The sequence below is a fragment of the Salvelinus fontinalis genome, chromosome 34 (genome assembly GCF_029448725.1).
Source record: "Salvelinus fontinalis isolate EN_2023a chromosome 34, ASM2944872v1, whole genome shotgun sequence".
NCBI classification, from domain to species: domain Eukaryota; kingdom Metazoa; phylum Chordata; class Actinopteri; order Salmoniformes; family Salmonidae; genus Salvelinus; species Salvelinus fontinalis.
This window is the reverse complement of record NC_074698.1, coordinates 5546727-5668622: the sequence shown is the minus strand read 5'-3', so window position 1 is coordinate 5668622 and position 121896 is coordinate 5546727. Positions and strand designations below refer to the sequence as shown.

Here is a 121896-nt window from a genome sequence, read left to right as displayed (position 1 = left end):
TTTCCCTGCGTAGACTTGCATCTTCCAAGCGTAGCTGGATCGTGCGTCACAGGCCACCCATATCTTGATGCCATACCTTGCTGGCTTGCTCCGGAAAGGAAAGCGACCTTTTGACAAAAGTAATTAGTATCAGTGTCACAGAAATCAATCATATAAATCAATGATATTACAGCAATACATAATAAAATGAACAGTGAAAATCACTTATATTACAGATGTGAAAACAAAAATGTACCTCTGAATGGAACCAGTTGGTCATCCACTATTACTTCAGGCCCAGGGTTGTAGAGGTATGGCAGATGCTCAACCCACTTCTCCCAGACCTCTCTTATGGCTGCCAATTTGTGTCTTGACTCACGTTTATCAAAATCATAGCATTCTTGAGAAAGTGTGAAAGACTTTGTGGCATCGTGGCACGGACAATCGCCCTTCCACTCTCTGCATCCCAGAGACTACATGCAGCCTTGCCTCGGGACTTATACACACCCGCTAAGATTAGCAGCCCTATGTAGGCACGCAGGTCAATCTCATCCATCCTTTTCCAGTTGTCTCCATATTTACAGAAACCCTCTAAATTTTGTATCTCCAGGAAGATTTTTGCGATGGCTGGTGTGATGAATATGTAGAATCTTGAGGCGATGTCCTGGGAATGGGCAACTGCATGTCTTGTAGGCCCTGGGGTCATCCTTATGACATTTTGTGCTGCCATCCTGCCCTGGATGTCAAATGGTGACAAGGACCATGTTATTTTGCTGTTCTTTGACAAAAATGTCTCTTTCAGCTTGGGAGGATTTCTTCTTCATCTGAAGATGGTGCATCGTGCTTTGGGTTGTATTCTTCCCCATCATCTTCAGATACAACCTCTTCTAAATCATTGTTCTCTTGCTCATCCTGGACATCTGAAAAAAAATCTGATCTACAACCTGTTGGGCACTGAAACGTGCACTCATGGCTTCAGTAAAGAGAGAACTCATCTGCAGCACCTTTACAGCCTCTGAATGCATTCCCCATTAGTAAACAACGCTTTCAAGAAATGTTTATTTTGTCCAAAATTGTTTTTATTTTGTCTGTGAACTTGAGTCATGTGAACTTAAGTCATTTTAGTTTTGTCTGAGTTCAAGAAGTAACACAAATAATCTCAATTTCTCATTGTGTGTGTGTGTGTGTCTGTGTGTGTGTCTTTGTGGTGTGTAAATTATTTCATCTGACGGGTCGAAATTGAGACCAAGACAATCTTTGTACCCTGGTGGTGAACAGCTTTCATGGAAATATGCACAAAGGCGATGTTTCACTTTTTCTCATTTTGGGGTCACTCTAGGAAAAGTAAAGTTGAAAAAATATCATTTAGGGGGTTCTCTGCTGTTGAACATAGTGGCGGGTCATTTTTGACCCTTAAGACAACACAAGGGTTAACCATAGCCTCAATTATGTCCCACACATTGAATATAGTTGCGGATAGTCCCTGTAATCCTAGATTCAGATCATTCAGGTGAGAAAAAACATCACCCAGATAGGCCAGTCGTGTGAGACACTCTTCATAATGCAAGCGGTCAGACAATTGAAAATTATGGTCAATGAAGAAAACTTTAAGATCGTCTCTCAATTTAAAAAAATTGTCAATACTTTGCCCCTTGATAACCAGCGCACTTCTTCTGTATGTTGTAAAAGTGTTACATGGTCGCTGTTCATATCATTGCATAGTGCAGAAAACATACAAGTTCAGGGGCCTTGCTTTAACAAAGTTAACCATTTTCACTGTAGTGTCCAAAACCTCTTTCAAGCGGTCAGGCATTCCCTTGGCAGCAAAAGCCTCTCGGTGGATGCTGCAGTGTACCCAAGTGTAGTCGGGAGCAACTACTCGCACACATGTAACCATTCCACTATGTCTCCCTGTCATGGCTTTTGCGCCATCAGTAGAGATACCAACACATCTTGACCACCAAAGTCCATTTGATGTCACAAAGCTATCCAGTACTTTAAAAATATCCTCTCCTGTTGTCCTGGTTTCCAGTGGTTTGCAGAAGAGGGTGTCTTCCTTAATTGACCCCCCACGTCTGTTGACTCGTCCAGCTGTAACGCATAGAATTCACTGGCTTCTATGCTAAGCAGAAACTGTTTCAAAACATCTCCTGCCATGTCACTGATGCATTGCAAAACAGTGTTTGATGAAGGCATTATCTGTATAGTTTTTTGGGCCTTTTCCCCCAGCATTGTCCCAGCCATATCCAGGAAGAATTAAGTCCTCCACAATAGTATGGGGCTTGCCTGTCCTAGCCACTCGGTAGCTCAACATATAAGACACTTCTAGCCACTTCTAATTAATGGTATCTGTTGCTTTTATACATGTCTTACTCCTCTATACATGTCTTACTCCTCGAAAGTCGTCTTAATTCTCACTCCAAAAAACACCTGTGGCTGATTTTTCAAATTGGCATATTTGGTTTCTAAATGTCAACAGTGAAGGTTTCATTGAGTTGTGAAATAGTACTTTTGCACACAACACACTGTGGTTGAGGAAAGGCACTACTCCAAAAATAAGTGAACCCCAAATCAATGTAGTGCTCAACATATTTGTGCCTCTTCGATGGTCCAACGTCCCTGTCTGTTGTTTGGTGCTTTCCCGGGTAAGGGGGCAGTAGCTCTTCGGCTGCATCAGATTCACATCTGTCAGTGTTCATGCTAGCTGGGCTAACAACAAATGTAGAATTACTGATGCTAGCATTGGATGTGCTCATGGAAGCAGAACAACTTGTGTCGTCGACAGGTGCAGGTGTAGTACTGCTGGTAGTAGCAGTACTACCAGTAGAGCTGGTATGTGTTTATGTACGCTGGCCTTAATTCTTTAACCATTTATCAATATTCGAGCAATTGGAATGAGCAGCAGCTACGCTTGGCTACATACGGACAGTTAGTGGAATTCCCCCGAGAGAGTAACGGTTAAGGTGATTGGATGTTAATTATTTGACTAGGCTACCTGTATGACATTGTGTTGTTATTCCGCTGAATACTAGATGGTTTAATTTTATTTTTGGCAGTGAAACGAGGCTACTCAGGTGAGAGAAAACCTCACCCAAATGTATAGCCCCGTTAGAAAATATAAATGGACTGTTTGAAAATGTGAAGAGTTTAATATATATATATATTTTTAAATGTGAATCCCATTTTTATTTTGCGAACCCCCAATGGCATTGTGCTTACCCCAGTTTGGGAATATCTGGATTAGGGAAATGAATTGATGGGATTCAGTTCTATACAGTATTTTGTTGTTGCATAAACACATTAAATGTTCAATTTTAAAGTCATATCTGATAATGATTGGAACGCAGGAGCTGGGCCTCTGAGCTGATGACTTCTATAAACTCAGAGGCCCTCTGTTAGCGTCTGTGTGTCAATGGTATAGGCACATGAGCTGAGCCATAGGGCAGACATCTACCAACCCACTATCATCAGTTTAGGGGTGGGGGAAATGTATGTCCCCCCCCCCCCACTTTTTTTGTTTTTAATCTTCAAAATCACCATTACCCACTCATTAACTTGTTATTTCATCAGATAAAACATGTTGAGCTTGTACTTTGTCAATAATTTTCTTTACAAATTAGCATGGCATTTAATATAATGGCAATTACTATAACATGCAGCGTTGGATTTTACCCTTCTCAAAAGCAAACGGTTTAGACCATTTGGAATTTTCTGGAGCGCTGATCCTGCTCTGACCAATGAATGTGACCATACGCATCGTTTATGAAATGACCCTGTTCATGTACAAATGACCAAATACACTGATTGGGTAGTTTTTCTTTAAACAAACTATTTATTATGGGGACCTACTTCTAGTCGGCGCAAGCAGCTGTGTCTATCTGCACTGTGTTCAGTTGTTATCTGACAGTCATGCAGTTACACGCATAAAAGTTCAATAGACTACTGAAGTGAAGGAGAGGACGCATCAACTCAGTCACAACACATAAGAGGTATTTTTGGAATAAAACAATGAGTGAAAAACATTAGTGAACTGGCGATTGTAACGTTTCAAAACGGTTTTCTGACCGATGCACGCTAAATTTGGTCTGGTTTGGGGTCCTGCAGAACCATGCACTAGTATCTTAAACATTTGAACCAGGATCAATGCATATTGAATTGTTACATGCCTAATATTTACATATTAGAGGTAAGGGCTCCCTTTGGTGACCATGGAGAGAAACAGCCACTTCCTCTGTGTCAACTAGAGGATGGTCAGACGTACGGACTGGAGGAGAGGAACTCCAGCCACTCTGTCAGAGAGGGGGTCTTCTGGGGAGGCTGCAAATTCAAACATACATGTCTCACATTGTAATGGAACAGAATGTACAAATCAACATCACATACATGGTTGTTTGTAGCTGTGGATTAGAAAAAACGTTTAAAAAGACCCCAGAGGATAAATCGTTTCAAGAACTAAATAATTAATGTTTAAGGGTAGATAACTTGAACAGGGGCAGTGCTCCATCTTTGCTAAAGAAAAAAGAAGAAGTTTGTCCTAATACCATTTCAATGGGACTCAAATGAACCTCGATACATCAATAAACAAGTAGTGGCGATGACTGTTTTACCTGTAGGACAGCGTTGTCGACCAGTTCTCCGTCCCTGCGTACAGAGACGAGTGTAGCTGTGCCTCTGGAAGGGTAGCCCTCCTCCACCCTCAGGTTGCACACACTAGAGGCAGTCTTCAGGAACACTAGCAGTCTCTGGCCTGGACGCCAGTCTATAGCAAACCTACACAGAGGAGAAATTGTCACCGTGTTAAAAACAGGTTTTAAAGAACGCAAGCAGATTGGATGCTAGAAAACGTAATGTGTCATTGTGCTTGAAATATGAAATATGAAAAAAGTCCACAGAGAAGAATAACCTCTCACACACTAATTCTTGCTTAGAAGTGTTGGAGTATAAGCAACGTTATCTTCTCGTGTGATTGAGTAGTTCAGAAGTAATATTGTGAAGATATACTATCGGGGGTCATTAAAAACATTGTCTTTGATGGGTTCGACAGCTGAGCTAGTTATGGTTATTGAGTGCTACTCCGCATGTTTTCGTTTGCAGAAATCTTTGTTGATCTGTGTGTTGATCTGATCGACTGTATACAACTGTTTTACATTGGTTTTTGTAAGTGTGTGTGTGTGTGTCTCAATGATCCCTCTCCAAAAGAGAGGCAGTGGGATATAGTCACACGGCTGCTTTTAATGCTTCAGATCATGTGGTAAGGCAATTCAAACAGTTACAGGATTCAGTCTCAGAAAGAAACATCATTCCACTTCATCATTGAAGATCAAGGGTCTCACTTCTATCATCGCTGACTGATCTTTGTAGGCACTGTGTGTGTGTATACCTGGAGTGCAGGGCCTGGATCTCAGCCAGCATCTCTCCCTGGCTGATGTAGCCCTGCATGACCTCCAGCAGGGCAGCACTGAGGTGAGAAAGGCGACCCTTCATGGACTCCTCTAACAGCCCTGTAGTACCCTGATACATCTTGAGAGAGGGACGGGGGACAAAGTGGGGGTTGTGACCAATGGCATCAAAATGTTGTTCTTTTCTCAATAGGTGCCAAAAACAGAGAAATATTGTACAGATATCTTACTTGGCTAAATCTAACAATGATTCCCATCTAGGAGACAGGGCCAGGAAAGCGGCTCAGAGGGAGCTAAAGAGAAGAGTTGTAGGAACTAGGTTGGAACCGGACCAGGGGAAGGAGCTATGGAAAAGAGGTGTAGGGACCGGAAACCGAACCAGGAGTGTATTCATTAGTCACTCACTGTAGCAAAACGTTTTTACAACGAAAACCGATTACTCTAAGCGGAAAACTTTTTGCAACTAAAACGAGAGTTTCTATTGGACAAATTCAGGAAGGTCCCTCCACATTTTGTTTGCTAGCGTTTGGTTCATGGTGAATACCACCCAGGTCGGAAGTCAGCTGTGCTGTTTACCTGGAGGTGGAAGTGGTCATCAGGGCTCCAAGTGACAGTCAGTCTGAGAGGCTCCAGCTGGCCAGAGGAGGAGGATCCACAGGAGCGGGGCCTCAGTTCCACACACAGCTCCGAGGACCCCACTGACAACAGCCTACACTGCATCACCCCTTGTGTCTCCTCCACATAGCCCTGCAGGCTGGGGAAGGGAGACAACAGGGGACAGAGGTGAGTATGGACTGGAGCAGGGCAGGCAGGTGCACACCCTAATTTGGAATTACCAATTGGCTAGGTTAGGGGTTCTGGGGTTGATTGTAGACTGGGCAAATTTTCATCTTTCTCACGTTCATTATGAAATGGTAAATTCAATGATAGTTCAAATACCTGAGTGAACAACGTGGAAGTGTGGTAGCTCAAGACTAAAGTCAGGTGAAATTTGTGGAGGTGGTAGAGCAGAAATAGGACACGTCTCTGCAAGGATGTATGATTGGTGGATAGAGCTGCTTGTCACTCACGTGTCTCTCAGGTGCTGCCAGTCAGCCGAGCGGTCCAGTGTGGCATCTGTCTCCGCCCTCAGCTGGGTTAGCTGCCCCTCACATACACGCAAGGCATTGTGGGCCGTCTTGAGGGACTCCCCCATCTGCAGGCTGAGATCTTTCTATGGGAGAGATGTGGAAAGACATTACACATCCAAAACATGGCACAGGACTAATACAAAGTAACCATACGAAAGAACATGTCCATTAAATGCCTGCAAATTGTGAGGACCGTTGCTCTTTCAAAAATGTGGAAAGTCACCGTACAGACTAAAGTGTGTGTGTGTGCCCATGAGTGTGCATCATGAATGCATGTGTGTGTGTATACCTTCTTCTCTAGTGCTATGACCAGGTTTGTCAGTCTGTCCCGTTTGTGGTGCAGTTTGTCCATCCTGTCCTGTAAGGTGCTAATAAGTGTCTCCACCTCCTGGACTCCCTCTTTATATTCACTCTTCAGGACCTTCCAGCGTCTGTGAGCATCGTTGCCTGAACACAGCAGACCAGTCATTTACAAAAGTACTACACTGGGGTAGACCTGACCCCTCCGAACACTATTACATGGTACTCAGAGGCCATGGAAGTAAGGATATCTTGAGTAGCATGATTGCTGATTATGTGTTGGGTGTGTCTCTGTGTGTTACCGGGATTTGGGGGGCAGGGTTCATTAAACAGCTGGTCAGTTGACTCCAGTCTCTCCAGAAGCTGCATCATGTCATCCAGCACAAACAACTGTCTGCACAAAATCTTCTGTTTGCTACGACTCTCCTGAACAACACAGATAGTACTTATAAACGTAATTAATGCAATGCATATATTTTCTTTGACCATCTCCAACATTTTGACGAGTTGTTTGGCCAAGCATTTCAAAGTGTCTAAAGTGGGTGAGGTGTTAACCTACTCACGGTTAGGTAGGGCACCATCAACTCTGCTTCCCCAGCCTCCTGATGCTCTGCCCCATCGTACAATTCCAAATGTAGATGGTCGCATCTTTCAAGCAACCTGAAAACGATGGTTCAGAGTCAAACTCCGAATTGCTATCTAACTAGCAGCTAGCTAGCTTGCTTGTCTAACCACTCACATCATCTTGACAGTTATTTTTAGGGATTTATAATTAACTAACGTTATGCTATTATAGGAAGCCTTACCCCGATTCATAATTTAACGAAAGGCACGATATTATGGAATAGGGTTGAAATACATTGCATAAGAGTATTCCATTTGATAAAAATGCTTAGGCAACTTACGCTTGAACAGCCTCAGTAGCCATTTTGGTTTTCAAAATTGAGCGGCCGCCGTACTACGTGGAATCTGATTTGATAGATTATTGTCCAATTAGATTGAAAGTAGTCCGTGCGTGATGGAAAAGGGAGCGGCTTCTCTCATAACCATAAAAGGCAACATTTATAAGGAAGTCTATGTAAAAGCCTAGAAATGGTCAGCTTTTTCATTTTCCAAATGTATTTATTAGGAGCACAGGTTCCTGACTACCGAACTCAACAGTACTTAAGACATAAATGCACACCACAGTGTTGGTCTTAAACAGGTATGATTAGTGACATTTCAATCAGGAAACTACCAAGCTAGCACATTTGGTTCCTTGGAAGTTGTGGAAATGTAAGTTTTTGGTTTCACATTGGTTCTGGGAACAAAGTCATACATTTCCTGACTGGTAAAATTGAAAGGTTGTAATGTTCTGAGAACGGAAATAAAAAATGTAGTTTGTTCTGAGAACGTTCATTTTTGGGTTGCAGGTGGGTTCTGACATTGTTTTACATGGTTCCCTGGAAGTTTTCCTGGGAGATTTTCTTAACGTTCTGAGAGTGGAAATGATAGGTTATTTGGAGGTTTTAGAATAAGTTCCTTAACTTTCACTGACAGTTTTAATAAAACTTTTAATAACACTGCTAGCTTAGTTTGGGTTAACTGTTTTGAACTCCAAGCACAGATAGGACACATGGAAATTATTTTGCTTAGGAATTCATGTTAATTTTCAGTGATGCTCAAACCTATGATCTTCTGTTCTCTATCCATGGAATTAGTCCACAGCGCCACCAGAATAGAGCATGCTATGTGTATTCTAACAGACCCGATTTCAAAGGAAACAAGCATTCATTAAGATCAGGTGTCACCAATTAGTGTGCTCGGCCAACACACGTAAACTCACTTAATAAGACAGAGGATAGAGGGAGTTTTGTTGGAGCTGAGAACGGAATGTATATGTTTTTAAATAACATTCTTAGAATGTCATTTGAACGTTACTAATCTTTTCTTGTGGTTTCTATGGAAAGTGTTCTTAATGTTCTGAGAACATTCATTTCAAATAGAACCATGAGGAAAAAGTTGAAATTCCCAATTAGGAAACATATGGTTCTCAGAACGTTATGTGCTATCTTGTGCCCAGAAAGTTGTGGGAAGGCTGCATGCAAAATAACCATAGAACAACCATGCTCTCTCCAAGCTCTAGGAAACGTATGGTTCTCAAAACGTTATGTGCTACCTGGGTATTTTTTTAATAAGAGGGGGGTACTGCTAAATTCATAGACTGCAAAAAATGAAAATAATTATAGGACTTTGTCCGAGCCAAGTGTGTACCCTTGATACAATTATTCTGTGTCAGAGGAAACATTTCCTCAGAAAGTAAAGAATTTTGATAAACTCCTGCTGAGTGTCTCCAGATATAGGCTTAAATAAGTATATTTGTTAATTAATACCAGTGTTTTAGGGTGCTTCTAAAAAATTCCAAGAAAGTTCAATACCTAAAGTGCATCCTCTTTGCAAATGTTTGCAGAAAATGCAGATATAGTCAGAGTTCCTAGACTCTTAATCGATATCTTTGATTGGAATTCCAAACTCTAGATCGAGGTATCTGATGTGACATGAAACATAGTGTTCCACTCATGGAAATATAATGAATTATTCTAGTTCTGTGGTTAAATTGTAGTTTTTCTGTAAAGACCACAGTGGGTGAAGAAGGCATGGTGGAGGCACTGTATAGAGTAAAAAGACAACACAGAAAACACAAGACAGAAGTGGGTTCCGGTTTTCTCGTCTTTTAATAACACATTCATATCTATGCTCTGTTTACATGGAGTTTAAAACAAGTCTTGATGAGAACTAAAGAAATCAGGCAGGCAGAAGTTGAAAGGCCAAGGCCCCAGAGGTGGAGGAGGGCTGGCAGCAGAGTAGAGCCCGATAGATGGGCCTCTCGCTCTACATGTCCTCCTCCTCCAGCTCCTCCGGAGACTGACCAGCTAAACAGGTCCTTTCTTTTCAAATGAATCATTACAAATTAAAAGAAACAATTGAATCGTTTAGACATCATGCTGCTCTGAAAAGGATCCACTGAGTGTTATTATGTTGCAGTTCACAGAGAGAGAATCCTAATGCATCCAAACACAAGAAATACAATCCTATGTCATTTGAAAAAGCAATCAGAAAATAAATCAAACAAAAAAATATGAAGAATTTTGAGGCTAAAAACCTAAGTCTAATGAAGAAGAAAAATGCAATTGGATAATTAAATCTTGTTTATCTTGTTTTTTGAGAAAAAAAATACTTAAGTTTATCTCTCCCCTTGAATTTTTCCATTTCATAATCCTTTCAAAACAACTTCTAACAACAGAGAAAACAAAATCATCTTTGGAAGAAGTTAAAGTTAAAAAATTTCTTCAATAGACTATAAACTGCAGTATATGGAGATGCTGCTACCCAGTTATTTATTCATTTACTTACTTTTTATTTGAGCATTTTCAAATGTTAAACTTTTTGTTTCCTTTTTTAATTTGACCTTTTACCTATTTTTTCCAAAGAGGTAGATCAATTTTTTTTACAGGGTTACAGGTATCGTGCCCCTTGATTCAGGAAGTGAAGACAAAGGGAGAGATGGTGGAAGAGGGGCAGAGCTAGACGAGGACCGTGGGAGGAGGAGGGTGGGACACTGCGTCTCAGGACCCCAAGGTGAGGGCCTATGGGGGAGCTGGTTATCCGAAGGGGTCACGGAGAAATGTGGAACAGGCACAGAGTGTGGTGTATCTACTGAGGGATATAAGCAATTTCAGGGCCCTCGGGTTCTCATTCAAGAGAGACCGAACAACCCTGCTCCACCAGAAGAGCCACAAAGGGTTTAGTTTCCCATGTATTCACTTTGTTCCAATCCTCAGTGCCCCCTTATCACTCAAAGCAACATGTCCCAGGCCTACTAGAGGATGCCCATAATAGACCCAGTCACTCCCCACACATAGTCCTCTCCCTCCCTGCTCCTGTACCCCACTTCACTCTCTGTATTTATTTTTTATTTTTACAGTCCCAACTCTAAGCCGGAGAGGTAAAATGAAAATAAACAAATAAATTAAAGTGAATGAAAGAAAATACTGTAACATGCACTGTTTGCTCTTGTCTGGTTGATAAAAAACAATCTTATGGCTAAGTCTTGAGGTAGCGTACCGAGTTATGTGTGAGGTTTGTTTCATCTTTGTAGCACCCATCTATGATGTTTCGTTTAAGTGAAGACCAGAGTCTACCAACGAGGAAAAAAACCATTGTGGTGTGCATCTTTGTTTCGATAATCATAGCCGTCATTGAATCTGTCATCAATATGCGAAGCTACAAGCTTTGATGGGAAGTTTCAAAATAGTTTTGTCATATTGTTGTTGGGTTTGTTTTGTAAGTGGATAATCAGCAGTCCACATGCCAAATGTTGACCATGAATATAGCTTGTCAACATATCACTCAAATTGCATAAAAAAAGGACTTCAGTTCAGAGGAATTTTGTTTGTGGACACAATAGTGAGCCATTCGCCTTGCCACAGACAACGAGCATGGATTTCATGTTATAGTGCTTCAAAGTGTGAGGGTTGAAGACTAAGCCACTCAGTGAACAGACCAGGTGTCATCCATTACAGATAAAAACCAAATTCTTATTCTTTCTCTTTTTGAGTACAAAAACTTGTGTTTGGCACAGTTATTACTTACATCATGTAATGCGTTACATGTTAGTATTTTGTATTTATTTAGTAGCTGTTTTAAGAGATCTGTGCATTAAAAAACATTATCAGAAAAAAAAGGTCATCAACAATTTTTCCAAACTAAATCAACGGAAACAAATTGAAAAAAGTATATGTAATAAAACTAGAAACATCTGAACAGAAGTGAGAAAACGAACACAATCGAGGCCAGCGTAAGAGAGAGAGAGGACTCTGTAGTTCCCCTCAACTCCCCAAAATGAAATGATTTTTTAAAAAGGTCCTCCTAGTCCTGTGAAGTACAGAAAAGTACAAATAAAATCTTGGTAGTATAAGAGAGTGTGAGAAGAAGGATTTTAAACCAGGGTGGTGAGATAGTGAAAGAAGACTAGAGGGGAGGAGGTTACGTGTGTGATGTTAAGTCTACTTTGACTGGACTATGGTATACAGTCGCATTTCCAGTGACCAAACATAAATAGGCAATTCTTGTACGTCAAACAAGGGTACGCTATTTGTCTGACAGTCTCTGACATAGTAGATAATAGTCCCTCCCCCGCTTTCCACAAAATATTGGCCCATTTCCTGTTACTCTTCTACGCCTCCGTTACTAAATTGCATCAAGTTTTAAAAAGCCCTGGAGGTTCTCTGTCATTTCAATATTTAGTTGTTTACATTATTCAATTAGTGTAACAGTATTTAACCAGATGTCATGTCCAAATAAAGCTTGCTGTATACAAAAAAAATACAAAAAATGGCTGCAGTCTGAATAATCCAAAATAGTGTGTCTTGGTGTTTGTGAACAGAGCTCTATGGGTCGGAAAGAGACTGAAACTTCTGAAGGAGCATTTGTACCCCACATGATGATGGAGTCATATGCTTGTTGCCAAGGAGACCTCTAAACATGTCAAGTCAGCTCTTGCCATGGCAAAACAAGAAGTTGCCCGTCTCTTGAAAAAAAAAATGGAAGCATAAACAGTAGAATAGACTTTCACCTGTCGATGGTAAGAAAGTATGTTTCAAAGCCGCTGGCCAGTCTACTGGATGTGTTAAATGAGTAGCTCAGGCTGTGAAAATGATGCTATCTGGCAGTGTCAATCAGTGACCTGGCACGTTTTACTCTTCGACTTTTCCATCATTTCTCATCATTTTCCCCCCATAGTTATTTCAAAAAATACAAAAGTCTGTTGATCGGTTTCCTTTTACATCTTATGAACAGGTTGAATCTATTTATTTTATGCATTTTTTTTTTCAACTTCCTTGTTTTTTGCTCCCATTTTTAAAAGGTTTTTGAACACCCCTCTGTCTGTTGAAAGACAAACCGAGTCCATAGGTTCTCTTTCTACTTTTTTCTGCTTTTTTTACACCCCACCACTTCCCCCACAAAAAAAATGTAACACTTAAAACCAATAAACAAACAAAAAACACTAACACACCCAAACCCACACACGGTCACACTCACAGATCAAGATCATGAGAAATGGGGAGGGCTGAGGCTTATTGGTCAGTGCACAGAGCTAATAAATATTCACATTCAGTGTTTTCAGAGCAAGGGGACAGATTGAACGCCCTTCAGTCTTACATCAACATTTCTCTGGCACAGCACTAAAGATGGACTGCAACATGTAAGTAAACATTCTGCGCATTAAGATGATGTCATCATGAAACAGACAAGAGGGCCTCGGATACACAGTGGTCAAAGTCATATCATGGGAATTCTGCCTCAAAAACTTGTCCTGTCATGCTGTCAATATTCTAGTTCAGCAGTATAGCAAATTATAGCTTGTATGACAAACATATATAATCATAAATAACCTTTTGACCATGTCAAAAACATAATTACCGGGACCTGATCATAACCCACACCCATGGTGTGGTATGGACCAAAATGTGCCCAGAGACCCTCTTGACTAACAGAGCCATTCCCCATTGGCCAATACTCTGATTTTAAAGACCAAATGCTCCAATCATACTTCAGAAGAGCCAGAGGCTGCCCCCAAAGCAGGCATGACAACACATGACATGGTCCTCTATCACCTGGCCATTGTTGGCTGATTTCACTTTTTCTTCTGGGGCATCACCTCTGGGTCATTCTGATTTTCAAAATAAAAGTCACACAAAAAAACAGAAAAAAATAACCAAAGCAACAAGACAAAACCTAAACAAAGTATTTATCTTTCCTTAAAAAAATAAAAAATATTCAGGACTATCAGCTTTATATAAAAAAACACCAGCAAGCAAAAAAAAGAAGTTAGGAATACTGAGGTAACAATACCCTGAGGTAGGTTTTTATTTTTTATTTCATTTTATCTAATCTTTTCTAGTAACGGTGAGAGCGCCCCATGCTTCTACCCCTCCTTCATTAGGTTGGGTCTGGAAGCGTCACCAGGAGGCCTTCAGCGGAGGGGAGAGAGAGCGAGAAGCCATTCCCCACTAACTGTTATTACCTTTCCATCTAGAGGAAAGGACTGTGGATCAACTCACCTGACCCCTGCAGTCGTGGTCCTCAAAGACCGCTGTGTGTACTGTTTTTGATTCCATCTGGTCTCCTAACTCGTTTGTGACCACAGTAAGTATGGGTTCAATCCTGCTTGGTATCAAATTAACCAATGGATTTCGTTTTTGACGTTTTCGTAGATCCAATAAAACAAAATCCAGAACACACAGGGGATTCCAAAGAACCGGTTTTGGTCTAAATTGGGTCTGAGCATGAAAAAGGCAATGAGCAAAATCAAATAAGACCTCTTGTCTGTCAGTCATTGCAGGACTGCTACATATCTGGTTCAACTGTCCACAGTATTTCTCCTTGCCCTCAATTCATTCTCCCGAGGGACCGGGTTAACTCACATATCATATATATATAATATATATAAAATATGCCGTTTAGGCGTGGGCCGCTCGCCAGCGAGCATGGCTAGCGAGTTAACGGTCGTTCTCGTCCGCGTCTCGGAGCTAAGCCTCTGCAATAGAACTGCAGGACTAGCCGCGGCCTCCACGCACTTACTGATCTCTCACTGCTCTGACCACCAGACGCCTATCGGGACCTCAGGAACAAACAGTGCCTCGGAAACGAGGCAGACCTGAGTCTCGAGGCGACCCCATAAAGCAAGGCGATCGAGGGCAGCATTTCATTACATTTCATGAAGATTCTATTTACAACCTCATATTTTATTTTTTTCTTCATAGTTTTCTACGAAGGAGTCAAAGAGCAGTGTTAACAACTGCGGCCCCTCTGCTGAACTTTCATTGGCTGACGAAGGGTCACCTAATCCATGACCCCGCCCCCACTGCAATGGCTTCCCGGCCCCCTCTCCCGGCTCCCGATCACTGCATTCTATTAATAATACCTCTGAATAAACATTTCTATACATATATCTTTATCTTTAAAAAAAAAACACCCTTAAAATATAGGACTGGCTGGAGATGGTTAAGAGCTCAGTGTGGGCTTAGTATCAAGTAGGCTGGCCCATCCAAGTGTGATCAGGGAGAGTAGTCACTCTCCATATGAGGAGAACCAAATGCCCACCATTGGTGTGAGAGAGACCCTCTCTGAAACACAAAAGGAGGCCTCTACCTGCCACATCCTCCAAACAACTCACCATTCCTAGTCAGTCGCTCTGGCCTGGCATCTGGTCTCTGTTTTCTCTAAGTTTACTTTTCCTCTCTTTTTTTCCTCTCTAAACTTTGTCATCTCTCGGGCGTTTCCTCTCTCTGACTCAGTTTGACTCGCATCTCTCCCTGTCTATCGCTGGGTCCGTGTGTCGCTCTCTTTTATCCGTCTGCTCATCTATCCTCCGTCCGTTTTTCTGTCTGTCCGTCCGGTAAGGTCCCTCTGCCCCGTCACTTTCTCTGAGGCCGGGGCTCCTGTGCCAGTCCCTGGGAGGGCCCCATCTCAGACAAGACCGGGCCGGGGTGTGGCCCCTGGCGCTCCCCCTGGCGCTCACCCTGGCGCTCCCCCTGGCGCTCCCCCATGCCTCCCTTCTGCTGCTGCCTGACCTGTGTAAGAATGTCCCTGATCTTCCTTTGGGCCAACTGCAAGAGAGACAACAACATATGAGTGAGCAAGTGAGGAGACAGAAGAGTACTGGAGAAACTGTTGATGGAAATGATGAGGAGAGGTTGGGGCCTCTTCAAATCTCGGTAGGTTCTATATCCAACTTCTATAGGCAGCTTATGAAAGAGAGTGAGGACTAGGAGATCCTCACCTGGCTTGCGTAGAAGTGGCCGATGATCTTGACAATAACCTGGTCATTCTCGTCTGGGGTCTGTTCGCGAGGGACCACCACCTCAGCTGCAGTGAGGTTCTGTAGCTCATTCACCTGAGGAATAAGAATGTTTTGTTAGCGATTTGCACTTAGTTAAAACTAATGTAACAGTTTAACTTTAAATCGTCCCCTCGCCCCGACACGGGCGCGAACCAGGGACCCTCTGCACACATCAACAACAGTCACCCACGAAGCGTCGTTTCCCATCGCTCCACAAAAGCCGCGGCCCTTGCAGAGCAAGGGGAACCACTACTTCTAGGTTTCAGAGCAAGTGACGTAACCGACTGAAAGGCTGCTAGCTCGCACCACCGCTAACTAGCTAGCCATTTCACATCCGTTACACTAACATGGCCGTTTATAGTGAGTAGTGGTCCTATGCTCAGTTATTCTAGCTCAGGAGAGGATAGCCACAAGGAAATATAGGAACAGAATTGATTGTAATAAAGGGTACAAGCTATGCCAAAAAGAGAACGGGATGCAACCTGAAAAGGACCCAGAGAAGACCCTCTACACTCACCGTCTTTCCGCCTTTTCCGATGACTCGGCCGGCAGCGGCAGCAGCTACCTTGATGTGCGTCTCCAGCTTCACTTCCTCCTTCGGCCCAAAGAAGTTCTCCTCCTTCAGTTTGCCATAAATCCTGCCCTGAGCCTGAGGGGGCGACAAAGAGTCAAATTTCAGTTTGACATCAAAAAGTAACTACACCTATGGCTTGACATGTGACTTCAACAGGGATTTGGAGGAAAAAAAAGAGAGTACGAAGGAGAGGAAGAGTGTAAGGCTAAAAGTAGGATAATACAGGTTGGAGAAGAGGAAATGGATGGAGGAAGAGAAGGCAGGACAGGGAAGCAGAGACCACACACAAAGAAAGATGCAAACACCAAGAAGAGGGCTCCCAGTTCTGGACACTGATATGAACACTATGACAAACAGGGGCTGAAAAAGAGATTGTCTGATCATGCTCCCCTTCTACTGTACCTTAAACTGGGCCTCAGGTGGGCCAGTTACAATGACCATTCGCATCTTGGAGTCAGGAGCCTCAGCTGGGGCAATCTGGAGGGGAAAAGATATGAAGGTCAACTTAAACCACATAGATAGAAGTCTTTGGCACATGGGGATGTGCGAAACTAACTTCACATGGCGCCGACCGGCAAGACGCTTAAGGAGGGCGGTCACGTGTGCTAGCGAAGCAGAGGTCCCTAGTTTGAGGCAGGTATGGGCCGAATCAGAAGGAAGTGGTACTCGCTAAGCAAGCAGTATGACGTACTTCACAGAGACATGATATGTACAAGTATAGGTGTCTCAAAAAGTCATTGTTTTTTTCGAATCAGTTTCAGAGCGGTGTTGAAATGCACTATTTACATCAGCATGGTGCATTATCTTTCCTCATTTACCAATTTCCTTGTGTGAGTGAATGTCTGTGTGTACTAGTAAATCTCTCGCCTTGATTGAGGCTCCAGCGAAGCGGCTCAGCTGTTTTATATGCTGTCCCTTCTTGCCAATAATAGCTCCTACTGCCTGGGCCGGGATGTACACATGGACTGTCTCCTGCTCAGGGGCCTGTAGGGTGACATGAAACAGTTACAACTCTATCACTGCATGACCACAGCCCAACCAATATCTGACCCGCTGATCTTTGAGGTTATTACCACACCACAACCCAACCCTGAGACAGACAGAGGACATGTTTGTGAAAGCTAGCATCAGCGTTCGCGAACACAGCTAACTCAACTAAAGCTCAAGGACTGGAACCCAACTAGCTTAGATAGAACCCTGTGCACTTACCCCAAAAGAGCCGTAGGGGGATGCAGAGTTGCCTGATGGGGGAGGGGGCATGGAACCGGAATGGGGGAAAAGTCCAAGCGCTCCAAGGTTCAGTCCGGGAATCAGATGAGTCTGTTGCTGGAGACAAGAAGCAGATAAGTGCCAAAGGAACTGATCTGAGCGTGCACGATAGTTTGAGTGCATGTGACAATGACTGCATGTGTGTTTCTCCCTACGAAAGTCAACAAATACAGGTGGAAACCTAAAGTGCCAGGGCCAGGGGAAAGATCTATGTGAGAGACCATTGTGTTTTGAAGAGAATTGGAGGCCAGTAACTTTATTGAGCATTGACTCACATTCATGGCGGCCATGTCATTGTCATAGGCCTCGCGCACTTTCTTCATGATCTCTGTCTCGGCCAGACAACAGGCCTCGATGGGTCCCTTCACTGTGATGGTCCTCTCTGGGTTGTACACAGTCAGGTCCTGGAGTCTTCAGACAGGAGCGGAGGGAAGGAAGAGACAGGGTGGGAGAGGTGAAAGAGGAGAGTAGGAAAGAGGGAGAGGTCAGGTGGAAAAGGAGAAAGATAAGAAACAGGAAGAGCAGGTAGAATGAGAAATAAGATGAAAGAAGAAGCAGGAAGGTGATGGGGAGAGGAGCAGAGGGAGAAAAATAACAAGGAACGTTGTTAATCAACCATAGTTGATCATTGGAAACTACAATAATGAAGAAACAATAATGAAGAAACTCAGTACATTTAATCAGTCATTGGATATAGTCATTTGTTTCCATCGCATGGTGCATGATCTTTCCTAATCGACCATGGCAGCTCTACATAAACATACCCAGGGACCCGTGTGTTTCATGATGTGTGTTGATGTGTTTGTGTGTGTGTGTGTGTGTGTGTATGTTTTTAGATGTGTGTGACTAACGGGGAGATTGTGATCTTGGTGTCGGTGTCCTGCTCCACTTTCTTCAGGTTGCGCCCCTCCTTGCCGATCAGTCGGCCTACAAAGTTATTGTGAGCCAGGATCTTCAGGGGTACTTCTTCAGCACTTGAGGATAAGGAGATTAAACACAGAAGAAAATCAAATGTACCGTTTCTTAACTGCATGCATAAACGTCCACCCCTAGCACAATTGGAGATACCGTTTTTTTTAATGGGAAAAGTTACGAAATAGCCGGAGGGTCACTTTAACGTTTTCACACTGTGCAGGTTTGACAGCTGCTTCATGGACACTGCACTCACGTCTTGGTGTCCTTAGCCTCCTGTTCCATGATGTCCAGGATCAAACGGCAGGCAGAGGAGCAGCCCTCAGGGGTGGAGTGGATGCTGATTGGCTTCTCGGCTGCGCCGGCATTCTCTTTGCGATGGACGTCGATTCTAGCAGCAGGGACAGAAAACGCAGGAAAGTCCGTTTGGCCATACAGTATTGTGGTCACAAGCAGGTGGGCAGGGTGAAGACAGCAATTTCCACCACTTTTGGTTTGTTTGAATTCAATCGAAAGCCCTTTGGATTGTGCAACGCTCCCAGTACATTTTCATAATCACTTTCAAAGCCTTAACAAAGATGGGATGTAAAAGCTTCATATCAGTAATGGCTTTGCTCTGTCTATTCTAGCAACAAGTCACCGGTATGGCCTGACTTGTACTCACTTGATCTGGTTCACTGGTACTCATCTGTTACTACTATATTGGTCAACTAATATTGGTACTTACTTGCTCTGGGTTTGTTTGGTGATGTTGCGGATGGTGGCACCCTCCTTGCCGATGATGGCCCCCACGTATTGGGTGGGCACCAGGAGTCTGAGGGGGATGTCGGCGTGCTGGTGTTTTGAGGGCATGCCTGAGCCCGGGGAACCGCCACGGGGGCCGCGGGGCCCGTAACTGGGGCGACGACTATTGTCTGGGCCGTGTTGGGAGTCGACATCAGACGTCTCATCTGGGATGTAGGAGACACGCAAGGAATTGTTCTCAAACTCGTAGCCGTTCAGCTTCTGGATTGCCCTGGGAGAAACAGGTAGATGTTAGATTTCACGTTTAATTATACATCGACAATATCAGCAAAACTAGAAATGGTCATTTATAAGGATGACGAAAGAGAAAGAAAGAATTCCCGTGGTTTGTGTCTTTCACCCATGAGGTTTCCTGAATAGCTTTCTATAATGATGATCTGTTTTTACTCCCCCCAAAAATTTGAACCTGGACCTTAAAAGCCAAATGTCTCAAAAACAATGCTTTTCTTAAGTGAAACCTTCTACTATGGCCAAATTCATCGGCTGCATGTGTGTAGTTCATCTTTAATATCTTTGATCATTTTTCATGTGGCAGGGCAGTGCGATCCCCAACTGCAGTCCTACTATCATACCACTAGAGGTCAAGCGAGTGATATATACACTATATATACAAAAGTATGTGGACACCCCTTCAAATTAGTAGAATTCAGACACACCCGTTGCTGACAGGTGTATAAAATCAAGCATACAGCCATGCAATCGCCATAGACAAACATTGCCTGTAGAATGGCCTTACTGAAGAGCTCAGTGACTTTTAACGTGGTACCGTCATAGGATGCCACGTTTCCAACAGGTCAGTTCTTCAAATTTCTGCCCCGCTAGAGCTGCCCTGGTCAACTGTAATTCTGTATTTTTTTTATTTATCCCTTATTTTACCAGGTAAATTGACTGTGAATACGTATTCATTTACAGCAACGGCCTGGGGAATAGTTACAGGGGAGAGGAGGGGGATGAATGAGCCAATTGTAAACTGGGGATGATTAGGTGACCATCATAGTATGAGAGCCAGATTGGGAATTTAGCCAGGACACCGGGGTTAACACCCCTACTCTTATGATAAGTGCCATGTGTTTGGCGGATGCCAGGAGACCACTACCTGCCCCAATGCATAGTGCCAACTGTAAAGTTTGGTGGAAGAGGAACATCTGGGGATTATTTTCATGGTTCCGGCTAGGCCCCTTAGTTCCAGTGAAGGGAAATCTTAAAGCTACAGCATTCAAATGCGTTCTACAAGATTCTGTGCTTCCAACTTTGTGACAACAGTTTGGGGAAGGCCTTTTCCGGTTTCAGCATGACAATGCCCCCGTGCTTAAAGTGAGGTCCATACAGAAACGGTTTGTCGAGATCGGTGTGTAAGAACTTGACTGGCCTGCACAGAGCCTTGACCTCAGCCCCATCGAACACATTTGGGATGAAATGGAACACCGACTGCAAGCCAGGTATAGTCGCCAAACATCAGTGCCCGACCTCACTAATGCTTTTTGTGGCTGAATGGAACCAAGTCCCCGAAGCAATATTCCAACATCTAGTGGAAAGCCTTCCCAGAAGAGCGGAGGCTGTTATAGAAGCAAAGAGGGGACTAACTCCATATTAATGTCCATGATTTTGGAATGAGATTTTTGATGAGCATACTTTTGGTAATGTAGTGTATCATGCATCAACATATGGAGTTTGACAAAGATTCAAACAGCTAGGATCTCTTAACAAGTATTACAGAGTGTTCAAATATTGAGAAAAATTAGGACATACACTAACTACCGTTCAAAGTTTGGGGTCACTTACAAATGTCCTTGTTTTTGACAGAAAAGCCAATTTTTTGGTCCAATAAAATAACATCAAATTGATCAGAAATACAGTGGAGACATTGTTAATGTTGTAAATGACTATTGTAGCTGGAAACGGCAGATTTTTTATGGAATATCTACATAGGCGTACAGAGGCCCATTATCAGCAACCATCACTCCTGTTTTCCAATGGCGCGTTGTGTTGCTAATCCAAGTTTATCATTTTAAAAGGCTAATTGATCATTAGAAACCCCTTTTGCAATTATGTTAGCACAGCTGAAAACTGTTGTTCTGATTAAAAAAGCAATAAAACTGGCCTTCTTTAGACTAGTTGAGTATCTGGAGCATCAGCATTTGTTGGTTCGATTACAGGCTCAAAATGACCAGAAACAATGAACTTTCTTCCGAATCTCGTCAGTCTATTCTTGTTCTGAAAAAATGAAGGCTATCCCATGTGAGAAATTGCCAAGAAACTGAAGATCTCGTACAACGCTGTGTACTACTCCCTTCACAGAACAGTGCAAACTGTTTCTAACCAGAATAGAAAGAGGTGTGGGAGGCCCCGGTGCACAACTGAGCTAGAGGATAAGTACATTAGAGAGTCTGAAAGGATATGGAGTGAGTACATTTGGAAGTAGAGATATAGAAAAGATCATGCACTATGGGAGACTTACTGTCTGGCATGTTCCCGAGTTCCATATGTGACGTTGACCACCGCAGTCTCACTGTCTGTGTTCACTAAGAAAAGGAGCCAGAGTGAGAGGAGAGGAGAGGAGAGGAGAGGAGAGGAGAGAGAGAGAGAGAGAGAGAGAGAGAGAGAGGAGGGGAGGTTGCATAAGTCAAAGGCTATAAACCCACCTCCTTGTCAGACCCATTTCCTGAACAGTTGAGCACTGAGAGTTAATGATATTGATTGACCTATGACAGAGCATGGGATATCCCATTGATCAAATCTGATTCGCTGACAGAGAAGGACTGAGAAGCAGCGATTTACCACTGACATAAAGACTTCACTCGTGCGGGGTTTCCTGTCGACTGGAATACTCAAGCTATTTCTTAATGAGCTGTATTCCCAAAGGGAGGTGCTTCGACTACAGAAGGACTCTCAGAACTCTGATTGCACCCCTTATTCATAAAGCGCCTCAGAGTAGGAGTGCTGACCTAAAATCCATTTTGCCTCTTAATGATTAAGATTACCTGGAGAGGTAGGACCTGATCCTAGATCAGCACTCCTATTTTGAGACGCTTTATGAATATGCTTTTGTTTTGTTGCTCAGATGGATAGGGAAAGCAGATCCGGTCAGGTCTCAGGGATAGAAAACAGTGAGTGACATTTTTGTAGTGCAAAAGCATTGTGCAAAGTGCAAAAAATACTGTGAATCTCATTATAATCTTGCCCAGTGAGTGTGTAAAAGAAGCCTTATCATTGGATTTGTAGATCAGATGTTCAGAGGGAAGTCTGACTGGCTATGAATAGAACAGAATAACTTGATTTTCCCCAGAGGTAACTTCAGTATCTTACCTTGTTCGCAGTTCTCAACGGTTCCATATTGAGCCAGCAGACCATCCAGCACCTAGGGAGGGGAGAACACAATTTCTTTATAGTTGTGTTTCAACATTTCCACCTAAACTGAGTTTCTCCAATGTCCTCGTATTTGTCTCACTTCCTACATCAGTGTAAAACAGTTCCAGTCCTCAAGGGCCAAAGTGTCCGCATCATTTCAACCTCCCACTTAATTGATGAGTGCTACTGACTGGAGAGATACGCTTCCCTGGTCTAAATCAGACACTGATGTCCTGTGTAGCTCAGTTGGTAGAGCATGGTGCTTGCAATGCCCGGATAGTGGATTTGATTCCCGGGACCACCCATACGTATAATTTATGCACTGTATGTCGCTTGGATGAATGGCATATCTGGCCATCCAGAAGCTAGGTTTGACTGCTCTGATGTAATGAGTTAGAATTGTGTCTTTAACATGGTTTCTTATTCTGACATTGGGCCTATTTTCTTTTACTCCTTCTGGCTCGTGTTCAGGGCTATAACATGGATGGAGAAACGTTACCCTCGTGTGGCCAGCTAGGGAAGGACATACTGCGGTGCAAGCGAGCACTGGCAGGATGGAGTGGAGGGCGAGAGAGAAAGCGAAAGAGCCCCGCCTTAGCAGAGACATATGGCCCATCTTCGTCCAGCTGTCAGCGGTAGCCGCTCAACACCCACACACACAATTTATTTTTAAACCGTTATTTAACTAGGCAAGTCAGTTAAGAACAAATTCTTATTTACAATGACGGCCTAGGAACAGTGGGTTAACTGACTTGTTCAGGGGCAGAACAACAGATTTTTACCTTGTCAGCTCGGGGATTCGATCTCGCAGCCTTTTGGTTACTGGCCCAATGCTCTAACCACTAGGCTACCTGCCGCCCCCAAAATAAAGCCGTCCCACAAAGACACAAATACACATATGAACACAAATACACATATGAACAATCATGTCCGCAGCCATAGTCAATCTAAATGCCTTTTGCCCCCCTAACTCACTCACATCTCAGGTGGCTACACAGAACATCCTGTTCTGAACCGATTGTTCCTGATTACTTACCTATGTTGTAGCAGGGACTAACCTATGCTTTTCCATATAAAAGTAACACCAACTGATTGAGAGACACTAACGGACCCATTGATACATTTTGATGTGGTGAAAGTATGTTCTGGTCAAACCAGGGGCACTCACCTCCCACTGCAGGTGCGGAGGAATGTTTCTGATCTGGAGCTTCCTGGTCCTAAGAGAGAGTAAGAGAAAGAGAGAGAGAGAGAGAAATACTATTTGAAAATATTCAACTCAAACATGGACGTAAAACATTTACATACTTCATGCAGTCAAATGGATTTGGTCAAACTATTGCCTGGTGTTGTGGGTCTAATCCTGAATGCTGATTGGTTCAAACCGCATCCCAGCCGGTGTCTATTCCACAAGTTACCACCGGATAAATCTATGACGTTAAAATGCCTATTTACTCTGTTCCATCTGACTGGGCAATCCACTGTCTCATCAGCCCAGCCAGGCAATTTATAAACTTGATCTCCACTATAAAAAGCATCTAGACATTATCTCACATTTCTATTAGACTAACATTTAGTTTTCAACAGCGGACAAGACAGACGAGCAGGCAGCGTTTCTCAGCCAGTCGAAATCATGAATCAGCTGGCATCATTTTGACGGATATAAACAACTGTCAATTGAAATAAGGTCAAACGAAGTGCAGCTGGTTTGCAGTGTTTTCAGTCTGAAGTGATTGTGTTAGCTGTGTTGTTGTCTAGCTCCTCTGAACAACAGTGTCCTGACGAGTGAACACGTTTTTTTTATGCCAGGCGAAATCGTGCCTCATTAGCACATTGTTATGGATGTATCCAAACAACTGTCACTAGAAAACAGCTTAAACAAATGCAGATGCAGTTACTTTGCTGTTATTCTGACCGCACTTTTTAACGTGACTGTAAGTTAGCGGTAGTTGGCTAGATAGCAAGCACCGGATAAAAACGGTGCCAGCCAGTATGGCAATGGAACATTTATAACGAATGGCTGGGTTGCGTCTCTGGCAACCAAACCACCAGCCGACTAGCCAGCTTGAGTAACAACCCCAGATTTGTGTCGGGACTATATCTTGTGGAAGTATGAAATAGTATGACTAAATTCATCAAAATAATGTTTTTAAGGAAAATATGTAAATCATTATTTGAATATGTTGGTAACCCTTTGTATAAAAGTGATAATGCCCTCGAAGCCGGTGTTTGGGTGATATATTGGTAATAACAACACCCGTGCCAATATATCCTCCAAACACCAGGTTCGAGGGCATTATCACTTAATTAACCATCCGATTCTGAAACTTTTTTATTGTAAACCTACGTGGAAATTGACCAACTATTTTTGGGTCAAACCTCATTCTTTATTTCATTGAATCAGAAGCATGATTGGGTTCTCTGGTTGGCGGTTTAGCATCGTAAAATACCAGTATATCTCACAGTTTGCCTGCAGCGACTGTGAGAGGAAAGAGCATCGGTGTTACTACTCCATATGTTTTATACTAGTTCACAAGTACAACTCCAATACTTTGAGCCTCTCAACTGAGAAGTCTGTGACCATAAAAGAAAAAAACGATGAGCTCCATTGTACTGACTGCCAATGCACCATCGAAAGTTATGACAAGCTGTCAGAGACAGACAGACACACACACACACACACACACACACACACACACACACACACACACACACGCACACACACACACACACACACACACACACACACACACACACGGTTGGCAGTCTTGTGTTTCAGGTCTTAACATCCTGGTTCAGTACACATCAGCGACGCTGAAAGTGTGTGTGTGTGTGTGTGTGTCTCAGCTCATCAGCATCTGCCAGCTTGCATATCCCGCTGCCTGTTGCTGGCCTGGACTCAGAGAGAGAGAGAGAGTGTGTGTGTTTGTGTGGGTTGGATGGTCTGAGGGGTGTGTCGGGAGAAAGAATGGGTATATTGAAACCGGACACTGACGACAGATTTAGTACTCTGCCAGCTGCCCTGGAACGTTCCCAACACATGGGCACAGAGCGAGAAAGAGAGAGAAAGAGAAAGAAAGAGAAAAACTACGAGGGAGTATAGTAGAGGGAGAGAGCGTGTGAGGTTGACATTAAGCGAGAGAGAGTTGACTGCAGGGGAACGCATGCGAGAAAGGGACAGAGTGTGACAGAGCGCAAATAGGAGCGAGAGAGAAAGAACTGCAGCAGGGGAGGACAATCTCCATAACAACAGCATCAAGGTTCCCCAAAATACAAGAATAAACAAACAAGCTGAATAACTTGTATATTGAACCACACAGTACCAAAGTAGTACTTACAGATTTATTCAAAGATTTGGCCACAGAGAAGGCAAAGTGGAGGAGATCAGGGGAACATAGTGAGGATAGAAAAGAGGACAGGGAGGGGTAGCAGGTAGGTAATAGTAGCCTATCAAATGTTCCTGATTTAACCCCTTAGAATCTCTGACTGGGAGTAGAATGACGTCGCCCCTAGATGTACGGTCATTTTTCGCATTTCCCATCAGATTTTAGAGGGTAAGCCGATGCTAGATCTGTGTGCCTAAGGGCAACTGAAACACAGAGCTGGCAATCGGTTGCCAGCGTCCTAGTTGAAACTCTAGAGGGAGCTCTAATGATCTATGTGAGAGGTGAGGGGTTGTGTGTGTGTGTGGAGGAGAGAACGGGCACCAGTGGTCATAAGGGAGGGGCAGCTCACAGCTCTGCTGGTTTGTAAAGGGTTTAATATATGGGAATCCCCTTGTGACCTCTGAACCTTAGTTTCCACACCCAGGAGAGACACAACCCAATACAAATCCCCTGCCTCGCCTCTTGGGCTCTGCACAACAAAACACATAGAAGGGCCAATCTAAGCTCATGGGCCTCAGGTAAATGACATTCTACACATATATTACCATAAAGCAACCCAATACAATCACGGCACAGGTTGTTTTCAAGAGCAGCAACATTCCGAAAGGTTTCAGGGCTTTTTGATGATGAGGCTAAGAGGTTCCTGTTTCCTGTGTAACACTGTTAGACGGTAGTTCAGCAACGTGTTGAATGTGCTGTAACAATTTTAAGGCACTAATGACTATTTAGCCACAGAGAGTGGTTCAGTTACTCGAAGGTCACCACAGTCTTGAAAACAAATGATTTTGTCCGTTTTGGGGAAACTTGTGCAAGCCACCAAATTATCAGTCAACATCATGGCCGTGCTTCAGGCTTCACCACCCACGGTAGGCTATTTGTGAGGGGAGCAAATGAGGGGGACGGGTGGGCCTTTGAACTGGTACTTCTCCTCCTCGGCGAAGACCCTTCTTCATCCATCAAAGTCTCTGTCCCGCAAATCAATACATCAATAGACGTAACCATCCACCCAACCCCCACATCTACATAGCCCTCCACCCAACACTTAACTCACCTTTGCCCCTTCAACCCCCCTCAACCATCCGCCCCACACCCACACCAACTGTGAAATTAAATGAACCTAGACAACACTGAACGCCAACTCCCAGGCATCTCATTGGCTGACGCCATGACGACAGGGGAGGGGGGGGGAAGATGGATGAGGGGTGAGGAGACAATATGGTTGCACCCATTCATCTGTTGTTTTTCTTCCCTTCAGGGGTGGTCTTCCCTCCACATGCTCCCAAACGCACACAGCAAATACTCCAAAATGAACAAACATTTAAAATTCTTGAAAAACGAATCTCAGCTGAAGCTTAATGAATGTTTATGTCTGTGTTACTGACTTTGTCCTTGAGGTAGCATCTAACGTGCATAGCGTGTGTTGGTACCAACAGGACAATGGGAGAAAGAAGAGGGGCCTGAACGCTTAGAAGCCTCAAGTCTACAGCTTTGCGCTGGTGGGGTCAAAAGCAAAGGGCTTTAGACTGATCAGGAGACTCTATTGGGGGTGAGACCATAGCATTGTCTCATAGGAGGGGCATGGAGGAGTTAGTTTACCATGTGAAAGAATAAAATGGTCAGGGAATATAGGGTGGGGTGGGAGAAGCACAGCAGGTGGGAAAAATAGAGAGAGGGGAGAGAGAGAGAGAGAGTACGCTCCATAAAGGACAGACATCCCAAACATGGTTGAAAATGAGGAAGAGGGAAAGTGTAAGGGAGCACGTTTGCGCAGACCTGTGAAGGAGAACGAAGGTGTGTTTGTATGTATGTGTGTGCATGTTGTACAGACACTGGTTGGTTATGTAAGGGGAAAATGGACTTGAAAGAGGTTTCGAAAGGTCCTAACTGAATGGCTTGACCCTCCGTCCTCCATTATACTCATGTCCTCAATTTTGGTTCCACTGTACCTCTCCTTTGAAGATCTCTCCCGCAACATTTCACTCAAGGACAGGCCTCCACGGCAGGGTTCCCCAATTACATTCAGCTGTGGGCTGATTTTTCAGAGGATGGTCAGGGGGCCGGAACATAGTTATAAATAATTGTACACTGCAAATTGGCCCGCAAGAGTCCTAAACAGATATAATATTTTACAAAAACAGAATCATTTCAAGCCTTGATGACTTTGGGATACGATCACATATCCCTCTATTTCTGCATGGGAATATTTGGGAACAGATTTCCTAAATTATAATCACCTTGAGCTCTCAGTCATTCTGGATAAGAGCGTGTCCTAAATTACTAAAATCTAAATGTACATTCAATATAATTTCCTGAAATGTTATGTCCAATAACGAAAATTACATAATATATACTATATACTACCTGTCAAATGTTTTAGAATACCTACTCATCTCAAGGGTTTTTCTTTATTTTCAAAATGTTCTACATTGTAGAATAATAGTGAAGACATCAAAACTATGAAATAACACATATGGAATCATGTAGTAACCAAAAAAGGGTTAAACAAATCAACATGTATTTTATATTTGAGATTCTTCAAAGTAGCCACCCTTTGTCTTGATGACAGCTTTCCACACTCTTGGCATTCTCTCAACCAGCTTCACCTGGAATGCTTTTCCAACAGTCTTGAAGGAGTTCTCACATATGCTGAGCACTTTTTGGCTGCTTTTCCTTCACTCCCTGGTCCAACTCATCCCAAACCATCTCAATTGGGTTGAGGTCGGGGGATTGTGGAGGCCAGGTCGTCTGATGCAGCACTCCATCACGCTCCTTCTTGGTAAAATAGCCCTTACACAGCCTGGAGGTGGGTTAGTTCCTTGTCCTGTTGAAAAACAAATGATAGTCCCACTAAGCCCAAACCAGATGGGATGGCGCATTGCTGCAGAATGCTGTGGTAGCCATGCTGGCTAAGTGTGCCTTGAATTCTAAATAAATCACAGACAGTGCCACCAACAAAGTACCCCCACACCATAACACCTCCTCCTCCATGCTTTACTGTGGGAAATACACATGCGGAGATCATCCGTTCACCCACACTGCATCTCACAAATACACGGCGGTTGAAACCAAAATCTCAGATTTGGACTCCAGACCAAAGGACAAATTTCCACCGGTCTAATGTCCATTGCTCGTGTTTCTTGGCCCAAGCAAGTCTCTTCTTCTTATTGGTGTCCTTTAGTAGTGGTTTCTTTGCAGGAATTCAACCATGAAGGCCTGAGTCACACAGTCACCTCTGAACAGTTGATGTTGAGACGTGTCTGTTACTTGAACGCTGTGAAGCATTTATTTGGGCTGCAATCTGAGGTGCAGTTAACTGTCATTTCTCTTTGCTTATTTGAGCTGTTCTTGCCATAATATGGACTTGGTCTTTTACCAAATAGGGCTATCTTCTATATACCCCCCCCCCCCCCCCCCTCTTGTCACAACACCACTGATTGGCTCAAACACATTAAGAAGGAAAACAGTTCCACAAATGTACTTTTAAGAAGGCACACCTGTTCATTGAAATGCATTCCAGGTGATTACCTCATGAAGCTGGCTGAGAGAATGCCAAGAGTGTGCAAAGCTGCCATCGAGACAAAGGGTGGCTTTGCATGTCGATTTGTTTAACCCTTTTTTGGTTACTACATGATTCCATATGTGTTATTTCATCGTTTTGATGTCTTCACTATTATTCTACACTGTAGAAAATAGTAAAATAAAGGAAAACCCTTGAATGAGTAGGTGTGTTTAAACTTTTGACTGGTACTGTATATTTATTTATTATATTTTGGTCAGAAACCTTGGGGGCAAAAATAAAATCACCTGTGGGCCGCTTATTGGAGAACTCTGCTCTACAGTGTCATGTCACCATTTAATAAACAAACACAACTACAATACTAAAAACTTCATACTGAACCACAAATGTATTTAAAAAAAAAAAAGCCGTTTCCATGCCAAAATCAGGCTCAATTGCATAGCACACACACCCTCAGGTAATTTTACATGGGTGTAAGATGTACACAACCACACACACGCATACACAGAGGAGGTGCGATTTTCACAGTGAGCTGTTACACAGGCATGCATGTTGCCCTGGGTGGCTCGCCTCCCCTTCCCATCAGGCCGTCTGTTTAGCATTGGAAAGGCCCCTGGAGCGCCCCCCACCGGTGGCTCACCGATGCATGACGGGCCAGTCTCAGCAGGGCTGGAGGACTCGGGTGTCCTCCCGGTGGAAGGAAAAACAACGAGGAGCATTCCATAGCCCATAATCATAAACACACACCCAGACGCCCACACATATCACACCAAGTCACACACCCTCCAAGCAGATTAAAAACAAACACACCCACTCGTCCGCACATGTGCACATTTGAACATACATCAGAATGAGTATTGTAAAAAAAAAAAAAAAAAAAAAGTACAAATGAACACAGCCACGTAGTCACTTAGGCGCCACACATTCACGTTTGAACACACAAACGTACACTTTGTGTTCTGAAAACACCAACACACCCACACCCCACGCATCAAGTGCATACGGACTTTGTAGACGCCCCTTGATTTACAAAATACAGTCAAAAACAAACAAAGGCACACCATAAATGTAGGTCTGAACACACTAGCGAAAATAAAAGGGCACATAGATAAAATACTCATGATCATACTAACATACTGTAAACGCCTACCAACACAAATACACACATACAAACTGTGATTATGTGATTCACTTTTAAACTTAAGTCAGTGGGTGGTTGGCCTAAGTAACCTTTACTGTCCTTTTAATTTGAGAGTATAACTACAACAGACCATGGAGTTTTGAAAATGGAGGCCAAAATTTGTTTTAGGGAAGATGGCGTAGCCGTACAATAGTGACAATTACACAACAGCATTACATATACAGTCTACTACACAAAGGGGCCCACGACAACTCAACCCACTCAGCAGAATGAAAGAAGTACACACACACACACACACACCAGGGTAGCTGCAGACTTCCAAATCCCACCAAATGAACTATGTGGGGCCCATTGTGAGGTGAAAGGTTAAGCAGGAAATGGAGAACACAGGAAGTCTCAGTCATGTAGCACCACTTTGCCTTTTCTTTTTATCCAGAGCTACTTCCTGTCTAATTTCACCCTGTCGGTGGCTTGGCCAATCAGCAACCAAGCTCAGAGGATGATGGGGGAGTGGGGAATGAAATGCGGAGAGAGAGAGAATAAAAAACAATAGGCTTCAAAGACAGCAGTGTGCATTCTCTCTCTCTCTCTCTCTCTCTCTCTCTCTCTCTCTCTCTCTCTCTCTCTCTCTCTCTCTCTCTCTCTCTCTCTCTCTCTCTCTCTCTCTCTCTCTCTCTCTCTCTCTCTCTCTCTCTCTCTCTCTCTCTCTCTCTCTCTCTCTCTCTCTCTCTCTCTCTCTCTCTCTCTCCGTGAACTGCGCCCCTCCCCCACATGCACACACCCCCACTCAAAGCTAACTTCCTCTCAATGCATGTGGAGAGCAGAGGAGAGGGGCGAGAGATGGAGGAAGGGAAAGGGGTGGGGACTTCAAAAAGGTGCCTCTTAAAAAAAAATGGCTACTGATTAACGGCTCCTATGTACACTCTTTTTGGTTCCAGGCAGAACTCTTTTGGGTTCAATGTAGAACCCCCTGGGGAAAGGGTTCTACCTGGAACCAAAAGGGTTCTACCAGGAACCAAAAAGGGTTCTTCAAAGGGTTCTCCTATCGGGACAGCCGACAAACCCTTTAGGTTCTAGATAGGACCTTTTTTCTAAGAGTGTATAGAGCAGTTGGGTAACGAGATTAAGCAGCGAACTGCCAAAGCCGTGATATATGTTGGCATTGTACTACCGCTACAAAGCCCTTCAGTCAAAATGCTCACGTCTTCTTCCTACAGCTATGGACCTTATGCGTGTAGACAACATAACGCAGAGATTTTATCGTTTTTTTTACAGCCAGATGCTTATTTCACTGCAACTATCAGGTGAATTTGACAATAAAACATTACTCTGATTATTTAAAAAAAAATTTTTTTAATTATGAATGAATGTTTTGATTTCACATAAAAAAAGACCAGTCTGGCAACATTGACATTGAGAATTTATTTCAGCACACAATTATTAGGGCTATACACATAACCGGTGTGTTCCAACGATGTATTCTACAAACGGTGCATTCAGAATGCCTACCGTTTCAATATACGCATCAAACGTTAAATTCAATTCTGTGTTGGTTTTGAGCGATCATTCCACATTTAAGCTTAGCTGAATACACCTCACATCCCTAATAGCCATTCTCTGCTGCCTACGCCCTTCAAAAGAGGTAGCACTTTTTCACAAGGATGCAATAGAACTCTAGCCCGAATTTCAACCCTAAAAGAAACCAAATCCACTCTCACCATACAAAGCTCAAAGGCTCCAGATTATAACGATTACAACAAGGCCATACAATAGCAAAGGATGTAGCCTAGCAGCACCATAGCTTGTGCTCAGAGAGAACGATAGCGCTAATTGTGAACTGCAATCACTTAATTGAAAAGCTCAGCTAATTCCCATAATTGACCTCAGTAATGTTAGGTTGTCATACAACGTACACCCTAAAGCCCCACACTCATCCTTCAATTGTCCCAAATTACATCAATTTGGTTGGTAGACACAGTTGTTACACCTTCATTATGATCTTTTTACACAAAAATACCAACAACTTGTTGATAGTAATGGAATAGTAAGGCAGATATTGCTTATTATACAATCATACCTTGAGATTCGGTAGTATTGACAGGGATACAAACAAATATCTATTTTTAAAAATACTTCAAATCATTCATCTGTTATTTCAGCAACATTAACAAAGTTCAACATGTTAAAGGAATGTTTTGGTTTTCATGCTGTTTCTCCAAAGTGTAGTAATTGATATAGCAAGCCTCAGGAGAGCACTACAGATGTTGGATCTTAATTTGATCACCATGTTGCAGGAGAACTTTCCTGCAGGGCAGGATATTTTAAACGTTGAGTGCATTTGAGGTTTAAGTCTCCAGAAGTTTGTAATTTCCACTTTGAAATGTCAGACATGAAAATGCATCAACCCCTACAGAAAAATGGCCTTTAATTATAATCCACATAATAATTCACATATCCTGTTGCTGCAGGATTATTTTCCTGCTATAGCAAACTGGCTCAAATTAAGATCCTGTATACACTATACTGTAATGTGAAGGGTCAACAGCCTATCCATCCTGGGAATGGTGGTCAAGAAAGCTGATTGTGTGTGTGTGTGTTTTGTGTGCTGTGTGCTGTGTGCTGTGTATTGTGTGTTGTGTGTTGTGTTTATGGGGTGGGCTGGGAATCTGCAGGATAGCAGGCCAATGGTTAAGTTCTAAGCTGATTAGAGAGAGAGAGAGAGAGAGAGAGAGAGAGAGAGAGAGATTACGAGCGGACTACAGAAGTAAATGAAAACCACTACACAAAGCCTAGTTAAGAAATTGGATCAGTGTCCACCTTGCTGTTGGTGAAGATGGGAATAGGCGAGCAACACCACAAAAACAACCACCTTTACACACTCACAAACACACACACACACATACACATAGACACATACACATAGACACATACACACAGACACACACACAGACACACACACAAATCAAAATGTATTGGTCGCGTACACAGATTTGCAGATGGTATCACAGGTGCAGCGAAATGCTTGCATTTCTAGCTCGAACAGTGCAGTAATAGCTTGAAAAAAGAAAAAAAAACGATACACACATAATCCATTAAAAGAAATGATATATGATGAGCCATGACTAGAATACAGCATATACATGTGAAGTGGCTAAAACAGCATGCAAATGTTATTAAAGTGTTCAGTGTTCAATGACTCTATGTACACAGGGCAGCAATCTCTAAGGTGCAGGGTAGAGTACTGGGTGGTTGCCAGCTAGAATAGTGACTAAGGTTCAGGGCAGGGTACTGGGTGGAGGCCCGCTAGTAGTGGCTGTTTAACTCTTGGCGCACGGATCCCTTTAGCGGGATAATTGTCATCAACAACCGCTGAATTGCAGAGCGCCAAATAAAATAAAAATTGCTAAAAATATTTCTATTCATGAAATCACAAGTGCAATATAGCAAAACACAGCTTAGCTTGTTGTTAATCCACCTGTCGTGTCAGATTTTGAAAATATGCTTTACAGCGAAAGCAATCCAAGTGTTAGTGTGAGTTTATCGATCACTAGACTAAACATTACGAACACCTAGCAGCAATGTAGATTGGTCACGAAAGTCAGAAAAGCAATAAAATTAACCGCTTACCTTTGATGATCTTCGGATGTTTGCACTCACGAGACTCCCAGTTACACAATAAATGTTCCTTTTGTTCGATAAAGATGATTTTTATATCCAAAAACCTCCCTTTGGTTTGCGCATTATGTTCAGTAATCCACAGGCTCGTGCCGGTCTTGAAGGGCAGACGAAAATTCCAAATAGTATCCGTAACGTTCGTAGAAACATGTCAAACGTTTTTGTAATCAATCCTCAGGTTGTTTTTAACATTAATAATCGATAATATTTCAACCGGAGAGTAAAGTAATTCAATACAAGACAGAAATAAAATGTTGAGATACCACTTTCGCGCACAAGAACTAATCAAGGACACTGACGCGATTTGATAAATCTCGCTCATTTTTCAGAATAAAAGCTTGAACCTATGTCTAAAGACTGCTCACAACCTGTGGAAGCCATTGGAAAAGGAATTTGGTTGATATCCCTTTAAATGGAGGATAGGCAGGCAATGGAACAGGGATTTTTCAAAATCCGGGTTGGATTTCCTCAGGTTTTCGCCTGCAAAATCAGTTCTGTTATACTCACAGACAATATTTTGACAGTTTTGGAAACTTTAGAGTGTTTTCTATCCTAATCTGTCAATTATATGCATATTCTAGCATCTGGCCCTGAGAAATAGGCCGTTTACATTGGGAACGTTATTTTTCCAAACATAAACATTCTGCCTCCTAGCGTCAAGAAGTTAACAGTCCGATGTCCTGGAGATAGAAGCTGCTTCTCAGTCTCTCGGTCCCAGATTTGATGCACCTGTACTGTCTCCGCCTTCTAGATGGTAGCAGGTGGCAGTTGTGGATGGTGCAATTGTCGTACCAGGCAATGATACAGCCAGACAGGATGCTCACAATGGTGCATCTGTAGAAGTTAGTAAGAGTCTTAGGGGCCAAGCCAAATGCCAAGCCAAGAGGTGCTGATGCGCCTTCTTCACCACGCTGTCATTGTGAAGGGACCATTTCAGGTTGTTAGTGATGTGCACGCTGAGGAACTTGAAGCTTTTGACCCTCTCCACTGCAGCCCCGTCGATGGGGATGGGAGTGGGCTCTCTCTGCTGTCTCCTGTAGTCCACAATCAGCTCATTCATTTTGTTGACGTTGAGGGAGAGGTTATTTTCCTGACACCACTTTGCCAGGGCTCTCACCTCCACCCTGTAGGCTGTCTCATCTGTGTTGGTAATCAGGCCTACGTAGCACTGTTGTGCCGTCAGCAAATTTGATGATGGATTTGGAGACGTGTGAGGCCACGCAGTCATGGGTGTACAGGAGGGGGCTTAGCATACACCCCTGTGGGGCCCCTGTGTTGAGGTTCAGTGTGGCAGAGTTGTTGTTGCCTACTTTCACCACATCGGGTAGGCCGTCAGGAAGTCCAGAACCCAGTTGCACAAGGAGGACCCAGGGCCCTGAGCTTAGTGATGAGTTTGAAGGCTGAACAGCATTCTTGCATAAGTATTTATCTTGTCCAGGTGGAATAGAGCAGTGTGTGCAGTGCAATGGCGATTACAACATCCATGGATCTGTTGGGGAGATATGCAAATTGTAGTGGGTCTTGGGTGTCGGGTAAGGTAGAAGTGATCTGCCTCTCAAAGCACTTCATGATGACAGAAGTGAGCGCTACAGGGCGATAGTCATTTAGCTTAGTTACCTTGGCTTTCTTGGGTACAGGAACAATGGTGGACATCTTGAAGCACATGGGGACAACAGACTGGGATATGGAGAGATTGAATATTTCCGTAAACACTCGAGCAAACTGGTCTGCACATGCTCTCTGGGATGGCGTCTGGGCATCCCAAGCCGCGATCGCAGAGCATGTGCAAACCAGTTGGCTCGAGTGTTTACGGACATATTTTTGATATTTGGCTAGTTTGTCTTTTGTTAATCATGAAACAAACCCCACCTGCCTTTCTTTTTCCCCATAGAGTTTTTTCTTCTTGTCCGCGAGATAGACGGAGAACCCCACTGGTTGAATGGACAGTGACAAAATTTTCCGGAGAGAACCATGAATCCATTAAACAGAGTATGTTACAGTCCCTGATGTATCTCTGGAAAGAGATCCTCGCCCTGAGCTCGTCTACTTTATTGTCCAAGGACTGAACGTTAGCGAGTAATATACTCAGAAGTGGTGGATGGTATGCAAACAAAGGATCCAGGTCAGGGAAGTCACATTTCTGCTAGAATTTCTGGTGAGTGACCACCGATCTAATGTCCAAAAGATATTTCTGGCTGAAGGTAATAATACAATAAATGTTCTGAGAAAGTAACGTAAGAAATAACATAAAAAATATATATACTGAAAAGTTGGCTAGGAGCAGGAAACAGTGCGACCGTGTCTGTCGGCACCATCTTGATGGCGATTCCATGAGGTCCATACCAGGATGTTGTTGGTGCCCATGACTCCAGGAAGGCAGTTCACAAGACAGGACCAATGAGAGACATGGAGCTAAGTACTCAGAAACATGTAGTGGATGTGTGTTTATCACAATTCTTTGTGGAAAAAAGGCTTGCTACCACCCAAGAAGCTCTCAAGATAGCATGGAGGCTAAATGACTTCATCAACATAGAGTGCAAGCAATGAGCACTGACATGAGACAAGAGATAGGGAAGAGTGTGGTAATCTGAGCCATTTTTTACATTCAGCATCACTCCGTCAAGCGAAATATAGTATTCTTTCTAACAAAGATATCTACATATATTTCAGTATGGTGGGTATCCTTGGAAATGATCAGAATTCATGTAAACATTACAGTTTTAAAAACATAGCTTGTCCAAAAAAGTGGTCTCTTGGCACAACTTACCCTGGGAATGGGGTAAGTTAAGCCAAGTACAAATTTCTGTACTGAATTAAATATTATCACTACTTTTTTTAAACCATGTCAATCTTTATTTCCCAAACACAATTCAACACAATCGCAATCACTTTTTTGTCTTTTAATCATTTTATGCATCTTTTAACACAGGCTTAACACCTAACAAACACTTTATACTTTTTAAAACACTTTTAACATAGGCCAGGCCCTGTTGTTGCCTCATATCCCAGAGATAATGCCTTGCATTACACCTGGGAAGAAAACACTTCAATTTGGTTAACTTGCCGTTGGCTCAACCATTGGCTCAACTTACCCCAAGGCAAACATGTTGACTATATTAGCCCACACATCTACAAGGATGCACTTTCATGCTAGGTTAAGGACCTCATATTGAAGCTTATAGAGACCCCAACTGAACAATCTTAGAATGATCTACTTTGATAACCTCGAACACAATAAATACATTTGACTTGGCAAAAATAAAAATAAAATTATATGGTTTCTTGCTTCACAGACTGCATGAAATAATGACGTCTTCCCAAATATTTGGTCAAATTATACATTTTGTTAATGGTTTCCCAGAAACAAGGATGGCTTAATTTACCCCTTTGGCTCAACTTACCCCACTCTCCCCTACACTGTATATTTACAACCCTTCCCCCCCTCCCTCTCACCCCACTTGACCCTCCTTCCCCCCCTTCCCCCTTGGAATACCTGATAGCAGCCCCCACCTTCCCTTTTCCCCCCCTCCTCTCTTTGCTCCACACCCTGCCCTACAATGGGGTGAAAGGTCACTCCGCTAGCCAGGCAATCAGGAGGCGCCGATGCAACATTAACCCTAAATGTGCAATGGACTCCGTCGGGGGAAGAGCCACCACACACACAAAGAGTTGGGCCTTTCTGCTGCTATAGCAGGCTGTCTATGTCACTGCCTTCTGTCACTGCCTACTCCTGCTCGTATTCACCTAAATCTACAGTAGACCTGACTACTAGAACATAAAGCTATACTCTTTTAATCACTCGTCTCTCTTTCTCCTCGCTCGACTGCAAGTTGCCGTGAGGGGGAAGAAATCTGTTCTTCCATTTCGTCATTTCTCAGAAATCCTTCAAATAGCAACCTATAGGGATTTGAGTCATATGGAAATGCCCAAAACAAGACATGCTAACAACAACAAAAAAACACAGGGAGATCTTGCATAAGTAGGTAGAGTCTGTTGCATGAAGAGAGAACAGAGAGCTGGTGGAAAGACTGCCGCTGTCTATACGATTACAATCTTCACCTGGTGCATTACACTTCAAAAACAAATTTGCCCGTGTGGAAATAATTGCAGAACAACAAAAAGGGGGAGAAATAGCATGTAGGAGTCTTATTTTCTCAGGGTGCTCTAAAGGTACTTATATAGAACACATTGAAAAAAAACTACAGAGCGGGAAGACTTGGAGAAATGGCTAATCATCCCAAATGCTACACCTGTGAACTGTAGTAGGCCTATATGAATAAAAGAGACAGTTCCCACTGGGCAGAAATTGGTTGAACCAACGTGGTTTCAGCGTAATTTGTCAACGTATTGTGATGTGGAATCTACGTGGAAAATACATTGGATTTGCAAAAAGTCATCAACTTTTGTTTGTTTGGGGGTGAATTCAACCCCAGAATTATGTCATCGTGGTAACCCATTTTCAACATCGACAAACCTTTTGTAAAATATGTTGAATTTGTACATGAAACAACGTCAGATCTTCAACGTTATATCCACTATAAGAAAGAAAAACTAAGCTGGGCAGCAACTCCTACCGGAGAGTTGATCTAACTACAGCTATGAACTTGGTTTCCCATCTAGGCTTTTAACCAAGCCCAGCCTTGCTTAACTTTAATATTCATCCCTAACTACTACCAATGTGCTATCATGATAATGATTATTTACAGATATCTTAATAACGAAATAGATTCACTGTTGCTATCGAAGTCATTCCAAAGGGAAGGTTTAACAGAGCACATAAAACGTAACCATACTCTCTATAAGTCATATATCATCAATGATACTATTAAGGCCTATACACACTGAACAAAAGTGGAAATGCAACATGAAGCAATTTCAAAGATTTTACTGAGTTACAGTTCATATAAGGAAGTCAGTCAGTTGAAGTAAATAAATTACGCCCTAATCTATTGATTTCACATGACTGGGAATACAGATACGCATTTGTTGGTCACAAATACCTTTAAAAGAAGGTAAGGGCTTCTTTTTCAGAAAACCAGTCGGTATTTGGTCTGACACCCATTTGCCTCATGCAGATCTCATTCGCACAGAGTTGATCAGGCTGTTGACTGTGGCCTGTGGAATGTTGTCCCACTCCTCTTCAACGGCTGAGCAAAGTCGCTGAATATTGGCGGGAAATGGAACACGCTGTCGTACACGTCGATCCAGAGCATCTCAAACGTGCTCAATGGGTGACATGTCTGGTGAGTGTGCAGGCCATGGAAGAACTGGGACATTTTCAGCTTCCAGGAATTGTGTACAGATGCTTGTGACATGTTGCCGTGCATTATCGGGCTGAAACATGAGGTGATGGAGGCGGATGAATGGCACAACCTTTGGGCCTGAGGATCTCGTCACGGTATCTCTGTGCATTCAAATTGCCATAGATAAAATGTTATTTTGTTCGTTGTGCGTAGTTTATGCCTGCCCCATACCATAACCCGCCCGCCACAATGGCGCACTCTGTTCGCAACGTTGACATCAGTAAACCGCTCGCCCACATAATGCCATTCACGTGGTCTGCGGTTGTGAGGCCGGTTGGACGTACTGCCAAATTCTCTAAAATTATGTTAGAGGTGGCTTATGATAGAGAAATTACCATTAAATTATCTGGCAACAGCTCTGGTGGACATTCCTGCAGTCAGCATGCCAATTGCACGCTCCCTCAAAACTTGAGACATCTGTGGCATTGTGTTGTGTGACAAAACGGCACATTTTAGAGATGCCTTTTATTGTCCCCAGCACAAGGTGCACCTGTGTAATGATCATGCTTTTAATCAGCTTCTTGTCATGCCACACCTGTCAGGGGAATGGATTATCTTGGCAAAGGAGAAATGCTCACTAACAGGGATGTAAACAAATTTGTGCACAACATTTTAGAGAAATAAGCTTTTTGTGTGTATGGAAAATGTCTGGGATCTTTTATTTCAACTCATTAAAACATGGGACCAACACTACATGTTGCATTTATATTTTTATTCAGTGTAGCATTTGCAAAATCATCAACAGCTATTGTTTCAATTCAACTCAGGGTTCAACTAAAAATAGACAGTACATTAAAGGCCTAGGATTTCAAGCTTTGTTTGATGGCAAACTTAATCTTCAAGTTAATAATGAATATGTTGGATTCTCGTCTCCAATTCAACCAAAAATCTAAGTTAATGAATAGGACTAAATCAAATCAAACGTCATTTGAATTGCATTTAACGTTTGATTTGATTTGATTTGGTCCTATTCTTTAACTTTAACTTTTGGTTGAGATTGGGAATGTGAATCCAATATATCAATTATTCATTTGTAGACAAACTGGAATTGAAGTCAGACTAAGTCAGTGGCACAAAATATACATCTCCTTCAAATGCAAATATTTGGTTGCGTTGAAAACCAAACACAATTCAATATCAGTTTTGCTGTTATGTAAATAGCCTATTAACTTGTCGACAAGTTAACAAATTATATGTTGGATTCACGTCTCCAACTAAACCAAAAACAAATGTTAAATTATAGGATTAAGCCAGTGGCTCAGATGGAACTATGTAAGCGTTACATAAATCTCCTTTAAAAGTTGATATTTTGTTGCGTTCTCAACCTAACACAATTCGATATGACTTTTGTAACACAGTAACTAGCCTCAAGTTAAGGCTATCTTACAAACGAATGTAGCAGTTTTTATTCAACCATAAATTAGTAAATCATCCATGGCCACATTTTAAGGTTACTGTAACTATAGTCTTTACGTCTTTACGTAATCACTGAAAATGTGCATGTCCAAGAAGACAGCATGCAAAGGTCGCAGGATCTGTGGAGATTTTCACAATATAAATATCTGTGCAGAATCTCGAGCAGCATTGATCACTTGCACTATGCACTTTTAATGTAATCTCCACTACAATCCAGGTCATTTGGTTGTGCTATTAGATGAAGCAGAGTGACAACACGTTTAGTTGTTGTATAAATACAAAATATCTGAGAGTGTATTCCTATTTCAACTTTGTTGTGCTTCAAAAATGGTTGAAAGTGCCATTAGATGACAACTAAACCAAAAACGAGACAGTTTTTTTTTTATTGGAACTTAGTTGTGCTTTTAGATGGTTGAGAGCATTGTGATAACATATTGGGAATTGAACAAACTTCTGGCTCTCTTTTTGAGTGGGTGAATAAAGGTTGAAATCTCATTGATTAATATCTCAACCAAACATGTCCCACATTTCCACGTTGAAATGACGTGCTGTGCCCGGTGGGTTGTGTCGGTTTAAAATTATCTTCACACTATGCCCAAAAGGAAGGAGATGGGCACTTTCCAGGTACGAATCAAAGAAAATTGAAAGTCGGAAGTCGGAAAGCAAAACTGGGAAACCCGAAAATCGTCCATCATCTCTAGCCACTCAAACACAATAAACGGTTGGCTTTCGTTGAAATATGCACGTCATCACCAGTCAGTTTCTATCTACAAACCATCAGACTGCTGAACATTCAAACTGGACTTACCACCTGCTCTGATTCTTCGCACCATAGCACACATGCACACACCCACACATACAAACACACACATACAGTACATATACATTCATGCTACACACACACACCATCACAACTGCTGCTACCATACTGTTATTAAACTGCGAAATTCATACACATACCCCCTATCCCCAACACACGTGGAAATATTGGACTATAAATTGTGCTTTCCTGTATTATACTTATGCTAAAAAATGTATGACGTATGATATTCTACTGCCATATACTTTATTTTCGTCTTCTTATATTGTATTACTTATTATATTTCTTGCATTGTTGAGAAGGAACCTGCAAGTAAGCATTTAATTGGATTTGTACCACTCACTTCCTTACACAAAACTTGTAACTGAAATGCACTATTTGAAAATCCTATTGAGGTTGGAATCTCAAATTCAAACAACGTACAGAGCAAAACAATGGCACTAAGAGATGATTGGAGCTCTGTGCTCATCAGTAACAGATAGGCTACAGGAATGTCAGAGGAGCTGACAACTGTTTTGATAAATGATTGATAGAAATGCATCACATGAATTGCAATGTAGAAGTATTTGCATAACAAACAAGGGTTTGTACAGAAGCGAGATCACACTTCCGATATGGCTCAACAGCAACGGCCTGACGTTGTTAACCGACTGAAAGCTACACTGGCATGGATTAGTTATGCTCGTTGAAATGTTTCTTACTAAGACGCTAACTCACATTTTTTCAAAGAGCAGAGAACAGAGTGAGAGAGAAAGGAAGCAAAAAAGGCAGCTTCACGTATTGAAAAATATGAAAGACCCACAATGTCTGCTATAGGAGCAGCTATTACGTATGAGAGACAAGAAGATAAGTAAATATTTAATGGGGACTATCTAGCAAGCATAAAATCAGAGATGAATATTTCATTGTTAATGGGGAGGTGCAAAGGCAACCAAATATCGTAACAGTGTACGCTGGTTCGACTGATCGAGCTGCTAGAGCCTGAAGTGACAACATTCCTCAGTGTGTCATTCAAAGACAGACACATGAACCCTTCTGTGGATGTAATACTGTACGTCATGCTTTAAATAGCTAGAGTGTGCAAGCGAGGGAGGGAGAGCGGGAGGGGGTTGTGAACGAGAGAGGGGGTGGAGAAGAGCGCAAAGAAAGAGTGGCAGGGGAGAGGAAATCTCACAAGCACTTGGTGAGATTTCTTGAAGTCAACTGGCAGCAGGCAGTCAACTGGCAGCAGGCAGTCAACCGACAGTATGCAGTCAACCGGCAGTATGCAGTCGTCAACTGGCAGCATGGATGACATGTTCTTTACACACGCTGAGCTTCAGTGTGCTTGGGGATACCACTTGGGGATACCACTGCTTGGCATTAAATAGGTGCCAGTACTAATTTGAGGTACTGGAGTCAGATATTCTATATTCTACAGAGTTTGAGTCTAAATTCAAAGTCCTGGTACTCACTACAAGTGCACACCTACCCAGCTCTAACGCAAGTGATTCATTATTACATAATGAAAAGACAATGAATCTTTGCCTTACAAAGACACTACAGTAGCAAGAATAGCCGAGTTCAAAGACTCGGGCAACCTCATTGGCCCGAGAAAACCCGCTGAGAGGGATGAATCTCTCCTAATCAAAAATGTATTGATATGTCACAATACATTTCCTCTGTGGATGGTGGATGGGCTGACAAGGCTACTGTGAGGAGCAGTGGTTGAAGGTAGAGGATTGATTCCCCTGGCACTGGCCTGGTCCTGCTCCCTTCGCATATTAGTATTTCATGATTCACGATTAAAGACAGATCAAAAACAAACAAAACAACGTATTTTGTTTGTTTGAATATACAAACAAAAAGTATTCAGGCCCCTTGGATTGCATCACATTTTATTGTGTTCAAAAGTGGGATTAAAATAGATTTAATTGTCCTTTTTTTGTCAACAATCTACACACAATAATCTGCAGTGTCAAATTGGAAGAAATATTATTTAAAAAAATGTTTTAATAAACTTAAAGGTCAAAACTAAAATATAGTTGTTCAGTAAGTATTCAGCCCCTTTGTTCAGACAAGCATAAATTAGTTCAGGAGTAAAATTTGGCTTTAACAAATCACATAATAAGTTACATGGACTCACTCTGTGTGAAATAATAGTGATTGACATGATTTTTGAAGGACTAACCCTTCCTCTGTTCCCCATACATACAACATCTGTAATGTCCCTTAGTCAAGCGTTGAATTTCAAGCACAGATTCAACTACAAAGATAAAGGATCTTTTTGAAAACTTCAAATAAGGGCAGTGATTGGTAGATAGGCAACAATAATAAATCAGACATTGAATATCTCTTTAAGGATGGTCAAGTTAACAATTATGCTGTGAATTATATATTAAACCACCCAGACACATCAAAGATACAGTTGTCATTCCGAACTGAGCTGCAGGACAGGAATGAAACTGCTCAGGGATGTTACCATTGAGGCCAATGATTCTTTTAAAACAGATACAGAGTTCTGTGATGGTAGAAAACAGAGGGTGGATGAACAACATTGTAGAGACTCCACAATAATGACCTAAATGACAGAGTGAAAAAAATGAATACAAATAAATATACAGAATACTTGCGTCTTGTATGCAACAAGGCACTAAAGTAATACTGCAGAAAAACAATAGCAAAGGAATACATTTTTGACCTAAATGCAAAGCAGTATGTTTTGGGCATATCTATCAAACACATCACTGAGTAACTGCCTCCTTATTTTCAAGCATGATGGTGGCTGCACCATGGTATGGGTATGCTTGACATCAACAAATACTGGGGAGGTTTTCGAGATAAAAAAGTGTGATGTAGCTAAGCACAGGCAAAATCCTAAAGGAGAATTTGCTTCAGTCTGCTTTACACCAAAGACTGGGAGAGGAACTCACCTTTCAGCAGGACAATAACCTACAACAGAAGACCAAATCTACACTGGAGTTGCTTACTGAGAAGACAGTGAATGCTCCTGAGTGGCCAAGTTACAGCTTTGACTTAAATCTGTTTGAAAATCTATGGCAAGTCTTGATAATGCTGTCTAGCCATGATCCCCAACATTTTGACAGAGCTTGAAGAACTGTGGAAAAAATATTGGGCAATCCAGGTGTGCAAAGCTCTTAGAGACTTACCCAGAAAGACTCACAGCTTTAAACGATGCCAAAGGTGTTTCTAACATCTGTTGACTCAGGGAGCTGAATACTTATGCAACAACTATATTCTAGTTAATTCATTTCTATTCATCTTTGAAAAAATGTTTCTTCCACTTTTACGTTCGGCTACAGAGTATTTTCTGTCGATTGTTGACAACAACAAAAAGTACAATTAAATACATTTTATTACCACTTTGTAACAAAATAAATTGTGAATAAATCCAAGGGGTCTGAATACATTTGGAAGGCACTGTAGCTTCCTCGTCTCTGGAGATCCCAAATATGCCATGGCATGATAAGATTTGTTTCTAACCAGAATTTTATCGAAACAAAACTCAATCAATTCCAGAAAATGACCAAATCTTAACTCGGGTAAAGGATGCTATTTTCTTTGCAATCAAGCACCCAATGGCATTCTATTTTTTTTTTTTTAATCGCTTGATTGAATTTGTTGATTTGCTCCAGTACACTACAAGACCTTCAATCGAATCAATCATTTTATCTTTGAGTCCCATTTTTTTCAGAATCATAAAAGCTCCTCATCGTTGGAAACGCATCAACAGTAATCAAGTATATGACAACCATGTTTTTGACAATGCCATAAAAAAACAAATGCACTAATAAAGCATTCATAATACATTCATAAGCACTAAAGGAACAGGACAGTTTCAGGGTTACATAATAAACATATTATTACTCAGATACAGCATGAACATACTATTAGGCAGTAATAGCCTAACACTTCATGACAAGGACAATTATTAATGACCAATGGTAGGTTTATAATTAAGCAATAAGGCACGAGGGGGTGTGGTATATGGCCAATATACCACAGCTAAGGGCTGTTCGTTCTTAGGCACGGCACATCGCGAAGTGCCAGGACACAGCCCTTAGCCGTGGTATATTGGCCATATACCACAAACCCCCGAGGTGCCTTATTGCTATTATAAACTGGTTACCAACATAATTAGGGCAGTAGAAATACATGTTTTGTCATACCCGTGGTAAATGGTCTGATATACCACGGCTGTCAGCCAATCAGCATTCAGGCTCAAACCACCCAGTTTATAATGTTGCCTATACCACTTTTACAATATGATTAATATAGTGTACATTACTGTTGAGGTAAATTATGTAATTGTTCACTTAACCATTAAATAATATGCCTACTTAAATTAAACTCTATGCAACTGTTTATTATCATGTGTATTTACTGCTTATTTGTCAACTTTGGATGTTTTCTAAAATAGAGTCAAGGTAAGGTGTTACTGACTATTATGCTGCAACAATAAACAATAAACAATAAAATAACAATAAACAATAAAGCCTGGTCATCAACGTTTGTGTATATCTCTGTGGTGTGTGTGTGTGTGTCTGTCTGTGTGTGTGTGTATATCTCTGTGGTGTGTGTGTGTGTGTGTGTCTGTGTGTGTGTATATCTCTGTGGTGTGTGTGTGTGTGTATATATCTCTGTGGTGTGTGTGTGTGTGTGTGTGTGTGTGTGTGTGTGTGTGTGTGTGTGTGTGTGTGTGTGTGTGTCTCTGTGGTGTGTGTGTGTGTGTGTGTGTGTATATCTCTGTGGTGTGTGTGTGTGTGTGTGTATATCTCTGTGGTGTGTGTGTGTGTGTGTGTGTGTGTGTGTGTGTGTGTGTGTGTGTGTGTGTGTGTGTGTGTGTGTGTGTGTGTGTGTGTGTGTGTGTGTGTGTGTGAGGAGCGGTCAGTCCTGACAGTTTGAGGCCCCTGGGTGCCTCTGTGTTTTTGGTGTCATCTCTCTCACGCTTCACAGTACTACACCACACACGCACACACACGGATGGACTGAGGGAAAAAAGCTCTGCTCAGCTGAGGAATGCGGGGCTTCTGCCATGGCAACCAGCAGGGGAGGGCACACAGGTCCTCTCGTACATTATCACGTTACGAGCTCCACCTTCTTCCCTCCTCCTTTCCCCCCTCTATCCCTCCTCTCACTCACTCACTCCTCCCTTTCCCAGACGCCGAAATTCCACAGTTCCCGAGCCCAAAACAAATCTGGTTAGGTTTTCGATCCTAGCTCATTCCATCGAAGCAATGGCGGATTGACCCGCACCATACACCGCAACTCTTGACCCCGGAGTGGTTATGGAAAGCTGTAGTTTAAGAGTTTAGAAAGGGCAGGCATGGTCAGGGGGTAGCACTAAGCAGCAAACAATTGTACTGTTCAAATGGGCCGCAGCTTCTGCTGAGGTGCAGCCGCCATAGCGGGGGATGGGCTTCCCCTGACTTAAAATAGGCTGCGCAGGGTACGTGGAACACTATCAGACAGTCAGCCGCACACTAAGGCTCATTTTTCACAGAGCTGCCTCTGGCACTCCTCTTACATGACATCATATATATGAATAGGCTATATATGGATATCACATTTGAGATTTTACGTAATTGCTTGAATCAAAATACCACACAAAAAAAACACACCTCAACCAACAATCGCCTGAAAGGGTGAGATTGATAGCATCTGATATGCAGGCGTTCTGTTGCATTTTCAGAGTAGTTGAGTACCATTTGTGCTTTCGCCACCTTATCACGGAGTTGTGGCTTGCATACGCTAAGCCTATTCTAATGCAAAAAGCTGAAGTACAGATGTAGGATTTGATCACTCGTTTGATGCTGACAATTTTCCTGCATAGCAGGGAATACAAACGTATAGTGTATTTGAGTTTTAAAAAGGCTCTTAAAGTTTGTAATTTCCATTTCGAAATTTCAGATTCGATTTGCCCTAACGAAAAATGTATCAGTCCCTACAAAAATGGCCATTATTATAATCCTCAAAATAATGAATATTTCCCGTTGCTGCTCAAATTAAGATCCTACATCCGTTAATACACTGTGCACGTGAATCAATGATGCGAATCGCAGCCAATGACCCTCTCCTTCACTGTTGAAATGAGTCTACTCTACAGGTCTGGCCTACACAGTCGAGAGCGCATTGGCGCCATTGCCTGGAATGCGTGGGGTGGTCGTTGCGGTGGCTGGTATTGGTAGGTAGAAGAAGCTGAACCTGCGAGGACAACAACTCTGGAGTTTATTTAGCAGTGGAGACGGAGAGACGTACCTTTAGTCTGGCTCAAAGTTCACGCTTTTCTCCACAATGACCCGTTCGCCATGAGAAGATGGCAGCCGCAAGATCTCCATTTTGTGTGGCACAGTAGCCTAACAGTGCGCAATCTCCACGTTGTAGGCGAGATATTGATCACCATCGAGTACACTTAGCCATTGTCACTTTATTAACACATAACTTATGAATATCTATTTTCTGTTATACCATTCCGATTACTAAAAAAGACTTATATAGCCTATATTTCCATTCTGATAAGAGCAAGGTTGAGAGAATCTACCCATCTACATACGCATGCAGGGCGATGAGTGCCCTTATTTGTTTCCAACATACGATATGGAATAATAAAGACATATTTATGCACGACAGTTGTTAATACTATTCCAATGCGTGTTTTCTTCACACTGTAGATGTGCTACTGGAGTCTGGTCACTTTATGCCCTGTGCATTTGGTCAGTAGGCTATAGGTTGAGTGGGAAAACGGTGAACATAGACCACTTTAGGAGAACGGAGAGTGAACCTACTGTAGCACACCACGTAGTAGCACCATGCCTTGACGCTGCCTGCGCCTCTCGCTCACCACTCCCTCGTGCGCCATTTTGTGCGCAACAGTAGCCTACATTTTATGCACTGCATATGGGTTCGAGAGAAAGGCATGTCCACTTCACAGCATGTAAAGTCAATTATTAACTTTGATTGAAAGGATTCCCATATATTTATTATAGCTCAAGAATAGTCTATAGGCTACTCGTTTAATTACTTACAGTTTGATCATTAGAAAAAGTTGCCACTCAGATTTGGGTTGAAGTTATTACGAATGTATTCATTTTGGTAGGAGCAGGCTACCTAGGTGGATGACCTTGCAGCTATTTATCTTCCAAAACGATGATATTTCGTTGTCCCTTTCTCGGTAACCCACCCAATTTGACAGGCTCTGCCATATCACCTGAGGCCCTATGCCCATATAGACCTATTGATTTGACGTTTCTATGCAATATTAATGCCCAAATGATTGCCAATTCATTTCTATTGATCTAAAAATCAACAATAGACACTGCTATAAGGTTTAAAATGTATATTCGTTCAACAGTTTATTCAATCAACTGATTGTCAAAAGACAATAGTCTTTAGAAACCTGTATCCAGTTTTGGCATAGGCACAGGACTACTTGTCGCCAAAAAACGTCTCGGGTGTCCAAAAAGCAATATAGAGATTTAGGCTACTTGACTGAGGCCACAGGCCTAAACATTCCTCATTCATTAAGCTATATGGTCTATAAACTCATAATCAGAACCGAAGGCTATTTGCCTTGTTTGACTATCTGTTCATATTCCATATTTGCCATGCAGAACCCAACGGGTAAACATCTGAATCAGACAGATATTGGGATGAATTCGCGGTCACTTGGTTAATGAGAATGCGTATGTTTAGAATATAAACAAAACCCAAAACACTGCATATAACTTGCGGCGGTGGCAGTTAATAAACACTTACAGGGCTCTTAGACACACACGTCGGTAAAGCCGGATTTTCTAGTTCACTGCGAATGACACCACCCTAGATAAGTCTGAACCATATGAGCCAGCAAGTTGGCAGCCATTTTTATTTGACAACGCCCAATTACCACAATGAAATACAGTCACATGTGGCAGCGCAGAATATACCAGAACATTTAGAAACATCAGTGACAGCACAATTCATCTGGGCGTCACCTATTGAATAAATTGATATGGATGAGTGTCATGTTGAGAATTCCTGGCCTGGTTCCTGTATGGGTAAAACAAACGCTTATAAAGATATTATATTATTAATAACTTACACTAAAAAACCCAAACAGCTGCCATTGTAGTTTTATAGGCTATGCAACCATAGTCGAAGACATGCACAACATTGTAAATCTACATATTATGAATGCACGTCGGGCTATATTTCATTCGAAAGCAAGGACTGTCCACTAGATTCTATTGAGGATGCAAACACTCTTGCTCCTCTCTCTGTCTGTCGGTACCGTGACTACACACCTCCCCCCATCGCTCAGCTGCTAGCGCTCGGTCTACAGCCTTGCGCTGCTGTTAGGAGGAAAACCTGCCTTCATTCATAAAGTCTGTAAACTACTCGAGAGTACTACAGCATCGTGGAAGAGGCGGTTCTCCGAGTAGCTGCACCGCCCACCTAGAGAAGAGAAAGGGAGGGGAGGGGGAGAAGATAGAAGCAGTCATTGGATAGAAGAAAGGAGGGAGCGTGTGGCTACAATGTATGCCAGAGAGCACGCCTGACGCATACAGGGGGTACATAGCAAGGGTTTGGCTATGCTGGTGATATCGAGCAGTGACACATTTCTGATACATGTGAACTGTTTTCGACGAGTGCCAGATGAATCATTGCTACAGTTGACGTGGACGATTTGATTCTCGTCGCTGCACTGTTAAGGAGAAGCCAAAAGCCTCATAGCGTGTAGAATAGAACCACGTAGGCTACTTGCTATAACGTTTGACATGACTCATGGAGCAGAAACCTAACCGCACATCCTTACATTCGCTTTTAATTTGATGTCGACATGTCTGCTGGTTCTAATGAGATCGAGATTAAAGGAGTGTTTAAATGGTTAGCCTACATTTTATATGCATTATAGCCTAAACATGAATTACCAAAGCCTCACGGGTCCTCATAAACGTGCAAAATGTTTTTCTTAATTGCAATCATAACGTAGCATAAAGACGACAACAATATGTTCCATCTGAATCCAAACTTTAGATCTACGTTGTCAAAAGTTAGACCATCCATAGGGGATTCTCACTCATTTCGCATGCAAGCATCATGCCAATGATCGCAAACAAATAATTAAAGGCTAAGGGAGAATGCCTACTAGTTGAACGAATTATAGTTAACATCAGTATTATATAAACCCAAATAAAAATGCAAAATTCTCAAGTTTATCCACATTGTTTTGCCAGAGTAACAACTTTAGTGTAGTCAACTCAACGCTATCTAATGTACACTATGAACAGAACTTCTAAATCTTGGAATACTATAATAACAAATGTACATATTTCCATACAAAATTCTTTAAGATCAACAATTCTTCCCCACTAATAATATAAAGCATTACATCCAAGAAACAAGAAACAATTACATGAAGAAAACACTGGTGAACATTTGTATATTTGCATAATTGCTCACTCTACCTAGTTGTATAAAATGTACAGTATGTAAACTTTGTTTAAACTCAGTTTTCTGTATTCTGTCTCTAAATGCTGTCTATCACTAGCAGCACCATATCACCAAGTAACATTCCGAGTATGTGTCAACGTACTTGCAGAATGAAGGTGATTCTGATTCTGAGAGAACTGATATAGACCTAGGCCTACTGCTATAAATCTGATATCAATCCCTGATAATTGTCTGAACTTAAATTTAAAAAAAGAAACTTTGAAAACGGAACAACATTAAAGTTGATGTAATGTCAAATGATTACTTTTGTTGCTTTATTATATATCAAGATAGATTTTATTCTAGGCTTAACTCTGATGTGAACAACTATCAGAGTAACTTTAGGATGCACAGTGAATAACATGACTATAAGTGAGAATAGAGAGTGAGAGGAGACAAACATTACTCCTAAATTTGAAAAATGAAAACATTGTGAAAAGCTAGTTGTCTTAAATCTGATAGTGTCAAAGCATTGTGCCCACACCCTAATGAAATCACAATGTTACCACTGCAATGTTCTGAATTCAAAACCACTTGTTTACAAGTCAATTAAGCTCAGAAACCTTTACAACTAATTAACATAACATACTCCAAAAAGTTATTACATATCTTTACACATCAATTAAAATAATTGAATAACAAATTAATATCCATAGAGTAATAACAGAAATTGTATTGTATTATACTCAATTATACAGTACTATTTCCAGTTCAACGTATAGGACCCTCTCCCAATGGTCAGCATTGGGGTAAAGCCTTTCCATTGCCAGATTTAAATGTTTAAAAAAAATATACAATTCTGGAAAGAATGTAATTTTCTATCACATACACATCCTGGTAAGTGACATTCAATTGCTCAAAGCATTCGGTTATCCAGCACCACAGCAGATACTGTTGTCTATTTTCAAAAACATGATTTTTGTTTCTAAATTCTTCAAGCACAAAGTTCTATGGCATCAACACCATCATCATTAGTTAACTATTAACTTGGTCCAACCAGAAGCCTTCTGTGAGTTCCACTTTAGAAGAACAGAGAAGTTATTCTTCCAATTTACCTTTAAAAAGCTAAATAAGGATTTGACTAAATAAGGTTTGAAGACTTTTGGAGAATTTAGAGTCCTTGATCAAATTGGAACACTTCACAGGTAACAACGTGTGAGGTAATCACTGACTACAATGCTCATGTACCTCTGTTTTCCCCAGTCACATATCAACAGATGAACAAAAATAAACACTTAAAACCTGCCTCTAAAAACATCTACCAAAATATCCATATTCATCAATATGACCACAAACAGCTCTCATAATCTTACTTGAAAACTCTGCTAAATGTAACACTAAATGTAACAAGCATCTCCAACTTCAAAGTTCACTTTGAGAGATTGAGAGAGAGAGAGCGAGAGAGAGAGAGAGAACTGGAGCCACAATGTTCCTGTGTTTCAAAAAAAAGAGGGTGGTTTCTTCCTCGGAGGGTGTGACGTCAGCTCTGACTTTGTTTTGAATCAATGAACCCCGAGTACCTATAGAACGTCCAGAATGTGGGGGCCAGTCCACTCTATATGCAACTGACTCCTAGGAACAGCCAAGGCGCCCCACCCACGCCCGTCCTCCCGCCGTTTTGTCCCCTCCTCATGTGCAACTTCCAACACACAACACAGCGCCATGGCTGCTGCCCCAAACATTGATAGAGGAACGCCAGGTAATGATCATTGATAATCAACATGGCAAAGATATTTGGGCTCTGGATTCTAGTAAAAAAAAATACATTTTTAAGAAACACTAGAGCTCAACTCTGTTAACTATTTGTTATGTTTGGTACAGTCCACATAGCATTAGGGGAGAGAAATAACGAGTTCAAACTAATACAGCTAAACTAGTTGACAAATAACGTTTATGTCAAGCATTTTGCTCAATACTTGAGCATTGACGCAAGGACACACTACGTCATAATTCCATTGCATGGTTTCAGGTAGATTGCAAATCTTTTTTCACATTTACTTGAGGTATCAGAAGTTCTTCTAAGAAATGATCAAACGGCAGGGGTGCTCTGTACATGTGTGTTAAAATCAACGTTCAACGAATCTATCAAACTCCCAGACTCAAAATATTAACATTTACATTTTAGTCATTCGGCCCACGCACTTATCCAGAACGACTTACATTTCGTGCATTCATCTTATTAAGATAGCTAGGTGAGTCAACCGCATATCACAGTCATAGTAAGTACATTTTCCCTCAATACAGTAACTATCAACAAAGTCTTGTAACGGAGGTATTACTAGAGGTCAAGAGGAATTGAAACATTCAAACTCACTATGCAGAGATCAATCAACACCTTGGTTAACAAACCTACAGGTAACTGCCAAAATAAAGGAAACACCAACATAAAGTGTGGTGGCCCCAACACCCTATTGAGACACTTTATGTTGGTGTTTTCTTTATTTTGTGATTTGAAATGTGTTTCAATTCCTCTTCACTTCTAGTAATACTTCTGTTGTCATCCTGGAAGAGACCACTCCCATCAGAATAGAAGTGATTCACCATAGGTTGAAGGTGATCACACAGAAGGGCTGGCTGTGTATTTATTGGTGTTTACCTTACCCTCTAAGGGGATGAGAGGACCTAAACCATGCCAGGAAAATGCACCCCACTCCATAACTGAGCTGCCAGAACCCTCGTTTACTCAAGTGTTTCCTTTATTTTGGGAGTTATCTGTATGTGGATAATGAAGACAATGATTAAATGTTGACCCAATGGCATCCCAACATGCCAGTCATTTTAATTAGACCCTTAACTGAAAACCCTACAAAAACAAGTTTTATTCATAACATCGGTCAGAGTGTGTTCAACCTCATCCTTTTCGCATGAGACTGAAATGACGCCTGCAACCACAACTGGAGAGGAAAAATAGAGTCGTGCATTCTCAAATAACAAAGCAACCATACATGTCTGCTGGACAAAATCAAAATCAATATGGAACATATTTCAATAGATTTAGATCTCATCGCTCCTCGATCTATGTGCTCAGCAACTCAGTAAATAAATCTTAATCCAGAAATCCAACACCACACTCACATCCATGTGAGCATGTGTCCTGTGAGTGACATGGCACACACTCCCAGTATGAGGAAGTGACTAGTATGAGGTGGCTCACTCAGGGTATGGGGGAGGGGGGTTGAGTAAGGGTGTAGGTTTGTGAGCTGCCCTCGCTCCCTCTGCCTTGTAGAGAGAGTGTGTGTGTGTGTGTGTGTGTGTGTGTGTGTGTGTGTGTGTGTGTGTGTGTGTGTGTGTGTGTGTGTGTGTGTGTGTGTGTGTGTGTGTGTGTGTGTGTGTGTTTGTGTGTGCGTGCGTGCGCAAGGGGATAGCATGGCCATACCAGCACATGCCTGTTTGGCAGACATGTGACCTGGAGGCTCCATTTTAACTGATTCAGAGTCAGAGCTGTGAGACTGAGGGAAAGAGCGAGAAAGAGAAAGAGCGAGAAGAAGCGATAGAGGGGAAAAGAATGGAGGGGAGAAAATGGGTCTTCACTGGGGCTCTGTAAGGCCTCATAAGAGAATAATAATAATAATAATAATAATAATAATAAAATACTTACATATCATTTGACACACCCACTTCTTACCACCTTATATCCACATGTCTATATCAACTTATCCAAATACTGATCTTCATACATCTAAAGTAATCATCCTCACTAACATTAGACTATGTCTATCTTCTTCCATTGATGTTGCCCTCTAATTATACACATTTTAAAGCTTGACATAGGCTTATTTTTTTATATATTTAAGTATTTCCTTAATACTGGAGTAGGCTAAATCAGGGTCACACAGAGTGTTTCTTGGTAGTCTTAAACAAATCTACTTTGAAACAAAAGTATACACCTCATACACATGGTTATAGGCTTAAAAAAAGAAGAAGACACCTACCTGTACAATTTCAGCTATAGTCTTGAAGTGTATAACATTGTATAACAGTTTGCATCCCAATATTACACTTTATATACATCACAGAAGACTGAAATACAAGAAAAGCGTTTGACATAGAAACACTGGATTTTTGGCGGTTTATTTTTTTTATTTTTTTTATTAATTATGAAGTTATTACAAATATGAATAACATTCCACCCATGAGGTCACTAGGTCTTTAGACTGCAAGAAAGGGCTACAAAAAAACTCAAACGGTCACCAAGGTCAATGGATCTGGTAAGGGAAACCTCATTAACACATCACTGTTAACAAATATCAAGCCGCCCTTGCATGTGCCTCAGATACATCACAACCTTCTTAACTGTATGCGAAGGTTTACATGAAGTAGTCTAGTCTTTCAGTAACTAGTTTAGTTGGGAAAATGGCGATGACTTCAATGCACTGATAGAGCATGGCAATACCGAGAGTGTTGACCTGTGAAGGACAGAGCTATTATTTGGTCACTAAGACGTACTTTAAAATATAGATAAATGACCTGTAACTCTATTCTCAATTCAGTCACAATTATTTTCGTTGTCTCAATAATTGGACATTTTGAATGTCTAAAAAAAACAATGCTTTCTCACCTGTGATGCAACAAAATAATTTGTTTATAAACCACAGTTCAGTAAGGTTCAGTAACACTTTTATATGTGATGTCATGTTACATACTTTAAAGACATATTTCATTTTTCAATTCAATACTATGGAAAATGTCATTAAGATTTAACAAATTCATTTGAAGACAGTTTTCAAAAAGTACTAACAGCTTCTCCATTAAGGGCAAACATGTTACCAGCATTCGATCATGATTCATATGAAAAACAATATTTCATAAATCAATAGTTATTCATTACAAAAAGGTAAACATTCTGATTAGAATCCAAGAACCCCATCGTAAGTTAATTTTAGAACATAACACAATTCTGCATTTTTTGGCCCCACACAACTCCACAATCCTTAGATCGTGCTCCTACAGCTACTACCATGAATCCCATTACATCACGTTCCCACTTCAAACTGCAGACAGTCTTTCAATAACTTCATTGAGCTATTCGAAATGTATTATGAAAGTGGAACTAATTCTTAACAGATCATTAACTTAGAAAATGTAGAAATCAACTTGCCAAAGGACATGCCGTCCACGAAAGCTTTATCTTCCTCAGCTCTTTAATGACCTTGTACGGTACATACAAGATGTGCACTGGAATTTCATCTGTTGCTTGTCCTTAACAAGGTTTACAGCACCTACGCTTTCCACACCTGGGATCTGCAAACCCCCTTGTCAGTCAATGATGAGAGCTAGGCTCTGAGTGGGAATCCACTCATATGAAACAGGATTTGGATGTTAAAGACATACAAACTAGGATTTTTGATGTTGTTGAAAATGTATAGAAATTGGCAGACAATTTAGAGCTCTACCCCCTCTACTATGGAACCCATGGACTACATCACTGAGAAGTGGGCCAAGGATTTCTGAAGACAAGCAAAAAAAGACCCTCTCTCTCCCGAACGAAACCTTCCACGTTCCAGTACCGAAGCCCCACTGTGACACCCACAGACAGGAGATGGGAACACAGTTGCAAAATCCACACGATGAGACGCAACACCTCTTAAAAAGCAGAACAAAACAGCAAAGGGACTGACTGGGGAAGCCCCGCCCACCAGGCTCTCTGCTCATTGGTGTCCAAGTGTACAGGGAGCACTCTGGAACAAAATGGCTGCCCTGGCTGATCAACCAGGTGGATGATGAAGCACATTCATGGCAAACAACATTTGTCCTTTATGAGAAGAGGTGATTAAATGCAACAGAGCTAGTGAAAAGGGACTCTTCTCATTCTGTGAACCAAATCTAAGGAGAGAAAGATTGTTGACACTACACAAATTGTCAACATCGTTGGCTATGAAATGAATAATCAACATCTTGGCATTTAATATTTATCCATTCAAAATGTGGAAACACATTCAAACGTATTTGTGAACTAATGAATGTATACTCAAGCAAAAAACTACACAAATAGTCAACATCAGAATAGCTCAGGAAGGGCCTCCTGAGTGGCGCAGTGGTCTAAGGTGCTGTATCGCAATACTAGCTGTACCACTAGAGATTCTGGGTTCGACTGGGAGACCCATGGGGCGGCGCACAATTGGCCCAGCGTCGTCTGGGATAAAGGAGGGTTTGGCCGGCAGGGATGTCCTTGTCCCATTGCACACTAGTGACTCCTGTGGTGGGCTGGGTGCAATGCACGCTGACACGGTTGCCAGGTGTATGGTGTTTCCTCCGACGCATTGGTGCAGCTGGCTTTCGGGTTAAGTGGGCATTGTGTGAATAAGCAGTGTGGCTTGGTTGGGTTGTGTTTCGGAGGACGCATGGCTCTTGACCTTCGCCTCTCCCGAGTCCATATGGGAGTTGCAGCGATGAGACAAGACTGTAACTACCAATTGGATACCGTGGAAAAAGAATAGCTCGGTCACTTTGAAAGGAATAATCAACATTTATCCATTCAAACTGTGAAGTAATTCATGCTTAATTTCAACTGTTTAATAAATGAAGAGCAAAGTTTTGAGAAAATAAATGCTATGTCAAGTGTTTCTGTCTACAAGGTGGGTCATTAACTTAAAGTGAATTACATGTGAAAAATATTCAGCAATCTTTTGATGACGCCCAAATGTAACTACATTAAAACTCTCTGCAGCACTATATATTATAGCACAGGAAGTGGTAATAGCATGGTAATAAGATTTTAACAAGATGTTAATTTCTCCCAATGAAAACATTACTTCAATATCCGTTGATTTAATAAACAGACATAAAGATAAGCCAGTCACACCTTTATAATAATGTACCCAGTTGGAATTTTCACACAGTGAAACGAAAAAAGACATTTAGCAGTGGGATGTAGCTTATGATTGTCTATCACTCGTTTGTTCTAACGTCCTTCAATTTCCAATGAATCGATATAGTCATTTACAGTGACACTCTGGTCTTGCCTATTGACCCCCCCCCCCCTGTGGATTGACTGTGGCCAAAGGTGCTGAGAGGTGCAGCGTAATGTACGCCATCTAGAGCTGCAGCCCGGAGGCTTATCTTAGCTTCCTTTGGGTTTGCAGATGCAGAATACAGAGGCTCTGTCCTGTTCCCTCTGGCCTTGCTTTTCCATTTCAACTCGGTAGGATAGAAAGGAACAGGCGTGATAGACATAGCACCGATAGACAATTTCATAACAAGCCATAACAAGGCAACGAGACAAGCTTGTCCGCATCGAGTTTGGAAAGCCAAACAAAGTCAAGGAAAGAAATCCAATAAGGATGTTTGACCTCCAGACGGATTCAATTTGATGAGTCAAACTCACAAAATGAAGAAGATTGCACAAGATGCACACCCATAATGCTATTCATCTTTTAACCTTCTCCACATTTAGAGGGGAGATGGTATTCAGTGTTAAAGGAGCCTTTGTCCTTGAATACATTTTTATAGATGGGTCATTTAGCAGACACTGTTAACCAGAGACTTACCTAGTTGAATGCAGTGACTGTAAGACAACCACATATGGGTCTTTCCACAGACCACAGCAAACGTACTGATAGTGTAATACATTTGAATACAAAGTTACTAAATACGAGGATGTCAGTCGGATCTAGCTGTTACTGTGTCAGGTTAAGTTATTTACAAAAAGCTGCATCATATTGGAGCAGAAGCTATATGTGACAACTTAAAGAGAGAACATCTCCCAACCTCAACAGTTCATATGATAGAAAGAATATTTCAGAAAAATGTGCCTTTGACATGTGCCCGTGGTACACATATTTCCCGTGAAGTTTGCAAAAACTCTATAAAAGCAGCAGCAACAACAACAAAAAACGATAGAGCACTGTTACATTTTAAAGAGGTCAACTTCAGGTTTGAAAAGATCCACATGGATAGCAAGAGAGGGACTTTCATTACACCGAATAAGTCTGCCACAAGAACCACTGACATAAAAAACTATAGCTCCGTGATCTTAAATTTCTCCCATTGCAAAATATATTTTAAAGTAATTAGGTCTAAGGGGCAGTGCCTGCCGTCTCCCTACCCCTTCATGCACACACACCCCTCCCCCCCTCCGCTTTGTCCCGGGGGGGCAACTTTGGGAGTGTTTACTGTGTTCCTCACCCAACCGAGCATCCAGAGGCCGGTTCACAAGGTACACAAAGAGAGGTCAGGGGTGAGGGGGCGGGAGGCCCCTAACACAGAGAAGTACTTTTTTGGGGGGAGAAGACGTTCTGCTAGACTCAGCGAGGCTGAAGACTTTGTATTCCAGGAACAGTGAGGTAAGTAAGTAAACATCCGCTGACTGTGTTATCCAGAGTAAATAAATGTGATAAATTAAAACAAATCAACAAACTCCCCTTAGTCGTGTAAGCTCTTCAGATTCAGGCTAGACATCACAAAAGGCACGCTTACTTTCAGTTCTACTCCATTCATAAATGTTCTATATGGCATTTATTTAACTCTACGTTGATGTTTTTACTCAAACCAAATTGAACAGTCTGTATAATATTATAAAGGAAAGTAAAGGACCGGATTTAACTTAACAAAGTACTTTAAAGTGTATGGGCACAACCTAAAGCACGAATCAGACAGAAATGTATCACTGTGGGATGCCGTTCATTCTCTTGATAAGACAAAACTGGTACCTGCTTCGTGCCGACCCGGTAGCAATGAACCTGCCGTTTCTACTTGTAGAATCGTAATGCTCGTCAGTGGCCAACAACTTGACTTTAAGACAATCAGAGAGCATAAACCCCCACGTGAGGAAGCCAACAGGAGTGACAACAAAAGGGAAAAGTAGGGCATTTTACATCCCCGTTTAAATGTCATGAGCCAGTCACACTTCATATGCAATGTAGCTTATGGGATGGTAACAAGCGAAGTGCACTAGTGCAATGCACACAACACAAAACACTTCCTCCAAGCTAGATAACTAGCATATACACTATAATTAAATCACAATGGATTCGTTTTCATGAAGCAGATGCCTGTGTTAGCTGCCATGATATGTCTGTCTGCTTAGCTAGCTAGCTAGCTATGCTGTGCTAGCTAGAGAATATGTTAACGTTAGCTAGCTAAATATTTGGCTATGGGCTGGCACTGGCAGTAGGGGATTATGATCTTATCATCTTGCTAGGTAGTTATCTAGCTATTGGCGTTCTATAAAATAGAAACATTAGCGCAGCTAGCTATATAGCTAGCCAACATTGGAATATAGACCATAAAAGAAGCAACACACACGGACATGTATTGCCAAACAACGCTACTGCCACCTTCTGGTTTGGAGTATTTTAACACGGCTGAGTGGCTGATGACTTCAAGGTCTTTGCTGGATGAACACAAAAGTGATTGACTGGCAACACTGTTCAGAGGTGCTAATTACTGTCTGAAGGCAAATGTTTGACAGGCCTACCACAGTGTCTGAGCTATAAGTGTCAACCTGTCTACTAATCCATGAAAAACACATTTTAAAAATGCATCATGAATGTCCACCCAATTTGTTATTATAGTTAACCTGTGCATTTTGTGCTCATCTGCCCCGTCAACTGCCCTTTCTATCCAGCTGTTTGGTGCAGAGCCACCCCTGGAGAAATACACTCTCAAGGAGGCTTCTTCTGGGTGACGTGCCCTTGGATGGGTGGGATGGAGTGGGACGGTGAGACGAGCCTCCGTCCGTCCACACAGGGGCAACTCAACTCTACCCCGGGGCCTCCCTGCTGTGTTTGTGTGTGTGTGTGTGTGTGTGAAGGGTGGGATGGGTTGGTTTCCCTTGCATTTCAATTGTAGCTCGGAAAAGCCTGACTCCTACACATGGAGACAAATCCATTTGGCTGCACACTCACCCCAGCCGAGTGGGTCGCTCTTTTCCATTGCTCCACAGCCATATAGGCTCTCCCATTCAACACAAAACCCAAAGATACCCTATTTTTTCTGTCCTCTCCCTCTGCCTTTCTTTCTTTTCACCCTTGGCTTCTTCCAGGTCAACGGTTCACATTTTTACCAAGATTTATGAGACACGTTGCCAATCCCCCTGCATTTTTTCCACAGCAGCCATGGTTGGTTGATGTGTGTGCGTTGGGAGGGGGACAGGGTTGGGGTGGATTTAGAGGCTAGTGGTGTCCATGGCAAGTCCAAAGCTGTGAGAAGATCTGAAGGGAGTAGGACTCAACCCCTTTAAAAACAGGACAGATGGTCCAAACCAGAGAGGGGGAAGACACATTAGCAAGGGGTTGGGGGTTTCTTAAAGGGACGGTGCACATTTCCCCCCAGCTAGCCCCCTCCAACAGATTCCCTTCCCTCTTTCCAATACATACACACAGAAATGGACACGTCTCTCTCGCCATCTCCACAACCCACACAACCCCCCACTAGATTTTCTTTCCTTCTGAAAGCCCATAAGGAAGTCCTTCCATGCAGCGTCCCTGCCTCTTCTCCCTCCACTATAATCCGCAACTGAAGCCGCCGGAAAGGGAGCGAGCAGCTAATCATATGACCCTGTAGAGGAGCGCGCCGTTCATGTATACGACAGCTCTCTTTCTTTCTTTCTTTCTCTTTTTTTGTCTCACTTTCTCTCATTCACTCACTCACTCAGATGCTCGCACGCACACTCTTTCTCTCATTCTGCCTGGCTGGCAAAAAGTTATGTATCAGGAATGGAATAGAGCGCAGAACATGTCTTTCTACTCTGGGTGTGTGAGAGGTTGGGGTGTGTGTGCCAGCTGTGAGTGGATGTGTGTGTGTGAGAAAGAGCGAGAGAGAGAAGGAAAGGGAGGGAGCAAGGGACTGCCTTTTTTGTGTGCTGCAGCGTCAACGGCCTCTCGGCGCTGCACACAGGTGTTCTCGCCAGCTGATTGGTCGCACCCCCTCTCTCCCAACGCCCCCGCCCTCGCCTTGCCTTTGGTAGTAGAACAATCGTAAGAGGAAGAAACAGTGAGTTTGCTGGTTGCTGGCCTGAGACAGGCAATGGGAGCAATGCTACAGCACTACTAGGGGCTTGATTGATGCAGATCAAGGACTTTTCATATGTGCCACATATTTCAAGTTTGTTTGCAACGCGGGAAAGAAAACAAAAAACAATAGGACCTGTTTTTTTTACATCTTTCAATGTACATTTCAAAGTAATTTCAAACATTTTCAATTAAACTTTGTGAAACATTATTTGAATAATCATATACTGGGCTTTTCCCTCATAATAAAATCACCCTTGAACCCCCCCCCCCCCCCATTTAACCCTCTATATAACAACAAAAGGCACCACCGTACTTTAAAACTGTAAATTTGCAAATATGTTTCTTGCAACCAATAAGAGGACGAACACAACTAATACATTCAGTTCCAATTCTATAAAACCCAGAAGACAACGTCTTTTGTGCACATAAGCGCAACCGTAACAGAAAGCCATACTGGATGGATAGGAGGCAAATGGGAGGATAATTACAGAAGAGTAAAAAAATATATAGATATTTACAGTAATGAACGCAATCAGGAGTACAGGCGGCATGTTTTCTTTTTCACAAAGCACTCCAGCAACTACCTTGCTCCCCAAATACAGATGTGCCCAAAGCTTTCAATTGTCAATCGCTGCATCCCACTGGGCATAGACAAGTGGCCTGGAGGCCTGCAAACACTGGTCATGATGTCACAACAGGACATCAACCTTTCTTTTTTTTGTTTCAGGTTCTCTCAGGGTGGTGTTGGGTGATACCGGAGGGGGGTGTGATGTGGGGGAGGTAGTAGGCTATTGTAAATAAAAACATTTACCAGCACCTGGCTTTTAAGAGGGCGTCTGGAACTTCCCTTTGTTTCAACATCTCTCAGAAGTGTAGGCACATCAAAATAGGCCCACCACGTCATTGCAGACGGCCATGCTCGAGCTAATTTAGCTTTCCTCATTAAGCTTAAAGCAGTGAAGCAGGGCCATGGGTTTGTGTGCAAGTGTGAGTGGAAGAGGTGTGGTGCACACAAAAGCTGTACACACCCACACCAAAACACATTATTAAAAGAGTAGTTCACTATTTTACAACCTTGATATTAGATGGTTCCTCACCCTGAAAGTTGTCTATAGGCCAAGAGAAACTGTAATCCAGTGTTCAGATCTCATTATTAAACAGCCACTACAAATTTCAGCTAACACAAGCGACGCTTTTATCCAAAGTGACTAACAGTCATGCTTGTATACATTTTACTAATGGGTGGTTCCGGGAATCAACCCCACTATCCTGCTGTTGCAAGCACCATGCTCTACCAACTGAGCTACAAAGGAACACGCTTTTAAAAAAGTATTTGCAAATCACCTGAAATCAGTTCAAATCAACTCCATATTTGGTTTGATGTTCCTTAAAGGTGATTTGGCCATTTAGAAAATGCTAACATCCTCCCATCCCTTCCATTGATTGTTAGCTTGTGGTGGCTAAAGTTAGTTGAAGTTTGAAGTGGCTGTTTAATAAAGACAACCGAACCACAGTTTCTCCTGGCACATAGACTACTTTCAGGGTGTGGACGCATCTAACACCAAGTTGTAAAATATTGAACTACTCCTTTAAATTCACAACAACAAAAAAACATTATGTTCCACAGTTGCTTTTAAGAGTTGTGGCAAACTATGCCAAAAATAGATAACATTTAAAGCTGCAATATGTAACTTTTTGGGTGACCCGACAAATTCACATAGAAATGTGAGTAACAGATCTTTCATTCTCACTGAAAGCAAGTCTAAGAAGCGGTATATCTGCTCTATGTGTGCTATTTCTATGCTTCCCGTTCTTAAGTTTAATTTTGGGGTCTTTTACTTTCAATTTGTACACTAGCTTCAAACAGCTTAAAATACAATATTGTTTGTTATTGAAAATTTATTTAATAGCGGTTTAGATGGTACAATGATTCTCTACACTTGCTTGTTTTGTCAAACAAACTGAAATCAGATGAACTATTAGAATTTTAGCCACCAGGAAATGGCGGAGTGATTTCTACATATTGCACCTTTAACTTACTCATCTCAAACAACGTCTCCCATTTTTTCTTAAAACATCAGATACAAACTAGGAGTTGTCACAACAGCTGAATTCTAATAGTAAGTAAGCATTTCACTGTTAATCTACACCTGTTGTTTACGAAGCATGTGACAAATAACATTTGATTTGATTTTGTAGGACATTTCAACGTCAATACATTTCTAATTTATGGTGAATGTACTTATGTCAGGAGGGACAGAGTTATGTCTGAAGATCCTTTCTCTATCACCCTCCCCTCTCACCTTTCTCTCGCGCCCTCTCTCTGACACACAACCACAACTCTACATCGTACTCTAGGTCTACGTCACTCACGGACTTTAGCCCACCTCAATACTTAGGACGCTGCAGAAAAAACACGACTTGTGAAGATATATGTTTGTGTTAATCAACAAGGGTGACAACGTAAGCCAATACAAAGAAACAATTATAAATACACAATATAGATTCAATATTGGAGAGTAGTCTAATTTAAGCACCAGTATGCAGAAAACAAACGAGATCAAGATAATATGCTGAAGTGACTTCAAATAGCCTATTTGTCAAAATTAGTGTTTTTACAGTAGACGAAATGAGATGGAACAATGAGTTGGTGTTGCACTCGAGTCACGTGGTTGCTCAAGAAGAGGACTGAGCCAAATGAGCAGTTTGAACCATTGTCTAAACCTCATATAATGACCACCTTCTTCAAATGATAATGTTTTTCATTAAAGCTCCTATGCCCGGGCTTCTCATCAAAATCAAATGAGGCTTTGCGTAGCATATTCATTGGAAATCTAAAACAACACAACGCGGCATAGGCTACTGTATTAGCGTTTACATAATTTCCAAAATAATTGATAGGCCTACAATGTATATGTTCGGGTGACAATGAGGGAACTATAAACATGTATTTGCGTGAATTTAAATTCCTAATGCTTGTTTTAACAGAATTTGGCCACCGCTAGTTGAGTTGTTGCGGCCATTTTGAGTGTCAGCAAGATATTAGGCCTAGTCGAAACATTCATTTTTAGCCTATGTTTAACTTCGTGGTAAAGCCTATAGATGCCTAAGATCATCAGAATATAAAACTTAAACAGTTTTGCTACATTCATAGAGAGGAGTGAGAGCTTTGCAGCAGTGAATGAACGAAAGAAAAAGGACACCCTTTGCCATTCACGATGAGGCTCGCCATTTTTCCCACTCAAGTGACGTTGCATGACTTCTCTCAGTGGGGGTGACCACGTGTTGTGTATAACCAAAACTAGGCCTCTCCAGTAACACTGAAATGTAGGCTATTTCATGGGCGAAAACCTCAACACAACTATGTTTATCTAAGCCATTCAAGATTGGTAATTTAGGACATATAGACTCGTTCAAATTGCCCATAGGCCTATGCATATCCGTGCATTTGTTATTCAGACAAAGGTTATACGATTCCTATATGCATCAATTAGGGTTATAATTGTTTTTCACTTATAGGCATAAAATCCACCAATGAATGACACTTGAATGGTAGGTTATAAAATATATTTATATTATTATTGCAATACAGCCATGACTTTTCCTTGTCAGGGCTACCGTCTATTACAGACTTGTATGTAGTCTATACGTTTACCTCAGCCTACATACATACCACTTTTACAGATAGGGCCTAACATAGGTTAGAATATATTTAGCAAATCAATATAAATTGCCTTTGATTAAATATCGTTTAAAAAAAAAATGCACAAAAAAGGTACGCCTACACCTGAATTAAAAACTGTTAGCCAAACCTCACAACTGTTACAGCCTAATCTCAAACCCGCTCTTTCCTAGACTAATAATTTAAAATAACATAAGTGTGTTCAAGGGTTAATGGTAATGAATATTTTTTAAACTAAGCTAAACTTTCGTAATTTTTATAACTGGGTCAACTGTAATGTAGGGAGGGCTCAATGCCCTCATTTTGTTATAGCGTCTAAATAGATAGGATAAATAACCTAGGCTACTGAAATAATTTTGGACCGAACGGTCCATAGAATTAATGTGAGTATTGCATTACATTTCAGCACAATATGTGTTTACTGCCATACACACATACACATGTATGTTTAATGAGAAAATACGAATTAGACCAGAGCAAGAATAGGCATAGCCTATGCATGTACATATAACCATGTATTTTCTACAGGCCTACTTCATGATTAATGACCAGAAACAGTATTTTTCACATTTCTAACCTAGAGACCAAATTTATTGGTGATTCGACATAATAAAACATCGCCCAGACAACACCAAAACAACGTTCGTGTGCAATAAAAGCAAAAACGTAATTTAAAGGCTACGCTCTTCATAATAAATAATCGCTGTGCAACAAATTACTGAAGTTTCAGTGGTTGCCGTGACGTGAATTAAACACATTTCAATCCCACATATTGACATAGCAAATCGATTGTCTCTAGGCTGTGCATGAAAATATACTACCAACATACACAATGTAATCACGTAACTAATGCCATTAAACTTCAGAACATGACACTTAAAATGTGAAAAGTAGCTATGGCCTACACATTTTTTTTTATAAATAAATAATTCTGCACACAGGAAGGCCTAGGCCTATGACAAGGCCTTCAGGAGGTAAAATGAACATGAGGTATTAAAGTGATGACGTTGCAACCAATATTATATTCTCTGTGACAAATAAGTGTCCCAATAGTTAATGGGCATTCATCATTTTCGTTTTAAGAGTAGCCATTAGTGCATACGTAGACAAGACTCGTGACACCACATACTCCACACATGAGTAGGACCACACCGTTCACAGCAATATAATGAAAGAGTAGACTAAATACAAAAAACTTCATTCAAATATTGGATTTGCGAGTCGTACTACTACATCCACACACCAGGCATATAACTCGACATCTAATGCGTGCATTAACTTAAATAGCAACATGTCCCTTCTGCAGCAGAATCCATACATTACCAGATGCAACAACTGAAGTGTTATTGGGGGAGGGTGCTAAATACCTTTGCTTCTTAGGGACAGAGTGTTCGACCTCAATATGTTTCCCATGGAGCTCCACTTTACCTGTAAAATAAATGTTTATGTTGAAAAAAAACCCAGCCCATGTCCTCCATTCAGTGTAGAAAACGTATTGTATTTATTTGCCATATGGAAATAATATTTACCACGTGACTGAGTTGTGTGTTCCTTAAGTGTGTCTCACGTTGTCTAATGGTGCACGAATAAATGTTCGAGATTTGTAGTTAGGGTCTAATAACGCAATAGGCCTGTCATTCAAAGATGATGGGCAAGAAGAAGTTACCCTCTTGGCTCAACTGGAAAGACATTCAACAATTGCGTTGTGTATTAACTCATCAACTCCTATATCACGTAGACACATTGTTGATCTTTCACAACTCATTCACATACAGTAAACCAGAACACGTATAACTTAATAGGCCGTTCGAAAAGGACATTGTCAAACATTTATTAAAAGGTGAAGATACACATTTGCGTGCCCTAGAGTTCTTAGTGATCAATTTCAGGCTTAACACACGAGCAGCATGGCGTCCTTCGTGCTATATAGAACACACGTCACATGCTACATATGTAGGAAATCATGAAGATGCATTTAAGGAAATCAAGCCCGTTCGTGACTTGTGAGAAGAATGGGGGAGTAATTTGGCAATGCAATGGTCAAGGCAATCAAAGCCATTCATCTATGAAAGAATAGTTTCGATTTATGCTTTTAAACTACACATACAATCGCTATAGTGGCCTATTCGCCAAAGGGGGAGGTGGAAGATTTAATTCTATAGCTCTACCGAGTACACAGAACCTAGTCATACAAGGCACCAGAGAGCAAGGCTTCGGTAAGTACAATAAAAGCGTGTGGCCATAGGGCCGAAATATAGGTATCTGGCTATCATATCCAGGACTAAACATGCGTTTATGTAAATTGACCTAAAATATAATACGATTCGAGAAATCTGGATATCTTGATGTTCACATTCAAATAGGTAGGCCTATGTGATGGGCCCCCTCTCCCTGTAAAAGTTGAGTATCTTGTTGTTCGGATAAGCACTTCATAAACCTTTCGTCGATTATTATAGGGCCATGGAATATATTTTCTTCGAAGTGTCTCTTAATTCTATCATATCTTCTACTGTCATATCTTTAACATTGGGACGCTTGAGGGGAGTGGGCAAACCCTTATATATTTGAGCCTTGGTGGTTTCCCTATTGAATTAAATTACATAAAGGTAAGACGCTATTGAAGTGCTCATTTACGTTCAATTACTTACCAGAAAATGCTTCAATGGCTTTCATAGCCCATTGGTCGTCCGGACAATCAACAAACGCGTAGCCAGTTTTCATAAGAAACTGCCCAGAGTATGGAATCTTGTTGTCGTCAAAGGTTTTAACCAAGTCCTCCGCAGTCACGTTTTCATTGAGATTTCCAATGTATAGCTTGTTCATGTTGAAAAATAGAGGTCCTCCAATTTAAATGAAAAAATCTGAGCAACAAAACTTTTTTTTCTTTGAGAACGCAACAAGATAGAACTACCCAGGATGATCACAGGTTGAAAACACTTGCAAATGTCCACAAGCAGTAAAAGAAAACGAAATACATTTATTTTCAAAGTAAAACTAAAAGAAAAAGGAAAAAAAGTTGAAAGTAAGGGTAGTGTTGTAGTCTGATTAAGTCCAATACTGAAGTGGAGAAACCTTGACTGCAGCAACCCAAGCGAATGAATCGCACAATGTAGAATGGATCAATTTGAATTAATTTAATGGTGGTTATGGTGGAATAGTGGTAGAAGTATGGCGGGATCGGGAGAAATGTTTTCCTCTCTCTGCCCCTCAACCTCGAGTTGTACTCTGCACTGTCACAGATCCTTCTGCCTGGCGATGGCACCGCCTCTAAACCGACTCGAATTCACAATTTTTTTGTTTGCAGCGAGGAAACCACGTGGTATTCGAGTAGCTAGAGAAAGGGCCAGCCTCCTGGCCGCGTAGCTTCCCAGATGAGTGTACGCAGCGAGCCTTCGTGCTATGCCACGGTGCTGTGTGCGTATAGGCTTTATGCATACGTAGCCCACACATGCGCGAGTGTGCTGGGCTTGTGTGCGGAATATCAGTCACCGGGAGGGGAGACTTCCTTCAAGATGCGGATGTGTGTTTTGTCCTTTACAAATATATAAATAATTCGCAGGTTTTTGGATAAGAACACAATGTATGACTATGGTGGCGGACGTGTGCGAGTTGTGGTCTCCGTAGTTTAATATCAGCTCTTAGCTCATATACCATTTGGTCATGACATTCTCTCTTCAGCCCAGCTCTAGAAGTCATCCCGCCTCTCCAATGAATATGCATTGTGGTAAAGAATTTGGTCGCCAGGAGGATGTTACATAAATGTAAAATCATGAGCTTCAACTCATTTTCGAAAAGGCTCTAACAAAAGGTTGTGACATAGGCAAGGAGGCCAACAGCAGTCAAGCAAGATACATTGTAACAAACTGCCGCGTGGGAGGAAATTGTTACATTGTATCATTGTTTGGGTTCATTGTAGCACTCGTAACATTGTTGCATTCGTCTGAAACTAGAAGGCCTCGCTCGAGCAACGAGTCCTTGGTTTGAGGTTATTCTTTGGCCATTTAGACAGCCTTACAAGTTTCTCATTGATTTGTATCAATATTCAAGGAGTGGATGACAATAGTCATGGTATGCAAATACGCCCAAGCCGCTTGGGTTAACACAACTCGGCAAAATAGGCAATCAAAGCCAAAGAAGATCTTGGTTTCCTCCGTTTTCATCATAGGGCTTTGGGGAAACTGACAGCTCGCAAAATGGAGGATCCAATGGTGCAGGCCCCAAAAGCGCAAAGAGCAGCTTTTCATTGGAAGGGGAAATGGTAGAGCTTCTGTTGCAGTCAGTGTGCGTAGTGTGCTCCATCGAACGCCGTGTACTTCATCATGGATAGTCACGAACTTAGGTTATAGTGAGTTACGTGTGTTTAATATAATCATGCAATTATCTCTACAGACAGAACACTTACTTTGAATAAATCATACGATAATGAAGCTGCATTGAGCCATTAGGTTGACTACTGAGACTGCAGCCTATACTGTATTCAACGTGGCATACAGGCATACTGTATCGCTTAGTTGTAAAATGGCTCGCCTACAGACGTTGGAGGGTTAAAAACTCAAAATCTTCCAACAATTTTATTATCTGTAACACATGGCAACGACTCACGTTATAACACATGTGTTATAGAACTGACAATAATATCACAATAATCATAACAATTAATGCTACACGAAACATGCAAGTCGTGCGCTTGAGAACCAATAGCAAAATTATTTTTATGCTAATTAAATGTTTATTTTTTATTAATCACACATGACAAAACCTAAGTTTCACGTACATACTCTAGAATCTATTAGATATTAATTACATCATCTATAGCCTATACCTCTTCAGCTTCACACAGTAACTGCAGATAGAACAATGGCCGAATTGTACTGAAAGGAAACTGACCAGATTCTGTTTCAAATTAGCCACGAGTAAGCCTATAGAATAGGTACTGCGTAGTTATTATACCAAGAACTTGAAATTCCATGTAACCACATGATATATGTTAACTTTTTATCTTTTAAAAAACCTTTTACAAACAGACATATGCACATAATAAAAGTCAGTTATAAGATTTAAAAAACTGTAAAAGGCAATATGGCCAAAACATACCATAACATTAGATAAAAAAACATCCATAACATTAGAGAAAAAACATAGGCAAACACTTACAATAATACATAAAACAATAGAATAATGAACACTTTGGGATAATTGAGTTGATAATGAGGACTTGGACTTCACACCAGGTTATAAAGATTCACAAAGACCAATGTAAGGAGAAACTGCCTTAGCCTTTGGCCCGCCCTATATAATGTTTTCGCAACAGTGTAATAGTATGTGTATGTGTATGTTGAAAGCTATGACCAATGGCACCAGTCGCTCAAAAAAACTAATAGTAGATGTCACTCAATATTGAGTCAATTCACAAATAACAAATGCATGTTTTGTGTTGTATCATTGATGTAATTTGTTGGGTGCAAAAAGTATAACATTCTAGAACAAACTGTCTAGTCAAAGCTTAATTGGTTCCTATACTATCGTACTTTTTAAAATTTGATTTAACCTTTATTTAACTAGGCAAGTCAGTTAACAACAAATTCTTAATTACAATGACGGCCTACCCTGGACGACGCAGGGCCAATTGTGCGCCGCTCTATGGGACTCCCAATCACGACCGGATGTGATGCAGCCTGGATACGAACCAGGCACTATAATGCACCTTAATGCATTGAGATGCAGAGTCTTAGACCGTTGCCCACTGTAAACAGGCTATTCAGTCTGGTACAGTGTGGAAGTATTAGTCACTAGGGAAATGAAGTTGTAACCCGGGAGGTTGCTAGGTCAAATTACAAGATACTTAACATAAATTGCAGAAAATACTCTGAGGACAACAAAATTAATAACTCTAAATACTTGTAATGGTCGAAATGGAAAGGTTACAAAGTCATGTTTTTTTGCTTATGTCTTCGAGTGTGTTTTGTATCAATATGTTGCACTCACTAAAACGATCAATGCAGTTATTATGGAGAACCACACACAACTGTGTTTGATAGGGAACTGGTATATACAGATGCAGGATCTTAATTTGATCACTCTATTGCAGGAGGTTTAAAAAGGCTTTTGAAGTTTGTAATTTCCACTGAAATTTCAGACTTGATTTTCCATTAAGAAAAATGTATTAACCTTCATAAAAATGTCCATTAATTATAATCCACATAATAGTTCACATTTCCTGTTGCTGCGGTATAATTCTTCTGCTGTACCAAACTGGCTCAAATTAAGATCCTACATCTGTATGGGATCACTGGTATGTAAAACACACACTGGTAATGGCATACATTGAACCTAGCTTAAAGGTTTTGATAACTTAATGAAACAAATGAGGTTCTGATAACTTCATCATCAAATCAAATTTTATTTGTCACATGTGCCAAATACAACAGGTGTAGACTTTACAGTGAAAGTACTTACGAGCACTAAGAGTTAAAAAGTAAGAGAAAAAAGAAAACATTTGCAAATAAGAAAAAAAGCGAATAATAAAAGAACAATAACGAGGCTATATACAAGGAATACCAGTACCGAGTCAATGTGCAGGGGTAGGAGGTAGTTGAGGTAATATGTAGGGTAATGTGGGAAAACTATCCCCTTGGGGTAGATACATAATCCACTTGTTTAGAGATACGAATTGTAATCAGCTTTTAACAAACCAGTCAAATTTAAGGTAAGTGTGTTGAGGCTAACTGGCCCACTCTCCAATAGGGTAACTTGTCCCCCGGCAATCCAATGCAAGTCAATGGTACCTAAATTTGCATTTTCTAAATCATGGAAATGATGTGATGCAAAAATTAAAAGAGGGATCTTATATCAAACCTCATCACAGTGAGGATATTAATAGTGAGATGTGCAATGCCATTATGTTCCAATGTTTTGATTTTAGACTTGACCTTTTAAGAGTTAATTACAACAACAAAAAATCAAAATAAAATGTCTAAAATAGATTTTACACACTAATCTTCGGGGGAGCCAGTACCTCGGGACTTTGGAAAACATTTCATTAAATAAGAAAAATATTGTATACTGTAGCCACTTATTTCCCTTCACAGCTTGTTTGCCTTAGCATGACCATCCTTCACATACCTAATATTTACCAAAAATTGCTTTTTTCTCGATTACCAAGCCAGTCAAGATCCTCTGGATTAAGTATCCAGCATATTGAAAATCAAGATCATTTTATTGCCCATTGTCCACGAATGTTCAACAACAAAAATGTGTGTTCTACTTTATCCCAACCCCTTTTCGAAATACACCAATAGCCTACACACACAGAGGGTGGCGAAGTTAAAGCAGAGGGTCGGCCATAGTAGTTAAGGGGGTAAGTGCCTTGCTCAAGTGCACAACGGCAGGAGGCGGCATCTAGGATACAGGAGTACCAGTGCTTTTGATGTACAGAATCCCCTATTTGTGCTTTTCAACCATCCCTCTGCTGCTATATGCGTGAGGGGGACACTGACGGTAACTTTGTAATAGAGGTAACAACAGACAATGCTGTTCAATCAGTGCTATGCACTGTCAATTACTAACTCTGACACCCCAATGAAAGGTTTTCCCACATACAAAAAACAGTTATGTAAGTTGATGTCTGATGGCACATCATAAGGGCGTGCATTGTTGTGTGTTCCAAAGCCTCATTCTTCTTCATTGCTAGCTCACTGGTCTACCAGCAACATGAATGTCTGCGTAACAACAGCAGGTAGAGTAGCAGTTAGAGGGTTGGGCCAGTAGCCGAAAAGTAGCTGGTTTGAATATCTGAGCCGACAAGGTGAAAGAATCTGTAGATGTTCCCTTGAGCAAGGACCTTAACCCTAATTTGTTCCAGGGGTACTGTGTACTGTGTACTACAATGTCTGATCCTGTAAAAACAACACATTTCACTACATCTATGTGTCAATTCAACATATATATTTTGTATATATACAGTACTAGTCAAAAGTTCAAAAGTTTGGACACACCTACTCATTCAAGGGTTTTTCTTTATTTGTACTATTTTCTACATTGTAGAATTATACTGAAGACATAACACTATGAAATAAAACATATGGAATCATGTAGTAACCAAAAAAAGAATTAAACAAATCAAAATATATTTTATATTTGAGATTCTTCAAATAGCCACCCTTTGCCTTGATGACAGCTTTGCACATTCTTGGAATTCTCTCAACCAGCTTCATGATGTAGTCACCTGGAATGCATTTCAATTTAAAGGGTGTGCCTTGTTAAAAGTTATTTTGTGGAATTTATTTCCTTCTTAATGCATTTTAGCCAAACAGTTGTGTTGTGACAAGGTAGGGGTGGTATACAGAAGATAGCCCTATTTGGTAAAAGACCAAGTCCATATTATGTCAAGAACAGCTCAAATAAGCAAAGAGAAATGACAGTCCATCATGACTTTAAGACACACAAAATTTCAAGAACTTTGAAAGTTTCTTCAAGTGCAGTCGCAAAAACCATCAAGCGCTATGATGAAACTGGCTCTAATGAGGACCGCCGCAGGAAAGGAGGACTCAGCATTAATTCTCAAAATAAATGCTTCACAGAGTTCAAGTAACAGACACATCTAAACATCAACTCTTCAAAGGAGACAGCGTGAATCAGGCCTTCATGGTTGAATTGCTGCAAAGAAACCACTACTAAACATGACACCAATAATAAGAAGAGACTTGCTTGGGCCAAGAAACACAAGCAATGGACATTCGAAATCTGTACTTTGGTCTGATGAGTCCAAATTAGCGCTTTTTGGTTTCAACCGGCGTGTCTTTGTGAGACGCAGAGTAGGTGAACGGATGATCTCTGCATGTGTGGTTCTCACCGTGAAGCATGGAGGAGGAGGTGTGATGGTGTGGGGGTGCTTTGCTGGTGAAACTGTCTGTGATTTATTTCGAATTCAAGGCATACTTAACCAGCATGGCTAGCAAAGCATTCTACAGCAATGCGCCATCCCACCTGGTTTGCACTTAGTGGGACTATCATTTGTTTTTCAACAAGACAATGACCCAAAACACACCTCCAGGCTGTGTAAGGGTTATTTGACCAAGAGGGAGCGGGATGGTGCCGCATCAGATGACTTGGCCTCCACAATCACCCGACCTCAACCCAATTGGGATGGCTTGGACCACAGAGTGAAGGAAAAGCAGCCAACAAGTGCTCAGCATATGTGGGAACTACTTCAAAACTGTTGAAAAAGCATTGCTCATGAAGCTGGTTGAGAGAATGCTAAGAGTGTGCAAAGCTGTCATCAAGGCAAAGGGTGGCTACTTTGAATAACTTTTTGGGTTACTACATGATTCCATGTGTGTTATTTCATAGTTTTAACGTCTTCACTATTTTTCGACAATGTAGAAAATAGTACAAATAAAGAAAAACCCTTGAATGAGTAGGTGTGTCCATACTTTTGACTGGTACTGTATATATGGAGTTTGAAGGGTGGCGTGTGGGTTGCTGTTTACATTATGGGTTAAAAGCTACACATATGGGAGAGTTATGGACGTACTGTGCAAAACAAAAGGCAAGAAAACACCCACTTCCTACTTTGACTTTCACCAAATCAGCTCACCTCCCCTTCTTCACTGGTAGTGGTGGTTGTGTGTGTGTATGTTTTTGGGGGAGGTGCAAAGAAGGAGGTCAAGAGGTTAGGATAAGCAGGGGTTATATTGGGCGGGAATGCAGAAGTAGAAGAATAGGGTCTCACCACCTTTTGCCTGATGGAACACCAGACTGCTTTTTTTTTAAATAGAGCCATTAGTTAGGTTGGGTGCTATACCCTCAAAATACCATAGAATGATTAGGTGTACCATCCTCAAAAAATCATGGTGGAATACCCTCAGAATATCATGGAAGTCCCTGTGAATTTGCAACACAAACTTAATATTGTTGAATTAAAACACACACCATATTTGTAGGGATAACTTTGTGGATGGAAATAACACCTTGAGCAACATCGATGGAGCAATGGAGATGAAAGAAAGTTCAACTGTATAGATCTAACATGGCAGCCAGTTTCTAACCTGTACTAACTTTATCCTTGTCACTCCACCTGTCTTGAAAAGTGATGTACTCTCAGCCCCTTTCTATGGACATTGCTGATTTCTCTGTATTCTCAATTTTTTACACCTGAGTGATACAGACATCTAAGTAGGGAGCTCAAACCAAAGCTGCATGAAATATACTCAGTGGGTACAGCAACAGGGAAGGCTGTATGGAGTTCAGCAATCGTACAAGGTCTTACCGAGTTCCCACTCTTACACTGATATAATGGCGGCAATGGTACACAAGTAATAATGTTTCTATTTAATTATGTTTCTATTCAATGATTAAATGATGTTGGTGATATTCTATTTACCAAGATGTTCTCTCTTTTTCTTGATACATTCAACAAAAATGTAGCTTCACAAGCTACAGAATAAACCTCTGGGCTCACATAACATAACCTCAGTGGTGTAAAGTACTTAAGTAAAAAGTACTTTAAAGTACTACTTAAGTAGTTTTTTGGGATATCTGTACTTTACTTTATTATTTATGTTGTTTTTTTTTACAACTTTTAACTCCACTACATTCCTAAAGGAAATATGTACTTTCTACTCCCATACATATTCCCTGACACCCAAACAAATGTAACAAAGGTGTGAGCATTTGTTACATTTCGAATGCTCAGACAAAACCGCAATATGGTCCAATTCATGCACCTATCGATATAACATGTCATCCCTACTGCCTCTGATCTGGCGGACTCACTGGACACAAATACTGGCGTTTGTACAGGATGTCTGAGTGTTGGAGTGTGCCCCTGGCTGTCCGTAAATAAAAAAACAAGAAAAGTGTGCCATCTGGTATGCTTATTATAAGAAAATTGACGTACAGCATTTACTTTTACTTTTTTACGCAAAAATGACTATTGAGTACTTTTTCCACCACTGTACTTAAGTACATTTAAAACCAGATCGTTTATAATTTTACTCAAGTAGTATTTTACTGGGTGACTTCCTCTTTTACTTGAGTAATTTTCTATTGAGGTATCTTTATTTTTACTCAAGCATGACAACATAATACTATTTATCACCACTGCATAACCTCTGCATAAAACAGTTCAAAGTACAATTTTCAGAGACATCAAAAGACAAGGTGATAGTAGTAGTTAATGAAAATAAAGGGAAAGAAGATGTGACGAAGTTAACAAAGATAAGGTTTAGAAGAATGATGGAATAGTTTAGTTTTGAGCAATTCCAGTGAAGTAATAGTTGTAATCATATCTGTAATGTAGTGCCACCAAAAGCAGCGGCAGCGACCATATTGCTGTTTTGCCTGAGCATTCGAAATATAACAAGTACTTTTGGGGTGGCAGGTAGCCTAGTGGTTAGAGCATTGGGCCGGTAACCAAAAGGTAGCTGGATCATATCCCTGAGCTGTCGTTCTGCCCCTGAGCACAGCGGTTAAATAAGAATGTATTCTTAACTGACATGCCTAGTTAACTAAAGGTTAATATTTAAAAATTGTTTACTACTGATCAAATTAGTTTTAAAAAACATAGCTCAAGAGACCACAAATGCAATTTTCTCAATGAGGATGAGACTGCATTCCAACAACGACACTAGGCTACATAGGCTAGGCTCTACCTAAAAGGCAATACCGGACGGCTGCCCGTTTGTCAGTTTGTCTTCAGAGTGTGTTCTACACTTTTGATTTGGTGGCATAATCATAACAAGAGATTGATACCTAGAAGGTGGAAAGAGACGTGTGGTAAACATAGTGAATTGTAAATAGCCAAGAGGGACACCATGTTGATACAATCAAGAGCCGGAAGGTTATACTGCAAACATGGTATTACATTTTAGAATGTACAGTATTGTGTGCGATTTAGGCGGAACACCTGAGGGGAGAACATATTGATTCTGCATCTATCCAATATGGTCACAGAACACATCATCTTGTATTTAATCGTTTCCACCTTTGGGGAAGATTACATGAAACATCCAATGAGAATGTGCTGTATCTACCATCAGAGTGATGGCTGTTTATGATACCAGTAGGTTGACTGACTGACTTTGGAGGTGGAGTGTTTGCATGATGGCATTGCCTACACAGCCAAAATATTCCAAGATAAAAAGGAAACTTCATTCACACCGTCTTACTGACATTGTAACCCTGGATTTTCATATACGCTCTCAACTACGACAGATACACACGACTAAGGATTCCAAAGGTAGTTTAGACACTGCTTGACTCTAGACATCCGGTCTATGTCTGTGAATTGGTTCGATCTGCACAAGGTATTGAGGATGTTCATCTCTCTCAGTTGGCATCACAGCCTTGGGCTATGTCCCAAATATTCCCACGTCGTGCACTACTCTTGACCAGAGCCATATGGGTCCTGGCCAAAAGTAGTGTACTGTATAGGGAATAGGGTGCCATTTGGTATGAATCCTTGAGTTTCCCTTAAGACCAAGTGTACGAGCCCCTTTCTGCTGTCTCTGCATATATATTACATAATCTGTTTGATTGAGGACCCCCATCCTAATCTAGATGTACTTATCTCAGGGGACAGTAGGACTCGTTAGTCCTATAGTGTGCTACCTTTTCAGAGGCTTGTATAGGATATCAGTGGGGTCAGGGTGCTGTTTGTTAAGTGTTGTTTCTTGTTTGTGTTTTCCTTCTGGTTCTCAGTCACTCTTACTTCTGAGGTTGTGTGGTACTACACACTTCCTAAAGTAAAGGTTGGCGACATGCATGTAATATGAATACATGGTAGTGTGCTTTCGACAACATTTCTAGTGCAGTTGACATTTCCAAGCTGACTTACCTTTCTACCCATTTAGAGAACTACAGGGTTAAGTGAGAATGTAGCCAGATTTAGTACATGGCATTTTCCCCCCCAAATTGAATGTAACGCAATAAGTCAAATCAAACTGGAAGTGAGAATACGGTTCTAAAAAGTAATAACACATCAGCTTTAAAGTCTTGAACCAAACTTGTAATGTTACAAAGTAGTTATGGCTAAAAGGGTATGCATTCCTGTTCTTCAATAAGCCTGAAACAGGCGTGGGTTTATAAACACAATTATTCAAAAGTTTGTCTTACTTGATACAGCATTTGTGGAACTAAAACATCAAACTATACACTACCGGTCAAAAGTTTTAGAACGCCTACTCATTCAAGGGTTTTCATTCAAGGGAGTTCCCACATATGCTGAGCACTTGTTGGCTGCTTTTCCTTCACTCTGCGGTCCGACTCATCCCAAACCATCTCAATTTGGTTGAGGTCAGGGGATTGTGGAGGCCAGGTCATCTTATGCAGCACTTCACCACTCACCTTCTTGGTAAAATCGCCCTTACACAACCTGGAGGTGTGCTGAGTCATTGTCCTGTTGAAAAACAAATAATAGTCCCACTAAGCCCAAACCAGATAGGATAGCGAATCGCTGCAGAATACTGTGGTAGCCATGCTGGGTAAGTGTGCCTTGAATTCTAAATAAACCACAGACAGTGTCACCAGCTAAGCACCCCCACACCATAGCACCTCCTCCTTCATGCTTTACGGTGGGAAATACACATCCGGAGATCATCCATTCACCCACCCTGCATCTCACAAATACACAGCGGCTGGAACCAATAATCTCCAATTTGGACTCCAGAGCAAAGGACAAATTTCCACCGGTCTTATGTCCATTGCTCATGTTTCTTGGCCCAAGCAAGTCTCTTCTTCTTATTGGTGTCCTTTAGTAGTGGTTTCTTTGCAGCAATTCGAACATGAAGGTCTGATTCATACAGTCTCCTCTGAACAGTTGATGTTGAGATGTGTCTGTTACTTGAACTCTGTGAAGCATTTATTTGGGCTGCAATTTCTTAGGCTGGTAACTCTAATGAACGTATTCTCTGCAGCAGAGGTAACTCTGAGTCTTCCATTCTGTGGCGGTCCTCATGAGAGCCAGTTTCATCATAGCACTTGATGGTTTTTGCAACTGCACTTGAAGAAACTTACAAAGTTCTTGAAATGTTCCGTATTGACTGACCTTCATGTCTAAAAGTAAAGATGGACTATTGTTTCTCTGATTATTTGAGCTGTTCTTGCCATAATATGGACATGGTCTTTTACCAAATAGGGCTATCTTCTGTATACACGCCTACCTTGTCACAACACAACTGATTGTTTCAAACGCATTAAGAAGGAAAGAAATTCCATAAATGAACTTTTAAGAAGGCACACCTGTTAATTAAATGCATTCCAGGTGACTACCTCATGAAGCTGGTTGAGAGAATACCAAGAGTGTGCAAAGCTGTCATCAAGGCAAAGGGTGGCTATTTAAATGCCTTCAGTATTATTTTAAGAAAAAAAAATAGTAAAAAATTAAGAAAAACCCTTGAATGAGTAGGTGTTCTAAAACTTTTGACCGGTAGTGCATATATTTTGCAATGCACATATTTAGGGAAATAAGTGCAAGAAGTTCACAGTAAATTCAGACAGCAGTTGAACAACAATAACAAAAACAACACTATGAAGGTAAAGCTTCCTGCTTGACACATTGATTCGTAGGCTATACAACATTTACAGCTAAATATTTGTGAAAACGTTTAAGTCAACCTCAATTTCATGACAGGAAAAACTGTAAAAACTCCAAAACCATTTCAGTCAATTTGATCCATGTTTGTAACAAAAATACAGAAAAACAAAGACTTATTTATGATACTTCATAATTCTGTTAATTTCAGAAACAAAAAAAACGTTGGCAGATAAACAGTTACTAAACACGTTTTTAGAAACATTAAGGGATGTATTTTGTAATTGAATTGTATTCAAAATAATCATGTTCGAGACTTTATAGGTTATATACTGAATATTACTATTCACCAAATAAATTCTTACATAATATACATATATCAAAACATTATTTGAGGTTATTGTTTTCTCTATGAGAGATGTTAGTAAATGATCAAAACATTGTTATATGATCTTTTAGGAAGAAAGACAAGTTAGAAATGAATACGTTTGCTCATATTAAGTCAAAGGCTACAAAACAGACCCGCGCCCAAATAAAGTAAATAAAACGTTTTAAAAAATGTACTTATTGAAAATCTTAGTAATTCTTACCATTGACTTGTTCAGAAATGGCTCATGTGTCGTTCACTGATACGATAGTTTCTGTTGTTTCAGTCAATGCTCAAAATGGAGAGAGCGAGAGAGCGAGAAAGAGGGAGGGAGGGGGGGGGGGGGGGGGGGGGGGGAGAAGAGAGCGAAATTATTTCCGACGAGAAAGCGCCAACAGGAACAAAAAAAATACCGCTGAATAGGATACTGAGTTATCCCAGGAACGAATACTAAAATAAATAAACAGTGTTCAGTTATTTTTTTAAATTATCCCTACGTTTTATGTAGCCTAATTGCAATAGCTACTTTCAGTCAATTATGAACTTTCTGAAATATTTAATTGAAAATCACAAATAGTTTGGATTTAGAATTTTAGTTCATGTGATTTTGATTGCTACTTCATCAATAACTTAGTGTTTGTTTGTCATGGTATCTAGCAATATCAGTACATCTGCCCAAGATTTTGTTCACTAATCAATTGCTACAGAAGACCTGTGAGAACACAAACAGTTCTGTGTTCAGAAGAATGATTGATGAAGAGGGTGGTCCTAGACGTTTCACCCACCAAGATTGTTCTGCTCGTAGCTACTCCCACCAAGTGGACACGTTGAGATAACGCATCGCATGTGCACGCACATACATGAACTTAAAGAGTTCAAATGTATAGTATTTCTCCTCAACTCACAACATAGCCCACCATGGACATTGGTGTTATGTTGTATTATCCTTCATTAAACTGTAATCCGCTAACAGGCATGTGATCATAGAATACTGCACTTTATTTTCAAATTAAAAATCGTTTCTTTATACTGAATGCAGGCTACTGCAGCGAAGTAAACATTTTAAATAGAATAACCTACCAAACAATATAAAATCAAACATATAAGTACATGCACATATAGGCTACATTGTTACATATGCTATCGAAGCAGCCTATATTTGATCGAACATGACAAGAGGCATGCCTGGTGACTACAATGATGTTAGCTTATTTTCACGTGAACATTTGACAACAAATTTAAGAACGAACTGTAGTGAACTAAATCCCTTTCTCTTTTAAATGTTAAATGTATTCAATTTGTTAGAAGCTATTATGCAGAATCTTGTTTGAGTCATCGTTAGTTATTGTGTAATAAAATTGTTAACTCATGTTTTGGAACGATAGAACAATTCTTCGGATTTCTCATCAAAAGTTCTACTGAAAGCACAAACGAAAAGCTCTCGAAAAGGCATATAATTACAAATCAACGCTCACCTTAAACGAAATCAGACCGTCACAATGGCAAAACATTATATGAAACAGCTTTCCGGGTGTAAATGTGAACATGTCATTGAATACACCTTTTTTTTCCTTGATTGTCTATTGTATAAATTGTGTAGTAATAATAATGATAATAATATGAATTATAGGATACAAATAATATGAATTATATAGGCTACAATAGACATCTGAATGGGTGACAAGACTGCCTAGCAACTTAACGATGAATGTTTGCAGAGAATATTCCGTTAAAAATTCAACACACTCGACATATGAATAATTACAAAACCTTCCAAGAGACTTGATCAGTTACTACATCGGAAAAAAAAACAAGTAACTGTATGGAGCGACCTCGAAGTTATGCTTTGGAAAACCGTCAGAGTCATATTGAATCTTGTACAATTTCGAAATGACAAAAACATACTGGATCCCTGTATTAAAAATGACTCAATTCTTTCAATATATTGTATTTCATACCAATTCTCTGAGTTGTTGTCGGTTGGGATGCAGCTACCTGTTGAGTTGAAAGAAAGCGTATCCCGCCCATCTCAATAATAGGCTGTGTTTGAGGGAGGGTCGATATAATGAAGGTCTTTGGACCGTCAGATAGTAGGAGCGTTTACTAAACCAACATTGGGAATATTGAACAAGAATACTGTATAAAACGTATGTCAAAAAGTCGTTTTAAAAATGTATAAATGATATAGGCCTATAGAACAATAGCAACATGTTATTCGTCGACGAGACAACAGGAGAGAATTGTCTCACATTAAGCTGTCATCAACTGAAATGTCCCCACTGAAGATAGTAGTATATAGTCACAAATGTTTCATCATGAAGTTGTGGCTTTCTATATGGTTTCATCAATAATTAAGATCAATCGTCTTATTTTTGCTCTGAATTAAATGTGTTCATCCTCTTTTAAACTGTTAATATAACTACAAAGAAAAACATAATTAGAATGAATCAATAAATTCAATCGAATAAAATCTGTCAAACTCTTACAGATGAAAGCCTTACTGCCTGACAAGCACACAACATTGCCCAAAGTCTGAGAAAGAAAATAATGGATTCATAAAAAGTTTTTTAACGTAGTCCAAAGCAGGTTACCCTCAGAATAGCCAACATTTCAACATTGCCCCAGTAGTCCCGTATCTCACGTGATGGAATGCTCTTATTTTAGTCAAGTAAGTCTCACATGTAGCATAGATGAATGTAATTCCTGTGTATTGATATACAAAGTGAAGTTAAAGAGTGGTGCGAATTAGGTTTAGCACTGTCAGGGGTTGTAGGCAAAAAAACAGTCACTGTTGCATTTCTAATGCCAAGCAGGGCCGCAACTTTGGTTTAAAAAGTGTGGGGAGGGGGGGGGGCATAATAATAATGATTTTATCCAGTCGGATAAACACTCCAAACAGCCTACCCGACCGCTCGGGGGTGTCAGCATGGTCCTAAAGCACACCCTAGCCTAGTTTAGTATCACATTTCAATTATAAAACTGGGGGGGATTATTGATAAATGCACCCTTGATATGCACCCTTGATAAAGATTAGCAAAAAAAGACTGCGTAAAATAAACTGAGCTATTGTATTCTGTATGCAAAAAAAATACATATATTATGTTAGTTTATACTTATACAATTGCTCAGATAAAGAGATTATGTTTAACAAGTAATACTTTTTTCTCTCAAAAAGATAGGGTTAAAAATGATTGGCACCCATGTTTTCAGTGCCTTTCAATACCTCACCTTGCAAGGATAATGGCACTGAGCCTTTAAAAAATTTTTTTTATGAGATTAGAGAGCACATTGGGAGGGAGCTTCCATTCTTCCATACAGAATCTTTCCAGATCATTGATATCCTTCTTCTGCTCATATTTTCAATGGTGTTCAAGTCTGGAGACTAAGATGGCCATTGCACAATTAATATTTTGTCGTCAATTAACAATTTATTTGTGGATTTTGTGTGCTTGGGGTTATTGTGTTGCTGGAAGATCCACTTGCAGTCAAGTGTCAGCCTCCTGGCAGAGGCAACCTGTTTTTGGGCTAAAATGTCCTGGTACTAGATAACGTTCATGATGCCGTTGACCTTAACAAGGGCCCCAGGAACAGTGGAGACAAAATAGCCTCAAAACATCAAAGATCCACCACCATATTTTACAGTAGGTATGGGGTTCTTTTCTGCTAATGCATCCTTATTTTGATGCCAAACTCACCACTGGTGTGCATGCAGAGTGCAAACTATACCGTGACATTCAGGGAGGTCTCCATTTTGTTCAAGGTACCTCCTACATTTTTCTTGTCCTAATAGTAAAGGTTAAGGGAAAGGGAAAAAGTGTAATGTCATTACAGCAATTGTCATTGGGTCTTCACTCTTGTAGCCTGAATGAATAGATTTGTCTTGCTGACAAGAGACCTCACCGAAGTTTGACTTTGTTGCATTTAGGGGGACTCATGTCTCATTCAGGGGGTCTTCGACCCCCCTGTAATTCGCACCCTGTGTGCGTGGCCAAAGAGCTCTATCTTCATGTCATCCAACAAATTTAAACGCCTGGAGTTGGCTATATGGCATTGGAACTCGGATTGGAACCGGTCAGATGACATGAAAATAGAGCTCTTTGGCCACGCACACCAATGGTGGGTTTGGTGTCGAAATAAGGATTCATTAGCAGAAAAGAATCACCCACCTACTGTAAAATATGGTGGTGGATCTTTGATATAATGGGGCTATTTTGCTTTCACTGGTCCTGGAGCCCTTGTTAGGGTCAACTGCATCATGAACTTTAGACAGTACCAGGACATTTTAGCCAAAAACCTGGTTGCCTCTTGCCTGACGACTCAAACTGATTTCTTCAGCTGCTTTATGATCGCAAAACATTTGTGGGCGTGGCTAGGTGTTTGCCCAGAGCAATGTGGTTGGCTAGCCAGGCAAGGTTGCCTCTGTCGGGAGGCTGAAACTTGGCTTCAAGTGGATCTTCCAGCAAAGACAATAACCACAAGCACACATCAAAATCAACAAAGAAATTGTTAATTGCCCACAAAATTCAACATTTTGCAATGTCCTTCTCAATCTCCGGAGGGCAGTGCATAAGCACAGATGAACGATAACAAGGATCTGGGAAGATTCTGTATAAAATCCCTCCAATCTCATAAAACATTTTAGAAAAAGGCTCAGTGCCATTATCCTGCCAAGGTGAGGTATTGAAAGGTATTGAATACAGGGGTGCCAATAATGTTTACCCTTATGTTTTTGATAGAAAAAAATATGAACAAAATCTCTTTATCTGAGAAATTGTATCAATATAAAATATAATTCCCCCTTTTTTTTAGCATACAATATAGCTCAGTATTGGTATTATGTATTTTATACAGTCTTTTTTGCTAATCTTTATCAAGGGTGCCAATAATTTTGGAACTGACTATATATGGGGCTTATAGTCCTCCTTGGCATTACCAACACAAAAGGTGGCTGGGCTGAAGCCCGCAACTGAATGCCTATAAAATTGTCACTACTAACAATATAACACTTGCACTAAAACAGAATGCCACAGATCAAAATAGCCATTGGTATATTTTATTATATATTTTTTTACATACACAACATAAATGAAAACAGAAATCAAGTCAGATGAAAATAGTCTTGCATAAACTTGGCGGTGAAAGTCCTGGGACTAATGCCTTGGCCTGGAACATTGCGTCAAGGCCTGAAATGGGTCCCACATCTTCTGTCAACTCAAAAGTGTAAACCATTCACTTACCCTTGACTGAGACTGAATGGCCATTAGAGTGTTGAGCGCCCCTGTGGGAATGTACTGCTACAGCAGGGTTTCCCAAACACGGTCCTGGGGGTACGTATTGTTTTTTTTTGCCATAGCACTACACAGCTGATTCAAATAATCAAAGCTTGATGATGAGTTAGTTATTTAAAATCAGTTGTGTAGTGCTAGGGCAAAAAACAAGATGTGCACCAAGGGGGGGGGGGGGGCAGGACCGTGTTGTGGAAACCATGTCGTAGAGCAGCAGCTCTGTGGCAGCTAGTTTTAACTGCCCTGTACATTGCTGGTAGCTAGCTAAGAAGCGACGTGGTCTACGCGACACCACCCCAAGTCCTAAATTCAACCTTGAGGAAAGATGCAGTATATTTTAGTATCACGCCCTCATCTCATAAAGAAATGACATAGATGTCTCATAGTATCTCCTGACCTTCAATCTAACGCAATGGGAACTCAAGTAACATTTTGTATTATCTCATTGAGATGGCTGACAGACGTTCTCCCCGTTTTACATTTATATTTTATAATTATGCCCATGGCCTTGCCAACATTTATTCTAGAAGTTCCTACGCTTTACATACTTCACTTCTTGAAAACACCTAAATGCAAATACCATTATTGATTAAAGATGCCTTAGTAAAAGCAATTCAGATACATACTCTGGGTTGGGGGCACAAACCCAAAATAAACCATCGGACAAGGGACACAATAGAAGGGTCCCATCAGAACGATACAGGAATATACACACCAAACCATAACAAGGCTTCAAACTGACTGGTCGCTATATTTAGCATGAAGTGTCATCTCACACCTACTCATTTGCAGCAGAGCTGGCCAGTAGGATATTTGCTTGAATAGTTTCATTTGCAGTAGATTTATACATTATAAACGTTTTTTCCCCTTCAAACTTTGCAAACAAAGTTCGCAGTATTATCTCAAACATGAGAACTATTAAATCCAACATTATTTCCTGTGAGAGGAAGCCCCAATCAATTGAGAGAACTGAACAGAAATGCACCCAGATGGGAGGGAATAGAAAAACATGTCCATGAGAAGGAAGAGAAGGGTGTGGTCCGGTGCCGGTTGGTTGCCAATCTGCACTGAAGCTGCCCTTCTCAATTAGACAGTAGATTGTGGTCCAGACAGTCCATTACAAAGCAAGAGGTTTTGTTGTATCCTGAGTGTGCAGTCTCAAAACGCAATAAGGACTGAAGACAGAGTATAATTCTTTGCATCTTGCTAGATAGGATTACAAACCAAATGACATGGTAGAGGTGTTTAGCCCCCTATACCTTTAAGCACTTTTGATAAAACCAGAAAGATGAAGAGCCTTTGAGGCCTCAGTAGAGGTTATTGGTGAGCTGCACTGGCTGATAGGCACACTTTTGTGACACTTTGAAAGGGGGACGATTCATGAGACTAAAACAATTGTGGCTCGGACAGAAGTCTCGAAAGTGGATCGGACTTTACGTCTTTCGAAGCAAGAATAACAACTCCACATCCATATGAAAAAACAAGATCTACCCCTCACAGCAGACAAGACCACTGGTTAGAACGTGTCATACGGTTTATTGTAAAAAAAAGAAAAAAAGAAGATTTTATCCTCCTTGATCACCTGAAGTCCATTTTCAGTTTGTGTCGTCAGTCTTACTGCCAGGCTAGGGTTTACATAGAACTTGTACCTTAGACTGTGTCAACCTGTGGAACGCACCTCTGACACCATATATGTAAGCCAATGTAAAACATTTAGCGCTTAAAAACGGCCAAACCGACATAAGATCATTCTACAAACCAATCTACAGAAACCCATCGGTCGAAACCTCAAAAAGAAAGTTCACACGGCCTTGAAGCAGGTGTCAGGTATTTTTGTTACCATCACAAAACATCTGTGGCTCGTTTGAAAATCCTGGCGGTGGCTTTCAGATGACTGAAAAGGTGACACCATGGAGGTCTAACACCATGGAGGTCTAACACAGGTCTGTGCCTGTTTGGTACCGGCCGATTCTGCTAAACGGAGCTGAAGAGGCACCAGTCCACTGCCTTCCGATGAAAAATGCAATGGACAACGTGCATATATATATATATATATATATTATATATATATATATATATATAATATATATATATATATATATATATATAAATATATAATATATATATATAATATATATATATATATATATATATAAATATATAATATATATAAATATATATTATATATATATTATATATTATATATATATATACATATATATATTATATATATATATATATATATATATATATATATATATATATATATATATATATATATATATACACACACACACACACATTTGCAGACAAATATATTGGCACCCTTGAACGATTCACTACTTTCTTGTCAAATAAGTTCACACCTATATTTGTTTGATTTACATCTGCACAGACATTTTCTCAAAACTGAAATTTAGATTAAAGTCAAAATATGGCCTGGGCTACATTATTGGAAATTCTAATAAATTTGGTTGGAGGCAAGTGATGTGTAATTTTTCCTCACTTGTAATAAATTGCAAGTGCCTACAGGGTAAAAATAGCCACCCAACCAGTTTTGAAAATAAGAAATATTAAAGGGAGAGGGGGATACCTAGTCAGTTGTACAACTGAAATGTGTCTCCCGCATTTAACCCAACCCCTCTGAATCAGAGAGGTGCGGGGGGCTGCCTTAATCGACCTCCATGTCTTCGGCGCCCGGTGAACAGTGGAACTGCCTTGCTCAGGGGCAGAATGACAGATTTTTACCTTGTCAGCTCAGGGATTCGATCCAGCTACCTTTCAGTTACTGGCCTCAAAGCTCTAACCACTTGTACAATCTGTTCCACTGTAAAGTGCAAAGGTGCCAATATATTTGGCCGCAACTGTACATGTTTTGTACTAGGCATTAATGGATTTTTTGTTGTTGTTGAAACAAATGCAATTCATTATGACTCGGTTCATAATTGTATTAAGTACTGTTCAGATTAAAGAAAGATCATAAGAGACAATGGGACTTTAGAAGTGGATAGTCTGAGGTGTATGTACCGATGTATGATAGAATAGAAGTTGATGATCTGATTAAGACGATCGATGTGGTTGTACTGACTGAATATTGAGAATGGGCAATCTCAGATTTCACCTCTACTTCCTAATCCAATCAGGCATGGGGAAACAAAGACAAAAGGCAGAGTCTATAACAAATTGCTTTCAAAACAACTAGTGTCCATTTCTACAAGCCAAACTCCCCCATACTAGCATTGTTTCCTTACAACAGTTGAAAAATAAAATAAAAAATTAATCGAAATCCTGCAATGACTGCAGGGGAAGGAAAAAGAACCAATCAAAACAGACATTAGCTATCCCCTGCCTTTGTATCATAAGTGCTTCCTGATATCAAGCCTTTCCCCCTCCAACATCTCACTTGTGCCAAAACCATCCTGCAAAAACAGAAAGGGAGAAACAGAAAAATAGGTAGTGTGGCATCATCTTGTGGCTAAGGCTGGGAGCTGCCCTGGCTATCTGGGTCCGTGCCTGAGGAGCTGGTGTCCGAGTCCGAGTGGTCATCGTTGTCCTCCGGTGGGCACTTCTCCCGTATGCGCCTCTGGGTGGCACTCAGGCGTGCCAGTAGGCCCTGGTAATCGAAGCGACCCCTCTTCTCCCCAAAAGGGTCCTGGACGTATGTAAGGAGAGAAAGAGTGTGTGGGATATGCATCTCATATTTCAACATCTCATATTTTCCACTGTGGCGGAGGTTTAAAGCATGTGGGAGCAGTATATACTGTGTTTAAATTTATTTTGTATAAGTGAACAAATAATTTATTTATACATGTATAGAGAGCATTCTTTATATGTGTAGAGAGAACCGTCTGTAAATAAACCGGGACAAATTACTTTGGCAATGAAGAGTCAGATGAACTTGTGGCATGCATTCAGGGAAGCCAAGGGAAGCCAGGGGATTGCAGGCTTCCCAAAATAATTGACCAAGAAAAAAATAAATATTTTGTTTGTGTTTCATAAATTTCCTTCAAATCAAATTTTATTTTTGTCACATGCGCCGAATACAAAAGGTATAGTAGACCTTACCATGACATGCTTACTTACAAGCCCGAAAATAGAGTTAAGAGGGGAAAAAATACTAAAAAGTAATACAATAAAATAACAATGAGGCTGTATACAGTGGGCACCCGTACAGAGTCAATGTGCAGCGGTACAGATGAGTCGAGGTAATTTGTACTTGTAGGTAGGGGTAAAGTGACTATGCATAGATAATAAACAGCGAGTAATAGCAGTGTTACTCAGGAAACTAAAAAGATTTGGCATGGGTCCTGAGATCCTCAAAAGGTTCTACAGCTGCAACATCAAGAGCATCCTGACTGGTTGCATCACTGCCTGGTACGGCAATTGCTCGGCCTTTGACCGCAAGGCACTGGATGGTAGTGCGTACGGCCCAGTACATCACTGGGGCTAAGCTGCCTGCCATCCAGGGTCTCTATACCAGGCGGTGTCAGAGGAAGGCCCAAAACAATTGTCAAAGACCCCAGCCACAGACTTCTCTCTACGCATGGCAAGCAGTAGCGGAGTGCCAAGTCTAGGACAAAAGGCTTCTCAACAGTTTTTACCCCCAAGCCATAAGACTCCTGAACAGGTAATCAAATGGCTACCCAGACTATTTGCATTGTATTTCCTCATTTCCGGTACTCTTGGCAGCGCCAGTTGGACAGTGGGATTGCCTTCTGTTTAGCTGCCGTTATGGACGACTACTATCTCCGGTTCGGATTTTATTTGATACATGTGACCATATCATCGTAAAGTATGTTTTTTCAATATAGTTTAATCAGATTATTGAAATTTTTTCGGAAGTTTTGCCGTGTTCCGTTCTCTGACTTTGTTGACATTGGAGAGATCCGTGCCACTTGGCAAGTGCCCATGCTAAATGAAGAGGGAAATTTGCCGTTCCAGATCAAAACAACGACTGTTCTGGACAAAGGACACCTTGTCCAACATTCTGACGGAAGATCACCAAAAGTAAGAAACATTTTATGATGCTATTTCTAATATCTGTCGTGCATGTGAACTGGTCGTCGGCGCCAAAGTGTTTCTGGCTATTGTGGCTACGCTAATATAGCGCTACATTTTGTTTTCGCTGTAAAACATTTAATAAATCGGAAATATTGTCTGGAATCACAAGATGCCTGTCTTTCAATTGCTGTACACTATGTATTTTTCAGAAATGTTTTATGATGAGTAATTAGGTATTTGACGTTGGTGTCTGTAAATATTATGGCTGCTTTCGGTGCAATTTCTGATTGTAGCTGATATGTAAACTATGATTTATACCTGAAATATGCAAATTTTTCAAACAAAACATATGCTATACAATAAATATGTTATCAGACTGTCATCTGATGAAGTTGTTTCTTGGTTAGTGGCTATTTATATCTTTATTTGGTCCAATTTGTGATAGCTACTGATGGAGTAAAAAACTTATAGTAAAAAAAGTGGTGTCTTTTGCTAACGTGGTTAGCTAATAAATTTACATATTTTGTCTTCCCTGTAAAACATTTTAAAAATCGGACATGTTGGCTGGTTTCACAAGATGTGTACCTTTCATATGCTGTATTGGACTTGTTAATGTGTGAAAGTTAAATACTAAAAAAAAATATCTTTTGAATTTCGCGCCCTGCACTTTGAGCTGGCTGTTGTCATAAGTGTACCTACGTCGGGCTTGCACGCCAAACAGGTTAACACTAAGCTCTAGTCAATGAACAGCATTCTCACCTAGGTGTTCATTTTGTCTAGGTGGGAAAGGGCAGTGTGGAGTGCGATTGAGACATCTGAAAAATTCACAAGAGACTCAATGTACCTCACCAGAGAAAGTATCTGAGCGAGCAAAACAGCACCCCTCTGGCTCTGTATGCTGTCTGGTCCAAAATAGTATGACATTGTTGCCGCCCATAGCATTGAATGCAAGGGAAGCCAGTGAGCATTTGGCCTCCCTTGAAACAAATAATAAATTAAAAGTATAAAATAGCCAATCAGCGTTGCGCTAAACTGAGTGAGCTCAACTGTGAATCGTCCTGGCACACCCCCATTTTATTATTATTATTATTTTTTTTTAAAGACGTGTCAAGGGAAGCCAGTTTGGATTTTGCGTAACTTCTATCAAATCGCATCAAGAGCATACATCACCGACAGAAACAACTTGAATTATTGCATTTGGTTGTGTTCCTCCGATGGCTCGCTAGCAAAAATCGTGTCTTTCCTAAATTAGCCATGGATGGAGATAGGGATTTGGACCTGTGGTTTTACTTAATTCTCCTTACTGGCCAATGATTATAACAGCGATTCTGATCCAACCATTAATTAACCATATTGTTGTGCCCCTGGCCTGAGAGTTGAATAAGTTGAAGGCTAATGTTAACTAGCTAACGTTGCCTACGAAAGGAAGTTAAGCTAGCAAGCAAGCATTTTAGCCAGGTAGTCTGGGACAACAAAAAATAAAAGCGTGTACTGTATGACAGAGTGATCATCAACCGTTTCATCAATATGAGAGGATGGCATTGGCAGGTGAGTCAACTTTTTTTTAATACTTGCCCATACACAAAATCAGAACCATGGACAGCCACATCATTTTTAGACTATATTGTTTTTGGTATCTTTTAGTTGTCACTGTATTAGACTAAGCATGGGTGATTTGATGATGTTGAAATGGTGCTGGAATAGTGGAGGCAGCTCCTGTTTTCTTTGCGACTTGCGGTAACTCTGTGGTTCTAAATCAATAGTTGTTCAGTAGTCCGAAAATGTCGGAAACATTAACTTGCTCGACCATGTTGGAGGTCATGCAACTGTTTGTTACATGCAATATGCTTTGTGGACTTGTTCTCCGGGTTTTGTAATATAACAAATATGTGGTTAAATTTATTCTGCCACTGTCTTCTTATTGCCTTAGGCCTATATATCACCGTCGCAAGGCATATGAACCAACAGGTTATAAACCAAACAACGCAATTACCACAACACATAATATGGATTTAATTCTCCCCCCTCTGGCTTCCCCAGTGATTTTACCCACGCACTGCTCCTGCTCGTGGATATCATTATTATGTTTCTGCGTTCATTATGAAGGAAGTTGGAGGTAGTTTCGTATTCAAATAAAAGCTTGGTGATTAGTTGATTATTTGAGTCAGCTGCGTAGTGCTAGGGCAAAAATCAAAAATGTGCACCCCTTGGGGTCCCGAGGACCCAGTTTGGGAAACCCTGCTCTAACCCCAGGGAAGGTGCAGTGCATTAGTCACCAGGATGTGTGATGCATTATAACCTGTGTGTTCTGCTTCTCCAAGGTGCATAAAGAAACGTGTACACAGAGAGACAGACAGACAGAATGAGGTCTCTGGCAATACCTGCATGTTCTGTCCCTGTTGGTGTAGTCTCTCTTTGCAGACCCCCTCGTAGAAGTCATAGTACTCCAGGAATGATTTCTCCATCACACTCCTGCAACAGGAACATTCATGGAGGTTAATTAACCACCAAAACAACTACAAATTAAAATGACTCGCCATTGAAAGCGGTGCTTGTTCTAAAATGTATTGTGGGTCAGTGGCTTTGAACATGTCTCTTGCAATCTAATCTGTTTAGAAGGTTCAACAATATGCCTCAAATACAATAAGGAGATTAGACGTGGCCTGTAGCCTTAATTTGGAGTTCAGGCATATACAGTCCCTTCAGAAAGTATTCACACCTCTTGACTTTTTCCACATTTTGTTGTGTTACAAAGTGGGATTGAAATGGATTACATTTTCATTTTTGAGCACGATTTACACAAAATACTAAATATTAATGGAAAATAAAACTATTTTTTGATTAGATAAGTATTCAACCCCCTGAGTCAACACGTTAGTCACCTTTGGCAGCGATTATAGCTGTGAGTCTCTGGGTAAGTGTAAGAGCTTGGAAAACCTGGATTGGACAATATTTCCTATGATTCTTTTTTAAATTCTTCAAGCTCTGTCAAGTTAGACAGCCATTTAAGTCTTGCCATAGATTTTCTAGACAATTTAAGTCAAAACTGCAACTAGGCCACTCAGGAACACACAATGTCATCTTGGTAAGTAACTCGTGTACATTTTGCCTGGCATTTTAGGTTATTCTCCTGCAGAAAGGTCTGTTTGTCCCCCAGTGTCTGTTGGAAAGCAGAATTTACCAGGTATTCCCTCTAGGATTTTGCCTGTGTTTAGCTTTATTCCTTTTATCCTAAAAAACTCCCTAGTCCCTGCAGATGACAAGCATACCCATAACATGCAGCCAACACCATGCTTGAAAATATGGAGTGGTACTCAGTGATGTGTTGTGTTGAATTTGCCCCAAACATAATGCTTTGTATGCAGTATTACTTTAGTGCCTTATTGCAAACAAGATGCATGTGTGGGAATATTTTAATTATGTACAGGCTTGCTTCTTTTCATTCCATCATTTAGGTTAGCATTGTGGAGTAACTACAATGTTGTTGATCCATCCTCAGTTTTTTCATATCACAGCCATTTAATGCCAACTGCTTTAAAATCACCATTGGCTTCATGGTGATGAACTCCCTAAGGGGTTTCCTTCCTCTCAGTCAACCGAGCTAGGACGTCTGTATCATTGTAGTGACTGGGTGTATCGATACACCATCCAAAGTGTAATTAATAACTACACCATTTAAAGGCATATTCAATATCTGCTTTTTTATTTATACACACCTATCAATAGGTGCCCTTCTTTGCAATGCAGTGTAAAAATGGGGGTGGGGGGGAACAATGCAAATAGACCGGGTAGCCATTCGATTAGCTGTTCAGGAGTCTTATGGCTTGGGGGGGGGGGGGGGGGGGGGGGGGGGGGGGATAGAAGCTGTTAAGGAGCCGTTTGGACCTAAATGTGGCACTCCAGTACAGCTTGTCATGCAGTAGCAGAGAGAAGTCTACGACTAGTGTGGCTGGAGTCTGACAATTTTTAGGGCCTTCTTCTGACACCGCCAGGTATAGAGGTCCTGGACGGCAGGAAGCTTGGCCCCACACACTACCCTCTGCAGTGCCTTGTGGTCGGGTGCCGAGCAGTTGCCACACCAGGCAGTAATGCAACCGGTCAGGATGCTCTCGATGGTGCAACTGTAGAACACTGAGGATCTGAGGACCCATGCCAAATCTTTTCAGTCTCCTGAGGGGGAATAGGCATTGTGGTGCCCTCTTCACAACTGTCTTGGTGTGTTTGGATCATGATAGTTCGTTGATGTGGACACCAAGGAACTTGAAGCTCTCAACCTGCTCCACTACAGCCCTGTCGATGAGAATGGGGGCGTGCTCTGTTGGGGTGGTATGCAAATTGGAGTGGGTCTAGGGTTTCTGGGATAAGGGTGTTGTGAGCCATGACCAGCCTTTCAAAGTATTTCATGGCTACAGACGTTGAGTGCTACAGGTCGGGAGTCATTTAGGCAGGTTACCTTGGCGTCCCTGGGAACAGGGACTTGAAACATGTTATTACAGACTTGGTCAGGGACAGGTTGAAAATGTCAATGAAAACACATTCCAGTTGATCAGCGCATGCTCAGAGTACAAGGCCTTGTAATCCACCTGGGCCTGCGGCCTTGTGAATGTTGACCTGTTTAAAGGTCTTACATTGGCTACGGAAAGCATGATCACACAGTCGTCCGGAACAGCTGATGCTCTCATGCATGCTTCAGTGTTGCTTGCCTCGACGCGAGTATAGAAGTTATTCAGCTCGTCTGGTAGGCTCGTGTCACTGGGCAGCTCGCGGCTGTGCTTCCCTTTGTAGTCAGTAATAGTTTGCAAGCCCTGCCACATCTGACGAGCATCAGAGCCGGTGAAGTACGATTCAATCTTAGTCCTGTATGGCCTGTTTGATGGTTCATCGGAGGGCATAGCAGGATTTCTTATAAGTGTCCAGGTTAGAGGCCCGCTCCTTGAAAGCGGCAGCTCTACCCTTTAGCTCTGTGAGGATGTTGCCTGTAATCCATGGCTTCTGGTTGGTATTCCGTAGCCAATGTATGTACGGTCACTGTGGGGATGACATCATCAATGAACTTATTGATGAAGCCAGTAACTGATGTGGTGTACTCTTCAATGCCATCAGAAGAATCCCAGAAAATATTCCAGTCTGTGCTAGCAAAACAGTCCTGTAGCTTAGCATCTGTCTTCAATCATGTTAAAACACAATTATTGCACACAGTGAGTCCATTCAATTTATTATCTGACTTGTTAAGTAAATTCTTACTCCTGAAGTTATTTAGGCTTGCCATAACAAAGGAGTTGAATACTTACTGACTCAAAACATTTCAGCTTTCAGTTGTTATTCATTTCTAAAAACATAATTCCACTTTGACATTAGGGGGTATTGTGTGTAGATTAGTGACAAAATGACAATGTAATCCATTTTAAACTCAGGCTGTAACAACAAAATGTGGAAAAAGAGTCAAGGTGTGTGAATACTTTCTGAAGCCAATGTAGCTGGATCTAGACAATACATGACGTGGAACATTGACTCATCTCGACATCAGTCGACTTTTGAGTTCTCACTTTTATTTTTGGCGTGAACAATCCAAGACCAACTCACCACAGTGCTTCTGGACAGGGCACCTTCCCATCCAGCATGTCACATACAGCCACGCGCATGGTCTCATGGCGGATGCACTCGTTGTAGTTCTTGCTGTCCCCCGGGTGTCTCTCCTGGCAAAGGAAGTGTCAGAGGGAGCAGGTGTAAGGGGGACAATTCTTAAGCAACAAAAAAGTGATACATTCCACACTGATATGGTCAGTCTGTAGCTGATGACAGAAAAAAACATGTTTACACAGACTTCTACAAATGGGGAAGAAATGGCAAACGGACTAAATAAACACATAGAACGGCTGAAGACTTCTGTAAGTCAGACAACACAATCAGTCATATTACATCAAAATATCATATGCCAAAAACACAGTAGCTTTGATCAAAATGGCTGCATTTCTTCAGTGAACCACATTCCCCATAAGGCTGTAGGATTTAATTGCCTTCTGGGGATTGTGGTTTGGCTTGCCAGCTAAATTAGAGGCCCACTTACCAGTGGGCTATAGGCTTACCTGTTCAAAGCCTGGCTCATTGTGGTAGGGGTTCTCAGTCATCAGAGACTGGATGGAGATCAGAACTGAGGAGATACTCTGGGCTGGGCTCCACGCTGGCCCTGTCCAAGTCCTACACAACAAACCAGAACAAAGAGGTAAGTTTAAAGCACAAAAGATTCACGTCAGGAGCCCGCGCACTAAGCAAAAATATTAAGTGTAAATTGTATATGAACTACGGTGCTTCACCCCAAAAAAGTACTGTAGACTGAATAGTAGCTCAATTTTATTCTTCGGAGTGCAAGCTTTTGAACTCCCTGTAGGTTCTTGAGACTGACCAACACTACTATAAAGGGAACGAGAGGAAGTACCTCAAAGCTGATTCAAGGAGCCACAGGTCCAAAATAGCATTACGATACATGGGCACGTTATTCCAAGAAAAATAAAAAGGTATTCTATTTTCAATAGAATGATGGCATCACATCCTCTGGGCCAAAGTCACCCACACGTCGACAGTGAGGGGGAGATCTGGAACGAGTCTGGGATGAAGTACTGACATGCAAGAAATTATCTGCGTCTCTACATAGAGAGCTGCCATAAATAAGCATGTTCCGCCAAAGAAAGACCGCTACCTGAATCTACCCCTTACAGTTGTGGTCAGACCAGGTCAGGCATGAATAATACAGACTGACTTGCAACTATTGGGCACCACTGTCTGCTGTTTTTCATGCTCTTGTGTGTAATTAAGTGGAATCATGATATTGATTGCAGGTCTCATCACACAGTGTCCCAAGTAAATCATTTGTAAGAGCTGCTATTCTATGGGCCTGGGTTTAATAGGTAGACTTATGAATACCTTGTCCCATTTCAACCCCTAGTCACCCCATCCCCTAGTTCGAAAGGGAAATGGGTATAGATGTATGGGTTGCTCAGGTGCAGCAGGTTTCCCCTGAGCTGCAGGACCCTGGCTTACCCGAGGATGCTGAGGCATACTTTGCCGTTACGGTAAAAGTTGGGGTTGAAGCGCACAGTGTTTTGGCCGGTGGTGATGAGCTTGACCCGTGGGGGGTGGATGGGGTAGTCCGGGGGGCAGCGGAACAGAAAGAGGAAGAAGCCTCCCTCGTAGGGCGTGTCGAAGGGTCCTGTGATGAGGGCATGGATCTGAGGAGGGAAGACTAGAGTCAGGACTAATATATAGGGAGGGTGTCGATGCGTTGAATTTCTCCATAATTCGCATGGTTGCCATAATCCTCATAATAGTTGTGCAGAAAACTAATTCCAAGATGGCTGTTGTTCCTCTTGCCACAGCAAAAGTTCTTCAAGGCTGTATTTTTTGTTAAGTCCAATTTCATTTTTCTTTTGACTTAGTACAAACAGAGTCTGTGGGTTAGAATTTAGAAGACAAACAAGGCTAAATTACCTGATAAATACTTAAGTAAATTGTGCCCTGACTAAATTATGTTAACTTTCTTTCAAGAAGGATCCCCCCAACAACAACTTGAGCCTGGGATAGGAGTTGTTGGGGGAAGGGGTCTGGCTAGCTCAATGTACAACAGTAAGGTGGTCTGGACAGACCCCGTGGACCTAGATAGTGGAAGTCTGTGAGCTTTACCTTAGTCATGTCGTGAGGGTCAGGAACTACAAACATACCCGGGGGAGGCTCCTTATAGATGGACATTATATCCCTGAGGAAAGAGTAAGAAGAGAAACGTAAGAAAATATGCAAATACACAATGATAGTAGCCTGATCCCAGATCTGTTTGTGCTCTTGCCAACTTGGCATGATTTATTATTATATATATTTTTTAGCCTTCATTTAACTAGGCAAGTCAGTTAAGAACAAATTCTTATTTTCAATGACGGCCTAGGAACTGCCTTGTTCAGGGGCAGAACGACATATTTTTACCTTGTCAGCTCGGAGATTTGATCTTCGGTTACTAGTCCAACGCTCTAACCACTAGGCTACCTGCCGCCCATGATAGCACAAGCAGACTGTCACTCGGGGCACCTTTCATGCCAACAATGTAATGTTGATAACGCTGTGTTTATACATTTCATGAGGTCAATATATTAATTACTGAGAGTCACATAATACGCAAATGGATTTACACATGACATCAGTAACTCTGACCAATTAATACAAACTGTTGGCTTAACTAGTAGCCTAAGTAAGCATTTTCTTAGGGCATATTTTCCTACAGGATTTACCCGTGTTTCACCAAAAAGGCTCAAACTTTTCTGTTTCCATCTATGCGGGCCAGCACCAGTGTCTCACTGTGTCATAGCTCTGATGGACCCGCTCTCACTTGGAACCAAAAGCAGGCCTCTGGTACTTTTCAGCTGTAATTTACATAATTAACACCTCACAAAGAAACTGTTTTGATTATGCAGAGGTTGTTGACTCTGCTCTTCACAAATCCTGTCAGTCCTAGCTCTCCAACTCTAAGCGGCATGCTGCCTTCTCCCTAGTTTTCAGCTATTAGCTTCGCCCAAAACGACATATTTTGAACTACAATCCGAACGCTGTTTTAACGTTTAGAAACGTCATTAATCGTCGCTTGCGACAGGGCTTTCGAAACATCTTTCATCAGCGGGAAAGAATCCTTTAAAAAAACAGATACATAGTTATGGGTGCCTCCATCCAACGAAACTACACTTCTGCTACACTTCCCGAGTTATGCTTAGACACAGGTGTTCGGAGCATGCTAGATGGCTAATTAAACAATCCCTGTAACATGGAGATATGGACGTGTGGGAACACTAACCCTATGAAGGTGTGTATCAAAAAAAATGTTTTATGTGAAAATGATTACCCCCTGATATGAAAGGTGCTTCCAAAACCGTACTGCAAGCCACAAGCGTTAATGTTCAGATTGATTGTCAGGGCCCCTAAACAAAACTCCCCAATACAGAAGACGCCTTTCGTCCAATGACTCATGTGCATGGTCAAGGAATTGAGAGTCACAATCAAGGACTATATATGTCTAGGTATGTAAACACAGTAGAGTAACACTGGTGTTTGTAGAAAAGTAGCATTTATATATTCACAAAAATACACGTGTGGTGTGGTTCTTTCGTTTTCAGACAGCATGGAAGTTGGAACCACATCCCATATGTTCTAACAGGCAAGCCCACCAGTGCATAACTGCATTCTCAAATTATTACCTTTTGATTCGGAGAATGCATTGCTGGGACGTCTTCTCGTTGTCCCAGTCGGTACTTAGTGTTGGGTCCCAGGACGTTGCGTGAATCTGGGACAAGAGGCCCGCTCCGGCCACCCCCAAACCGATACCGCCCGGCAGAGCATTGGTGGCCGAGTAGGGGGGTATTGGAATGGCAGAGCCCACTACCGCGCTAAGAACACCTGCACCTCCAAACCCGCTCCCAGTCACCACGGTTGAGGTAGTTGTGGCTCCAGGGGCCATGACGGCTAGGCCAGTCTCCGCAGCCGCTGCTGGGGGTGGTGAGGCCGGGTTAGCTCCAATCGTCGAGTGGCCCGGCAGAGAATTACCCAAACTCGGTAACAGCGGAGCTCCATTTCCCTGACTACCAACACCTAACCCAATTTCACCATTAGAAACCTCTCCTACGCTATCCGCCATTGTAAATTAGCACGTGTTCAGGTTATAGCTAGCTCGCTAGCTACAGTTATTGACAGTTGTCGATACAGTAGTTTCTTGTTTTGAGTCCGTCCTCACGCAGTCGGTAAATGAGGAAGAACAAGGCGAGGCGAAGATGAGAAAAAGCGCTCCCACGGCATTGTATGCCTTTCTTCTCGCCTCCAAAAGTAGCTAATCGTGTTTAGCTACGTCTTAAGAACCTACAAACTGTCAGTCGAAAAGTTAATGCTATAATACATTACCCGTCACAAATTCTGTTTTAACAGTCACCAACGCAGTTTGCGGTTTCAGCCTGTTTATCGCCTAGCTTTTTCTTCGTTTTTCAATAACCACTTACTCTCCACAGCACAGAATACCTTTACTGCCACCTGGCGGCGATTTTTAGCATTCTAGTTGGACTCCGCGTCCACACCCGATTAGACATTCATCACATTAAAATGTGGAAATCTTAAAGTAGCAACATACAACAGTAGGCCTACAATCAGTATTTTACATTTTCTTTAGAACACCATACCTCGACGTGACTTACAACCTAAATGAGTTGGCTGGAATTGTGTGTGTAACCTTTTCTTTAACTAGGCAAGTCAGTTAAGAACAAATTCCTATTTACAATGACGGCCTACCCCGGCCAAGCTGGGTCAATTGTGCGCCACCCTATGGGACTCCCAATCACAGCTGGATGTGATACAGCCTTAAAATCAAACCAGGGACTGTAGTAACGCCTCTTGCACTGAGAAGCAGTGCCTTAGACCACCGTTTCCAGTGTGCTCAGACTGTTGTTAGATGTGTATTTGAGGGGCGCGCACCACAAGCAGTCATTTGTATAATTTTACTTTGTCTGTAAAAACCATCAGCACAGGCTAGTCTGATTAGGTTTAGTCAGAGACATGCATTTCCTACTATATGATAAACATTAGCACAGTCAAGTCTGATTAGATTAAATCAGAAACATTTCTTTATGGCTGGGCTAAGCTACAGAACAGCAGCTGCCATAGAATCAAATGGAGCATTGCTTTATGTCTATGGTTGCGCCTTTAAAATTGCAGAAAACCACTCTGTAGCCCAAACCGTTCAAAACTAAAGACCTACATTAACTGAGCTCAAAAACTACATCTGGCCCAGATTGGTGAGATGCACTTAAAGGGCTACACACATTAACCATAATGAGTAACGGACTATCAAAACTATGACAATATTTGTAATAAACCCTTCTTAAATCTATAAAAAACATTTGTCACAGAAAATCGATAATTGCAGTATGAATCAGATGACGGAGGTCATTACCACTAAAAACATTTACAGGGACATTTAAGTGTGTCACAGAATTTTATAGCCCTTCAAATTGTGCCACAGTTCAAAATAAGTTGGGAACTATTGACCTAGCCAATAAAACTACCCTCCCCTCCATATTTATATGGACAGTGAAGCTACAACTTAGAACTTGGTGCTATACGCCAGCATTCTGGCTTTGAGCTCAAATGTTCAGGCAACAGTACATTACATTTTATTTGAGGGTATTTTTATACATATATTTTACCGTTTAGAAAATAAAAGCACTTTATGCATCTAGTACCCCTATTTGAAGGTGTCATTTAGTATTTGAAAAAAAAACTCAATGTATTAAAGTAGTCAAAGGTTTAGTATTTGGAGTCATATTCCTAGCACGCAATGACTACATCAACCTTGTGACTACAAACTTGTTGGATGCATTTGCAGTTCGCTTTGGATTATGCCAGAAATTAAATGGTAAATAATGCATTAATGTGGATACTACCACGATTACTGATAATCATTTATAACAATGAGGGAGAAAGTTAGGCACACAGATCATACCCCTAAAAACATGCTAACCTCAATCATTCACAATTCATGATCTTTAATCATCGCAGCATCCGCATGAATGTTGAAGTGTTCAGAAGCATATTCTATTCTTATTTACAATAAGTGACTCCAAAATGACAATACATTATTTACCATTCATCTCTATTGGGCACATCATAATCCGAAATCACCAAAACAAACTGCAAACACTAAATAAAGCACTTAAGTCTAAACGGTGATATCCTTAAATAAAGAAAGGTGTCATTCTGGATTGTTGCCGCATATGAAACATTTGATCACAAATCCAAAATATATAGCTAAATTAAACATTTCAGCGTCACCGTCCAAATAAATGAGGGGAGTGTATAGCCAATTTAAAACGTACTTAATTTCAAGTGCTCAAAGATGTGGTTCATTTTCTAGTGACACTGGCCCACCCATAGTTGTCCAGAGACAACACACAGACATCAGTGCTGAATTCCTATTCTCCCTCCAAAGTGTGCCCATTGGCTCCAACCTCATGAATTCAAAAGCAATTGACAGGTCAGGTGTAAGTACCTATAGTCCGTGGCTACACCAAGGGTGAAGTCCTTTGATTCCTTGCTTCCCCTCATTCTATCCTCTTCCAACTCAAAATGTCTGAGGGATTGCATCGTTGACCACTAGATTGCAGGAAGTTAAACATGCAAAGAATCTTAGGAAAACTGATAATTTCCCAAATCAGCTTTTGAAGCAAGTCAAAAGTAATTGTGGCACGCAATCCTGTATATCAACATTGTGCAGACAAATTACATTGAATATACACCAAATGTACAACGCGTGCTTTTTCTATGACCGACTGACCAGATGAAACCTCGATGTCCTGTTAAATCCACTTCAGTGTAGATAAAAGGTGACAGGTTAAATAGACTAAAGCCTCAAGACTGCCATTGAGGGTAAATGGGCAAGACAAAAGATTAAGTGCCTTTGAACAGGGTATGGTAGGTGCCAGGCGCACCGGTTTGAGTGTGTTTGCAACATTACTGGGTTTTTCCACACTCAGTTTCCCATGTGTATCAAGAATGGTCCACCACCCAAAGATCATCCAACCAACTGTGGGAAGCATTGGAGTCAACATGGGCCAAAATCCTTGTGGAACACTTGGCACCTAGTCGATGCCCTGACGAATTCAGGCCGTCCTGAGGGCAAAACACATGTGTTTCTAATGTTTTGTACACTGTATAAACTAATACAGGGATGGACAACTTTAATTGGGGCGGGGGCCACAAAAAAAATAAAAAACTGAACTCATCGAGGGGCAGCAATGACTCACGGGTCTGTGACAGCGCAGACAAAAAGTTACTGTTTCCTGAAATTCTACATATTTTGCCATAGGGTGGAGGCAAATGCTTGCAGTTATCAATAAACTCAGCAACAACAAAAGTCCCTTTAAGGACCCTGTCTTGCAAAGATTATTAAATCCAAACAACTTCAGATCTTCATTGTAAAGGGTTTAAACACCGTTTCCCACGCTTGTTCAAGGAAGCATAAACAATTAATGAACATGCACCTGTGGAACAGTCGTTAAGACACCAACAGCTCAGACGGTAGGCAATTAAGGTCACAGTTAGGACAACTTAGGACACTAGAGGCCTTTCTACTGACTGAAAAACACAAAGAATGATGCCCAAGGTCCCTGCGTGAACGTGCCTTAGGCATGCAGATGTGGCCATGGCAATAAATTGCAATGTCCGTACTGTGAGACACCGCTACAGGACGGACAGTTGATCGTCCTCGCAGTGGCAGACCACGTGTAACACCTGCACAGGATCGGTACAGCCAATCACACCTGCGGGACAGGATGGCAACTGCCCGAGTTACACCAGGAACGGACAATCCCTCCAGTGCTCAGACTGTCAGCAATAGGCTGAGAGAGGCTGGACTGAGGGCTTGTAGGCCTGTTGTAAGGCAGGTCCTCAGACATCACCGGCAACATCTCCTATGAGCACAAACCCACCGCTGCTGGACCAGACATGACTGGCAAAAAGTGCTCTTCACTGATGAGTCACAGTTGTCTCACCAGGGGTTAAGGTCAGATTCTCATTTATCGTCGAAGCAATGAGCCTTACACCAAGGCCTGTACTCTGGCGCGGGATCGATTTGGAGGTGGCGGGTCCATCGTGGTCTGGGGCAAAGGGTCGCAGCATCATCTGACAGCTTGTCATTGCAGGCAATCTCAACGCTGTGCATTACAGGGAAGACATCCTCCTCCCTCATGTGGTTCCCTTCCTGCAGGCTCATCCTGACATGACCCTCCAGCAGGACAATGCTACCAGCCGTACTGCTCGTTCTGTGCGTGATTTCCTGCAAGACATGAATGTCAGTGTTCTGCCATGGCCAGCGAAGAGCCCGGGTCTCAATCCCATTGAGCACATCTGGGACCTGTTGGATTGGAGGGTGAGGGCCATTCCCCCCACAGAAATGTCCAGGAACTTGCAAGTGCCACGGTGGAAGAGCGGGGTAACATCTCACAGCAAGAACTGGCAAATCTGGTGCAGACAATGAGATGCACTGCAGTACTTAATGCAGCTGGTGGCCACACCAGATACGTTCACCTTTGACCCCCTCTTTGCTCAGGGACACATTCCATTTGTTAGTCACATGTCTGTGGAACTTGTTCAGTTTATCTCAGTTGTTGAATCTTGTTATGTTCATACAAATATTTACACGTTAAGTTTGCTGAAACTAAACAGTTGACTTTCTTTTTTTGCTGAGTTTATGATAACTGATGACCAAATGGGCCCCAACCCGGTCGGTGATGCAAACATGCTTACTGCAAGTTTACCAATCTAAAAATGCTTTGCTGACATGGGCTAATTTGGGCACTTCTGATGCACAACTACATTACGAAATTGCACCTTGTGTATTCTATTAATTCTAACTCAACAGTAAGTTGAGACCCAGACTTAATTGCTAAGAACCTCCACATTCCTGTACACGTACATTTAGCTTATATTGCATTCAATGTGATAATGTAACTAGTACTTTTAGTTTACATATCTTTAAGTCCAGCACCCAAACACTGAAAATAAAGACTGACAAGTTTAGTTATCCCAACCATTTATTCAGACAGACCGTCTAAACCAAAGTACGCTCTTACGTAAAACCTCTGGAGAAAAAAAAGGGGAACATAAAAAAGGCAGGATTTGTAGACGTAGATTTTGATTGGAATGGCGGTGCCACGGCCTCATGAGCTTCAATTCCCTGGGAGAAAAGTGACGGGGCAGGGATGGGAACAGGGTGCGACTAAATTACATAGCGAACAGGATGAGGAACGCCACCATGAGACAGAAGAGCCCCATAGCCTCAGACAGGGCAAAGCCCAGGATGGCATAGGAGAAGAGCTGCTGCTTCAGGGAGGGGTTCCTGTCAACAAGAGAAAGAGGACTGAAGTTAAGCTTTGGCTGGACGACAGCACCAGTAGCAAATTGTTAATTATATGAACCAAAATTAATATGAACAGGCTCACTTCATCAATACTCTTGCGGTAAAACGTTAGCATTTCCCTGCCACCCACATAACCAATGGTCACAACTATTCTTTTGCGTCAAGTTTTGCTTCTGAATCTGCTTTTTCCCACAAACAAAGGGTTGAATTCCTTTTCGTTCATCAGTTACCTGGCATAGCCGATGATCAAGCTGCCGAACACAGTTCCAATTCCAGCCCCTGAGCCAGCCACTCCCACTGTGGCGGCTCCAGCGCCGATGAACTTGGCAGCAGTGTCGATGTCTCTGGAGATAGAGCTGGTCTGGAACCCCCGGGTTAGAAGAGAGGACTCACCAACAGGCAACAGGGTCTGGGGAAGATGCAGGGGCAGAGCAGTCAAAATCAGAACATAGAGAAGCTAGAGACTGAAATGGAACCGAGACAGCCTGACAGGTGTAGATAGTATAAACACCCACCCCTCAAGTTTAAAAATCTAGGCGCACAGAAACTTAGGAGCACTACGAAAAATATTTCTGGTAATTTAATCTAAAACCCTTAATTTCTCTTGGCACACTGGTGCTCTAAATTTAAATTCCATGTTGCACAGAAAAATATTGAAGGCGGATATGCGAATATAATGGTCACACTGGAGAGTCCTGAAGGGACCCGTGGAAATGGTCACAAGGAGACATTTAAGCACTGGCCACATTAGTATTTCGCCAGACAAGGATTCAAAATGCATCTGGTGTTCAGGATAAATACAACTGAAAAGAAAATAAGGGTTACTGAGGTGTTGACAAACAAACTTTATGAACAAGTGACCTTATCACAAAAAGGGGCAATTGGCAAAAGGTTTACACAAGCCTAAGCACAGAATTGTGAGCAATGTTACAGTCACAGGGTTTCATTTTTGGTTTGAAGAGGGGCTCACCTGCTGCTCACTTCTGGCTTCAGGTCTGTTGAAGACTGAGACCGAGACCGGCCGGGCGAGGACTCTGGACCCCCCACGCAGCTGCAAGAGACAACTACACATCAGACTCCTAGACAGACTTAAAAGCTTGTAACAAGCTTTACTTAAATCATTACTATCAGACTGCCAAATGTAGATTACCCTGAAGTGAGTTCTGGAGCACGCCAAGATTATGGCCCTACAGAGTTGCATCTAATAGTCTAAAGTCTAGGAAGATTAGAGGCATCAAGACTGGTAGAATGGCAATATCGTGATTTGGGTTGCAAAGGGTCAAAAACTTTCTGGTAAATTTCCATGGGAAGTTAAGCCCGGGAATTTCTTAAATTCATCAAAAAAGTTATAAGTTAACAGCAAACCTTTTGTGGGATACACAAGGCAATTCTAGGTCATGAGGCAAATTTAGGTTAAACTATCTCCAATTCAAAGGAATTGCAACCCTCTGCATTCTTCCATCAAAGATCTTGCACACTAATGAGATGCTATTGAGCCCACACTACTACACAGTCTGAGCCAAGAACTACATGCTTTCTGTTAAGTTCTGATTACAATACTGGGTGGGGTAAATATATTTTATATGACACATGATTCTTGTTAACTAGTAAATAGTAGCCTACAGCAAAGTGTATAAATCATTTCTAACAATTTCTGCTAGTTAGTTTTAGCTTGCTTGAGCCTGCTAAGTGAGGTGTTAATTCACCTGTTTCCATACATGTTTCATTTTAAAACATCTTACAAAAGGAGTTGTTTAATCTAACTGCTTAACTATTTATCTGTACATGGAATTGTATTAGGTTTTTTTAAAAAGTCATTTTCCCCCTAACATTTACAGGAAAATGCCACGGGCTCTATCTGATGTGGAGACATTTCACTGCAGCTAATGTAGAAGGAAAAGCTGTGTACATTTGCAAATACTGTGCCAAATCATATGTGAAGAAAACAGATGCAGAATCATCTGGCCAAGTGCATAAAGTTCCCTCAGCGCTCACAACCACAAACAAAAGTCCCTCTACACACGAGGTGAAAATTATGAATCAGATCTTATCGATAGCAACAGCTCATGGTCCTCCTGGAATCAGAAGTTGTGTTTGACTCAAATGGAGGAACGTAGTCAGAAATGCTGATGAAGGACTTGCTCGAGCTGTGTACGCAACTGGTTCACCTCTGATGCTCACAGGCAATGTGTATTGGAAGAGATTTCTGGACGTTCTTCGCCCAGCATCCAACCCTCCAACCAGACATGCTTTATCTACTCATTTGCTGGGTGCAGAGTTAAAGTGAAGGTCAAGCAAATCAGAGAAAGCCGACTATTGCAATCTGATGGGTGGTCAAATGTTCATGGGCAAGGAATAATTAACTACAGCATCTCCACCCCTCAACCAGTATTCTACAAGAGCACAGACACACCGGTCTCTACAGTGCAGATGAGCTGAAGGCAGTCAATGACCTTGGACCACAGAAGGTATTTACACTGGTGACAGAATGCTGCAAACATGAAGGCTGCTTGGTCTAAAGTGGAGTCCTACCCTCACATCACACCCATTGGCTATGCTGCTCATGCATTAAATATGTTCCTCAAGGACATCATTGCACTGAAAACAATGGATACACTCTACAAGAGAGCTAAGGAAAAGTTAAGTATGTGAAGAGTCATCAAGTTATAGCAGCAATCTACCTCACCAAGCAAAGTGAGAAGAATAGGAGCACAACATTGAAGCTGCCCAGCAACACAAGTTGGGGTGGTGTTGTCATCATGTTTGACAGTCTCCTGGAGGGGAAGGAGTCTCTCCAAGAAACAGCCATATCACAGTCTGCTGATGCAGACAGCCCTATCAAGGGATCCTACTGGATGATGCATTTTGGGAGAGGGTGGTAAGCAGCCTGAAACCTATAGCAGTAGCCATTGCACAGATCGAGGGAGACAATGCCATCCTGTCTAATGTTCAGACTGCTGAGAAGAAATCTGTACTGCCCTGCCCACTTCACTGTTACTCCAAGCAGAGGAAACTGAATTGTGAAGACTACTGCCTGAAGCCCATACACGCCACACCACTTGTTGGACCCCAAGTATGCTGGCAAGAGCATCCTGTCTGGTGCAGAGATAAACAAGGCCTATGGTGTCATCACTACCGTGTCTCGCCACCTTGGCCTGGATGAGGGCAAGGTTCTTGGCAGTCTGGTGACGTACACTTCCAAGCAAGGGCTTTGGGATGGAGATGCAATATGGCAGTCGTGCCAACATCTCTCATCAGCCATCTGGTGGAAGGGACTTTGTGGATCTGAGGCTCTTTCCCGTTGCCTCCATCATCCTCCAAATCCCACCAACATCAGCCGCCTCAGAGCGCAACTGGTCCTCGTTTGGGAACGCACACCACAGCACGCAACAGGCTGACCAATATACGGGTTGAAATATTGGTGGCCATCCGGGCAAATATGAGGCTTTTTGAGCCATCCTCCACAAGGTTGGAAAGTGACAGTGAAGATAAAGACTCAGTCTGATGTTCAAGAGGTGGACATTGAGGTCCAGGGAGAAGACATGGAAGCCTGAGAGGAAGACAACCAATGTTTAGTTTCTAGACTATCATTTTACAGATGAAGTCAGAAGTTCACACACACACACTTAGGTTGGAGTCATTAAAAGTCATTTTTCAACCACTCCAAATTTCTTGCCAAAACTAATTTTTTAACAAGTCGGTTAGGACATCTGTGTGCATGACAAGTAATTTTCCAACAATTGCTTACAGACAGATTCTTTCACTGTATCACAATTCCAGTGGGTCAGCAGTTTACATACACCAAGTTGCCTGTGCCTTTAAACAGCTTGGAAAATTCCAGAAAATTACATGGCTTTAGAAGCTTCTGGTAGGCTAATTGACAATATTCATCATTTGAGTCAATTGAAGGTGTACCTGTGGATGTATTTCAAGGCCTACCTTCAAACTCTGCCTCTATGCTTGACATCATGGGAAAATCAAAAGAAATCAGCCAAGACCACATAAAAAAATATTGTATAAGTCTGGTTCATCCTTGGGAGCAAGTCTGGTTCATCCTTGGGAGCAATTTCCTAACGCCTGAAGGTACCACGTTCATCTGTACAAACAATAGTACGCAAGTATAAACACCATGGGACCACGCAGCCGTCATACCGCTCAGGAAGGAGACACGTTCTGTCTCCTAGAGATGAACGTACCTTGGTGAAAAAGTGCAAATCCCAGAACAGCAAAAGATCTTGTGAAGAAGCTGGAGGAAACAGGTACAAAAGTATCTATATCCACAGTAAAACGAGTCCTATATCAACATAACCTGAAAGACCGCTCAGCAAGGGAGAAGCCACTGCCCCAAAACCACCATGAAAGCCAGACTATGGTTTGCAACTGCACATGGGGACAAAGATAAGAGGACATTTCTCCATAACGTACGGTCTGATGAAACAAGAAGAGAAATGTTTGGCCATAATGTCCATCGTTATGTTTGGAGGAAAAAGAGTGATGCTTGCAAGCCGAAGAACACCATCCCAACCGTGAAGCATCGGGGTGGCAGCATCATGTTGTGGGGGTGCTTTGCTGCAGGAGGGACTAGTGCACTTCAAAATAGATGGCATCATGAGGTAGGAAAATTATGTGGATATATTGAAGCAACATCTCAAGACATCAGTCAGGAAGTAAAGCTTGGTAGCAAATGGGTCTTCCAAAAGGACAATGACCCCAAGCATACTTCCAAAGTTGTTGCAAAATGGCTTAAGGACAACAAAGTCAAGGTACTGAGTGGCCATCAAAGCCCTGACCTCAATCCTATAGAAAATGTGGGCAGAACTGAAAAAGCATGTGCGAGCAAGGAGGCCTACAAACCTGACTCAATTACACCAGCTCTGTCAGGAGGAATGGGCCAAAAACCACCCAGCTTATTGTGGGAAGCTTGTGGAAGGCTACACAAAACATTTTCTCCAAGTAAAACAATTTAAAGGCAATGCTACCAAATACTAATTGAGTGCATGTAAACTTCTGACCCACTGGGAATGAAATAAATCACTCTACTATTATTCTGACAATTCACATTCTTAAAATAAAGTGGTGATCCTTACTGACCTAAAACAGGTAATCTTTACTAGGATTAAATGTCAGGAATTGTGAAAAACTGAGTTTAAATGTTTTTGAACTCAGTTGTGTAAACTTCAACTGTATGTTGAAAACGTTTTTGGGAGATGCGATGGATCATTCAATATTCCCTTTTGTTGTTCAGTAAAATCATCCTGTGAAGATTCAACTCATTTAATTAAAGTTACATTCGTAACAAAACTGTTTTTTATATTTCTATTGGAATGATTTAATCATTTGCAATTATGTCTACTTATGATAAGGTACAAGGCTTGTTTGTCTCCATATGATGATATGGTAAATATACCAAATGCAAAAAACATCACATAGAAATGGTATTAATATAAATTGCATACATTGCCATTAATTCCCATATATTCCCATTACTTCCCACAGAAAATGTCCACCTCTGAATATTCCCCAAAATGTGCAACCCTTATCATGATCAATCCTAATCTTGTCCTTAGTAAAGACTGAGTACTATAGGGTTAGATTAGCCTACAAGGTGAGAGGCTAATAGCCTACAATGATTTTCCCCCCTCCACTTATCCCCAGCTGACCACTGGTCATGCACACAGATAACACTGCCATAGACTTTTCTTTCCATCATGAACATTTAAAAAAATAAGTGCATTCTCATCTCATGTGCTGGTCATGGCTCACGAACACCATTATCCCAGAAACCCTAGACCCACTCCAATTTCCATACCGCACAAACACGCTGATCCTCAACACAGGGGCCCCTCAGGGGTGCGCACTCAGTTCACTAATAACTGCATGGCCAGGCACAACTCAGACACCATCGTTAAGTTGACCAACGACAGTGGTAGGCCTGATCACCGACAACGATGAGACAGCCTATAGGGAGGAGGTCAGAGACCTGGCAGTGTGGTGCCAGGATAACAACCTCTCACTCAACGTGATCAAGACAAAGGAATTGATTGTGGACTACAGGAAAAGGAGGACCGAGCACACCCCCATTCTCATCGACGGGGCTGTAGTGGAGCAGGTTGAGAGCATCATGTTCCTTGACGTCCACATTGTCAACAAACTAACATGGTCCAAACACACCAAGACAGTCATGAAGAGGGCACGACAAAGTCCATTTCCCATCAGGAGGCTGAAGATTTGGTATGGGTCATCAAAAGGTTCTACAGCTGCACCAGCGAGAGCATCCTGACTGGTTGCATCCCTGCCTGGTTTGGCAACTGCTCGGGCCCCCGATCGCAAGGCACTACAGAGGGTAGTGTGTACGGCCCAGTACGTCACTGAGGCCAAGCTTCCCGCCATCCAGGACCTCTATACGGCATGTAGCCTAGTAGTTAGAGCTTTGGACTAGTAACCGAACGGTTGCAAGATCAAATGCCCGAGATGACAAGGTAAAAATCTGTCGTTCTGCCCCTGAACAAGGCAGTTAACCCACCCGCCGTCATTGAAAATAAGAATGTGTTCTTAACTGACTTGCCTAGTTAAATAAAGGTAAAATAAAAAAATATGTATACCAGTCAGTGTCAGAGGAAGGCCCTAAAAATTGTCAAAGACTCCAGCCACTCTAGTCATAGACCTCTCTGCTATCGCACGACAAGCGGTATCAGAGCGCCAAGTCTAGGTCCAAAAGGCTCCTTAATAGCTTCTACCCCCAAGCCATAAGATGCCTGAACAGATAATCAAATGGCTACCCAGACTATTTTCATTGTCCCCCCACCTCCCTTTTTACACTGCCGTTACTCTGTTGATTATCTATGCAATAGTCCTTTAACCCTACCTACATGTACCTATTACCTCAACTAACCTGTAGCCCCGCACATTGACTGTGCCGGTACCCCCTGTATATAGCCTCACTACTGTTACTTCACTGCTGCTCTTTAATTATTTTTTACTTAACACTTATTTTCCTTAACTGCATAGTTAATTAAGAGCTTGTAAGTAAGCATTTCACTGTAATGTCTACACCTGTTGTCTTTGGCACATGTGACAAATAAAAAGTAATATTCCTTACCAATGACTTATTTGCTGTGCATCTTTTAGCTAAACAAGATTGTGTGTACATGCTAGATCTAGACTGATAAGGCATGACTGGCAGAGCATCAAACAGGTGACATTGTAGTTTCAAAGAATACATACCACAGCAGGTGAGGTGACAAATTTAGCGCAGGCGTACATGGCTGGTGCCTGTGAGAGAGATGAGAAATTACATTTAACTGCTAATTTGGACACTTTTTTTTGTTTTTACAATGGAAGGCATGCACAATTCTTAGCTACAGCCCACCACCTAAACCAGCTCTACACTGCTAAAGGTACAGTAAAGGTGACCTGAGCTGTAAGTGTAACCAGTCAAGCGTTTGACCATGTGCACCAGGGAAGAGGATGTGAAAAAAGCAGACTAAAGTCCTGTAGTAAAATCTGACTGTATAATCTCAAGAGGTTACAACTCTGCACAAATAAAGAGTCAAATTACAATATTTACACCCAGCCCAAAAGACTTTTTGAATAAGTGAAATTGCATGAAAAATAGCAAGGCTTTTTTTGAATGTGTCAAAACGCCAATGATGCATTAAAGAAATTCTTTCAAAACACTAAGTTGGGTGCTAAACTATGATCAACTTCGACATACAGAGATGTCTAATGCTAATTAATCCAATTGCGTTGGTAGCGAGGTAGTGTATTAGTGCCTGAGTATATAAGGCCCAGACAGGCAAGCTAGCCTTTGGCTATGAATGAATAAAAATCTAACTAGCTAAATTCAGTGTAAAATGTAACACATACTTTTAGTACAGTACACCCCCGTCGCCATTCCGCCCCTGGGCATGTAACGTTAACATTAACACAAATGACAAAATAAGGATTCACCATGGGGAAACCTAAACTATCCCAAATCAAATGTCCATGTGCGAATGGGGCTTATTATTAAACCCATGTCACATGCAGTGAGGGTAGCAGCGATTTGCAAAAAGACGAAAGTATGAAACGCTAGTTGGCTAACGTTAGCCATAGCTAGCTAGGTTTAATATACTTCAGGCGGACACTGCTAACATTAATAGATAGGTGGGAGGAGTTGGCTAGCCAACTCCAGACGTGAAGGTCAAAAATGACCCAGACACCAATACAGGATTTAGAGACAAGGACGCGGCATTTTGTACAGGACACAAACTATAGCATTTGATAGAAATTGTTAAACGTCCTTCTCAATCCTCAGGGACATGAATCCATAATGACCGTAAACATGCACTGGTTCACTAGGCCCAGATATGGACGAGCAAGTCAGACATTTTGCAGGCGCTTCACCTCATCTTAGAATCGGTTGTACTCCAATGCAAGGTTTCGCAAGTTAACATTTGCATGTTTATTTCTCAACAGTATACGCGCCTGCCCATGTAGACACTCTGGTAAGAATTATACAGCACGAATACATTCACTGTAAAATGTCATTCTTGGGATGAAATCATTGAATGGCCGTCCACTTCACCTACAATGCATGGATAACGTTAGCTAGCTAGCATGCTAACAATTTCTATTCGTCCCAGCAATGCAGACAGAACATTTCAAAATATTCACAATGCGATTATGAGTTTAGCGAAATGACAAAATATGTCACACTAAACTATTAACTCACCTTAATGTTACAGTACACACGGGGTCCTCGATTACTAGCTCACAGCAGCAGTCAATGTGCACTCTGATAGCTGTCACCTTGTTATTTATAAGCTTAGTTCATACGTCCTAAACGTCCATTGGACAAAAGGAAACCTCCTTCGACTGTGATTTCCTTTTTATCTTGTCACTACTTTTAACCTAGCCTATAATGGAGCTTTCAATGAACTACAATAATTGCAATTGGTTGACAGTGTTTTTGGGCGGCTGGGTGACTCGAACGCTAAGGTATTGTAAGAATGGACTCGAATCCTATTCCCTTTCCCCATTGGACCATATTTCCGTTAACCTTTCAAACTACATCCAGTGTCCTCGACATCTATAGGACAGTGTATAGGACGTCCCGCCTACTTCCAAAATCTTAGGAGTAATGGAAATTCTGTCTGCTTTAAATGACGTGCAGCTTATAAAGGCTTCATGCAATCATCTATAACCGTATGTTACACTTTATAAAGGGTTCATAAGTGTGGCATTAATGTGTGACATAACCACCAATGTCAAATGTGACATAACCCACTATGTTAAATATGACATAAACATATGCTTTATAAAGGGTGGCATAAGCAACGCTTAATAATGGCCTTATAAATCATTAAATTGAGACGTCATGCATCTTGCATGCATGCATGCATGCATCTTGGTAGAGCATTGCAATGCCAGGATATTGGGTTCAATTCTCTGGACCACCCATCCATATAAAAATGTATTCATGCATGACTGAAAGTCACTTTGGATTAAAGTGTCTGCTAAATTTGATATATTATATTATATTTCCCAAAAACACTTCTAGGATGGCCAAACCTCTTTCCCTCTTGGGTGTATAGTCAATATTGGACCTGACCTCAACTTCCCCAAAAACACTGTGCTGCAGGATGACACACACTTTAAAGTGCAGTCATGCAAAGCCAAAATCGTTGGTAGGGCTCTTTTAAAATCCGTAAAATAGTTTTACCTACTTCTGTTTTTCCAAAATTCAGTTTTCTTGGTTTTGTTTTTCCAGGTTTCAGATTTCACTTTTTTTTCTGATTTTACACAGTTTTTAACACTTTTTTAATAGAAAAACAACAAAATTGGATTTTCTGTGTTCACAACAATTCTTAAACAACATCAGGGGATGACATTTGAGGTCTGGGAAAAATCTAAGACATTTTTTAATGTAGTTTCCCTTTAATTCAGTGAGCATGCCACTGTTGTTTGGTCAGCGGTTTTCTTTAGTGCAGTAAGTGCACATGTAAAGTGAACCCTCCATATTATTCAGAGCCCCATGAAATGACACCATATACAGTGCCTTCTGAAAGTATTCAGACACCTTGACTTTTTCCACATTTTGTTACTTTACAGCCTTATTCTAAAATGTATTAAATAAAAACAATTCCTCAGCAATCTACACCCAATTCACCATAATGACAAAGCAAAAACAAGGTTTTAGACATTTTAGCAAATTTTTATTAAAAAAACAAAATAAAAATACCTTATTTACATAAGCATTCAGACCCTTTGCTATGAGACTGGAAATTGAGCTCAGGTCCATTCTGTTTCCATTGATAATCCTTGAGATGTTTCTACAACTTGATTGGAGTCCACGTGTGGTAAATTAAATTGATTGGACATGATTTGGAAAGGCACACACCTGCCTATAAAGGTCCCACAGTTGACAGTGCATGTCAGAGTAAAAACCAAGCCATGAGGTCGAAGGAATTGTCCTTAGCGCTCCGAAACAAGAGTGTGTCAAGGCACACAGGGGAATGGTACCAAAAAATGTCTGCAGCATTGAAGATCCCCAAGAACACAGTGGAATCCATCTTTCTTAAATGTAAGAAGTTTAGAACCACCAAGACTCTTCCTAGAGCTGGCTGCCCGGCCAAACTGAGCAATCGGGGGAGAAGTGCCTTGGTCAGGGAGGTGACCAAGAACCCAATGGTCACTCTGACAGAGCTCCAGAGTTCCTCTGTGGTGATGGCTGTCCTTCTGGAAGGTTCTCCCATCTCTGCAGCACTCCACCTATCCGGCCTTTATGGTAGATTGGCCAGACGGAAGCCACTCCTCGGTAAAAGGCAAAGACTCTCAGACCATGAGAAACAAGATAATCTGGTCTGATGAAACCAAGATTAAACTCTTTAGCCTGAATGCCAAGCTTCACATCTGGAGGGAACCTGGCACCATCCCTACGGATGGTTCCCAATCAGAGGCAGCTGTTTATCGTTGTCTCTGATTTGGGATCCTATTTAGGTTGCCATTTTTCCATTTAGGTATTGTGGGTTATTGTCTATGTGTAGTTGCATGTCAGCACTAGTTGTTTATAGCTTCACGTTGGTTTTGTTGTTTTGTTAGTTTGTTTAAGTGTTCTTTGTTTAATTAAAAGAAGAATGTATTCCAATCACGCTGCGCCTTGGTCTCCTGGTTATGACGAACGTGACAATGAACCCTTTATAAAACATGACATACGGTTATAGATGCTTTGTAACCCATTTATGTAGTGCTTATGAAGGCTTTTTGAAGCATTTATAAGATGAAAGTCATTTAAAGCAGGATCTAAAATTCAACAGCAAATTCCGCTGCATACAAATACATAGGCCTTATACACTGCTCAAAAAAATAAAGGGAACACTAAAATAACACATCCTAGATCTGAATGAATGAAATATTCTTATTAAATACTTTTTTCTTTACATAGTTGAATGTGCTGACAACAAAATCACACAAAAATTAAAAAATGGAAATCAAATTTATCAACCCATGGAGGTCTGGATTTGGAGTCACACTCAAAATTAAAGTGGAAAACCACACTACAGGCTGATCCAACTTTGATGTAATGTCCTTAAAACAAGTCAAAATGAGGCTCAGTAGTGTGTGTGGCCTCCACGTGCCTGTATGACCTCCCTACAACGCCTGGGCATGCTCCTGATAAGGTGGCGGATGGTCTCCTGAGGGATCTCCTCCCAGACCTGGACTAAAGCATCCGCCAACTCCTGGACAGTCTATGGTGCAACGTGGCGTTGGTGGATGGAGCGAGACATGATGTCCCAGATGTGCTCAATTGGATTCAGGTCTGGGGAACGGACGGGCCAGTCCATAGCATCAATGCCTTCCTCTTGCAGGAACTGCTGACACACTCCAGCCACATGAGGTCTAGCATTGTCTTGCATTAGGAGGAACCCAGGGCCAACCACACCAGCATATGGTCTCCCAAGGGGTCTGAGGATCTCATCTCGGTACCTAATGGCAGTCAGGCTACCTCTGGCGAGCACATGGAAGGCTGTGCGGCCCCCCAAAGAAATGCCACCCCACACCATGACTGACCCACCGCCAAACCGGTCATGCTGGAGGATGTTGCAGGCAGCAGAACGTTCTCCACGGTGTCTCCAGACTCTGTCATGTCTGTCACATGTGCTCATGTGCTCAGTGTGAGCCTGCTTTCATCTGTGAAGAGCACAGGGCGCCAGTGGCGAATTTGCCAATCTTGGTGTTCTCTGGCAAATGCCAAACGTCCTGCACGGTATTGGGCTGTAAGCACAACCCCCACCTGTGGGACGTCGGGCCCTCATACCACCCTCATGGAGTCTGTTTCTGACCGTTTGAGCAGACACATGCACATTTGTGGCCTGCTGGAGGTCATTTTGCAGGGCTCTGGCAGTGCTCCTCCTTGCACAAAGGCGGAGGTAGCGGTCCCGCTGCTGGGTTGTTGCCCTCCTACAGCCTCCTCCACATCTCCTGATGTACTGGCCTGTCTCCTGGTAGCGCCTCCGTGCTCTGGACACTACGCTGACAGACACAGCAAACCTTCTTGCCACAGCTCGCATTGATGTGCCATCCTGGATGAGCTGCACTACCTGAGCCACTTGTGTGGGTTGTAGACTCCGTCTCATGCTACCACTAGAGTGAAAGCACCGCCAGCATTCAAAAGTGACCAAAACATCAGCCAGGAAGCATAGGAACTGAGAAGTTGTCTGTGGTCACCACCTGCAGAACCACTCCTTTATTGGGGGTGTCTTGCTAATTGCCTCTAATTTCCACCTGTTGTCTATTCCATTTGCACAACAGCATGTGACATTTATTGTCAATCAGTGTTGCTTCCTAAGTGGACAGTTTGATTTCACAGAAGTGTGATTGACTTGGAGTTACATTGTGTTGTTTAAGTGTTCTCTTTATTTTTTTGAGCAGTGTATATCAAAGAATACATGATTATTTTGTTAATTTCAGCAGACCAAAGACGGATGGTATATAGCCAACAGAATAGCCTACATCTTAGCAATATCAGGTATGCCTCAGTTTGTCATGGGATGATAAGGGGGTCTCTGGAAAAGGTGATCCTGGGGTATGTGCAATGCGGTCGGGGGTATGCCAAATAAAAATGTGATTCACTTTTTTAAAATAAAAAATTCTTCACATTTTCATTACAGTCCATTTATATTTTCCAACGGGGCTATACATTTGGCCTAGTTTTTTTTCTCGCCTGAGTAGCCTCGTTTCATTGCCAAAACTAAAAGGAAACCACCTAGTGTTCAGGGAATTAACAACACAATGTCAAATACAGGTAGCCTAGTCAAATAATTAACATCAAATCACATTAACCGTTACACTCTTGCGGGAATTCCACTAACAGTCCGTATGTAGCCAAACGTAGCTGCTGCTCATTCCGTTTGCTCAAAAATTGATGAATGGTTAAAAAAAAGTAAGGCTCGCATCCATAGAGACACATACCAGCTCTACTGGTAGTACTGCTACTAGTACTGCTACTACCAGCAGTACTACACCTGCACCTGTCGACGACACAAGTTGTTCTGCTTCCACGAGCACATCCAATGCTAGCATCAGTAATTCTACATTTGTTGTTAGCCCAGCTAGCATGGACACTGACAGATGTGAATCTGATGCAGCCGAAGAGCTACTGCCCCTTACCCGGGAAAGCACCGAACAACAGACAGGGACGTTGGACCATCGAAGAGGCGCAAATAGGGGCCTCCCGGGTGGCGCAGTGGTCTAGGGCACTGCATCGCAGTGCTAACTGCGCCACCAGAGTCTCTGGGTTCGCGCCCAGGCTCTGTCGCAGCCGGCCGCGACCGGGAGGTCCGTGGGGCGACGCACAATTGGGCTAGCGTCGTCCGGGTTAGGGAGGGTTTGGCCGGTAGGGATATCCTTGTCTCATCGCGCTTCAGCAACTCCTGTTGCGGGCCGGGCGCAGTCCGCGCTAACCAAGGGGGCCAGGTGCACGGTGTTTCCTCCGACACATTGGTGCGGCTGGCTCCCGGGTTGGAGGCGCGCTGTGTAAAAGAAGCAGTGCGGCTTGGTTGGGTTGTGCTTCGGAGGACGCATGGCTTTCTACCTTCGTCTCTCCCGAGCCCGTACGGGAGTTGTAGCGATGAGACAAGATAGTAATTATTAGTGATTGGATACCACGAAAATTGGGGAGAAAGGGGGAGAGAAAAAATAAAAAATAAAAAGAAGAGGCGCAAATATGATGAGAACTGCATTGATTTGGGTTTCACTTATATTGGGAGTAGTGCCTTTCCTCAGCCACAGCGTGTTATGTGCATAAGTACTATTTCACAACTCGATGAAACCTTCACTCTTGCGCAGACATTTAGAAACAAAACAAGCCATGGAGTTTTTTGAGCAAGAATTAAGACGACTTTCGAGTAGTAAGACATGTATAAAAGCAACAGATACCATTAATAAGAAGGGGCTAGAAGTGTCTTATATGGTGAGCTACCAAGTGGCTAGGACAGGCAAGCCCCATACTATTGTGGAGGACTTAATTCTTCCTGCTGCCGTGGATATGACTGGGACAATGCTGGGGGAAAAGGCCCAAAAAACTATACAGACAATGCCTTCATCAAACAACACTGTTTCACGATGCATCAGTGACATGGCAGGAGATGTTTTGAAACAATTACTGCTTCGCATACCAGCCAGTGAATTCTATGCGTTACAGCTGGACGAGTCAACAGACGTGGTGGGCCTGGCACAGCTCCTGGTATATGTTCACTACGTTTATGGGGGTCAATTAAGGAAGACATCCTCTTCTGCAAACCACTGGAAACCAGGACAACAGGAGAGGATATTTTTAAAGTACTGGATAGCTTTGTGACATCAAATGGACTTTGGTGGTCAAGATGTATTGGTATCTGTAATGATGGCGCAAAAGCCATGACAGGGAGACATAGTGGAGTGATAACACGCGTGCAAGCAGTTGCTCCCGACACTACTTACATACACTGCAGAATCCACTGAGAGGCTCTTGCTGCCAAGGGAAAGCCTGATGGCTTGAAAGACGTTTTGGACACTACAGTGAAAATGGTTAACTTTGTTAAAGCAAGACCCCTGAACTCTCGTGTACTTTCTCCACTATGCAATGATATGGGCAGCAACCATGTAATGCTTTTACAACATATAGAAGTGCGCTGGTTATCAAGGGGCAAATTATTGACACGTTTTTTAAAATTGAGAGACGAGCTTAAAGTTTTCTTTACTGACCGTAATTTTCACTTGTCTGACTGCTTGCATGATGACGAGTTGTCAAATGTGATATAGCGAAGCACCTGAGTGAGTTGGGTGCGCAATTACGCAGGTACTTTCCCGAAACGGATGACACAAACAACTGGATTCGTTATCCCTTGCATGCCCTGCGTCCAGTCCACTTACCGATATCTGAACAAGAGAGCCTCATCGAAATTGCAACAAGCGGTTCTGTGAAAATTTAATTTAATCAGAAGCCACTGCCAGATTCCTGGATTTGGCTGCACTCAGAGTATCCTGCCCTGGAAAATGACGCTTTTAAGACACTGATTGTCACGTTCCTGACCTGTTTTTCCTTTTTCTTGTATTTATTTAGTTGGTCAGGGCGTGAGTTGGGGTGGGTTGTCTATGTGTTATTTTCTATGTTGGGATGTTTGTGTTCGGCCGGGTATGATTCTCAATCAGAGACAGCTGTCAATCGTTGTCCCTGATTGAGAATCATACTTAGGCAGCCTGGGATTCACGTGTGTTTTGTGGGTGGTTGTATCTCGTGTCTGTATTCGTGCCACACGGGACTGTTTGTTGGTTCGTTTCTCTTTGGTCATTTTGTTTCGT

General features: G+C 41.6%; 4 protein-coding genes across 6 annotated transcripts; all 4 read right to left on the bottom strand.

Moving 5' to 3' along the window:
- Positions 1–3524: 3524 nt before the first annotated feature.
- On the bottom strand, positions 3525–7778 carry LOC129832920 (uncharacterized). Its single transcript, XM_055897047.1, has 9 exons — positions 7714–7778; positions 7372–7468; positions 7111–7234; positions 6798–6955; positions 6449–6591; positions 5955–6132; positions 5360–5499; positions 4587–4749; positions 3525–4296 (listed from the first exon to the last, which is right to left on the bottom strand). The coding sequence occupies exons 1-9, from the start codon at positions 7734–7736 to the stop codon at positions 4231–4233; spliced, it is 1092 nt and encodes a 363-aa protein (XP_055753022.1). The 5' UTR covers positions 7737–7778; the 3' UTR covers positions 3525–4230.
- A 1725-nt stretch (positions 7779–9503) lies between these two features.
- Positions 9504–69355, bottom strand: LOC129832918 (insulin-like growth factor 2 mRNA-binding protein 1). 3 transcript variants are annotated; one of them, XM_055897044.1, is made up of 15 exons: positions 68608–69355; positions 67327–67387; positions 23768–23816; positions 22558–22609; positions 21710–21773; positions 19175–19462; positions 18704–18838; positions 18387–18509; positions 17811–17946; positions 17476–17592; positions 17134–17250; positions 16669–16743; positions 16210–16341; positions 15633–15746; positions 9504–15459 (listed from the first exon to the last, which is right to left on the bottom strand). In XM_055897044.1, exons 1-15 carry the CDS (start codon positions 68780–68782, stop codon positions 15268–15270), a joined length of 1830 nt encoding a protein of 609 aa, XP_055753019.1. In that variant the 5' UTR covers positions 68783–69355; the 3' UTR covers positions 9504–15267. The 3 variants fall into 3 exon arrangements, with proteins under 3 accessions (XP_055753019.1, XP_055753020.1, XP_055753021.1); XM_055897045.1 differs by having other exon boundaries at positions 17476–17586; XM_055897046.1 differs by having other exon boundaries at positions 21710–21764.
- A 19055-nt stretch (positions 69356–88410) lies between these two features.
- On the bottom strand, positions 88411–101169 carry LOC129832917 (ubiquitin-conjugating enzyme E2 Z-like). Its single transcript, XM_055897043.1, has 7 exons — positions 100373–101169; positions 98820–98892; positions 98181–98368; positions 97229–97340; positions 96726–96838; positions 93524–93614; positions 88411–89793 (listed from the first exon to the last, which is right to left on the bottom strand). Exons 1-7 carry the CDS (start codon positions 100807–100809, stop codon positions 89617–89619), a joined length of 1191 nt encoding a protein of 396 aa, XP_055753018.1. The 5' UTR covers positions 100810–101169; the 3' UTR covers positions 88411–89616.
- Positions 101170–105730: 4561 nt separating this feature from the next.
- LOC129832916 (ATP synthase F(0) complex subunit C3, mitochondrial-like) lies at positions 105731–114933 on the bottom strand. Its single transcript, XM_055897042.1, has 5 exons — positions 114788–114933; positions 113299–113346; positions 107045–107125; positions 106305–106483; positions 105731–106053 (listed from the first exon to the last, which is right to left on the bottom strand). The coding sequence occupies exons 2-5, from the start codon at positions 113335–113337 to the stop codon at positions 105939–105941; spliced, it is 414 nt and encodes a 137-aa protein (XP_055753017.1). The 5' UTR covers positions 113338–113346; positions 114788–114933; the 3' UTR covers positions 105731–105938.
- Positions 114934–121896: the final 6963 nt, after the last annotated feature.

Coding starts and splice junctions, on each gene's coding strand:
- LOC129832920 (XM_055897047.1), bottom strand. CDS start 7,736: ATGGCTACTGAGGCTGTTCAAGC. Junction 6,133..6,448: donor TGGCAGCACCTGAGAGACAC/GTGAGTGACAAG, acceptor TCCCTTCCCCAG/CCTGCAGGGCTATGTGGAGG. Junction 5,500..5,954: donor ATGACCACTTCCACCTCCAG/GTAAACAGCACA, acceptor CCCTCTCTCAAG/ATGTATCAGGGTACTACAGG.
- LOC129832918 (XM_055897044.1), bottom strand. CDS start 68,782: ATGAACAAGCTATACATTGGAAATCTCAATGAAAACGTGACTGCGGAG. Junction 17,593..17,810: donor ATGACATGGCCGCCATGAAT/GTGAGTCAATGC, acceptor TCTTGTCTCCAG/CAACAGACTCATCTGATTCC. Junction 16,342..16,668: donor CACCTGAGGCCCAGTTTAAG/GTACAGTAGAAG, acceptor TCGCCCCCTCAG/GCTCAGGGCAGGATTTATGG.
- LOC129832917 (XM_055897043.1), bottom strand. CDS start 100,809: ATGGCGGATAGCGTAGGAGAGGTTTCTAATGGTGAAATTGGGTTAGGT. Junction 98,369..98,819: donor ACCCTCACGACATGACTAAG/GTAAAGCTCACA, acceptor TTCCCTCCTCAG/ATCCATGCCCTCATCACAGG. Junction 97,341..98,180: donor GTATGCCTCAGCATCCTCGG/GTAAGCCAGGGT, acceptor TTTGTTGTGTAG/GACTTGGACAGGGCCAGCGT.
- LOC129832916 (XM_055897042.1), bottom strand. CDS start 113,337: ATGTACGCCTGCGCTAAATTTGTCACCTCACCTGCTGTG. Junction 106,484..107,044: donor AAGCCAGAAGTGAGCAGCAG/GTGAGCCCCTCT, acceptor CATCTTCCCCAG/ACCCTGTTGCCTGTTGGTGA. Junction 106,054..106,304: donor TTGATCATCGGCTATGCCAG/GTAACTGATGAA, acceptor TCTTGTTGACAG/GAACCCCTCCCTGAAGCAGC.